The sequence below is a fragment of the Vigna umbellata genome, chromosome 2, assembly GCF_029865625.1.
Source record: "Vigna umbellata cultivar VRB3 chromosome 2, Vumbellata_1.0, whole genome shotgun sequence".
NCBI classification, from domain to species: Eukaryota; Viridiplantae; Streptophyta; class Magnoliopsida; order Fabales; family Fabaceae; genus Vigna; species Vigna umbellata.
This window is the reverse complement of record NC_142166.1, coordinates 32458087-32579982: the sequence shown is the minus strand read 5'-3', so window position 1 is coordinate 32579982 and position 121896 is coordinate 32458087. Positions and strand designations below refer to the sequence as shown.

The 121896-nt window shown below is 37.1% G+C and overlaps 2 protein-coding genes across 5 annotated transcripts; both read right to left on the bottom strand.

Moving 5' to 3' along the window:
• Positions 1–2920: 2920 nt before the first annotated feature.
• On the bottom strand, positions 2921–50911 carry LOC148203824 (uncharacterized). The gene is made up of 6 exons (XM_088107774.1): positions 50882–50911; positions 43800–44998; positions 29352–29548; positions 28666–28853; positions 27327–27471; positions 2921–3105 (listed from the first exon to the last, which is right to left on the bottom strand). Exons 1-6 carry the CDS (start codon positions 50909–50911, stop codon positions 2921–2923), a joined length of 1944 nt encoding a protein of 647 aa, XP_087963900.1.
• A 1673-nt stretch (positions 50912–52584) lies between these two features.
• LOC124846169 (protein SUPPRESSOR OF GENE SILENCING 3-like) lies at positions 52585–62968 on the bottom strand. Of its 4 annotated transcripts, none has more exons than XM_088106577.1 (7): positions 62667–62968; positions 62073–62176; positions 60418–61453; positions 59978–60272; positions 59596–59840; positions 53249–53409; positions 52585–53024 (listed from the first exon to the last, which is right to left on the bottom strand). In XM_088106577.1, exons 3-7 carry the CDS (start codon positions 61435–61437, stop codon positions 52826–52828), a joined length of 1920 nt encoding a protein of 639 aa, XP_087962703.1. In that variant the 5' UTR covers positions 61438–61453; positions 62073–62176; positions 62667–62968; the 3' UTR covers positions 52585–52825. The 4 variants fall into 4 exon arrangements, with proteins under 4 accessions (XP_087962703.1, XP_087962704.1, XP_087962702.1 ...); XM_088106578.1 differs by having other exon boundaries at positions 62073–62173; XM_088106576.1 differs by lacking the exon at positions 62073–62176.
• Positions 62969–121896: the final 58928 nt, after the last annotated feature.

The following is a 121896-nucleotide window of genomic DNA, read 5'->3' as shown; positions in this document are numbered from 1 at the left end:
TGAAACTTTATCAATTGAATTTGGAGATATTGCTGAGCATTTTAATATTCTTGATGCAATGAAGTTTCCAACTGAGGAGTATTCTATTTTTGGACTTGATATTCTAGATGATGTTTGATGCGGCTATCGCGGCCTATCAAATTTGATGTGCATTAAAGAATGCAGTATAGTGCTAGGAAGTGACTCTTAGGTCGTTTCTCAAGGACCAAATGTGGTTCGAGACTTAGGTCAAACACGCAGTGGGGGGGTTTGAAAGTGTTTTCGTGATTAGAAATGAACTAAATTAACACTGGAAATTAAATACAACCAAACATAATTGAAAACATTGAAATAAATGGACAAAGCATTAAATTGAACACTGCAACAGATAAATATCCAAACACAATTCAAGCTATGAAAATGTAACGCTAAAGCTAAAACATTAAATGCACAATGCAGCTTGAAAGTAAAAGTAAATGCTCAAGGTGTGTGTGACAAATTAAAAAGCAAGTAAGCTTGTAGTTGGACGTGGCAGTCATGCCCTTCCTCTAAATTAAATCACTTAAATTAAATGTATCACCTTGCTTTTCCCCACCCAAAACGTAACAGCATCTCCCAAAAGAAATTGAAATTTTAAAAGCTTCTAAAAGAATCCTCTTTAGCCGTGACATGTTAAGCTTCCATGGGTTTCATTCTAAAAAAAATAAAATAAAAATGGGAACCGTTTCCCTCTTCCAGCAGCGTGCCTTTCCAACATCCATTACCACTTTATTTTCAAAGGAAAACATGTGCTTTCCACTCCAACCACCATACTCCTAACCTATGAGTTAACACTGCTCTCTTCTTTTTTCTTTTAATGAAAAGCAATTGAAATTGTACTCTCCACATCAAGCAATGTGCACACCCTTCAACAATGGGATCCGTGCCTCATTCTTCTCCAAAGCAAATGAATGAAAAGAAAAGGAAATACATAAGAGAGGTCCCACCTGTTGGACTTGACTTTCCACACTCAAAACGTGACACCAAGTGCTTCATCTCTCCTTGCAGCGTCTCATCCAGGAGAAATCCGTGTGCTTCTTCCGCTAGCTCCAAGCCGAGACACCCACTTCTACCTACGCACATCCCCATCTCCTAGACTCCCACCTAATCTACTTCTCATTTCATAAAAACAAAAGAAAAGAAGCTACTATCATTCCAGCAACTGTAACATCAATTTTATTCATTCCAGCAAAGAAAAGAAATCCATCACTGCTGCTGCTTGCTTTCGGAACACCACATACTTCTTTTCAAAATGAAATAACAACCTACTTTATAGAATATGAAGATTGAATTCTAATTCAAGCATGAAAAAAAAAACAAGACCGGACACCATCTGTGATTAAAAGCAAAATGAATTCACACTGGAATCAAAATCATCGTTGGAAGCAACATTCAAAAATTGTCTAGTAACATAGTGCCTTTTTTTTATTTCATGAAAGACAAGAAAAACACTCCAAGCAAAGACCCCAGAGGTTGGCGGCTGGAGCTCCTTCTTCAATCACCCCGTGCCTCCTATTCACGTGCTGGACCTGGTAATGATGACCGAAACCTCCTCTAGTTTTTCCTCCCTCCAAATGAAATTAAAATCACCCCTTAAAACGTAACACCCTCCCCTTTTTTTCATTCATTCCCCCTATTTTGTGCTCCCTGGACGGTGCAAAATGAAAGTAAGGGGCCCTCCGTGTGCTTTTCTCAAAAGGCTAAAAAAATATGAATATCCTAAAGTTGCATCTCCTCTTTCTACTTCAGCAGAATGAATGCACCATCATTTTTTTCCAAAAGAAGACAAAAACATCAAGTGCCTCATGCTCTCCATCAATAAGCGTGCTGATGAGCGCATATTTATGCCCACATTTATGCTTTAAAATTCAAATTTTTGATAGGATAATTGTGCTTAAATGATTTACTTTAAGTGAATTTGTGATGATTGGAATTGTTGGGTTTGGAAATTAAAGAGACGTAAAAAGTGAGTTTTAGCGCATAAAATATTCTTGGATGTTCTTACGTTTATTTGTGCAGCTGAAATTATAAGTTCTATTGGTCCAAATGGCAATTCAAGGCCAAAAAATCAGATTTTATTTGGAAAATAATGTACAGATAGGCCAAACAGGCAACTTTTACCCTTACACCTCCCAATTTCCCTACATACACCCCTCTTCTCTTAAACAGGCCCAATATTAAGCCAAACAGTAACCCAATTCTAAATACACCTCCTAAATTTACCTACCCATACCCCTCCTAAGCTAGACTCCACCAGATCATGCCATGTGTCCAAATCCTCCCCACACAGATCTAGCCAACCACATGCCGCCACATCAGCCCTAACCCATGAGCATCATCTTCCACCTTCTCCACAGAAACCCTAGCCGCCAATGCCGCCAATGTCGTAAGCCGCCGTTCCGCTTCCGCTGTACCATCCTCATCACCGGCCAACTTCTTCTCCCTCCTTTCTCACCGGAAGCCCAAAGCCACTGCCGTGCCGCCGTCACCACCACGCCGCAACCTCCGTTCATCTTCTCCCTTCTCGGAACCAAATCGCGCCACCATCTCCATGCCGCCGTGAAGCCGCTGCGCACTCCTCCTCCTTCATCGCGAGTTCCGCTTCCGCCGCTCCCGCCAATGCTGCAAGTCGCCGCCACGGCCAGAACATCATCTCCTTCGTTTCTCGTCGGCGTATCAACGGACCACCACGGTGCCTCAACCAAGACGTCGCGACATCACCGTGAAACTGCGAGCCGCCTCTCCATCCGCGCCGCCACCATCAACGGAGCACCGTTCGTCTCCTCTAAAGTTGTGATTTCTTCAACCTCTGCCGCGCCGCAACGTTGCGTACCACCATAATTTTGCCGCGCCATCTTCATCTTCTTTCTCGCAAGTTCCAGCTAGCCGCTACGAATACCAGTCAGGCCGCCACCGTGAAGCTGCCTCCATCTTCCTTGCACAGCACAACCGTCAATGCACACCGCCATCTTCGTCGCTCTACCAGAATCGCGAGACCGCCATCAAACCTGAAATGCAGAAAAACATCCACAGAAACCCCAAAATCGCGCCTTCCAATTCGCGATTCAAGCTTCTTCGCCACCGGACCTGCAACAATCAACCACACCGCAGTACCATGGGCATCCTTGCCGCCGCGGCATCACCATCTCCCACCTACAGAGAGCAAAACTTAGAAAACCAGACGCACAGGGCAAGCTCGAACAAATTCGAAAAGGAGAAGAGAAACACCATTCTTCTCCAACAGCGGCGCGGGAATTTCCCTTCCTCAATGTTCTGAAACCCTAATTAGGAGGGGAGAGTTCTCACACGTGGCAGTGTAAGACCCATGAAAAAAAAAATATATTTATAATAGTAAATTTTAGCATTTTATTAGTAATAATAATTTTAATGGATAGAAAAATGTAAATTTTTGGATATAAAATTATAGTAATTCTAGAGGGAGTGCTTCAAATTTTTGATAACTTATTTAGGATTTTTTTTAAGAAAAGTGAATAGTGAATAGTAAATAGTAAATAGTAAATAGTAAATAGTGAATAGTGAATAGTTAAAAAAAATATATTAAAATAAATTGTGGAAGAGAACACTCCACGTAGAATTAATCATTCAGAGATAAGAATGGTGAATAAAAAATAATTTTTGAATAGTAAAAATGAATAGTAAAAGTGAATAGTAAAAATGAATAGTAAAAATGAATAGTAAAATTTTTTGGCTATAAATAGCCAAGGGAGGGAGGCTGAAGAGGGGCACCAAAATTCTAGAGAAATTGTGAGAGAAGAGAGTTGGAGGAAATTCTAGTTGAAGAGGGAAAATTCTGGAAGTTTCCGGAGAACGGTTTGAGAAGAGGAAACTAAGTCTGGAATAGAGGTAAGGGGAGCTAACTTTGAGTATTTCCTTTTGTATTATCTTGAGTCTGGAATATGCTATATTCTGCTTTTGTCTGATTTTAAATCTTGAATATGGAGTATTTTGTTTCTGTATGATCTTGAAATTTAAATAAGAGTATGCTTCTGTGATGATATCCAAGTGTGATAGTTGTAAAATGTGATGTTGATTATGTTATGCCATTTGTATGTTATTAGTTGTTTATTTTTTTTGTATTTTGGAAGGATTAGAAATTGTCTAACCGGCTCTGCCAGATTCAATTTCTTGTTTCCCCAAACATTTTATTGCTTTCCTTATTTATTTTTATTGTATTTTGGAAGGATTAGAAGTTGTCTAACCGGCTCTGCCAGATTCAACTTCTTGTTTCCCCAAACTATTTATTGCTTTACTTATTTATTTTATTGCATTTTTGGAAGGATTAGAAGTTGTCTAACCGGCTCTGCCAGATTCAACTTCTTGTTTCCCCAGACATGTTATTGTTCTTGTTATTTAATTATATTGTATTTTTGGATGGATTAGAAGTTGTCTAACCGGCTCTGCCAGATTCAACTTCTTGTTTCCCCAAAAATTTCATTGTTTTATCTATTTTTTTTATTGCATCTTTCTGGAAGGATGAGAAGTTGTCTAACCGGCTCTGCCAGATTCAACTTCTTGATTCCCCTAAATTTTTATATTAATATTATTTTGATGGTAATGGGAGCTAATTATTTTTGTATGAATTTATTTTATAAAATATTTGCATGGTGTGCTCTTGTGAAACTATTTTATAACTTTTATTATATTGGGTATGATAACTGAAACTGTGAAATTGTACATGTTGTGATGTGATGAATTTAATCTGTTTTGAATGAGTTTGTTGGCTGAAATTGATCTTGTTGGAAGGTCTGAAGTAAGGGTTCTGAAATAGCTTATATATGGATATTAAATAGATGTATAGATATTGTTTGAGGGTGCTATGAGAGGAAGTGAACACATTAAAATTTGGCATTTCAAATTTAGAGCATAAGAGAACATGGTAGATAATTTAAATAAATTAATTGTTAATTATTGAGGGCCTTTCTTTGTTGGTGGGATAGAGGAACCTTAAAAACCTGAGTTGGCACATCCCTGATCATAGAGCAGCCCTGGCCTGGTCCAGTCAGTTGTGACTAGTCATATGTGCTGGCGTCGAAGGTGAGTTTGATGCGTTCAGACATCTGGGTCCTCTCCGGTGACCAATTGGGGTAAAGAAAAATCTCTACTAGGATGAAAATAAAATAAAACAAGTTGATTGTAGATGCATAATATTATCATGGTAAAAATTTCATATATATTTTATTTATCATTACATTGAGCCCAAACTTTAATATGTAGTTCCTAAGATATGTTGATGTATTTTGGTTGATCCATGATCTTTGTTTGATGAAAATATGTTGAGTTATACTCGTTATGGGCAAAATGAGTTTATAATATGAAGCATGATATCTGGCAATATGTTTAATTTATTGATACCAAAACGGGTTATTATGAATTCATGATTAAAGAATGAACATGATTGAGTTAGGTGGATAAGAGGGTATGAATTGTTGGTTTTTATGAAATGTTGGAGTGGATATGAGAAATCATTACTTACGAAATGATGTTTACTACCGGGAGTAGTATGTTCGAGTTATACCATGAGAGTTTGGTATGAGCAAAGTAACATCTGAGGTTTATGAAAGCAGGCAGAAAGTGGTCTGACCATAAGGCTTTGACATAAACATATGATTCGTAAGTTTTATAGAAGCAGGCAGAGAGGGGTCTGACCATAAGGCTTCAGAAAGTAAGACATAGTATATAAGTGAGGCTTAAGGAAGCAGGTAGAGAGGGTCTGACCATAAGGCTTCATGAGTAAGCATGGTACACTTGTAAGATTTATGGAAATGAGAAAGATGATTTTGATAATGATGAATTAATGACATCGGAATAATGATATTTTATCAATTGCAGAAATACATGATTATAATATTTTTATTACAAGTTTAATGATTTTATGATATGGTTGGCTTACCCTTATTTGTTTGTACTATGATCATATAACTCATGTTATATGTGATTAGATAATGTTGCAGATGCGGTTGAAAAAGCTTAGAGATGAGAGAGATGCGGGGAAAAACTTTCAGGGATTTTTGTAAAAAGAATAAATTTATATTGGGAAGATTATGTTGTGTAAAACTTATAAGTTGAAATTTCAATGGTGAAGACTATATTGTTTAAAGTTTGTAAGTTTGGTATTGTACTTTGGAGTAATTGAAATAAAGTTTGATTGTTTATATGAGATATCAAATTAATTTAGTCTCTACTATCAGTAATACCCTTTAAAATATGTGGGTGTTACAGGCAGCACCTCATTGGCGCGTCCTCCTCTGGTCAAAGCTGGTCAATAAGCCTTCTCTGCTCAAAGTCTGGTCAACTGAGGGGCTTTCTTGCAATTTCAGAAATTCAGAAGGGGCTAAAGTGTAGATAGAGACAATTTCAGGGTATTTGTGCAATTTTGGAAAATCAGAAAAAGCTAAAAGATAAAATTCAGTTGTTAAATTAATTTAATTTATCAATATCAACAGAAAATATCTTCCAACTAATGTTATAATTATCTAAATCTTTTAGTTATTTGGAGGATATGAGATAAAAGATTCTTTCAACTAAATATTCAGAGTCCAAGCCCAAGCAAGCCCTATATTAAGAGACCCAGAGGGACTTCACTTAATTTATTCTCTCATACTCCTCTCACTTTTCTTTCATCTTGTATTCAACTCCATTCATGGAGAGCTAAGCATCTAGGGCTATTCTGCTGTAATTCCATGACGGATTCTGAGGTTACGTTCAGTTAATGCAATTGTTTACTTTGATTATTGATTTAAGTTGTTCTCTCTATGTCTTTCATCTCTCTATCTTGTTAAAAGCAAAGATTTTTGCATCATAATATGTTTGAATCTACATGCATATTGTTTATATGAGTTTTGGGGTTTCTAGGTTTAAATTGAGAATCTACTTTGATTTAATTTAGGAACTTTCATATGATTAAATGGTTTTTACTATCAATTGAGAATGTACTTTGATTGATTAGTAATAATTTCAATTATAATCAATTGAGAATTTACTTGATTGATTAACTTTTAATTTGGTTAGGAGATTTAAGAATAGACATGATTAAACACAATAGAATTTGATTGAGAATGTACTTTGGTTGAATTTATTGTGAATAATCTAGAAAGGTTTTGCATTTGATTGAGAATTTACTTTGGTTAAATGTATGATCGCCCTCGAATTAATTAAGAATGTACTTTAATTAATTTGAAACTTAAACAATAATCAATTAAACAATTATCCGTGAATAATCGATGATGAATCTATCTTGGAAAAGTAGTGGAATTAGCCTATTTCATCGTAACTGTTTTTAAGTTTCCTATTTATTCTTTAAACACTCTTCAACCATTACTTTTATTCATAAGCATTGCATAACATTCATAAGAGTTAGATATTCGAAAGCAATTTCGTGTTCGTTGGGAGACGACTCAGGGTTACGTTAACCCTATCTACTTTCTTAAATACTACTTGGCAATACTGAAGTTGCCTTAAAAAGTAGTATTAATTTGATAGCTTCAACGACAGCGTATCACGTGCACGCCCCCTTTTCTCCGTGAGAGCCTTTCTCCAAAAAATAATGTGACAAGCTGCCACCTACTACAATAAATCCAAATTCTCTAAAGGAAAAATCAATGATCACCGTGCTTGATTTCTAAAGGAGAGAAAAATCCCATTGTCTTTTTTTTCTTTTTTTTTCTCATCTTGTCTCTTTTCTTTTTTCTCTATTTAGGACACAACTTTCAGAGACAAGATGTACACATGTTTACACAATCAACCAAGAAGAGGAACCAACTAGCCAACTCATCAGAATCCCCAAGGAGACCACACTTGTTCCCAAAACAATTCCAAAGCTCCAAAATTCCCTAAGGTTAAGGTAAACATGGTTTTTCACTTAAGGGTGATTAATGAGTTTGAAAATAAAGAAATGGGCAAAGTATACGCTCAAAAGGGGTTATCAAAGGTTTAGAACAAGGTAGGCTTATTTGGCTAGAGAGGCTCAAGAACAAAACTACCTTTATCACTTCAAAACATGCATATTGATGGACAAATTTATGAACACCAAATTATGATGTCACAAACTTGTTTTCAATCGGCAAGTATGACCGAATCGTTCAAGTAATAAAACTTGGTAAGACCAAGTATCGTTCTTCCCAAAGGACTCACGGCCTAGTTTAGTTATGTGATTTCTTAATTAACTAAGACTTACAAACGAATTAATTGAGGTTTAAAATGCAAGACAGAAAATAAACATGTATGCATGAATTGTGATCAATGGCAAAAAGCAAAGGATAAACACTTTCAATGAAATTTATGTATGGATATGTTGTTGGGGGTCAATTTCATCTTATCCACTCTCATATATTTTAGGAATTCAACGATCAAATCACCATTGTTAATGCCACTCTCTAATGTACCTTTCCAGAAGGCTTCTCCCTAATCACGAGTTCATACAATTCCTAGCATTCCTAATGATTAGTTCATAAGTACAGGAGCTTAACGACAACCAATATAAAATTGGGAGAAATTCCCCGGATCTAGACTTCCCCGTACGTTCCCGTATCGACAAAACCAATAATCATGCATCGAATGAGTTAAACCATGCAAGCATTAAACAAAGAGGAAAAACCCTAACTAATGATGAAAGAAAGCATATATCTTAAATAAAAGATGTAAAAACAGATTCCATATATGAGAGTTTCACAAGACTACATTGATTCCCCAACAAACATAAAGAGGTTAGTTCACCATATTCATGGTGAACCTAAATGAATTACAATGAAAGAATGAAAGAATAAACCCTAAAAAGGTGAAGCGGAAGCCTCAGCATCCAAGATCCTCCTTCAAAGGGGTGGTAGAGAGAGTGTTTGCCTCGTTCTAGCCAGAGATACCTAACCCTAGGAAACCCTAAAGCTTATGTATCATTCGTAAATTACAAAAAGTCAAGTCCAAGCCCATTAAAGTGCCGCTCAGCGGTAAACTACCGCTCAGCGGTGATTGCGTGAGACGTTTCTTCCCCTCAGCAGCCATTTTGTCCCTCGGCGGATCTCCCGTGACTTCCAGAGTACCGCTCAGCGGTAAAATACCGCTCAGCGGTGAATGCGTGACTTGTTTTCTCCCCTCAGCGGCCATTTTGCCCCTCAGCGGACCTCCCGCAAACTCCTGAGTGCCGCTCAGCGGTAAACTGCCGCTGAGCGGTGACTTCGGCTTCTCCTTTTGCACTTTTTATTGTCTTTTATGATTTCATCTCTCTCCTTCTTCACTTCTTTTACCAAATTCACCTTCAAACCTGCACAAAAACACTGAAATCAAGCATAAACCTGTCCAACTCTCTTATTTCTAAAAATATACAGAAAAACATGATTTCAAGCTAATTTCTAAGTGTGAAGGTTACTTTTAGTGTCAATTTTAATCATGAAAATAACAGTTTTTCAACTGTTATCACAACCCCAAACTTAAAACTTTGCTTGTCCTCAAGCAAATAAGATGTAACTCTATTCTTCAACCAATTCATATGACGATTCACTTTATTCAAAAATCTTCTTTTCAAGATAAGCAAAAACTTCACTCAAACTTATGACCAAGAGTTCAATCAAGATGTGCACATGCTTTGGTGTTCACAAAGTCATTTAAATTCCAACAAATGCTATTTTCATGAATGATCAATCAATTAAGCATGGATGTTCATGTTTACATGTGATATTTCCTCACTAAGTCAAGTATTTCACTCACACTCAAGTGTATAAAAGATGATCACTCATTCACTCTACTATCACAATGTTACATGAATTAGCTTTGCCTTTCATTTTACCACAATCAAAAATATTCACAAGCATGCATCATCACAAGGACTTTTCAATGGCTTATAATGTGGCTGGGCTAACAAGAAAATTGGTTTTTCTGGATTACAAAATCCTTGAGTTAAGAGAATCATAACAACACAATCATCTTATTCATTCCCAACTTTCTTTTGCCTTTGCATTGAGCTTTACTTCTTTTTCTTTTCTTTTTCTTTGCACATTCTTACTTTTTAGCTCCTAGCTCAATGCTTTTCATGTTTTTCCCAACAACCCCAAACTTGAATATTTAACAATACCACACAAGATCTTCTACTTAACTCAAGGTAAAGATTTTCAATCAAGGGTTTTCAGTGTATATTCAAGGCTAAGGGTTCAAAAGGATAGAACACAAAGTGTTCTCTTTTAGTGGGCTAATTGTATGAATTTGGCCAATAAAAAGGTTTTCAACAAATGGCCTTGATCATGTGATGCAAAACAAGCAATTAATTCAATCATAGAAAACCTGGGCAAAATCATTCATGCTTTCAAAGTAATAGCATTCAACAATAACAACTCTAGAGCTCAAAATCTCACACATAAGCTCATTCACATTTAACATACACATCCTGCTTAATTTCACAATCACAATCATGATATCATGCATTTGTTCACAAAGCTTGTGAATCACCTGTATAAGCATTTTAATGTGCACATCATCTCAACATCAGTTAATCATAAGCATCATTCAGAATTACTTATCACAACATCACAGTTAATAGCAAACCATCACAAGAAACCAGGTTTCAAATAGAGTACATCAGCCCTAATCTAAAAACAGAAAATAAATAAGTTCAGAAAACTTAAACCACAAAGCATAAACACATGATAGCATTCATCAGTAAATGCTATCTCAGCTCCTCATCAATCTGAGCTGTCCTCTGTATCTTCCTCTTCCTCCTCATCCGCATCATCTTCAAATGCATCATCCTCATCAGCTTCATCTTCTTCCATATCTCTAGCTGAAGCTTCAGCTGCTCCAGCTCCTCCTCCATGCACTGGCTCCTCTGGCCAAGCTACCACATTATGGAATTCATCCATAGTCCACCTGTGGGCTGGAGGTGTATCATACATCCCCACAATCATCTCAGCAGTGGCCACCTGCCCTCTGTGAATGGACTGCAACTGAGCCCCTATAAGAGACATATACATGTCCCTCATCTGGAATGGCTCTGCTTCATGTGTCTCAGCAGATGTCTGGCTCTGTGCTGGCCCTCTCTCTCTACGAGCACGGTGTGGTGGAACTGGCTGAGCTTCATCATCACCTCCACAGTATTGTCTATAGTAGGCCTCATCAATAGCTTTTCTTGGCCTCTCAAAAGGTGGAGCAGAAGTGTCCACCCCAGCTATCTTGCAAAGGTGCGTGATCAAAGAAGGATGTCCTAGTGGTGCTTTGTTGTTTGAAGTATTAGCGCACACACTAATCTCATCAGCTATCACCTGCCCAACATTAACATTCAAGTTTCTGATAGCACAGTAGATGAAGAATGCCCTGCTGAGAGTAATATCTGACACATGTGAACATGGCTGAATGTTGGCATGAGAAAACGCCATCCAATACTTTGCAAGAGGAGTCAAATCCGTCCTCCTAATGTTAACCACTGAGCCAGATCTATTCCTTTGGAAGTGTCCTCCAGGTATACACAGTACTCTCTCCACATCCTCATAATCAGCACCTTCCTCCATGCAAAGAGCAAACTGGCACTGCTCACCAGCCCATACAGTGTCCAGAAAGTTATTAATTGAATCAGGATCATACCTGATAGCATGGCCTCTAACATAGCCCAAATAATTCTCAGCTGGATAATCACCAATCTTCTTTGCATTGGTGTAAAATTCCTTAACCACAGCTATGTTGGCAGGTGCAGGATAAGTGGCTAGCTTTCCCCAATCATTCCCTAACACTTGCTCTCCAAATTGAGGAGCAAAGTTAGGTATCATTCCAACCTTTCTCTCCATCAGAAGTCTCCTGTCCTGAACCACTTTAAAGTGCTTCTCATGTTTCCTAGAGAGGAACCTACTAGAGTGGGGTTGCTCTGGTTCCTTTTCCTTTCTCTTGTTTGCCATGGTTTTCAATCTTTTTCCGGATGAGGATGCCATTCCTACATTCAAAACACAAAACCAAACCACAGAACATGATGTTAATCATTAGTAAAACACAGAACACAACTCCCTTCGAAGCTAAACCACCGCTGAGGGCCAGAATTTCCCCTCAGCGCCACCAGTACCACATTCCAGATCACACAAAACCAAAAAAATCAAATCTGGCAGAGTGCCGCTCAGCGGCAGTTTACCCCTCAGCGGTAACTCTGCAGATTTTTGAAAAATCTGTTTTAAAGCTCTCCTAACTCCACCCAAATGCAATTTTCAGTTTTCCAGTTCATAATCATGCAGTTTAATCGGTTCAAACATCAAATATATCATCAAATCATGCAAAGAAATCAAAACCCCTAAATCTTCATGCTTTGACAATCATATTCAAAATCAAAAACCCTAGAATGAACAAAATGCATTTTACTTACTTGGGTGGAGATACTAGATGCAATGAGAATGCTTCCAAGCTAGAATGCTCTCTCCCAACCCCAAACTTTGATGGCACACTAGTGAAAAAGTGAGTGGAAGAGAAATTTTCTTAAGAGGGAAGAGTGAAAAGATGTGGAAAAGCTTGGAGAAGGTATGTGGGAGTGTTTGTGCAAAGAAAAGTCTGAAAGTGTGAAAGAATGCGCAGCTTAGGGTTTAAAAATACCCTAATGGGCTCGGGTCCCGCTAAGGGGAACTAAAACCCAATCTACGAGAGTACCGCTCAGCGGTAAAGTACCGCTCAGCGGCACTTTCGTGATGTGTTCTTCTCCTTCTTTTCTTAACCTACGTGCCTCCTAGACATGCCCCTCACTGGCTCCCTGCAATTCAATGTTCAAAATGCTTATGCAAACCCTAACTAAAACAAATCAACAAAAATATTCAATCAACTGGGTTGCCTCCCAGGTAGCGCTTGTTTAACGTCACGAGCCTGACCCAAAATCCACCAACACCCTTCAGTAGGTGCAAAATTTTCTTACCAACACCCATCAGTAGGTGTTACAGCCATTGTATCCTTCAGTAGATACCTAACCACCTAGCATCCTTCAGTAGATGCTATATCCAACAAAATAAATACAAAAATAATGTCCACAAATTAAAAATTACAAAACCAAAATAAAATCAAAAGTTCTTAAATCACTGGGTTGCCTCCCAGCAAGCGCTCTTTTAACGTCATTAGCTTGACCCAGTAAAGCTCAAGTTCCTTCTTCTTTTTCTTCTTTCTACTGAACTTCTTCAGAAATTTGATCAAACCAGGAACCTGTTGCAATGTCTCAATCATAGGAACTTTAATCTCCAATTTCTTGAAGATTTCCATAAAGCACTTGAATTTCTTTTCCTTCCTATGATTCTTCTTTAGATGAGGATGTGATTTTTCATGTGATTTCTTCTTCTTTTCTCTCATCTTCTTTTTCTTCCTTTTTCTCTCCCTAAATTTTCTCTTTTTCTGTTCTTTTATTTTTTTCTTCCTTTCTCTTTTTCTCCTCAACTTCTTTATTTTCACACAAATTTTCTTTCTCTCTTCTCTCTCAACCACTTCTTTTTCTTTTTCTTCATCTTTATCTTTCTCACTCAACTCTTCTTTCTCTTTTCTCTCTACCCTTTCCTCATCTCCCTCTAATTTTTCTTCATCAAGAATCTTGTCACTTTCAGTGATAATGACTTGTCCTTCCTCTTTAAGGTTAACTTCAATATTAACATCATCATTTAATCTCTGACTAATGTGACGAAGTTGTATCTCCATTCTTTTACATGATTCTTCAATGCTTTTCTGAGTAGAGTCGGAATTTTTCAAAAATCGTTGAAGGGTGTCCTCCAACCTATCCAAACTTCTTGATAGAAAGGGTTGTTGCTGCCATTGTTGTTGTGGTTGGTTCTCAAATTGTCCGGCAGCTTGCCAAAATTGGCTTTGATCCATGCTTGAGTCATGTTCCCACCAGTGGTTGAGATTACTTTGGTGGAATTGAGTGCCCATATAGTTAAATTCTTCACCAAATTGCATTCTGCAGACATTAGGCACAAAACCCTAAAAACAATTGTTAGCACAAAAAGATAGAGAAAAAAAAATCAAAGGATATAATTGACAAGATAAGAAGATAGGAAATAAAAACAAAAAAATAAAAACAGAAAAATAAAATAAAATAAAATAAAATACAAACAGAAAATAAAATAAAATAAAATAAAATCTAATCTAATCAAATAAAATAAAATCAAATCAAATAAAAACCGAAAAATAAAAAACAGAAAATAAAAACAGAAAACAGAAAAACAGAAAACAGAAAAATAAAATAAAATCAAATAAAATACAAACTGAAAAATATAAACAGAAAAATAAAATAAAAAAAAATCGAAATTTAAATTAAAAATAAAAAAAATAAGTCAAAGATAATCAATAATCACACAAATTTACCAGTTAAACCAGAGTCCCCGGCAACGGCGCCAAAAACTTGATGGACAAATTTATGAACACCAAATTATGATGTCACAAACTTGTTTTCAATCGGCAAGTATGACCGAATCGTTCAAGTAATAAAACTTGGTAAGACCAAGTATCGTTCTTCCCAAAGGACTCACGGCCTAGTTTAGTTATGTGATTTCTTAATTAACTAAGACTTACAAACGAATTAATTGAGGTTTAAAATGCAAGACAAAAAATAAACATGTATGCATGAATTGTGATCAATGGCAAAAAGCAAAGGATAAACACTTTCAATGAAATTTATGTATGGATATGTTGTTGGGGGTCAATTTCATCTTATCCACTCTCATATATTTTAGGAATTCAACGATCAAATCACCATTGTTAATGCCACTCTCTAATGTACCTTTCCAGAAGGCTTCTCCCTAATCACGAGTTCATACAATTCCTAGTATTCCTAATGATTAGTTCATAAGTACAGGAGCTTAACGACAACCAATATAAAATTGGGAGAAATTCCCTGGATCTAGACTTCCCCGTACGTTCCCGTATCGACAAAACCAATAATCATGCATCGAATGAGTTAAACCATGCAAGCATTAAACAAAGAGGAAAAACCCTAACTAATGATGAAAGAAAGCATAGATCTTAAATAAAAGATGTAAAAACAGATTCCATATATGAGAGTTTCACAAGACTACATTGATTCCCCAACAAACATAAAGAGGTTAGTTCACCATATTCATGGTGAACCTAAATGAATTACAATGAAAGAATGAAAGAATAAACCCTAAAAAGGTGAAGCGGAAGCCTCAGCATCCAAGATCCTCCTTCAAAGGGGTGGTAGAGAGAGTGTTTGCCTCGTTCCAGCCAGAGATACCTAACCCTAGGAAACCCTAAAGCTTATGTATCATTCGTAAATTACAAAAAGTCAAGTCCAAGCCCATTAAAGTGCCGCTCAGCGGTAAACTACCGCTCAGCGGTGATTGCGTGAGACGTTTCTCCCCTCAGCGGCCATTTTGCCCCTCAGCGGACCTCCCACAAACTCCTGAGTGCCGCTCAGCGGTAAACTGCCGCTGAGCGGTGACTTCGGCTTCTCCTTTTGCACTTTTTATTGTCTTTTATGATTTCATCTCTCTCCTTCTTCACTTCTTTTACCAAATTCACCTTCAAACCTGCACAAAAACACTGAAATGAAGCATAAACCTGTCGAACTCTCTTATTTCTAAAAATATACAGAAAAACATGATTTCAAGCTAATTTCTAAGTGTGAGGGTTACTTTTAGTGTCAATTTTAATCATGAAAATAATAGTTTTTCAACTGTTATCACATATCAATTAAGAATTATCAACAAGAGTCAAGCCAAGGCATATGCGAAGCATTCAAGAGACATATCACACACAAGAAAGACATTAAGTGGCTCAAATTCTCACACAGGGCATTTGTGTCACAATCAATTCAACCTCTCAAACATCATAATCATCTTCCCAAGCAAAGAAAAGCAAAGATTTCAAGCAAAGTATCAATGAAGTGAAAGACACATTTACAACCTAAACAAAGTCCAGAAATCAAGAGAAACAAGCAAAAGTGTACACAAGACAGAACAAAAACTACCTAGAAAACAAGACCTAAACAAAGAAAAATCAATCTCCCCTAAAAATATACCACACTTAAACTACTCAATGTCCTCAGTGTGTCACAATCATTAGATTAACAATTAGAACAGTCAAATGATATAGATAAGTGCAATAAAAGTGAGGAGGGAAGGAGAAAAGAAAACTCCCTAAGTCAGAGGGAAAGAGAGGTGGGGTCGACCAAAGACGTCTCCTCCACCACTGCATTCAACAAAGAAGGATTGTTGAGGAAGGGCTTCAGTCTGTGCCCATTAACCTTGAAGCTTTCAGCTGTGGATGGACCTTGGATCTCTACTGCACCATAAGGATAAACATTAGTCACAACAAAAGGTCCAGTCCACTTTGATCTCAACTTACCCCCCATGATTCCGAGCCTAGAGTTATACAATAAAACTTGTTGGCCAACCTCGAAGTCCTTTCTAACAATAGAACTATCATGGAACTTCTTTGTCCTTTCCTTGTAGAACTTTGAGTTCTCATAGACCTCCAATCGGATCTCATCCAATTCATTCAGTTGCAACTTTCTTTCCTCTCCAGCTTGGTCCATGGAAAAGTTGCAAGACTTCATAGCCCAATATGCCCGATGCTCAATCTCAACTGGTAGATGACATGCCTTTCCAAAGACAACCCGGTAAGGAGACATCCCTATTGATGCTTTGTAGGCAGTCCTGTAGGCCCAAAGAGCATCGTCCAACCTATTGCTCCAATCTTTCCTATTGGGTTGGAGAGTCTTCTCCAAAATCCTCTTAATCTCCCTGTTTGAGATCTCCGCTTGCCCATTTGTTTGGGGGTGGTAATGTGTAGAGACTTTGTGTACCACCTCATACTTCTTTAGCAAGTCTTGCATTGATTTGTTGCAAAAATGGGTTCCTTGATCACTAACAATTGCTCAGGGCACTCCAAACCTACAAAAGAGGTGAGATCTAACAAAATCTACAACAACCTGAGCATCGTTAGTTCTGGTGGCTCTAGCTTCCACCCATTTTGAAACATAATCCAAAGCGAGGAGAATATAAGAGAAACCAAAAGAAGCAGGAAAAGGACCCATAAATTCTATACCCCAAACATCGAACACCTCACAGAACAGCATAGGTTGTTGAGGCATTTGTTGTCTCCATGAAAGTGATCCTCCTGCTTTTTGACATGGCTCGCAGGTGCTTCAAATTCTCTTCGCATCCTTAAAGATGGAGGACCAAGAGAAAACCACGTTCACCTGCCCCTTTAACACTTTTGCCTATAGAAGGATGCCATTTGGCCTGTGCAATACCCCTGGTACAGTCCAACGGTGCATGCTTAGCATTTTTAGCGATTTTCTTGAAAGTTGCATAGAGGTGTTCATGCATGATTTTGCTGTATATGGATCCTCATTTGATACATGTTTAGATAGTTTGAAAATCAAATTTGATGTGCATTAAAGAATGCAGTATAGTGCTAGGAAGTGACTCCTAGGTCGTCTCTCAAGGACCAAATGTGGTTCGAGAGTTAGGTCAAACACGTAGTAGGGGGGTTTGAAAGTGTTTTCGTGATTAGAAATGAACTAAATTAAAACTGGAAATTAAATACAACCAAACATAATTGAAAACATTGAAATAAATGGACAAAGCATTAAATTGAACACTGCAACAGATAAATATCCAAACACAATTCAAGCTATGAAAATGTAACGCTTAAGCTAAAACATTAAATGCACAATGCAGCTTGAAAGTAAAAGTAAATGCTCAAGGTGTGTGTGACAAATTAAAAAGCAAGTAAGCTTGTAGTTGGACGTGGCAGTCATGCCCTTCCTCTAAATTAAATCACTTAAATTAAATGTATCACCTTGCTTTTCCCTACCCAAAACGTAACAGCATCTCCCAAAAGAAATTGAAATTTTAAAAGCTTCTAAAAAAAATCCTCTTTAGCCGTGACATGTTAAGCTTCCATGGGTTTCATTCTAAAAAAAATAAAATAAAAATGGGAAGCGTTTCCCTCTTCCAGCAGCGTGCCTTTCCAACATCCATTACCACTTTATTTTCCAAGGAAAACATGTGTTTTCCACTCCAACCACCGTACTCCTAACCTATGAGTTAACACTCTCTTCTTATTTTTTTAATGAAAAGCAACTGAAATTGTACTCTCCACATCAAGCAATGTGCACACCCTTCAACAATGGGATTCGTGCCTCATTCTTCTCCAAAGCAAATGAACGAAAAGAAAAGGAAATACATAAGAGAGGTCCCACATGCTAGACTTGACTTCCCTCACTCAAAACGTGACACCAAGTGCTTCATCTCTCCTTGCAGCGTCTCATCCAGGGAAAATTCATGTGCTTCTTCCGCCAGCTCCAAGCCGAGACACCCACTTCTACCTAGGCACATCCCTATCTCCTAGACTCCCACCTAATCTACTTCACATTTCATAAAAACAAAAGAAAAAAAGCTACTATCATTCCAGCAACCGTAACATCCATTTTATTCATTCCAACAAAGAAAAGAAATTCATCACCGCTGCTGCTTGCTTCCGGAACACCACACATTTCTTTTCAAAATGAAATAACAACCTACTTTATAGAATATGAAGATTGAATTCTAATTCAAGCATGAAAAAAAAAAGAAAAACAAGACCGGACACCATCCATGATTAAAAGTAAAATGAATTCACACTGGAATCAAAATCATCGTTGGAAGCAACATTCAAAAATTGTCCAGTAACATAGTGCCTTTTTTTTTATTCCATGAAAGACAAGAAAAACACTCCAAGCAAAGACCCCTGAGGTTGGCGGCTGGAGCTTCTTCTTCAATTGCCCCGTGCCTCCTATTCACATGCTGGACTTGGTAATGATGACCAAAACCTCCTCCAGTTTTTCCTCCCTCCAAATGAAATTAAAATCGCCCCTTAAAACGTAACAACCTCCCCTTTTTTTTCATTCATTCCCCCTATTTTGTGCTCCCTGGACAGTGCAAAATGAAAGTAAGGGGCCCTCCGTGTGCTTTTCTCAAAAGGCTAAAAAAATATGAATATCCTAAAGTTGCATCTGCACTTTCTACTTCAGCAGAATGAATGCACCATCATTTTTTCCAAAAGAAGACAAAAACATCAAGTGCCTCATGCTCTCCATCAATAAGCGTGCACGCCTCCTTTTCTCTGTGAGAGCCTTTCTCCAAAAACTAATGTGACAAGCTGCCACTGATAACAGTTGAAAAACTGTTATTTTCATGCTTAAAATTGATACTAAAAGCAACCTTTAACACTTAGAAACTAGCTTGAAATCATGCTTTTGGTCATATTTTTAGAAATAAGAGAGTTGGACAGGTTTATGCTTGATTTCAGTGTTTTTGTGCAGGTTTTAAGGTGAATTTGGTGAAAGAAGTGAAGAAGGACAAAGATGGAATCAGAAAAGACATCAAAAAGTGCAAAAGGAGAAGCCGCAACTGCCGCTCAGCGGCAGTTTACCGCTGAGCGGCACTCAGGCAGTCACATTGGATCCGCTGAGGGGTGAAAAGGCCGCTGAGGGGAGGAAAAACAACTCGCGCACTTACCGCTGAGCGGCACTATTTTTTGGCTTGGGCCTAATTTTCTGTATTTTTAGAATAGTATATAAGCTTTAGGACGTCCTAGGGTTTGTATCTTTGGCAGAGACGAAGCAAACACTCTCTTTTCCACCCCTTGAAGGAAGATCTTGGATGCTCAGGCTACCTCCTCCTCTTTCTAGGGTTTTATCTTTCATTCTTTCATTATTGTTCATCTAGTTTCACCATGAATATGGTGAACTAAACCTTGTATTGTTGTTGGGGAATCAATGTAGTCTTGTGAAACTCTCATATATGAAATTTGATTTAATGTCTTATATTAAGATATATGCTTTCTTTCATCTTTAGCTAGGGGTTTTCTTCTTTGCTTATTGCTTGCTTTGTTTAACTCATTCATTGCCATGATTATTGATTTTGTCGATACGGGAACGTACGGGGAAGTCTAGATCCGGGGAATTTCTCCCAATAGCATATTGGTTGCCTTTAAGCTCCTGAACTTTAAGAACTAATTACTAGGAATGCTAGGAATTGTATGAACTCGTAATTAGGGATAGGCCTTCTTGCAAGGTGATTTAGAGAGTGGCATTAGCATTGATGATAAGAATGATGAATTCCTGAAAATATATGAGAGTGGATAAGATGAAATTGATAACCCCAACAACATACTCATCCATCTAATCCATTGAAGTGTTTGTATTCTATTTTTCTCCATTGATCAAACTCATGCATACATATTTAATTACTGTCCCTTGCATTAAAACCTACAATTAAATTGTTCTTAAGTCTTAAATAATCAACAAATCACATAGCTAAACTAGGTCGTGAGTCCTTTGGGAAAACGATAGTTGGTCTTACCTTGTTTATTACTTGATACGATTCGGTCACACTTGCCGATTGTTAAACAAGTTTGTGGCGCCGTTTTTCGGTGTTCATAAATTTGTCATCAGCCACCTACTACAATAAATCCAAATGCTCTAAAGGAAAAATCAATGATTACCATGCTTGATTTCTAAAGGAGAGAAAAATACCATTGCCAAGTCATCCATCCCATTTTTGAGCCTAGTTGTCATTTCTCATTTAACCTCCAAATGTCCCAAATTGTATTTCCATAATTTTTTCTGCAATAAATGATGAAAATAATTAGCTCAGATAATTCAAATTAATTAAAATAAGAATTTCTGATCACATTAAGCACAATTAGGAAAAATTGGAAAATACTGGACATTCAAGCACAATTCCCTTATTAAATCTAGCACAATAAGCTAAGTGGAGTCAAGAAAATATTGACTCATCAATGTTATTGATGAATATGCTGCTGAATTTGATTCTTTGCATGATAAAGAACATTATTTTCTATCCTTTATGTATACATGCATTGCGTCTAAGATTGAGTCTAAATATGTGATTGATGTTGATATTGATTTTGATATTGATGAGTGTGAAGCTGATGTTGATGATGTATCTTCTGTGATGGATATTGATGTTGAATTTGATGAGATGAGTGTTGTGCCTTTGCATGTAAATTCTTTAGAGTCATAATGCACTAACAATTTTGCAGGAAGTATAGATAAATTTGACTTGCAGGCACCCACTCTTGAGCTAAAACCGCTTCCAGATACCCTCAAGTTTGCTTACTTGGAGGTAGAGGAGAAACTACTTGTGATCATTTCCACCTCCCTTGGTGTTGTTAAAGAGGAGAAATTGTTGCATGTGCTATGAAAGCACAAGAAGGCTATTGGTTGGACCTTGGCTGACATTCCCAGTATCAGCCTATCCACTTGCATGCATAGGATTCTATAGGAGGATGGAGCAGAAAGACAGCCACAAAGAAGGTAAAACCCAGTGATCTTGGATGTTATAAAGAAGGATGTAACCAAGCTTCTCCAAGCTGGGATCATCTATCCCATCTCGGATAGTTAGTGGGTGAACTAAGTCCATGTGGTTCCAAAGAAGACTGGCCTCACTATGGCAAAAGCTGAGAGGGACGAGTTCATTCCCACAAGAGTGTAGAACAGATAGAGAGTCTGCATTGACTATAGTAGGCTTAATCAAGCAACAAGGAAGGATCACTCCCCCTGCCTTTCATTGATCAGATACTCAAGCGGTTGGCAGATAAGTTTCATTATTGTTTTCTTGATGGTTTTTCTGGATATTTTCAAATACACATTACTCTTGAGAATCAGGAAAAGACCATATTTACTTGCCCCTTTTACACTTTTGCCTATAGGAGGATGTCTTTTGGCTTATGCAATGCACCTGGTACATTTCAACGGTGCATGCTAATCTTTTCAGTGATTTTCTAGAGAGTTGCATAAAGGTGTTTATGAACGATTTCGTTGTGTATGGATCCTCTTTTGAATCATGTTTAGACAGTTTTGAAACCAACCTTGTTCTCAATTTTGAGAAATGTCACTTCATGGTGGAACAAAATTTAGTTTTAGGGCATATAATTTCTAGCAAGGGTATAGAAGTAGATCCTACAAAAATATCTGTTATTGCACAATTGCCTTACCCCTCTTGTGTTCGAGAGATGCAGTCTTTTCTTGCGCTTGTAGGTTTCTGTAGGTGCTTTATTAGATATTTCAGCAAGAAAGGTATTCCCCTATCCAAACTGCCACAAAAAGATGTGGAATTTTGCTTTGATGACACACGTAAGCATGTTTTTGACTGCCTTAAGGAAGCTTTGACCACAACTCCAATCATTCAAGCACCATGTTGGACAGCCCCATTTGAACTGATGTGTGATGCATCCAACTATGCATTGGGGGTTGTCTTGGCTTAAAAGATTGACAAGTTGTCGAGAGTGATATATTGCGCTTCCAGAACTTTAGATGTTGCCGAAGCTAATTACATAACCACTAAGAAAGAGTTGTTCGCAATTGTTTTCGCTTTTGATAAGTTTAGATCTTATTTGATTGGTTCACCTATTATTATGTTTACTGACCATGCAGCTCTAAAGTTTCTCTTAAAGACGGCTGAGTCAAAGCCAATACTATTTAGGTGGATGCTCTTAATCCAAGAGTTTGATTTGCAAATCCAAGACAAGAGTGGAGCACAAAACTTAGTTGTAGACCACCTCAGCAAGATTGAAAGAGTTGAGGATGAAGCTGATGTGTTGCCCATTCAGGATGACTTTCCTTATGAGAACTTATTGACAGTTTCAATTTCTTACCCTACCCCTTGGTTTGCAAATAGTGTGAATTACTTAATTGCTTCTGTTTTGCCTCGCTTAGCATCTCGTACTCAAATTGCTAAAATGAGGAGTCATGTTAAGTACTATATACATGATGATCCATATTTGTGAAAGTAGTGCAGTGACTAGGTTTCTAGAACATGCACACCTGACCATGAGATTGACTCGATCTTGCAGTTTTGTCATGCTTCCTCACTTGGTGGTCATATGGGAATACATAGACCAACTCTCAAGGTGCTTGATTGCAAATTTTACTGGCCCACCATCTTCAACGATGCGGGGAGGATTTGTAGCACCTGCGAGACATGTCAAACCACAGGAGGATTGTAACACCCGAATATTTTAAAGGGTATTACTGATAGTAGAGACTAAATTAATTTGATATCTCATATAAACAATCAAACTTTATTTCAATTACTCCAAAGTACAATACCAAACTTACAAACTTTAAACAATATAGTCTTCACCATTGAAATTTCAACTTATAAATTTTACACAACATAATCTTCCCAATACAAATTTATTCTTTTTACAAAAATCCCTGAAAGTTTTTCCCCGCATCTCTCTCATCTCTAAGCTTTTTCAACCGCATCTGCAACATTATCTAATCACATATAACATGAGTTATATGATCATAGTACAAACAAATAAGGGTAAGCCAACCATATCATAAAATCATTAAACTTGTAACAAAAATATTAAAATCATGTATTTCTGCAATTGATAAAATATCATTATTCCGATGTCATTAATTCATCATTATCAAAATCATCTTTCTCATTTCCATAAATCTTACAAGTGTACCATGCTTACTCATGAAGCCTTATGATCAGACCGCTCTCTGCCTGCTTCCTTAAGCCTCACTTACATACTATGTCTTACTTTGTGAAGCCTTATGGTCAGACCCCTCTCTGCCTGCTTCCATAAACCTCAGGTGTTACTTTGCTCATACCAAACTCTCATGGTATAACTCGAACATACTACTCCCGGTAGTAAACATCATTTCATAAGTAATGATTTCTCATATCCACTCCAACATTTCATAAAAACCAACAATTCATACCCTCTTATCCACCTAACTCAATCATGTTCATTCTTTAATCATGAATTCATAATAACCCGTTTTGGTATCGATAAATTAAACATATTGCCAGATATCATGCTTCATATTATAAACTCATTTTGCCCATAACGAGTATAACTCAACATATTTTCACCAAACAAAGATCATGGATCAACCAAAATACATCAACATATCTTAGGAACTACATATTAAAGTCTGGGCTCAATGTAATGATAAATAAAATATATATGAAATTTTTACCATGATAATATTATGCATCTACAATCAACTTGTTTTATTTTATTTTCATCCTAATAGAGATTTTTCTTTACCCCAATTGGTCACCGGAGAGGACCCAGATGTCTGAACGCATCAAACTCACCTTCGACGCTAGCACATATGACTAGTCACAACTGACTGGACCAGGCCAGGGCTGCTCTATGATCAGGGATGTGCCAACTCAGGTTTTTAAGGTTCCTCTATCCTACCAACAAAGGGAGGCCTTCAATAATTAACAATTTGTTTATTTAATTTATCTACCTTGTTTTCTTATGCTCTAAATCTTAAAATGCCTAATTTTACTTCCTCTCACAACAACCTCAAACACTGTATATATATTTAACCCCCATATACAAGCTATTACAGAACCCTTATTCCAAACCTTCCAACAAGATTAATTTCAGCCAACAAACTCATTCAATAAAATCATCACAATAAACATCCATAATAGAATTCATACAAGATAATTATAAACAATTAACAATAATAAAACATTACTATAAATGGTCATAGAAGAATACAATATTTGACAATCATAAAAATAATCTTAATATAAAAATTCATGGGGAAACAAGAAGTTGAATCTGGCAGAGCCGGTTAGACAACTTCTAATCCATCCATCAATACATTATAATTAAATAACAAGAACGATACATGTCTGGGGAAATAAGAAGTTGAATCTGGCAAAGCCGGTTAGACAACTTCTAATCCTTCCAAAAATGCAATAAAATAAATAAGTAAAGAAATAAATAGTTTGGGGAAACAAGAAGTTGAATCTGGCAGAGCCGGTTAGACAACTTCTAATCCTTCCAAAAATGTAATAAAATAAATACGGAAGGAAATAAAAAGTTTGGGGAATCAAGAAATTGAATCTGGCAGAGCCGGTTAGACAATTTCTAATCCTTCCAAAATACAATAAAAAAAATAAGGAAAACAATAAAATGTTTGGGGAAACAAGAAATTGAATCTGGCAGAGTCGGTTAGACAGTTTCTAATCCTTCCAAAATACAATAAAAAAATAAGGAAAACAATAAAATGTTTGGGGAAACAAGAAATTGAATCTGGCAGAGCCGGTTAGACAATTTCTAATCCTTCCAAAATACAAAAATAAACCACTAATAACATACAATTGACATAACATAATCAATATCACATTTTACAACTATCACACTTGGATATTAACACACAAAAAAACATATTCTCATTTAAAATTCAAAATCATACAGAAACAAAATACTCCATATTTAAGATTTAAAATCAGACAAAAGAAAAATATAGCATATTCAAGACTCAAGATAATACAAAAAGAAATACTCAAAGTTAGCTTCCCTTACCTCTATTCCAGACTTAGTTTCCTCTTCTCAAACCGTTCTCCGGAAACTTCCAGAATTTCCTCTCTTTAACTAGAATTTCCTCTAACTCTCTTCTCTCACAATTTCTCTAGAATTTTGGTGTAAATCTTCAGCCTCCCCCCCTTGGCTATTTATAGCCAAAAATTTTACTATTCATTTTTACTATTCATTTTTACTATTCACTTTTACTATTCATTTTTACTATTCAAAAATTATTTTTTATTCACCATTCTTATCTCTGAATGATTAATTCTACGTGGAGTGTTCTCTTCCATAATTTATTTTAATATTTTTTTTTTAACTATTCACTATTCACTATTCACTATTCACTATTTACTATTTACTATTCACATTTCTAAAAAAAATCCTAAATAAGTTATCAAAAATTTGAAGCTCTCCCTCTAAAATTACTATAACTTTATATCCAAAAATTTACATTTTTCTATCCATTAAAATTATTATTACTAATAAAATGTTAAAATTTACTATTATAAATATTTTTTTTTTCATGGATCTTACATTTTAACTTACAAATATTTTCAAGGATCTTACAATCTCCCCAACAACAATTATTTTCGCCCTCGAAAATTATTTATTTAAACAAAGACTATTTAACAAAAAAAAAATTACTTACAAAAGAGATATGGATATTCCTTTATCATAAATTCTTCCAATTCCCAAGTCATTTCCTGTGTGTCTTCATTCCAAAGTACCTTTACCGTGCGAATATCCTTCCCTCTTAACTTTTTCATTTGAACATCTAGTATACGCACTGGGCCAACTTCCATTGTTAAATTTTCCTTGACCTGAATTTCATCAACTTCTAACACATGCTTTGGATCTGGAATATACTTCCTCAGTTGGGATACATGAAAAACGTTATGCAAATATGTCAATCGAGGTGGTAGTGCTATCTCATAAGCCACTGGCCCAATCTTTTTGAGAATTTGATACGGTCCGAGAAATTTTGGTGTCAGTTTCCTCATCTTGATAGCTCTCCCGACTCCTGTAGTTGGCGTCACTCGTAAGAATACATGATCTCCTTCTTCAAATTCTAACGGTCTTCTTCTTTTGTCGGCATATGACTTTTGTCTACTTTGAGTTGCTTTCATCCGATCTTGGACTAATTTTATTTTTTCTGTGGTTTGTTGTAATAGCTCGGGTCCCACTGTCAGTGCTTCCCCATCTTGAAACCAACACAACGGTGTTCTACATCTTCTTCCATATAAAGCTTCATATGGTGGCATACCAATACTGGAATGATAACTGTTGTTGTAAGTAAATTCTACTAATGGTAGTATCTCATTCCAACTTCCAAGATGATCTAATACACAAGTTCTCAGCAAATCCTCCAAAGATTGAATAGTCCTTTCTGTTTGACCATCAGTCTGAGGGTGATAAGCCGAACTCATCTTCAACTGTGTTCCCAGAGCCTTCTGTAGCGTCTGCCAAAACCTTGAAGTAAACCTTGGATCTCTGTCTGACACAATGCTTGTAGGTATGCCATGCAACCTCACTACTTCCCCGATGTATAACTCCGTCAGCTTTTCTAGTGACATACGTTGATTAATAGGCAAAAAGTGAGCGCTCTTGGTTAGTCTATCAACGATAACCCAGATAGAATCGTGACCTTTTGATGATTTTGGTAAATGTGTTACAAAGTCCATCGAGATACTGTCCCACTTCCATTGAGGAATGTCTAACTGTCGTAACATCCCTCCCGGTTTTTGATGCTCCACTTTTGCCTTTTGACACACCAAGCAGGCTGCTACAAACTCGGCCACATCCCTCTTCATTCCATTCCACCAAAATGACTCTTTTCAGGTCCTTATACATCTTAGTCATACCTGGATGTATGCTAAGACGACTTTTATGGCCTTCGTCTAAAATTAAATGTTTTAATTCACTCTTTGCAGGGATACACACTCTGTTTTTAAATCGAAGTATGCCATCTTTACTTAGAACGAACTCCTTAGCTTGATCGGTGTCCAACAACCTGATCTTTTGCTGCAACTCTTGATCCATCGACTGCTCAACCTTTACTTGTTCTAAGAAGTCACTAGTGATTACTAAATGACTACACCATATGTGATCTGGGTTTAACTGCAACCCCAAGTTCATATCACGTAACTTTTCTAACAGTTCTAATTCCTTCACCATCATCGTTGTTATCTGAGCTTGTCTCCTACTCAATGCATCTGCCACCACATTGGCTTTTCCTGGGTGATATAAAAGCTCGAAGTCATAGTCCTTCATATATTCCATCCATCTTCTTTGTCGCATGTTCAATTCCTTTTGATCGAACAAATACTTTAGACTCTTATGGTCACTAAAAACTTGGAAACTTGCCCCATAGAGGTAGTGTCTCCATGTCTTTAATGCAAATACTACTGCTGCAAGTTCGATGTCATGCGTTGGGTAGTTCTTCTCATGCGCTTTTAGCTGCCTAGATGCATAAGCTACAGGTCTCCTTCCTTGCATTAGAACGCACCCCAATCCTTGATATGACGCATCGCAGTACACCTCAAAAGATTTGCTAGAGTCTGGAATTATTAATACTGGTGCTGACGTTAGTCGTTGCTTCATATTTTCAAAACTGGCTTCGCACTTGTTAGTCCACAGAAATGGTTGATCTTTACGAGTTAACTGAGTTAGAGGACCTACAATCTTGGAAAACCCTTCGACAAAACGTCGGTAATAACCGGCTAATCCTACAAAACTTCGTACTTCAGTTACAGTTTTCGGCCGCTCCCACTTTAGCACAGCTTCCACTTTTGCTGGATCCACTGAGATTCCTTGAGCAGAAATCACATGACCCAAAAATTGTACTTTCTCTATCCAGAACTCACACTTTGATAGTTTCCCATACAGTTGATGTTTTCTTAAAATTTCCAACGCCACCCTCAAGTGTTCTGCATGCTTTTCCTTATTCTCTGAATAGATAAGAATATCGTCTATAAATACTACCACGAACTTATCTAAACATGACCGAAATATTCTGTTCATGTAGTCCATAAAAATCGCTGGGGCATTCGTCACACCAAACGGCATTACTACGTACTCAAAGTGTCCATAGCGAGATCTGAAAGCCGTCTTTTGTACATCTTCCGTCTTGACAAGAATCTGATGGTAACCAGATCTGAGATCAATTTTTGAAAACACCTCTGCTCCTCTCAACTGATCTAATAGATCATCGATTCTTGGCAAAGGATATTTGTTCTTTATTGTAACCTTGTTCAACTGTCGATAATCCACGCACAACCTTGAACTTCCATCCTTCTTCTTCACTAGCAATACAGGAGCTCCCCATGGAGACACACTTGGACGGATAAACTTCTTCTCCAACAGATCTTCGATTTGCTTTTTCAACTCTGCTAGTTCGGCAGGAGCCATTCTGTATGCAGCCATAGAAACCGGGCCAGCTCCGGGCACTAGATCTATTGTGAAATCGATCTCTCGACTAGGTGGTAAACCTGGCACTTCTTCTGGAAAAACATCAACATATTCTTCTACCACAGGTATTCCGATGATTTGTTCTTCAGTATTCTCTCTTTTCTCCTGAGCTAACACCACATAGCAGGTAGCTCCATCTTTGATATCCTTCGCCGCGACTCGAGTTGAGCTTAGTTCTAAATTGTTCAAATTTAGAAACTCTATCTTTTGTTTCCCACAATCAATAAGAACGTGATTGGCAGTCAACCAATCCATTCCTAAAATAATGTCTAGATTTTGAAGGGGTAAGCAGATCAAGTTCACTTTGAACTTGCGTCCTGCAATTTGGATCGGGCATCCGACACAGACTGAACTGGTCGTAACTGGTCCCGATGCTGGTGTAGAAACTACTAATTCACACCCTAGATCAAGCATCGGTAATCCGAGTCTTTCTAAACATGCTAGGGATATAAAGGAGTGTGTGGCTCCAGAGTCAAACAAAACATATACGCATTCTCCTAACAGCATACAGGTGTGTAAGATTAATGTACCTGGCTTAGTAGCCTCTTCTGCAAACATTGCGAATACTCTTCCTGTTGCCCGGGGCTTTACTTCAGCAGAATCTTGTTGTTGTGGTTCTCCCACCTTCTTTTTCTTTGGACAGACATTAGCAAAGTGTCCCGGATCATTGCAGATGAAACATCTCTTCCCTTCAACTCTTTCCCCAATAAGTTTAGGGCAGTCACGTCTGAAATGTGCCCCTCCACACTCAAAACACTTCACTGTTCCTCGATATGATAATTGTGGTTTTTCATAAGGTTTCTTGTTGAATTTCATTGAAGATTCTCCCTTTGCAAGTCTGGAAACTCTACTTGGATCAAACTCCAATAATTCTATCATTCTGGCTTTCTCTACCAATGCTGGAAACTCTTGTATTTCCAATGGCATAAGTACCTTCTTCAGTTCATGCCTTAGTCCTCCCTCGAATTTTCGACATCTCCATTCTTCTGTGATATTCTGAGTATAAAACCTCGAGAGATAATTAAATTTTACTACGTATTCTTGTACTGATAACCTTCTTTGTTGTAAGGTCAGAAACTCCGCCTTCCTTGCAAATTTTGCACTGTTTGGAAAATATTTTTCCAAGAACCTTATCTTAAAGTTCTCCCAATTCACAGTCTCACCACGAACCGTCATCAACTGTTGCATACTTTCCCACCAATATTCAGCCTCACCCACCAAAAGAAATGATGCATAAGTTAATTTTTGTTCTTCTGAGCAAGTTATTACCCGAAAAATCTTCTCGTTCTGCCTTAGCCAACAGTCAGCCTCATCAGGAGTAGCCTCCCCATTAAATTTAGTTGGATCATGCCTTAAGAAGTCATTCAAGCTAGAATGATTTTGAGGTACTTGATCAACTTGTTGTTGCTGCATCTTTGTCGAGTTTAAATGATTTCTTCAAAAAGATAACAATACAATTTAGCATATGATATCAATTTCCTCCAAATAGTCATTTTCATCATAACCATTAATAGTTTTACTAAGAATAATAATTTCACTCCCCATAGTCCCAAAATACTTTCGAAAACCATTGCTCTGATACCATAATGTAACACCCGAATATTTTAAAGGGTATTACTGATAGTAGAGACTAAATTAATTTGATATCTCATATAAACAATCAAACTTTATTTCAATTACTCCAAAGTACAATACCAAACTTACAAACTTTAAACAATATAGTCTTCACCATTGAAATTTCAACTTATAAATTTTACACAACATAATCTTCCCAATACAAATTTATTCTTTTTACAAAAATCCCTGAAAGTTTTTCCCCGCATCTCTCTCATCTCTAAGCTTTTTCAACCGCATCTGCAACATTATCTAATCACATATAACATGAGTTATATGATCATAGTACAAACAAATAAGGGTAAGCCAACCATATCATAAAATCATTAAACTTGTAACAAAAATATTAAAATCATGTATTTCTGCAATTGATAAAATATCATTATTCCGATGTCATTAATTCATCATTATCAAAATCATCTTTCTCATTTCCATAAATCTTACAAGTGTACCATGCTTACTCATGAAGCCTTATGATCAGACCGCTCTCTGCCTGCTTCCTTAAGCCTCACTTACATACTATGTCTTACTTTGTGAAGCCTTATGGTCAGACCCCTCTCTGCCTGCTTCCATAAACCTCAGGTGTTACTTTGCTCATACCAAACTCTCATGGTATAACTCGAACATACTACTCCCGGTAGTAAACATCATTTCATAAGTAATGATTTCTCATATCCACTCCAACATTTCATAAAAACCAACAATTCATACCCTCTTATCCACCTAACTCAATCATGTTCATTCTTTAATCATGAATTCATAATAACCCGTTTTGGTATCGATAAATTAAACATATTGCCAGATATCATGCTTCATATTATAAACTCATTTTGCCCATAACGAGTATAACTCAACATATTTTCACCAAACAAAGATCATGGATCAACCAAAATACATCAACATATCTTAGGAACTACATATTAAAGTCTGGGCTCAATGTAATGATAAATAAAATATATATGAAATTTTTACCATGATAATATTATGCATCTACAATCAACTTGTTTTATTTTATTTTCATCCTAATAGAGATTTTTCTTTACCCCAATTGGTCACCGGAGAGGACCCAGATGTCTGAACGCATCAAACTCACCTTCGACGCTAGCACATATGACTAGTCACAACTGACTGGACCAGGCCAGGGCTGCTCTATGATCAGGGATGTGCCAACTCAGGTTTTTAAGGTTCCTCTATCCTACCAACAAAGGGAGGCCTTCAATAATTAACAATTTGTTTATTTAATTTATCTACCTTGTTTTCTTATGCTCTAAATCTTAAAATGCCTAATTTTACTTCCTCTCACAACAACCTCAAACACTGTATATATATTTAACCCCCATATACAAGCTATTACAGAACCCTTATTCCAAACCTTCCAACAAGATTAATTTCAGCCAACAAACTCATTCAATAAAATCATCACAATAAACATCCATAATAGAATTCATACAAGATAATTATAAACAATTAACAATAATAAAACATTACTATAAATGGTCATAGAAGAATACAATATTTGACAATCATAAAAATAATCTTAATATAAAAATTCATGGGGAAACAAGAAGTTGAATCTGGCAGAGCCGGTTAGACAACTTCTAATCCATCCATCAATACATTATAATTAAATAACAAGAACGATACATGTCTGGGGAAATAAGAAGTTGAATCTGGCAAAGCCGGTTAGACAACTTCTAATCCTTCCAAAAATGCAATAAAATAAATAAGTAAAGAAATAAATAGTTTGGGGAAACAAGAAGTTGAATCTGGCAGAGCCGGTTAGACAACTTCTAATCCTTCCAAAAATGTAATAAAATAAATACGGAAGGAAATAAAAAGTTTGGGGAATCAAGAAATTGAATCTGGCAGAGCCGGTTAGACAATTTCTAATCCTTCCAAAATACAATAAAAAAAATAAGGAAAACAATAAAATGTTTGGGGAAACAAGAAATTGAATCTGGCAGAGTCGGTTAGACAGTTTCTAATCCTTCCAAAATACAATAAAAAAATAAGGAAAACAATAAAATGTTTGGGGAAACAAGAAATTGAATCTGGCAGAGCCGGTTAGACAATTTCTAATCCTTCCAAAATACAAAAATAAACCACTAATAACATACAATTGACATAACATAATCAATATCACATTTTACAACTATCACACTTGGATATTAACACACAAAAAAACATATTCTCATTTAAAATTCAAAATCATACAGAAACAAAATACTCCATATTTAAGATTTAAAATCAGACAAAAGAAAAATATAGCATATTCAAGACTCAAGATAATACAAAAAGAAATACTCAAAGTTAGCTTCCCTTACCTCTATTCCAGACTTAGTTTCCTCTTCTCAAACCGTTCTCCGGAAACTTCCAGAATTTCCTCTCTTTAACTAGAATTTCCTCTAACTCTCTTCTCTCACAATTTCTCTAGAATTTTGGTGTAAATCTTCAGCCTCCCCCCCTTGGCTATTTATAGCCAAAAATTTTACTATTCATTTTTACTATTCATTTTTACTATTCACTTTTACTATTCATTTTTACTATTCAAAAATTATTTTTTATTCACCATTCTTATCTCTGAATGATTAATTCTACGTGGAGTGTTCTCTTCCATAATTTATTTTAATATTTTTTTTTTAACTATTCACTATTCACTATTCACTATTCACTATTTACTATTTACTATTTGCTATTCACATTTCTAAAAAAAATCCTAAATAAGTTATCAAAAATTTGAAGCTCTCCCTCTAAAATTACTATAACTTTATATCCAAAAATTTACATTTTTCTATCCATTAAAATTATTATTACTAATAAAATGTTAAAATTTACTATTATAAATATTTTTTTTTTCATGGATCTTACATTTTAACTTACAAATATTTTCAAGGATCTTACAAGGATGACTTTCTTAGAGACAACATATGTTGCAACAACCCATGCTGTTCTACGAGGTATTTGATGTTTGGGGTATAGATTTCATGGGTCCTTTCTCTATCTCTTTTGGTTTTTCATATATCCTCCTAGTTGTTGATTATGTTTCGAAATCGGTGGAAGCAAGAGCCATCAGGACTAATGATACTTGAGTTGTTGTAGATTTTGTCAAATCTCACGTCTTTTGTAGGTTTGGAGTTTCCAAAGCCATTGTTAGAAATCAAGGAACTCATTTCTGTAACAGATCCATGTTCACTTGCTCATTAGAGTCGTGTGAGCTTGTTGTAGATTCATTATCTTCCTCCCAAGCAATATATGTCTTCTTTTTCTTGAAGAACTTCTTTTGGTCTGTTTCTTCACCCTTCTTTGGGTTTGGACAATCTGCCTTCATGTGTCCTGTCTCACTACAATCATAGCAACAATAGTTTGATGAAGATTCCTTGTTTTCCTTCTTTCTGCCTTTAAATCTTCTTGTTCCTTTGAACTTCATGAACTTATTAAATTTCTTAACAAAGAGACCCATATCTTCTTCATCTTCTTCAGAGTCATCTTCTTCTTTAAGATTTTTGCCTTTATCAATCTCTGATTTGAACGCCAAAGTCTATTTCTTTCTTTTTTCTTCATCCTCGTTCAATCTCCTGAGATCCAGTTCATGTTCTCTCAACTTACCAAACAATGTAGCCATTGTAAGACCCATGAAAATTAAAAATATCTTTTATTTTATTTTTACATTTTGTGGTAATAAATAAATAATTATGATGTATATTTGTGTGTATAAATTGTTAAGAAAGTGAATGAAAATTTATTAATGTTAGATTTTATATTAATTTTCGAAAATGCATGAAATAAAAATTAAGTAAAAATGTTTGCACTATAATATCAATAAAAATGCATTGATGTAGTGGTGAGTGCTTGTAGAAGAGTGTTAGAGGTCTTGAGTTCAATTCCTACCTTAGACATTCCTTAGCTCCATTCCATTCTTCCAATTTTTATGATTGGTAGACATGTGGGAAGCTTAGTCTTTAGCTACGTAAATTATTGTATTATTCATGCATTATTGCATGGCTTCTAGAAAAGAGAGGGTGAGTTACTAGTTTAGTGATTTATTTTTAATTGCTCCATTGTTTAGATTGGTGCCCCTAAATATGGTATTTAGCCATCTAATTAGGTTGTGTACAAGATGATTGCATTATTGCTTTTTATTTTTTTCTTTGCTTTTAGAAGAGAGTAGTGTGGTGATTGGTGACTTTATGGTGGCTTAGAGAAAGTAGGAAAATTTGAGAAGACTTTGACACATGGGGCACATTAAATGTAAGTTAGGAGTATGAGAGAAAACTTGACTTCATATTTCCATCAACCCAAAAACATAGCACCTTGTAAGAAAAAAAAAGAGCTTCTAGTTGCTACCCTTAGTTGTGTATTGGAGAGAAGCCAACAAGTGGAGTAACCTTGGTGTTGCAATAAGAGGAGAGGAGTTAGGCAATCAAAGAAACCTTGAAGACCTTTTGGAAACTAGAGGTAAGGGGAGTAACCATGAAATATGTTTATATGAGGGGTGATGGTTAGTTTCAACCTTTATTATGTGTGAATAACTTGATGGAAATTGCATGGGCTTTTACTTTGTTGTTGCATGTAAGGGGTACATCTATGAAGCATATTTTGTATGGGATGAGGGGTTAGTTCATATCTAATATGCACGGATACTTGATGGGGTTTGCATGGGTATATGTTTTTGTTGTTGTATGTGAAGGGAGAACCATGGTACATGTATGTTTTGAGAAGAGTGGGTTGTGGTTCTTTGCATGCTTCATCTATGGGTATATATGTTATGTTTACTTGTTATACTTAAGACCTTATCTTGTTATATTTTTTTTTTGTGCATGTGGGGTTCATTCCTACACTTTTAATATAGGGTGTGTGGAGTGTGAGAGAGTGAGTTATATCTTCCTTTTGCTGGAAGAGATAAGTGAGTAAGTGAGAGGGTTAGAAGAGTGGTGGTGGTTGTAAGTTTTATGAGTTTTTGGGTATAGGATTAATCTATGTTTTACAGAGGAAATAATGGTGTTTGAGCATGAAGTTTAGTAAGAAACTAGATTTAGGGGAGTTTTCTCACATTTCCATGCTAGAAAATGTGTTCCAAACTCTCTCGTGTTCATTCCTTACGTAAATAATCGATTAAAATAGGTGTTAATTGATTATTTTGAGCTTAGAGATCCAAGAACACGAATTTCTCTTTGTGTTAATCGATTAACTTAAGCGTTAATCGATTAACGTTAATCGATTAACATAGGTGTTAATCGATTAACACGCAGAAGCTGAAAATAAAGTTTTTGCGGTTATCCCCGATTTATTTGAGATCCTTCCCGAAGTTTAAAACAGGCGTATGAGTAGTGAAATTAAAGCTCTTTGAGTCTAGTTTTCAATAAAAAAAAGGAATCAACTCATTCGGAGTTTACTAGAGAAATTAATGAGTTAAATTGGCATCAAAGGTTAAAGTTGAGCATACGTAGAGTGTGATTAAATTTCCAATTTTAGTAATTTTACTGCAGCTATCCCTGTTGTCCAAAAAGTACTTGTTTGGTGTCTAAAGAAATTTATTTGAGTCTAGTTTCCAACAAATCAAGAATCAACTCTATTGGAGCTTGGTAGAGAGAGTAATGAGAAAAATAGTCATCAAAGGTTAAAGCTGAGCATACCAGAGCGTGATTAAATTTCCAATTTTATTAATTTTACTACAGCTAGACCTGCTATCCAAAAATTACTAGTTTGTGTGTCCAAAGAAATATGTTTGAGTCTAGTTTCCAAAAAAGTAAGAATCAACTCAATTAGAGTTTGGTAGAGAGAGTAATGAGCAAAACAATCAACAAAGGTCAAAGTTGAAAATACCAGAGCATGATTAAATTTCTGATTTTAATAATTTCACTACAGCTAACCTGGTGTCCAAAAATTACAAGTTTGGTTTCTAAAGAAAGATTTTTAAGTCTAGTTTCCAATAAAAAAGGAATCAACTCATTTAGAGTTATGTACAAAGATTTATGAGCAAAATAGTAAGCGAAGGTCGGTGTTGACAATATCTAATTTTACAAGAGTACTTAGGTTTTGATGTAAAAGATGAGGGTTCCTCTTCCTTCTAGTGGAAGAGAATGATGAATCAATAGGGACCAGAAGTAAAAAAGAGAAAGGAGTTAAGTTAAGTTTGAAAAGAGAGGAAATTGAGTGTTTGAATATCGGTTAGATGAAATAGAAACAAACATGTGAAAACGGAAAAAGAGTGAGAAGAGTTAACATTTTTTTAAAAAAAATTGCTTGTAGGTACATGAAATTGGTATAAAAGTAAGAGTGAGCATATGTAAGTTGTAGTGAAAAGAAAGAAGATTGGTGTGGTTGATGACAAATTTATGAACATCGAAAAACGGCGCCAAAAGACTTGTTTAACCCTCGGCAAGTGTGACCGAATCGTATCAAGTAATAAACACGGTAAGATCAAGTATCGTTCTCCCAAAGGACTCATGGCCTATTTAGTTATATGATTTGTTGATTATTTAGGACTTGTGAACAATTGATTATAGGTTTCAAATGCATAAGACAATAAGTAAACATGTATGCATGAGTTTGATCAATGGAAAAGAGGAATACAAACACTTGAACAATTAGATGGATGAGTATGTTGTTGGGGTTATCAATTTCATCTTATCCACTCTCATATATTTTAGGAATTCATCATTGATGAGTCAATATTTTCTTCACTTCACTTAGTTTATTGTGCTAGAATTAATCGGGGAATTGTGCTTAAATGTCTAGTATTTTCCCATTTTTCTTAATTGTGCTTAATTCGATCAGAAATTCTTATTTTAATTAATTTGAATTATCTGAGACTAATTATTTCCATTACTGAGTGCAGGGAAATTATTGGAGAATATTTTGGGACTAAAAGAGAAATTTTTCATTAATTAAATTTTAAATTAAAATGAGAAACAAAAGTCAAAAATTCATTTCCATTTAGCTGGATATGCACACGGGAATAGCTCATGAGAACCGTCCAGCAAGGAGTTCTGCTACATCCACATAGAAAAGCTTTTAAAAAAATATATATTTTGGTTGGAATGTTGCAGTGTTGTTTTCAATTTAGGAAAATGATTTTATGTGGTAGAATAAAAGAGAAAGCGGGCTGCCACAATTTCCAAGTAAATGTCACGGCCTATGAGGTCCATCCACCACCAACAAAGTCATTTCTTTATTCGAAAAAGAGAAGCATATTCACGGTGAAGGCTGGAAGCTTGGAGGCGCTGGTTCCATTTGAAGAGAGTGGTGTGCACGGTGACATGGCTGGCTGGAAGAAAAGTGAGGTGCTACACGTAGATGGAAAAGAAGCTCACGGTCCAGCTGGAGGTGCACAAAGGCAGCAACCACCATATATAAGGAGGGGCTCTCACAAAAGAAGCAAGGGGCTGGAACATGTGAAAGGAGTCACGGTCAGCAACCTTCGTCCAGCAGCAGAGAAGATGGTAGCAAGGGACTGGTCCACGTAAAGGGTGAGTGGTACTCTTGGACGACTGGAAGAAGATCCCGCATAGAGACAAACACGGCTGAATGGAATTGAGAAGAGAAGCAAGCAGCTAAAATGCAAAAAGCACAAGCTGCACTGATTTACTTTTGAAAGCAGAGAGGAGCACACGGTGATTATTCTGGAGAAAAGAAAGCAAGACATGGAGGGCCCACCCTTTTTGCTTATTTTTGGCACATATACAGTAAAGAAAGACGTAGGGGGCTGTTAGGGAGACAAAAACGAAACACGGGCTAGAAAATCTGGCTGGAATCAAGGAGGAGTATACACGAGCATGTCTTAATTTTGGAAATAAAAAGGAAGAGAAGCAGCAGATGGAGTGACGGCCTAGAGGAGGCTCTCGCCTCTTTCTATTCCAGTAGCCAGCTCTGCGTTTTCATTTCAAACAGTGAATAACGTAGAATTTTATTTCTGAGCGTGTAGCTGAGTAATAGTGTGTTACAGTATTTGGAACAATTTACTCGTTTATTTGTTTATCTTCATTGTCCAGAATTTTAATTTAAATGTTGAATCTTTGATGAATTTTATTTTCAGTCAAGTGCTTTTATTTTTACTATCCCTTTTACCGTTCTGTTTTTACAGTCTTTAAAATTTATTTCAACGATTTAAATTCTGTTTTATTTAATTTCCAGTTTTAATTTATTTTATTTTCTGCATCAAAAACATCCAGAACCCCCTCCCCCCACTTCGTGTTTAATCTGAGACCGAACCACAAATTGGTCCTTGAGAGACGACCTAGGAGTCACTTCCTAGTACTATATTGTATTAATTTTTGCAATCAAATTTGACGGGTCGCGACAGCCCGCATCAATCATTCTTTTCATCAATATTAATGCCACTCTCTAAATCACCTTGCAAGAAGGCCTATCCTTAATTACGAGTTCATACAATTCCTAGCATCCCTAATAATTAATTCTGAAGCACAGAAGCTTAAAGACAACCAACCTTCATATTCCTATGTCTAGGCAATATGCTATTGGGAGAATTTCCCCGGATCTAGATTTCCTCGTACGTTCCCATAACGACAAAATCAATAATCATGGCATCGAATGAGTTAACCAATGCATGCTTTGAGCAAAGAGGAAAAACCCTAACTAATGATGAAAGAAAGCATGTATCTCGAATAAGATGTTTAAACAGAAATTCCTATATGAGAGTTTCACAAGATTACATTGATTCCCCAACAACAATACAAAGTTTAGTTCACCATATTCATGGTGAAACTAGATGAACAATATTGAAAGAATGAAAGATAAAACCCTAGAAAGATGAGTAGGTAGCCTGAGCATCCAAGATCTTCCTCCAAGGGGTGGAAAAGTGAGTGTTTGCTTCGTCTCCAGCCAAAGATACAAACCCTAGGAAGACCTAAAGCTTTTATATTGTTCCTAATATTACAGAAAAGTGGGCCTAAGCCCAAAAGACCACCGCTCAGCGGTACACTGCCGCTCAGCGGTACCAGCGCGTAGTAAATTTCCCCTCAGCAGCATTTTTACCCCTCAGCGGATGCAACGTGTTTTCCTGAGTGCCGCTCAGCGGTAAACTACCGCTGAGCGGTACTTGCGGCTTCTCCTTTTGCACTTTTTGAGTTCTTTTTTTATTCCATCTCTATCCTTCTTCACTTTTTTCACCAAATTCACCTTAAAACCTGCATAAAACACTGAAATCAAGTATAAACCTATCCAGCTCTCTTATTTCCAAAACTATGAACAACAGCATGATTCCAAGCTAGTTTCTAAGTGTTAAAGGTTGCTTTTAGTATCAATTTTAAGCATGAAAATAACAGTTTTTCAACTGTTATCACAACCCCAAACTTAGAACTTTGCTTGTCCTCAAGCAAACAAAATGTAACTCAATCTTCTACCAATCAATACAATGGTTTACTCCATTCAAAAATCCTCTTTTCAAGATAAGTAAAGACTTCAATTAAGCTCATGACAAAGATTTCAATCAAGACATACACATGCTTTAGTGTTCACAAAGTCACTTAATATCCAGCAAATGCTATTTTTCATGAATGATCAATCCACTAAGCATGGATGTTTATGTGCTCATGGAATATTTCCTCACTAAGTAAAGTGTTTCACTCAAACACAAGTGTATAAGAGGTAATCACTCATTCACTCTACTATCACAATGTCACATGAATTGACTTTGTCTTTCATTTAACCACAATCAAATAAATTCACAAGCATGCATCATCACAAGGACTTTTCAATGGTTTATAATGTGGCTGGGCTAACAAGAAAATTGGTTTTTCTAGATCACAAAACCCTTGAGTTTTAAGAGAATCATAAAACCACAATCATTCTTACTTTTCCCCAACTTTCTTTTGCATTGAGTTTTGCTTTCTCTTTTCTTTTCTTTCTCTTTTTCTTTCTCTTTTCACATACTTAATTCTTAGCTCTTAGGTCAATGCTTTCAATTTCCCTTTCTATTTTCTAGCAACCCCAAACTTGAACATTTGTCAATACCACAAAATATTTTCTACTTAACTCAAGGTAAAGCTTTTCAACAAGGGTTTTCAAATCATGTTCAAGGCTAAGGATTCAAAGGATAGAACACATAGTGTTCTCTTTTAGTGGCTAATTTCATGAAGTTGGCTAATAAAAGGGTTACCAACAAATAGCCTTGATCATATGATGCAAACAAGCAAGTAATTCAATCATAGAAAACCTGGGCAAAGTCATTCATGCTTTCAAAGTAATAGCATTCAATCACAAAAAATCTGGAGCTCAAAACCTCACATATATGCTCATTCACATTCCACATATACACATCTTTCTTAGTATCATAATCATGATCACAACATCATGCATTTGTTCACAAAGCTTGTGAATCACCAGTATAAGCATATAATGTGCACATCTCAGCATCAATCCATATCAAAGCATCATCAAGCATTACTTATCAAACAATCACAATCATAAGCAAACTATCATAACAGACAAAGTTTCCAATTGAGTACAACAAACCCTATTCTAAAAACAAAAGTAAATAAGTTCAGAACATAAAACAAAAACATAAGTCCTGCTCTAGTTATGATAGCATTCATCAGTAAATGCTATCTCAGCTCCTCATCAATCTGAGTTGTCATCTGTATCCTCTTCTTCTCCCTCATCTTCAGCATCCTCAAATGCATCATCCTCATCATCATCAACATCATCTTCATCCATCTCCATAGCTGAAGCTTCAGTTGCTTCAGCTTCAGCTACTTCAGCTCTGCCTCCTTGTACCTGCTCTTCTGGCCAAGCTACCACATTATGAAACTCCTCCATAGTCCACCTGTGTGCTGGAGGTGTATCAAACATTCCAACAATCATCTCAGCAGTGGCCACCTGCCCTCTGTGGATAGACTGTAACTGCGCACCTATAAGAGACATGTACATGTCCCTCATTTGGAAAGGTTCTGCTTCATCTGTCTCAGCAGATGCCTGACTCTGTGCTTGCCCTCTTTCTTTGCGAGTACGGCGTGGTGGAACTGGCTGAGCTGCCTCCTCACCTCCACAGTATTGTCTGTAATAGGCCTCATCAATTGCTTTCCTTGGCCTTTCAAATGGTGGAGCAGAAGTATCCACCCCAGCTATCTTGGAGAGGTGTGTAATCAAAGAAGGATGTCCTAAGGGTGCTTTGCTGTTTGTTGTGTTAGCACACACCCTTATCTCATCAGCTATTACCTGTCCAATATTGACATTCAAGTTCCTGATTGCACAGTAAAGGAGGAGTGCCCTGCTAAGAGTGATGTCTGACACATGAGAACATGGTTGAATGTTGGCATGAGAAAATGCCATCCAATACTTTGCAAGAGGAGTCAAGTCAGTCCTCCTAATGTTTACCACAGAGCCAGTTCTATTCCTCTGAAAATGTCCTCCAGGTACACATAAAACTCTCTCCACATCATCAAAATCAGTGTCTTCTTCCATACATAGAGCAAACTGGCACTGCTCACCAGCCCACACAGTACCCAAGAAGTTGTTGATGGAATCAGGATCATACCTAATAGCATGGCCTCTGACATAGCCTAGGTAATTCTCAGCCGGATAATCACCAATCTTCCTTGCATTGGTGTAGAATTCTTTCACCATAGCTATATTGGCAGGTGTAGGATATGTGGCTAGCTTTCCCCAATCATTTCCCAACAATTGCTCTCCAAATTGAGGAGCAAAGTAAGGTATCATTCCAACCTTCCTCTCCATAAGGACTCTCCTATCTTGGACCACCTTAAAGTTCTTCTCATGTTTGCGAGATAGGAACCTACTAGAATGGGGTTGTTCTGGTTCCTTTTCTTTTCTTTTGGATGCCATGGTCTTCACTCTTTTGCCCGAAGAGGATGTCATTCCTACATCAAACACAGATTACAAAACCACAAAACATGTTGTTAATCATTAGTAAACCACAAACAACACCTTATTTTGAAGCTAAACCACCGTTGAGGGTCAAAATCACCCCTCAACGCCACCATTGCAATAATCCAGTACACAACTCAACAAAAATAACATATATGTCAGAGTGCCGCTCAGCGGCAATTTACCCCTGAGCGGTGACTCTGTAGATTTTTGAAAAATGCACTTTTAACCTGTCCTAACTCCACCCACATGCAATTTTCAGTCTTTCAGATCAAAATCATTCAGTTCAATCGGTTCAAACATCAATTAAATCATTAAATTATGCATAAAAATCAAAACCCCTAAAAATTCATGCTTCAACAATCAAATTCAAACTCAAGAACCCTAGAATGGAAAATGCTTGACTTACTTGGGTGGAGATGCTAGATGAATGGAGAATGCTTTCAAGCTATGAAGAATAATGATGCTCTCTTCAACTCTAAACTTAGATGGAAAACTAGTGAAAAAGTAAGTGGAAGGAAGATTTTCTCAAGAGGGATGAGGGAAAAGTTGTAAAGAACCTTTGAAAAAGTATGTAGGAGTGTGTGTGCAGAGAAGAATCTGAAAAGAGAAGCCAAGGCGCAGCTTAGGGTATAAAAATACCCTAATGGGCTCGGGTTCTGCTAAGGGGCAACCTAAGCCCAGTCTGCGACACTACTGCTCAGCGGCACTTTCGGGAAGTGCTCTTCTTCTCCCTAGCTTAACCTAAGTGCCTCCTAAACATACCCCTCACTTGCTCCCTGCAATAAAATTCTCATATTACTCATGCAAATCCCTATTATGCAACTAAAGTAAAACAAACAAAAATATAATCAATCAACTGGGTTGCCTCCCAGGTAGCGCTTGTTTAACGTCACGAGCCTGACCCAAAATCCACCAACACCCATCAGTAGGTGTAAATCTTTCTTACCTTCACCCGTCATTAGGTGTAACAAACCTAGTATCTTTTAGTAGATACTTAACTACCTAGCATCCTTCAGTAGATGCTATACCCAAAAATTTTATAGAAATAATGTCCAACTGATTAAAAATTACAAAACCAAAATAAAATCAAAAGAAAAAATGTCCTCAAATCATTAGAATGCCTTCTAGCAAGCGCTCTTTTAACATCATTAGCTTGACCCAATAAAGTTCAAGTTCTTTCTTCATGGTTGATGTTCATATCACACCAACTCATCAACTGATTTCGGTACACTTTTTTGACTCTTGTAGAATGTGGAGACTCTATCTCTATCATCTCATTTTCTTTGTAGCCTTTCACAACCCACAACTTGTTTTTGAATCTCACAGGTTTACCAAGTTGGAGTCGTTCTTTCATCCAGTCATCGTGGACTTTTCTTCCTCTTCCAATCTTTTCTTCTTCCTGTACCTGAAACAACAAACAATATTTACCTTTAACCTTGGGCTTTTCATCTTCAGGGTTAGTCATGAGTACATCTTGATATGCAGCTTTATGACTAGCTTCTTCCTCCTGCATCTGCCTCTCTTCTTTGAAGACATCTACAACAACTCTTTCTTCTCGGTCTTGGAGCACCACTATACCTTCATCCACATCAATGATGGCTTTGGCCGTTTTCATAAACGGTCTTCCGAGAATAATGGGTATCTCTTTAGTCTCTATCTCCATCACCACAAAGTCTACCAAGAACTGTAGTTTGCCTACACAAACTAAAATATCCTCTGCTATTCCATAGGGTTTCTTTGAGGATCCATCTGCCATTACTAAGTTAACCTTTATAGGCTTCACATCAACATCACCAATCTGCTCAAGTAAAGAATAAGGTATCAAGTTAACACTTGATACTAAATCAAGTAAAGCCTTCTTTATCCTTTTCTTCCCTATTGTGCATGGAATGGAGAAACCTCCTAGATCTTTTGCTTTTGAAGGGAATGGCTCCTTTTTAACAACTTTATACTTCTTTGTATCATCATCTCTACGTCTTTTCTTTGTAGAGATTTCTTCCTCAGCTTTTGTATAAACTGCAATATGTTGTAATATCTCCTTCCAAGGTACATCATTGTCCACCATATTGAATAATTCTGTAAAATCAAATTGTTTCTCTTGATTTATTGGAAAAGGAAAAATATCTTTACTCTTTATCTCTCTTCTCTCTCCTTTCTCTTTTCTCTCTTCTTTTTCTTTTTCTTTTTCTCTCTTTTCTCTCTCTTCTTTTTCTCTCTCTTCTTTTTCTTTCTCTCCTTTTTCTTTCTCTCTGTCTAACTCAATTGTTTCATCATTTGTACTCTCCAACACTTTACATTCTTCCCTAGGGTTAACCTCAGTATTAGCCCCAAAATTTTTGTCAGGCCTTTCTTCCAACTGCTTGGTAATCTGACCCATTTGAATCTCCAAGTTCTTAATAGCAGCTTCAGTGCTCTTTTGAGAAGATTCAGTTTTCTGTATGAATTGCTGAAGAGTTTCTTCCATCCTTATTGATCTTTCATTAAGTATAGAAATCTGTTGCCATAAGGTTGGTTGTTGTTGTTGCTTGTTAAATTGCCCAGTTTGTCCAGCTTGCCCACTTTGTCCTTGACCAATGCTTGGGTGTGGTTTCCACCCTTGATTGAAATTCCCCTTACGGTATGGAAATTGATTGGCCATGAAGTTAACATCCTCTAAAGCTTCTGCTGGAAAGGCGCATTGACCATTGATATGGTCACCCCCACATAATTCACACAACTATGATTGAACCTGTGCAACAGTCTTTAACTCTTTTGGCAGTTGTGCAAGTGTTTTTGTGAGAGTCTCTGGTTGTTGAGTTAGTATCTTGTTCTGTGCTACCAAGACATCATTGGTTTGTAACTGTAGAACTCCTTTTTGTTGAATATGAGCTCCTCTTTCACTGTTCAGCTCATGATCATGTGTAGCCATGTTTTCAATTATTTCTGTAGCTTCCTCTGGAGTTTTCCATTTGATATTTCCTCCAGCTGAGGCGTCAAGCATCATCTTGGTTTGTGAACCAAGACCTCCAAGGAAGATCAAGACTACTTCCACTTCGTCGAAACCATGCGTGGGAGTTTTTCTTAATAGGCTTTTATATCTGTCCCATGCATGACCTAGTGATTCCTCCATGCCTTGCCTGAAAGATGAAATCTCTTGCTTTCCTTTATTTACCTTTGATTGTGGAAAGTATTTGCTTAGGAACTTTGTCACCACTCCTTCCCACTCTGTAAAGCTTCCTTCTGGAAAAGAGTTCAACCAAAGCTTAGCGTTGCCTCCTAATGAGAATGGAAACAGGCTAAGTTTGATTGCTTCGTCCGGCACCCCATTTATCTTTACTGTGTTGCAAATCTCATTAAAAGTTGTGAGATGCTCATATGGGCTTTCGTGGACAACCCATTAAATTGGTTACTCTTAACCAGTTGGATTAATGTCGGTTTCACCTCCATATTAGTTGCATTGACTCTTGGTCTTGCTATGCTATTGAAATGCTAAGGTCCAGCTACATTAGTGTAATCTGCAAGAGTTCTTCTGGCATTATTATTCTCCATCTCCTCAGTGCTATGGATCAGAACCTTGTGGTGATGGTTGTAACAAAGTTTCCAGAGAAGGAAAAAGTTTTCTAGATGTACGGATTCTTCTCCTCCATCTACTCTCGTCTAAGCCTTCAAGAAGAGGTTCTGCAGTTTTCTTACTTCTAGTTCGGATTGCTTCCTGCATACACAAGAAAACAAATCCCTAGAAAAATTGGTTAGCACAAAAAGATATAGAAGAAGATATAAGATCAGACATAAGAAAAAAAAATAAAAACAGAATATAAAAACAGAAAACAGAAAAATAAAAATAGAAAAATAAAATAAAAACCGAAACAGAAAATAAAAACAGAAAATAAAATAAAATAAAATAAAAACCGAAAAATAAAAACAGAAATTCAAATTTCAAAATTAAAATTCAAGTCAAAGATAATCAATAATCACACAAATGAACTAGTTAAACCACGAGTCCCCGACAACGACGCCAAAAACTTGATTGCAAATTTATGAACCCCGGCAACGGTGTAAGGCTCATGAAAAATATTTATAATAGTAAATTTTAGCATTTTATTAGTAATAATAATGGATAGAAAAATGTAAATTTTGGATATAAAATTATAGTAATTATAGAAGGAGAGGTTCAAATTTTTGATAACTTATTTAGGATTTTTTTAAGAAAATTGAATAGAATGGTGAATAGTAAAAAGTGAATAGTGAATAGTGAATAGTAAATAGTGAATAGTAAAAAAAAAAAAAAAAAAAAAGAATTCCTTAGCATGGAAGGAATTAGAATAGGAATTCCTTAGCATGGAAGAAATTAGGATCAGATTTAATAAAGTGGATGATTAAAATATTATTTTTAAATAATATTAAAATAATAAATAATATTAAAATATTAATGAATAGTAAATTTTTTTACCTATAAATAGCCATGGGAGGGAAGGGTATTCTTCACCAAGAGAAGAGGAATCAAGTGATAGCTTGAGAAATAGAGAAGAAATAGTTAGGGAGAAATTTTTAGTTGCAAGAAGAGTAGAGGTTCTGAAGAGTTTTCGGGGAAACAAATTCGGAGCAGGAGATTAAGTCTGCAATAGAGGTAGGGGAGCTAACCTTTCTATGCTTTTATATTATGATTTAATATGTTTTATTACTATTCATATCTTGAAATTCTGTGTGAATACTGTTAATGCTTATTGTATATCTATCTATGTTGAAATTCGGTGTAAATATTATATGCTGTTGTTTTGAATCTGTAAATAAGAAATTTGTTAAAAACTAGTTGAGGAACACTTTGGCTAAGGAAAGACTTGGTACTTAAGTTGTCCATTGTGACGCACCTCTCTTTCCTGGAAGTCTACTCGATAAGTTTTTAACTTAAATCCTATTGAACAGATTTTGTAATGTTAAATTATTGTGTAATATATCTTGTTGGAATATATTCAGTTTGTATGATTTCTGAAATGATTCGATTTTATTAGATTTGAATTTATGCATCTGAACATGATTGTGAATTATAATAATGTGATTTATGTGGAAAGTATGTGAATGTATGAGATATGTTAGATTCACTGTGATAATATGATGGTATATGGTTATTCGTGTCTTGGGTTAAGTTTCAAAGTGACAGTATGATTCATGAACGTAATTCCATGATCCTCAAGGAGAGGATACATGGTGGTGATGTGGGGGTGTATAGAATGATTACATGGTAGCTCAGTTTTGGGGGTCATCCTGAAACTCCAATGGTCTTTCTTCTCATGTAAAAAGGATTGAATCATGTGGTGAGGAGTAGCAGGAGGTCCTAGTCTTAGGTGCTTCCATATGATCCAAGGTGAGTGATGACGGATTAACCTCGTGACTGTGGTAGGGCGGTAGTGCTCAAGTTTCATAAGGCGGTAGTGCCGGGCGGTAGTGCCCAAGTTTCATAAAGCCACCACGAGTGCAAGACCCGCCATAGCTCGGTAATCATTCTAGTCCGGACGAGTCGGGTTATAAAGTAACAAGTCTTGTGATGTCAATTTACCATGTGTATCAAAGTAATGGATGAGTATGTATGATGTGATTGTTGTATGATGGTATGAGTATGTATGACATAATTATTATATGAGGTTTGCATGCATGTTTCATAAATGATTGGTTGCATGTTAGCTCACCCTACTTGTTTGTGTTTGGGTATGTGCGATGATCGTATAATTCGTTATACGGGAGCAGATGGCAAGGAGGATACGTTGGAAACAGTACTTGATGGGGAAGACAATGTTGCAGCTTAGATTCGCTAGCTTTTATTAGTTAGCTTTGATGGACTTTTGTACATTTAAAGCTTTAAATTCTATGTAATTTCTAGGGAGAAACCCTATTACTCTGAGTTTTCAATTCCATGCTATTCTAAGGATGATTGTAATCCTTAAATTACTCTTGACTGCTTTCCTATATTAATAAATGATGACGTCTTTATTATATATGTTTTATATATATATAATTGGGATGTCACAAACGGCGCCAAAAACTTGATGACAAATTTATGAACACCAAAAAACGGTGCCAAAAACTTGTTTAACCCTCGGCAAGTGTGACCGAATCGTATCAAGTAATAAACTCGGTAAGACCAAGTATCGTTCTCCCAAAGGACTCATGGCCTAGTTAGTTATATGATTTATTGATTATTTAGGACTTGTGAACAATTGATTATAGGTTTCAAATGCAAAAGACAATAAGTAAACATGTATGCATGAGTTTAATCAATGGAAAAGAGGAATAAAAACACTTGAACGAATTAGATGGATGAGTATGTTGTTGGGGTTATCAATTTCATCTTATCCACTCTCATATATTTTAGGAATTCATCATTCTTTTCATCAAGATTAATGCGACTCTCTAAATCACCTTGCAAGAAGGCCTATCCTTAATTACGAGTTCATACAATTCCTAGCATCCCTAATAATTAATTCTAAGCACAGAAGCTTAAAGGCAACCAACCCTCATATTCCTATGTCTAGGCAATATGTTATTGGGAGAATTTCCCCGGATCTAGATTTCCCCTACGTTCCCATAACGACAAAATCAATAATCATCGCATCGAATGATTTAAACAATGCATGCTTTGAGCAAAGAGGAAAAACCCTAACTAATGATGAAAGAAAGCATGTATCTCAAATAAGATGTGTAAACACAAATTCCATATATGAGAGTTTCACAAGATTACATTGATTCCCCAACAACAATACAAAGTTTAGTTCACCATATTCATGGTGAAACTAGATGAACAATAATGAAAGAATGAAAGATAAAAGCCTAGAAAGATGAGTAGGTAGCCTGAGCATCCAAGATCTTCCTCCAAGGGGTGGAAAAGTGAGTGTTTTCTTCGTCTCCAACCAAAGATACAAACCCTAGGAAGACCTAAAGCTTATATATTGTTCATAACATTACAGAAAAGTGGGCCTAAGCCCAAAAGACCACCGCTCAGCGGTACACTGCCGCTCAGCGGTACATTGTCGCTCAGCGGTACCAGCGCGTAGTTAATTTTCCCCTCAGCTGCATTTTCACCCCTCAGCGGAGCCAACGGGTCTTCCTGAGTGCCGCTCAGCGGTAAACTACCGCTGAGCGGTACTTGCGGCTTCTCCTTTTGCACTTTTTGAGTTCTTTTCTGATTCCATCTCTATCCTTCTTCACTTCTTTCACCAAATTCACCTTAAAACCTGCATAAAACACTAAAATCAAGCATAAACCTGTCCAGCTCTCTTATTTCCAAAAATATGAACAAAAGCATGACTCCAAGCTAGTTTCTAAGTGTTAAAGGTTGCTTTTAGTATCAATTTTAAGCATGAAAATAACAGTTTTTCAACTGTTATCAGTGGTGAATTAGGTTTGATGAATAATAATGGAAGAAAAGGAAGAAGTATGCATGTGAGTTATATAGAGTTTGTATAGTGAGTAAAATAAATGTTTTGAATATTTGATAGTGAAAATAGAAAGGAAAAGGTGGAAAATCAGAATGTTCGATAAGAGTTAGTAATTCTGGGGAATTTTAAATTCATGAACCCGCGTGGGACCCACCTTAGTGAGAGAGTAAATTTTAGTTCTAGAGTATGAACGTATTAATTTCAGAGGGGTGTTTTGGTATAGTTATTTAAAACAATTATTGAGAATTGTTTGTTTTATTGTTGGCCCACTTTTGGTTAGTTTATACATGTTATTGAGAACATGTATGAGTTCGTCATTGAGCATGCTTGTTTTGTTGGCCTACGCTTTTGTTTGGTTTATACATGTTATTGAGAACATGTATGAGTTCGTGATTGATCACGGTTAATTAGTTGTTGGTGTCGTATACGTAAACCATGTTATTTTGCTTGTAATTTCGTAGGACGTGTGAGCATTACAATTAAAGAATTTGAGTCTCGCAAGAGAACGAAGATTCGAGTGTCACTTCCTTCTACACGAGGAGGTGAATGACTCGCCCAAGACTTCGGCTCGTGCTGTGTATAGTGCACCGGTACGCGTAGTATCAGTGTTTTTACTCGTTAATCCTTGAGGAGTCAGGGAGATAGGTCTGAAGTGACAATGGAGGACGACTCGGATCGCTTGTTATTGAGAGCAGGCTGTGATGAAGAAATGCAAAGAACGATTGGTCCACTAAAGGACAATCGACTGTTATTGAGAACATGGTATGACGACGAAAATACAAGGAAACGACATTGGTTTATGAAAGGCTTATTATGTTTGTGATATTGTCTTTTGAGTTAAGATATGATGTTATGACTTGTTGGCCTGTGTGTATTGTGTATGTCATGTTATATTATAGGGTATTTCTGGTATCTCACTCTTGCATGTTGTGGTTGTGGTTTCCACCTGCGATGATCGTACTTGTACGGGAGTAGCTCGACGAGAAAGACGGGAAAAATAAATTGTTTGAGGTTTTTATATTGTATTTTATTTACGAATTTCAGATTTTATTATTTAAAAAAAGAGGGATAAATAAGATTTATTTTGTTGTGATGTACGAACATAAGAGATGGTTATGGTTTTGCTTCCGCGTGTTAAAAAACAAATTGACGAGAAAAATTTGTACTCTAAGATTATTTTGTTTATATACATGAAATCCTATTAGGGGCGTTATAGCCATTGACATGGTGTTGAGATTTTGTGACTCACTGATGGCAGTCACCTTTGGTTGCCAAGTCCTGTTCTAAGACTTAAGAATTTTTATATTCAATTCATCATTTTCAAAGGACTTACCTAACCCAATGAGATGATTCACTATTGTATTATGTTTTTTTAACTCTTTGTGCAAGTTTTTATATTAAATTGTTAAAGTACATCTTAAGCATAAATTTGTTAAAGTAATCATAGTAAATGTAACCAAACTACATTTTCAATTAAATATCACTATAGTAATGTCTATTTTTTTTATCACTTTTATTAAGTAAAAAAAACTAATTAACCAACTTATATTTTTGATCAATTCTTATTCATGCTTCATTTTTATCAAAGTACATTTTCGCAAAAACTCATTCAATCACATGAAAATTTCTAATTTTAATCAAATTACATTCTTAATTAAAACTAAAAATTATTTGACTCATATGATTAATATGCATGTAGATTAAACATCGTACTAACTAGTTACAATGTAAAAATTGTTACTTTTACTTGATTCAAAGATAAAAGACATAAACATAAATTACAACAAATTATTTTATTATAACATCAGAATTCATTAAGAAATTATAATAAAATCAACTCTAACTATAATGGAGTAGAAAGGACGTGAAAAATGACAAAGATATCAAAATTAGGTCGTTCAAATAAAGAAACATGGACTTTAACTTTTTATGTCTTTTCTATTGATATAATATTCTCTTTTATAATATTAATAAAAAAATTAATTTATGTTTTTGAAAAACATTAAAAAATAACTTGAATCTACTAAAATTATCTCATTTAACTTCAATAGAATAAATTTTGTATTTAACATATATAATTGATATTGATGATAACAAAAAAAGACTATAGATATTGTTAATTTATAAATTACACTAGTCTATGTTGACAAAAAAAATCCTGACAATTAAAAAATAACTTGACTTCAACATGAAAATAAAAAATATACAACGTCTTATCATATGATATCGTTAATTTTATCCAAGTTAATGTCATTGCAACTACAACAATGCATACAAGAGAAAATACGAATATTAAATATATATATATATATATATATATATATATATATATATATATATATATATATATGAGAAAGAAAAAGTATAAAAAGAAATGTAACTTTTCATGTTTTAAGTTTTAAATTTATTTAATTTTAAATAATAAAACTAACCTCGAAGATACTAAAATTTCAATTGCCTTTAAAACTTCCTTTCTAATCAATATTTTTCTTTCATAAAACGTTTCGAATCCTTTATAAAAAATGAATTATTCTCAAAACAATTTCTATCCAATCATAATGTAAAGATGAGAAAAATCAGAAAAGATAAATGAGATCGTCTCATTTTTTTTATATAAGGCGCTTTAAGAAAATAAATGAAGTGATATTATTTCGCATAGTATAAAGAGCATTTTCTTGTTTTCCTCAAAAACAACTAAAATATGTACCCGAAAAGAAATGAAAAGAAAATTTCCCAAATTGCACATACAATAGCCTCAATTTTAAAGCAGCCATTTACACTTTTTTTCAGTCAAAGCATTAATGACGTGATTAGGTTTATAAAAAATATTAAAAAGAACGGCAAAAAATCCACACAACAGAAACACAACCATCTAGACTCATCATGACCCACATTTGATAAGAAAGTAACTCAATTGCATGAAATATAACTTCCAATTTGCCAAAACACCAATTTAAAATTTTAACACGGTTTGTTTCCAGGCATGGACCCAAATGTTGACAAGTACCAAAGAAAATAAAAAGACATACTGAATATGTAGTAAAATGTCTGGGAACTCTATTTAGTTTGTCTACTGGTCAGGCTGTGTTTATATGTTTGTATGAGTCAAAGCAAAGACCCCAACATTAGTTAGTCTAGGAAGGGGAATACTTTTCCATGAGCTTGGTAAGTTCCTCATCAAACTTCTGCTCATGCTCCACCTCTTCCTCCCAATGCCTCTTCTTCAAAGCAGCATAACCCACTTGATGGGCATGCAACAGTTTCTCCTTTTCAGCAACAAAATTCTCCATTTCTTTATCTTGAACCTCAACAAATTTTAGATATTCTTCCACCCTACATCAAATTCACCAAAATCCATTGTAAAATATCATGCCATGCCCTGTCCAAATAATTTTTAACCCACTAGGGCAGCAGGGAACTTGAGTTCTGATTATGTGAAATTAGTTTTTCTATAAAAACAATACTCTTTAATGATTCAATTTTCTACGTAACACATTCACAAACTTTATAGATGTGAATATATCATTAGTCCAATGGAAGGAATAAAAATTACATACTTGAGTCTATATTCCTCAGCATTTGCATGACCAGTAGTGCTTGACTGCTTCACCTTCTCACGTTCCTCCTGTTGCATCTTCTCAAAATCTTCTTCCCTTTCATCCCTTGAATCATGAATGATCTTTATCTGGTCCTTGAAAAATTGTTCTTGCATATACATCTTTCATGATTGACAGAATACAATAGTGAGAAACGTTACCATAAAAGAAAAAATATGATAACCTAGAGATCATTTAAGATTGTTAGATATATTAGATTATTAGATATCTTATCTTTATCTTTTATCTTTAGTTAGTTTGTTATTATTCTTTATTTGAATTTTGAACTTAACTCATATTCTTCTATTATAAATAGAGTACCTTGTGTCTACATAGTTTTTACTATATTGAACAAAGACAAATAACAAATAACATTTTTGTCTCTTGAAGAAAAAACATGTTAAGCTCAGGGTCATTGGAAATGGTAAACCAAGAAGGCAAGAACATGGATGGAATAATTCAATCAATTTGTTCTGGAAAACTGGGTTAACGGTGTGTGCCCCAGACCGATAAAAGTAACAAACCTAGATCCAAATATTTACAGGATTTTGTGTTTCTCTTTCAAGGCATCTGTTAGATTCCTTTATGCAAGGAACCGAACACCAACAAATAATACTCACACACTCAACAATATAAGGAATATGTATGTATATGTATTGATATTTCCTCTGTAATGATAAGAAAAGATGAATACAGGTATCTCACTCTCACCCAAGGAAGCCTCCCTTCCTCCACTGGCCAAGAGGTCCAGTCTTAATTCCAAAATCCTCAACACCCTACCTCTCTCAAACTATTTGTTATTTATACTCTCTCACTCTTCTAACAAACTCACCCTCTCTCCTCTAACTGATTTCCCCTCTACCCGCCACTAACTCTCTCTTCTTTTATTCCTCCTCACATACACTTTTAATTGTCTAACATTACCCTCCTCCCCAAGATCAACCTTGTCCTCAAGGTTGAAATCAGGGAACTGCTGTCGAATGTATTGTTCCTCTTCCCAAGTAGCTCCATCCAACCCCCCTTCTTGCCATTGTATTAGAACTTGGGGAATTTCCTCTCCTTGTTGTGGCTGGTTCCTGCGCTCTAATACCTTTAGAGGTGTGTACATAGGGCTGTCAACCTGCAGTTCAGTGGGAAGATGCCCTTCCACCGAATGATCCCCTATAGCTAGCTTCAATTGGGAAACATGAAAAACAGGGTGGATTCTTGATGTTGTAGGTAACTGCAAGCGAAAAACAACTGGTCCTAATTGTTTCTCCACCAAAAATGGTCCAAAATACCGTGCAGAAAGTTTTGGGTGTAAGCATGTGGCCATAGAAGTTTGTCTATGAGGCCGGATTTTCAAGAATACCCAATCTCCCTCCTTGATCTTGGTGTCCATTCTCTTCCTGTTGGCATAGTGGGTCATCTGATCTTGAGCTCTGGCCAGATGATATTTAAGTTGTGTCAAAGCCTCATCTCTTGTTTGTAAGTCTTGTGCAACGGCTTCCACCACTGTTTCTCCAGGAATGAAACGTGTGATAGTTGGAGGGGGTCTTCCATACACAGTTTCAAAAGGTGTGCATTTTGAAGCTCCTTGGTAACTAGTATTGTACCAATATTCCGCCCAAGGCAAGACTGTACTCCAATTTTTTGGTTGTTCAGAACTAAAACAACGCAAATAAGTTCCCAGCACCCTATTCAGCACCTCCGTTTGACCATCTGACTCTGGATGATAAGCAGTACTCATGTTCAGCTGAGTTCCCTGCAGGCGGAAAATCTCCTGCCAAAAAACACTCATGAATGTTGAGTCGCGATCACTTACAATGGTCATGGGTATCCCGTGAAGCCGAATCACTTCCTTCACCAACAATGCAGCGATGGATCTGGCTGTAAAAGGGTGTTTGACTGGGATGAAATGGTCATATTTGCTAAGTCTGTCCACCACCACCAATATAGTATCAAACCCATGAGATTTGGGTAATTTTACAATAAAATCCATACTAATCTCCTCCCAAATGGCTTTGGGTATTGGCAAAGGCTGCAACAATCCTTGGGGAGAAGCTGCCAAGTATTTATGTTGTTGGCATACTAGACATGCAGCCACAAAATCTGTAACAGTTTTCTTCATTCCTATCCAATGCAAAGATTGGGCCACCCGTCTATAGGTTCTGTAAACCCCAGAATGCCCTCCCGTGACACTACTATGGAATTCAGCCAACAAGCGAGGGATCCAAACAGATTTTGCTGATAAGACAAGTCTCCCCTTGTAATGTAATCTTCCATGCTCCAACGTATAGGCTAGATGAGAGTTAGGGTCTACCCTTAGGTCCTCCAACACTTTCTGCAAACTCTCATCTTTTTCCACCTCCTCCATGATCTCTTGAAATTCAAGCCAATATGGTCGTGATATCATCCGTAGCATCTTATCTGTTTCCTCCTCCTCCATGCCTTTTCTGGATAACCCATCCGCCACATGATTGGAAGCACCTGTCCTATATTTGATTTCAAATTCGTACCCCAAAAGTTTAGCTAGCCAATTTTGTTGACTTTGAGTTGTAATGCGTTGTTCCAGTAAATAACGCAAACTCTTCTGGTCAGTAAAGACAACAAACTTCTGACCCAATAGATACGGCCTCCAATGTTGTATAGCAAGCACAAGTGCCATTAATTCCTTCTCATAAATGGACTTGGTTAAGGAAGAGTCAGATAACGCCTTACTAAAGAAGGCTATGGGTCTGTTTTTCTGGGACAAAACAGCTCCAACGCCTGTACCCGAAGCATCACATTCTACAACAAAGGGTTGCTCAAAATCAGGGAGAATCAACACTGGAGCTGTAGTCACTGCCTCTTTAAGCTTCTGCAGTGCCATGGCCCCCTCTTTAGACCATTTAAACATTCCTTTTTTCAACAAATCAGTAAGGGGTTTAGCCATTTTCCCATAATCTCTAATGAACCTGCGATAATACCCAGTTAACCCAAGGAACCCTCTTAACTCCTTGATGTTTCTGGGTTCTGGCCATTCCAAGACAGCTGCCACCTTCTCCCTGTCCATCTCCACCCCTGCTGCCGATATCTTGTGCCCCAAATATCTCACTTGTCTTCTCCCAAATTCACACTTTTTTTTGTTTGCAAAAAGTTCATGTCCAGCCAAGACTTTTAAGACTTGAATGAGGTGTTGAGAATGCTCCTCCCAAGTCTTGCTATAGATAAGTATATCGTCAAAAAATACTAACACGAACCTCCTCAATAGCGGCCTTAAAACTGAATTCATCATGTCCTGGAATGTGGCTGGTGCATTTGTTAATCCAAAGGGCATCACAAGGAATTCATAATGCCCTTGATGTGTCCGAAAAGCAGTTTTTGGAATGTCTTCCCTCTTCATTCTTATTTGATGATACCCAGCCTTTAAATCAATTTTAGAAAAATATGACGCACCTTGAAGTTCATCCAGCAGCTCCTCAATGACTGGAATGGGATATTTATCAGCCACTGTTACTCTGTTCAATGCCCTATAATCCACACAAAACCTCCAACTTCCATCCTTCTTTTTCACCAATATTACAGGACTAGAGTAAGGACTGTTACTGGGCCTGATAATGCCCAAATTCAACATCTCTTCCACCTGACGCTCTATCTCATCCTTCATTCCATGAGGGTACCTGTATGGCCGCACATTGACGGGCTCACTACCCTCTTTTAAAGGGATTCTGTGATCCACTCTCCTCTCGGGTGGGAGGCCTTGGGGGTCTCGGAATACCCCTTCAAAAGCATTCAGAATTTGTTCCAGCTCTACCTCCTCCTCTTGCATTAAGCCACTCTCTTCCGTCTTCTCATCCACCAATTCTGTTTGGCTTAAGCTCCATACTAAAGACAGCATTTCAATCCCTTTTTCTTTTATAAGAGCTTCAGGAGTCACTACCCTACGTGTCAATGATGGATCCCCCTTTACCTCCACTTCTCTTCCTCCATGCGCCACCTTCATGATGAGCTGTCCCCAATCTACTTTGATTTCTCCTAGGGAGGATAACCAGGTCATTCCCAATATTATGTCCACACCGCCTAATTCAAAGAGATATAACTTATCTCTAACTTCTAAGTTTTCTAATAACACTGAGACTCCTTGCAATACCCGCTGGTTTCTTTCCTTTGTCCATCCCCTAAATATACTTTATAAGGGCGTGTGTCGGTGCACTCCAGACCCAGTTCTTCCACCAATCGGGTGGATATAAAACTATGGGTAGCTCCACTGTTAATAAGCACCAGAACTTTCTTCCCCTGCACCCAACCTTGCAGCTTCATCGTGTTCGATTGCGAGAGGCCACCCGCGAACAATCCCGACAACTCCATAGTCTTATGTTCTACTTCGACACTTGCCTCCGCTTCTTCATCTTCATCCTCCTCCGCCAAGATCATCACCCGCATGCTCCGTTCAGCGCAACGATGACCTGGACTGTAAGGTCCGCCGCAGTGGAAACAACGTCCTTCTTCTCGCCGTTTCATGTATTGTTGATAAGGCAGGGTCCGAATGCCTCGTCCCGCGGTTCCTCCTCCATTGTTACCAGCCTTCGAAGCCACAGTATTCGCACTAACGTCCTTCTTCATTCCTTGCCCTCTGCCGCCATTCATCGATCCCTCTGACGGTCCGCGAAAAGTTTCTGTCCTCGCCACCGTCCCTGAACTCGCGGAATATCTTCCCCACGTCGCTCCGCCTCTTCCTCCCACTCCACTACTTCCTCGCGACGTCCATCCCACTTGTTCGATGTCCCTAGCTCTCTCCATTGCTGTCAACAAATCGCGTGGGTCATGCGGTCTCACAGCATTTCGTAATCCCTCCCGCAAACCCGCGAAAAAAATATCCCAGCAATTGGTCTTCGGTTACTCCGGTCGCCTGCGCCACGAGTACCTCGAACTCCTGGATATACTCATCGACGCCCCCTCTCTGTCGCACCGCGGCCAACTTCTCAAAGACGGTTCCCCTAATTAATCCCCCAAACCTCCTCGTCAACGCCTCCGTGAACGCCTTCCATGTTGGATGTCGGGTTTTTTTCCGCCAAAAGCGGAACCAGTAGTTAGCGCTTCCGTCCATGCAGATATACACTAACTTCATCTTCTCTTTCTCCGTCACTCCTTGTATGTCAAAAAATTTCTCAGCCTTCGCTATCCATCCCGTTGGATCAGTACCTTCAAAAGTTGGAAGCTCAACTCGCTTCATCCAACTGCGTTGTACGTCGTTCCGGTCCTCCTCCGATTCTTCATCAGAGCTCTCTGTCGACCTTCGTTCTCGATCACCCTGGACGGAATTTCGACTCCCCTCAGAACTCCTATCACGGGTTCCAGAACGTCTTCCGAGGGCTCGTCGAAACTCGAGAGTCATCGCTCGCATTTCTGCCTTCAACTCCTCCATTGTCGACTCCACAGCCACCATTCGCCCCTCCATTCTTCTCTGATCATGCGCACTCCTCTTCCCTCCGAAATGATCCGGCAGGTCGGACCAAATCTGTTAGATTCCTTTATGCAAGGAACCGAACAACAGCAAATAATACTCACACACTCAACAGTATAAGGAATATGTATGTATATGTATTGATATTTCCTCTGTAATGATAAGAAAAGATGAATACAGGTATCTCACTCTCACCCAAGGAAGCCTCCCTTCCTCCACTGGCCAAGAGGTCCAGTCTTAATTCCAAAATCCTCAATACCCTACCTCTCTCAAACTATTTGTTATTTATACTCTCTCACTCTTCTAACAAACTCACCCTCTCTCCTCTAACTGATTTCCCCTCTACCCGCCACTAACTCTCTCTTCTTTTATTCCTCCTCACATACACTTTTAATTGTCTAACAGCATCATTATATAACAAGCATTTCGATAGATAACATAATGCAAATGTAGGCCAGTGCAACCATATCATTGCTCATTGATTATTTTTTTACTTTTAATGAAAGCAGGACAATATAGTAGTAACAACGTGACATTTAGGTGGGAAATAAATGCAGATATGCAACTCTATCTTTAATTAAGTGATGGTCTGATTTGACACATCAAACAGAAATTCAATGGGTACATGAAGCACATTTTCATAAGCAAAATATCTCACAAAGGAAGATATGTGACCCTAACCTTAGCTTATCCACTATTGTACTAACACATAAATTACAGCTCAAACTTTTGAACAAAACAATCAAGCAGAAACACATTTTAACCACAACTCGCTGACAGCAGAAATAATACGCTACAAGTACATCCGAGTAGCAAATATGCACAAAGTAACCACTTTACAATAAAAATAATAACCATAAATATTGTCTGATCTTAGTATTACCTCTTCTATAGTCTCTTCATGTTGCATTTTAGTTCTCCTCCGCACTATGCGGTTCTCCTCCATTGTCTTGCGCAGCTTTTCAGACATTTTACCAATGGATTCTTCAAGAGTTTTCGTGTGTTTAGTTGTTTTCACAACCTTGTTCTTAAAATATAGAAGTTGTTGGTTGTCTTCATTCATTTGGCGAATTTGGTGTACAACCATCTCCTGGTATGATCTCATGTCAAATTTTAGTCTAGATTTACCTACATGATTTCAGATGAGAAGAGATGACAAAAGCCAGCTTATACTTTGTAAACATAAATTAACCTGCATATATAGTACACAACAATTTGCACAGTACAAATAAGAAGAAAAGTAATGAGGAAAGAGGAAATGAAACCTTGGCTATGCCTATTGAAAAAGTCAAGATCTTCTTTTGTAGCCATGTAACCATAGAGCTGGCGCTTTCCCCCAGGGAGATATAAATTAGGGCGATTGAACCAAGAATCTTTATCAGTTCCTTGCTCTGTAAAATGCTTGTCCAGACGCTCTGCCTCTAGATAGCCGCTGGCTGATGCTTCAAATATCAACACACTCATCCCTCGATGACCTTGTGGGCCGTAAGAGTGGCGAGCTTTAACAGCAGCATATGTGCTAAAATAATCCAGAAGTTCTTGGTTACCCATACCTATCCACTGAATAAAAAGAACAAATCCGGAGTCAACATACAAGCAGTAATGTGTGAAATTTGTGAACGTTATGCTCCATACATACAAACCAGCAAAATATTAACATGACACTAGTAGTTATTCATCATTTGACACCAATAAAAATATACACCTTATCATTTTCGTCCTGTTCAAGCTTCGTATTCTGAATGATAACCATTGGAGGCCAAACTATTTCATGATCTTTTTCTTCTTCTTTCAAACCTTTCCATTTTCCAAATGCCTCCCCAGCTGGAATTACTGAAGTACCCCTCCTGCGTAATTCCTCATCCAAAAGTATAGCAAGTTCTCGGTGAATCTTCACCCTTTTAGATCCCTTTGTTTTGGCATGTGTCACCAAGGGCTGCAGTCCTCTGTACCAATCAATAGCTCCAGGACCACCTTGACAAGCTGGACAATGCCACTGTCTTTCTGGTTCATTAATCTGTTCAACAGTCAAGCCATCCAAATTCTCAAAGAACTTCCTAAACCATTTGTTCTTCTTACGTGTCTCATGGCTCTTTTGACTAACATCAGAATCATAGTCATCACTCATTACATCATCATCAGTATCTTCCAAAGCATCTGAGTCCTCCTCTTCATCATCTTCATCAACATCATTATTCTGTTCAAGTTGTTCAGGTGCTATTTCATTCCTTACATTGGGCTGTATTGCACCAGGTCTGGATTGCCAATTCCAGCCATTCTCAAGTGGAGGCCGAATTAGGGGATTTGGAGGCACATAGTTGCCTTCATATCCACTTGTTGCTGACTGAGGCCTACCATTTCCTCTGCCAGCTGGTCTCCTAAAGTTGGCATTTTGTGTCTGCCAGGAATTTCCAGAAGATCTTCCAACTCCTCCATGATTCCGGATGCCTGGCTTTTGATCCATTTCTGCATTCACCCAAGTCTTAGGATTAGAATTATGGGCTGGCGCCCCCCATGGCTTTGCAGCACTGCTTCCAGCTCTGTTCTTCGATTTTTTTGCATATACCTCCCATTCACCATCATCTTGTCCTGAGTTTAGCATGGTGTCAGCAACACTCTGAGTCAACTGATCAATACTAGGCTGAGATTCGGATATGCTCTTCCCTTTGGACATATCATTGTTAGCCATGGTTTTGGGTCTCCCACTCCCTCTTTTCGAACTCATTTGTATATGCTCTGTTCTGTATCATTATTTTTGTGTGTTCAGTATAACTTACGGAAAACATAAAGTGCACACAGAATCATAAAACTGAAGGAGCTTGAAAAGAAACAATGTCAGATAATCCATCAACTACAATAAAAAAAGGAAAAACCTACTTTAATTTTACTTGGCAAATAGCAGTCTTAATCTACCAACAGCTGTTGACACAAGTAAATCAAAACAGTGTAGAAATTCATTCAATAAAATATTACATTCTCAAACAAGGAAAATAATCAACACCTCATATTATGAACTCAAAACATTGAAAGAAGGAGACACAATAAATAAGATATAACTGAAGGGGAAATATCAATGGAATAATACAGGAAGACCAAGGCAATAATGTGTGTGGTTCACGTGATTTATGTTTGATTAGGGTACATAATCAATTCAGCCCACAAATTCATATCACCAAGATGAATAATTGTATCATACCACATAAAGTGTAGTAAATTGTACAAAAGTCATAATACTAAGCAAAATAGTGAATTTAATAACAAGAGTCATGCAATTATAAAAGAGGAGAAGAAAAATACAGCAAGAAATGGCATCATAAGGCCAACTATCTGAACTCAATGAGCAAAACACAATTTACCCACTTTGGTCACCATTTTCCATGATTTTGACTGGAAAAAAGCATCACTGCAACCACAACTGCCAGGTGCAACACGATGAACATTGGATGGCAAGGTGCTGCAACCTGCTGTGGAAGAATCAAACTATTCATGTGTGATACAAGATGCAATTCACACAATTCATTTGTGATTCAAATGATTCATGTTCAATTCAGCCACATAATCAATTCAGCGAACAGATTCTCATCACCAAGCTGAAGAGTTGTATCATGAATTGTACAATACTAATTAAAAGTCATAATTTTGAGAGAAATAGTGAATTTAATAACAAGTTAGGAAAATAAAAGAGGAGGAAAAATACAGCAAGAAAGGGCATCATAAATGTAACTATCTAAACCATGGTTATCAAACTCGCGAGTTAACGACTCGTCCGAGTTTACGTTTCCAGTCATGGTTGCCGAGTTAACTCGATACCAAACTCGTTTTTAGACTGAACTCAATAGAATCGGACATGGACTCGGTGGAATCGTTCGGAATCGCGATTGCACAGCTATTTAGCGAGTTCGAAAAAAGCCAGAAACGAAGAAAAGAAGGGTCGTTTTGTTTAGGGTTTAAAACCTGATTAGTGTTCTTTGTTTTTTTTTCACTCTACCACTGATCTTCGTCGCTCGTGGTCAAGCTCCGCTCTGTCCGATTGTCGTTCTTGATCGCGCTTGGTCCGGTTGCTGATCGTGGTCGTCGTCGCTCATTCAGTCGCCGTGCGTGGTCGCGTTTCGTCCCCGTCATCGTTCGCCTGGTTTACGATCACTGTCACAGTGGCCGCCGTCATCGCCGCCATCCTCACCGCCTTCCTCGCGTCGCAACTTCTGGTGTGCCCTTCTTCTTTGAGCAGCTGGTGGTGAATGAAGTTTTGTTATTCTAAAATTATAACCCGTGACCCTGTATGATTTTATTAGGAAATGAATTTTTTATTCTTTTATTACAGAAACGAAATATACTTATGTTTTTACTTTTATGTAAATGATTTTTATTGAAATTGAAATTGAAATTTATATTGTTTTATTACATTTTTTATTTTAGTATGTAAATGATTTATTAAAAAATTATATTCTCATAGTTTTATTAGATGAATGAAAGTTTTTATTTGTTTTTTTAAATTCTAACTCCTGCCATTTTTTTAGTGAAAAAATTTAAAACATATCAAATTTAAAGGAAACTAATGCAAGTGTATCTTCATTTTTAACATTTGGGGATGTCCAATGTTCATGAGAAGAAGACTTAGATGAAGATGATGACAAAGATAATGACGCCATCATTAGAGGATTAGAGGAATAAACATAAAGACTTTGATATTTCTATTTATGTTTAGAATATTTCTATGAACTTATGTATTTTAATTAATATATTTGTATGAAAAATTTTTCTATTAATTTATATTTTTTTTCATACAAAAGTAAACTCTTACGAGTTTATGATTCGAGTCAACGAGTCGAGTTTACTGGACTCTCACTAGTTTACGTAAACTCTCGAGTTTGACAACCTTGATCTAAACATACAGGTGAAAGAAATGAAAACAAAACAAGAGACAAACAAACACACACATATATAAAAAACATAGAGTCTCTTTAATGTCAACAACACTAACCCCAAAGGATGTGAACTGTGTAGAGAACACAGAACAGTATGCCTATGTTCCACAGATTGTGATTGGCTGGAAATTCAACTAGGGAGGAGTGCAACAGGTGGGCTAGAGATGAAGATTAGAGCTCTAAGTCAGATGGTTTGCGTTGAAGACAGAAGACACCAAAGAGAGTGGTGTAATGTTTAGCCTTTCTAAGAACTAATTGGGCAAATAGGGTTACTATTCTGATGAAACAAAGAGAGGGCGAAATCTCAATATTAACATCTTAAATGGAACCAGACAACATCGTTATAGAAACTAATGAGAATAGTGTAAAATTTAGCCATTGAAAGGACTGAGTGGGGAAATAGGGTTAGTATTATGATGAAATAAAAGGGGACAAATTCCAATATTGCCCACCTTAAATAGCATTGAGCGACATCGTCAAAGGGCCAAACAAACAGGTTTAGTACATGGAAAATTTCAAAAGATTAACAGCTGCAAAGCCCACAATTCCATGTGAAAGGGGTCACAAATCAAACCATGACACTGATCTGCTCCACTCCATGGCATACAAAAACGACACCAGCACCACATGAAATTGTTTGAGGAGATGGGGTTTTGTACATAGAAAGAAGAATAACATTTAGGATGACCACAATTCTATATCAAAGAGATCACAGTTTGCACTGCATTAACAGTGGCATACAAAAGCAGCACCAGATACATCATTTGAGGGGCCAAATAATCAAGGTTATGCAAATGGAGGAGAAAAAGTAGCAACCAGGATGCCAACAATTCTACATATAAGTGGTCACAATTTGCTCTGCAACCATTACATTGTATTGCTTCACCACAGCTCACACAGAAGTGACAGAGGGTTGTGCTGATGTATCACCACTATAGGGGTGAATGGTGCTCTATTGACTTCTATTAATTAAATGAAGGGGTAATGCATGTAAAGCGAGGAATTTCATTGTACCACTACAAAAAGACAAATTACACTACAATATCACAAAAGGACCACCACAATGGACTTCAAGGAATAACGCTTTTACAATCAAATGTAGGGAAACACATATGAAGAGTGGATCTCAATTAATACCACAAAAACACCAACATATGAGTGAAAGGATAATGAATGCTTTTACATGAAAACTAATCAAATGCAAGGTTAAAAAACATAAATTCATTCTTCAAAAAAAAAAAGGCCAAATTGTATTATGAAAATTCAGAGCTTTCAAAGAAAGATTCACCATAAAACATTCAGGCTGTTTGAAATCCCCCAAAAATCCAAAACTTGGAACAGCCAAATCCTTTGGAAAGACCTAGTTATTGCTGTGACTATCGTTTTCCTTCTACTCTACTCCATCACATTCAACCATAAGTAGAAATGTGGTTAAACGTGAAAACAATCAGAAACAAAACCAAAGAATATTTTCTTCTAAAACTAACACAACGGCAACTGAGTCGAACCCATGTCATTCTTTCCTTCTTACTTTTAGTTTTAACAAATTCATTGCCTTTACATGAAAGAAAAGCATGATGGAACCAAACTTTCCTAACAGAATCATCCAAGAAGCAATAACCAATGCAGGTAGCAGACAACACATAACAGGGGACAAATCGACACCGTATTGGCACATCGACCACATCCGAAATCACAAGAAAGTGAGAAAATTGAAAATCGACAACAGAAATCAAAAAGAATCACCAATGATCGCAGTGAAGAAGGCCCAACGAAAATGCGGCAGTTGAGACTCATGCGCCACCAGGGTGGCGGAGAGCGAGTAGCGAGTGGGTAAGTGAATAAAGCATCAAATGTGGGACAAAAGAACGTTAGAGGAAGACTAAGGTCTGGTCATAAAATATGGTGCAGGCTGTGAGTGGAGTTCAAAAATTTAATTTAATGTGATTTATTTGGGTACAACAAAAAATAAATAAGAAATATAAATAAATAAAACTCATAAACTTGGACACTAAGGACATGTACCAACCACCAAGGAAACCACAAAAGCTTTTGCTTTCACTTTCAGGATTATATTTTCCGCAAAATTTAATCATATCTATTATTTTTTCTTATTTTGTCTTTAGTTCTTATAATATTTTTAAATGATCTACAAATGCATTTATTACATTATACAAGAAAACGAATAGATAAAATATTAAATTCTATGACTATTTTATTAGAATTACAAAATTATTATATTTATTGATTTCTAAACATATCTTAAAAAATATATAAAAGATATTAAAGTCAAGGATATAGTGCTCATAATACAATCCAATAAAGTTATCTCTTATCAAATTGCACAAATTTGAATTTTTATCTCTTATCAAAATGCACAATGCACAAGTTTGAATTTTTTTTTATTATATCAAATATAATGATGAGAGGGTCGCACCTCCCACAAAAGTTGTGCATAAAAGAATGCAGTATAAACTAGGAAGTGACTCCTAGGTCGTCTCACAAGGACCAATTTGGGTTCAGTCTCAGATCAACACATAGTGGGGGGTTTTGAAAATTTTGGTTTTATGCAGAAAGATTAAATTAAACTGAAATTTAAACACGACTGAATTGGAAATGACAAAGTAAATTCCAAAATAGTAAAACGAAACTAACACAGTGAAAATGGAATTGGAACAATAAGAATTCAAACAAAAATGAAATAGGAACTTGTTTTCCTCATCCAAAACCGTAGCCTTTCCATATCAATCTCAACCTTACAGTTTTCTAGCCACCAACACCTTACCACTTCTTTTTTTTATAAAAAGGAAATAGAGTTTGCTATCATCAGCGTGCCCTTTACTAATGGGAGCCGTGCCACTTCTTCATACTTCCCATTTTGATGCGAAGACCTCTTCCTCTAAAGCAATTGAGTGCTACATGTGTTGCCTCCCTTTCCGTGACACCACACCCTTTCACCTAATCTACTTCTTCATTCTTAAACAAATAAAAGAAACACATTGCTACACCTCCTGTTACCACATGTCCCATCATCTAGACTTTATCCTAATCTACTACTCATTCCATTAAAGCCAATTAAATGCTAGCATGTTCCTTCCTATCACCGTGTGCTTCATTCCAGCAAAGTAATTCAGTACTCTCAATCAAATCAACGAGCTCTTCCTTCAGCAAAGATAATGAAAATTAAATGTGCTTCCAGCTCACATTCCAGTGCACACCGCTTCTGCATCTGCTCTTTCTATTCTCCAAAAACAATTCAATAAAACTCTTTTCTCAATTACTATCACCGTACATCTACTACTACTGAATCAGCACATCTCTTTTTTTTTTTCCAAACGTAAGACCCTTTTCTTCCACCTAATCTACCTTTCATCATGCACCGTTGCATACTGCATCTTCCACCTAATCTTCCAAGATTAAATCTCGTTGCTGCTTTCCGCGTGCCTCCCTTCTTCCATGAATCAGCGCCTCCTTCAAATGTGTCCAACCATCACCGTGCAGCTCCCTGCTTCCAGCTCCTTCACCATTTCTCTTTTTCTCCAAAGCAAAATGAGTCAGCGTTTCTAAATAAAATTATTATCCATACACACCGTTCCAAGCTGGACATGCTTTCCAGCACCACATTCCCGTACAACCATTCTCCATCACCGTGCCAGCACCTCTCCTATTTAAATCACCCTACTACTATTCTTGAAGAAAAATAAAGCCTCCATCCGTGCTTGAAAAAAAAAAAGAAACCGAGACCTCCTGGGGCTTCATGAGCCAGAATGAAATTAAAATGGAAAAGTTAAACGTAACAGTGTGCACAAGACAAAGCAAGAAAATGAAATTCCATCAAAGCTTCATTCTCAACAACGTTGTCAGCCAAAAAAAAAAAGAGTTCCAAAACAAAAGCCTCCCAAAACCAACAAAAACCGAGAGAGTAAGTCTTCTCGCTGTGTGGCGGCTGCAAGAAGGGTCGTGTGTCCCTCTTTAATAAGGGTAGGGCCCACATATACAAAAACCCTAGGTCCAAGTCACTAACTTCTAATTTTTGGGTCTACTCTAATTTACCAAAAATTGACCCAAAATATAAGAGTTGATATAGAAATTCTAAACTACTGAATTACAATTTAATTAATTCTAAAATGTCTGTGTGGAGAGTCTTGAATTTATTTGGCATTCTTCCTGATGTCCCAAAATGTATTTCCGAAATTTTCCTGCACTTCAAAAATGCACTTAATCAGCTCAGAAAATCCAAATTAGCACAATTACAATTTTCCGACCAAATTAAGCAGAATTCGGAAAACGGGGAAATAACAAACAATTAAACACAATTCCCTGGTTTATTTAAGTGCAATAAACTAAATATAATTCAAGAAATAACGACTCATCAAAATAGACCACACTTAGTCTTTTGCACTCCTAGGCAAAACCAAAACGAAAACCAGGGAACACTCAAACATCAGGGAGCTGACACAGACTCGACAGACAGACAACAAAGACTCCAAAGCAGGAACACAGTTGCACAATTCTCACGAAATCTGGACAGTAAAAGGTGTAGGCAGAATCCAACACAGAGTCAACTAAAGCAGATACTCAAAGAATCATCCAAATAATTCAGTACAAGGAAAGCAGTCAATCAGTTCAAGAGATGAATCAAAAGCAACGGAGCCTCACAGATGCACACAATCAGTGTTTCTCTCAAGTGTTTAAGGTAAATCAATGTCACTCAATGCACTCAAGAAAGCAATCACAAATAGACTTGGCAGCCTCTAATGTCAACACTCAAGCACATACGCATGTTCAAATCAAAAGGTCTTTTCATGGTTGTAATGGGGCCAAGGACAAGGCAGGATATATCTGGATAAGAAGCTACAAACCATAAGGAACAGAGGAGCAATGGGGAACAAGTGTAAACACATTCAAACACACCCACAACCTCTAATTCCATCCTCTTCTTGACTCCATTATTCAAAATTATTCACATTTTTTTTTCACTATTTTTCTGCTCTCTTTTTTTTTCATCCTGTCTCTTTTCTTTTCTCTCTTTTCAAAACAAAACTGTAAAAGACAAGATACACATATATTTACCAAAACCAAACAAGAAGAGGAACCAACTAGCCAACTCATCAGAAACCCCCAAGAGACCACACTTGTTCCCAAAACACTTCCAAAGCTCCAAAATTCCCTAAGGTTAAGGTAATCATGGTTTTTCACTTAGGGCTAGTGTATGAGCATTCGAAATAAAGAAATGGGGGAAAGTATAGGCTCAAAAAGGGTTTTCAAAGGATTAGAACAAGGTAAGCTTATTTGGCTAGAGAGGCTCAAGAACAAAACTGCCTTTATCACTTCCAAACATGCATATCAATCAAGAATTATCAACAAGAGTCGAGCCAAGGCATATGTGCAAGCAATCAAGAGACATATCACACACAAGAAAGAACATCAAGTGGCTCAAATTCTCACACAGGGCATTTGTGTCACAATCAATTCAACTCTCAAACATCATGATCATCTTCCAAGCAAAGAAAAGCAAGGAATCCAACATCTCAGAGTATCAATGAAGTGAAGGAAAACTGACAACCTAACCACAATCCAGAAATCAAGAGAAACATGTAAAACTGTACACAAGACACGACAAAAATAACCTAGAAAAGAAAAAAAAAATTTAACCAAGAAAACAAAAACTAACAAAGAAAAATAAAAATCTCCCCCAATAGACCACACTTAAACTACACAGTGTCCTCAATGTGTTATAAACATAAGATCAGAAATCATAACAGTCAACAGATCATGGACAAGTGCAATAAAAGTAGGGAACGGGGGAGAAGAGAGAAAGAAAACTCCCCTGATCATGGTGGCAGTTGCCAATTTTGGACTTTCAGGGAGATGTCTTCCACCACAGGATTCAGCAAACGAGTTTTGAGGAGGACCAACTTCATCAGTACTGCCATATCATCCAAAACGAGATGTTTCTTCTTTTTTCTCCCAGCAAACTGTTCCATTAGTAGCTTTCCTTCCATTGGCAGTTGTTCAGTGTGTGACATCGGAATGGAGATCTCTGGCTCAATCAAAGAAGTAGCAGTACACTCTCCTTCATTAATCATGATTTCCTTAATGTCAACACCTGTATTCTCATTTAATTCTGCAGCATGGTCATCAAACTCACAATTAATAGCATCTGTTATACGCTTAGAGTCTGTTTGTAACACATAATCAATTTCAATACAGATCGGGCAAGAGCCAGATTCACAATCACATTCAAAGTTCTCAGAGAACTGTGTCAGATCAAAGTTCAGTCCTAACTCTATAGAGTTATCAGATTGCACAGTTTCCACCTCAAAATCAATATTGATATATGCATCATCAACAGAATCAAAGGTCAGTTCAAGGCTATTATCATTCAAAATTTCATCACGGCAATCATGTCCATTCAAAACAACCCTTAGACCAATGGGTTCAATGGCTGATACTGAATCAAAAATTTTAGAATGGTCAATCAAATCTGTATCAGTATCAGTCATGAATCCTATAGAATTAGTGTGCATCAAATCACAGGCATTTGAATGCATAAGCAAATCAGGTAAAGTGTTTGGAATCTCAAGTTCAGAATAAACCTGTTTTTGCTCATTGAAAATTTTCTTACCAATCTCCAAGTCATCAGCTGCATCCTCAAGGCTATCATTTAAATCAAGATCAGTGCAAGGATAGTGACATCAGGTATGTCAATGTGCTCTATAGGGAATAATGAATCCACAACATGAGTGTGCACATGTGTATCAATATCAGAATCCAAAACAGGCTTAAATGGTTCAAGTTTTACCAATTCAAAAACATTAAAATTTACTTGAACCTCAGATACATGAGTAGGGATTTCAAGTTTACAGTAAACTTGCTCAGGTTTTTCCTTTACTACCTCACTTGGATTTTGACCCGCCAGCTTGCAGAGCAACTTCTTTGCCTCTGTTGGAGTTCTGTCCATCAAAGATCCACCAGCAGCTACATCCACTAATATCCTTTCATTGTCCAGGAGCCCTTCATAAAAGTAAATCAAGAGCAAATGCTCTGAAATTTGGTGGTTTGGACAGGCTGTGCAAAGCCTGTTAAACCTCTCCCAATAATCTGCCAGGCTTTCTTCTTGAAATTGCTCAATGGTAGTGATCTCCCTCCTAATGCTGCTTACCTTTGCTGCTGGAAAGAACTTGTTGAGGAATCTCTGTTGTGTTTCCTGCCAACTATCAAAAGGATACTGGTATAGGAACCAGTCTCTTGCTGCACCTTGAAGGGACATTGGAAACACTTTCATCAACACTGTCTCCTTTGAAACACCAGGAGGCCTCATCGACACACACACCAAACAAAACTCCTTGAGGTGCCTGTATGGATCTTCATGTGCCAACCCATGGAATTTGGGAAGACTCTTGATCAGATCATATATCCAGTCTTGAGAATCTGTCATCTCCTCTATTGTAGTGCAAAACCTGTCTCAGACCTGGACTTCCACTTCAAACAAAGATTAAACCAAACATATAGAAACATAACATGGGGGAAAACCATTATTTACATAATTTGAAACTTCCAGAAACAACAACTAAATGCACAAAATTCAAAAAAAATGATAAAAATCTAAAAACACAAAAATCGATAAAATAAGTAAACCCAAACAAGACTAACTAAACATCCTAAAACACATCACACAACACAACACTAACACAACAAAAGACCTAAAACTGAACCGTTGGTCCCCGGCAACGGCGCCATTTTGATGAGAGGGTCGCACCTCCCACAAAAGTTGTTGATGAGAGGGTCGCACCTCCCACAAAAGTTGTTTGCATAAAAGAATGCAGTATAGTGCTAGGAAGTGACTCCTAGGTCGTCTCTCAAGGACCAAATGTGGTTCGAGACTTAGGTCAAACACGTAGGGGGGGTTTGTGAAGATTTTGTGAATGCAAGTGAACTTAAATTAAATTGAAAACTAAACGCAACCGAACACAATTAAAGGCATTCAAATGCAACACTTAAACTAGAACATTAAATGCACAATGTTGTAAGGAAGTAAATTTAAACGTGGGGCTCTACAAATAAAATCACATGCTTTTCTCAAAGAAAGAAATTAAAGGTCCATCACCGTATATCACCTTTCCCAAACGTCCCTATTACTAAATGCAAGAAAATGAAATGTGCTCTTCATTGAAATAGAACCAGCGTTGGAAGCATAACATGTGCACAGCAAGAACGCATTTCAATTCCCATTGGCTTAAATCCATTAAAATACAATACATAGAAATAAGAGAATGCATAATCCTGTAGCCTTTGAATGTGATTGACACATCATATAGCAATGCACACGTAAGGGACCATTAAGCTAAATTAAAGAAACATTGGGATTCATATCTTTATAATTAAAAACGTAACTATTGAAAGCATTTGTCTTTTTTTTTAAATGAAACCAACACTTCACTTCTTCCCAAAATAATCACTATCCTATTCGCTCAATAAAGAAAACAAAACTGGTGCTGCACCTCCTCTAAAATGAATTCACGTTTCTCCTCAAGTTTAAAAAGAAAGCAAAGTAAAAAGGTGTAAAAGAGAGCTGCTGCTGGACCCAATAACATGTTCATTATCTAAGAGAGGCAAACAAAAAAAAAATGTTCATTTGCAAAATGAAAACAAGTGTGACTTCTAGTAGGACCGTCCCACTCTCTAAAAGCAAAATGAAAGTATATTTGCTGGAATCAAAATCATATCACCGTGCAACAAACTAAATGAATTGAAAGCATCATACACTACTACTACATGGACCACTTTCTTCCAGCATTTTCTCCTAACAAATCACCGTGACAGTAGCCTATTCTCTTCATCTCCACGCTCCAGCATTTTCTCCAGCTTTTTCATCCACAATCCCGTAACAGCATGTTTTCTTTCTTTCTTCCGCTTTTTTTTTCCCCAATATGCGTAGCCTCCTAAAATAAGGGTAAAATGACCCCCCAATGTAACAGCGCTCCTCTAGAGAGAGTCCGCTGGAGCCCTCCAAGTGTGCTGGAACGCTTTTCTTCTTGCTTGTGCACCTCCCATTCTCTCCAAGTACACACCTGCTGGACCTGGGCCGTGAGAACCTCCCAAGCTGCTGCCCAAGCCACGCACGAAAATTGAATTCCAGCAGGGAACGTGGAGTCTAGCCTGCTTCGTGATGTCCAGTCCAAGAATCAGCACATCTTCTTTTTGAAGCTCTACGTTGCAGCCCTCACCATGTGCTTCCTAAATATTTATTTCCTTGCTGGACCGTGAGTCTTCCATCCCGCTGCTGGATGCTCATGTGCACAAGGGCTGCCCCTCTTCCAGTGGGCCGTGATGAATGAAGATTTGAATGGTGCAGGCCGTGACATTGCTTTTAAATGGAATCAGCATAGCATGTGCACTTTTGCATTCCAACCCATCTCGTGTGCTTCTTTCTTGTGGGCTGTGTGGTGTGTTTTTAATTCCAGCCAGCAGCATACACCTCTCCAAGTGCACCCCTAATTGAAATCCACACCTCCTCAATCATTTTAGTTTAAAGTATAATTGATGTGGCATTTTCTTTTGACCTCCAAATGTCCCAAATTGTATTTTCAAAATTTTCCTACAATCCAAAATGAAAATAATAAGCTCAAATATTCCAAATTAATTAAAATAAAAATTTCCGATCAAATTGAGCACAATTAGGAAAAATGGGAAAATACTAGACATTTAAGTACAATTCCCTGATTAATTCTAGCACACTAAACTAAGTGAAGTGAATAAAATATTGACTCATCAGTTGTGCATAAAAGAATGCAGTATAAACTAGGAAGTGACTCCTAGGTCGTCTCACAAGGACCAATTTGGGTTCAGTCTCAGATCAACACATAGTGGGGGGTTTTGAAAATTTTGGTTTTATGCAGAAAGATTAAATTAAACTGAAATTTAAACACGACTGAATTGGAAATGACAAAGTAAATTCCAAAATAGTAAAACGAAACTAACACAGTGAAAATGGAATTGGAACAATAAGAATTCAAACAAAAATGAAATAGGAACTTGTTTTCCTCATCCAAAACCGTAGCCTTTCCATATCAATCTCAACCTTACAGTTTTCTAGCCACCAACACCTTACCACTTCTTTTTTTTATAAAAAGGAAATAGAGTTTGCTATCATCAGCGTGCCCTTTACTAATGGGAGCCGTGCCACTTCTTCATACTTCCCATTTTGATGCGAAGATCTCTTCCTCTAAAGCAATTGAGTGCTACATGTGTTGCCTCCCTTTCCGTGACACCACACCCTTTCACCTAATCTACTTCTTCATTCTTAAACAAATAAAAGAAACACATTGCTACACCTCCTGCTACCACATGTCCCATCATCTAAACTTTATCCTAATCTACTACTCATTCCATTAAAGCCAATTAAATGCTAGCATGTTCCTTCCTATCACCGTGTGCTTCATTCCAGCAAAGTAATTCAGTACTCTCAATCAAATCAACGAGCTCTTCCTTCAGCAAAGATAATGAAAATTAAATGTGCTTCCAGCTCACATTCCAGTGCACACCGCTTCTGCATCTGCTCCTTCTATTCTCCAAAAACAATTCAATAAAACTCTTTTCTCAATTACTATCACCGTACATCTACTACTACTGAATCAGCATATCTCTTTTTTTTTTTCCAAACGTAACACCCTTTTCTTCCACCTAATCTACCTTTCATCATGCACCGTTGCATACTGCATCTTCCACCTAATCTTCCAAGATTAAATCTCGTTGCTGCTTTCCGCGTGCCTCCCTTCTTCCATGAATCAGCGCCTCCTTCAAATGTGTCCAGCCATCACCGTGCAGCTCCCTACTTCCAGCTCCTTCACCATTTCTCTTTTTCTCCAAAGCAAAATGAGTCAGCGTTTCTAAATAAAATTACTATCCATACACACCGTTCCAAGCTGGACATGCTTTCCAGCACCACATTCCCGTACAACCATTCTCCATCACCGTGCCAGCACCTCTCCTATTTAAATCACCCTACTACTATTCTTGAAGAAAAATAAAGCCTCCATCCGTGCTTGAAAAAAAAAGAAACCGAGACCTCCTGGGGCTTCATGAGCCAGAATGAAATTAAAATGGAAAAGTTAAACGTAACAGTGTGCACAAGACAAAGCAAGAAAATGAAATTCCATCAAAGCTTCATTCTCAACAACGTTGTCAGCCAAAAAAAAAAAGAGTTCCAAAACAAAAGCCTCCCAAAACCAACAAAAACCGAGAGAGTAAGTCTCCTTGCTGTGTGGCGGCTGCAAGAAGGGCCGTGTGTCCCTCTTTAATAAGGGTAGGGCCCACATATACAAAAACCCTAGGTCCAAGTCACTAACTTCTAATTTTTGGGTCTACTCTAATTTACCAAAAATTGACCCAAAATATAAGAATTGATACAGAAATTCTAAACTACTGAATTACAATTTAATTAATTCTAAAATGTCTGTGTGGAGAGTCTTGAATTTATTTGGCATTCTTCCTGATGTCCCAAAATGTATTTCCAAAATTTTCCTGCACTTCAAAAATGCACTTAATCAGCTCAGAAAATCCAAATTAGCACAATTACAATTTTCCGACCAAATTAAGCAGAATTCGGAAAACGGGGAAATAACAAACAATTAAACACAATTCCCTGGTTTATTTAAGTGCAATAAACTAAATATAATTCAAGAAATAACGACTCATCATATAATATCATTTAGTTCCTTATTTATTTTCATCATTTTGCCCAATTTGTATAATATTATTATTCTTTCTCTTTATCAAACATATCTCAATGTAATGTATTGAACCGAAATTTTAATTTTAATGTGAAAGTTTGCAAAGTATTACAAAAACTAGGTCTTTCTATTAAGTTTGTATTGTATATATCTTATCGATCACGACAACATAAGAATTGTTCCTAACTGAATGCTGGTTAGTATGCTAAATTGATATGTAATTAGTTTGTATATATATTCGAATATCATGTTAACTATTTATTATTCACAATAATTCATAATTAACTACAATAATTTAAGATTAATAGGTTATTAGGCCACGTGGTTTAGACTGATCCAAGTAAGGACTCATGAACAGAAGTATAAATAACACAATTTTTAAGGTATGCAATTTATATTCATTTATTGCTAGTTGATGCATTTGGTTGACTTGGAAGCTAAAGTGTCTTTTGTAGGTACAATCCCTCTCTAGTCTAAAGAGAACGAGTATGTTATACCAATGAGAAACAATGATGCGTTGAAGAGATTTTGATGATGATGAACATAAAGACCAAAGACTTGAAGAATCCAATACTTTAAATGTTAAAAGCATTCTTTATAGAAAGCATTTGTATAGGAGTTATTTTTCAATTGTAAAGCAATTAGAAGTTTCATAACTTAGTGATTTCTTGCGACAATAATCGATTATCATAAGAGATAATTAATTATCACAAGTAAAAGTGGAAAAAAGGTTCTTCTCGACAATAATCGATTATCATAGGGATAATCGACTATTACTACAAGTTTTGATATTGTCTAGGGTTCGACAATAATCGATTATCACGTTTTTCAAAACTCATAACGACTCGACATATTATCACTGGCAGTTGCGAATTGTCTTTTCATTTTCTAACCCCTAACCTATATATAGAACCTTCCTAAACCTTTTAAAGGTTACCTAAACCATTTGAGAGCAGAAAATTGTTTTGAAGAAGTTCTCTAGTTTAAGTGTGAGCTTAATCAAGTCTTGAGAAAGGAGCTTGTGGTTAGTGTGTCTAAAGGTTCAAGTGGTTCTCTACAAGTTGATTGAGGTGATATTCATTCCATCGTGTGTAGAAAGAAGGTGTATTTTGTTCTTATTGTTTTATCATTCTCATTCTAATCTAAAACTGATTTATAGTGAAAAAGTTAATCACTCTTTTATAGTGATTAACGATTGGACGTAGAATCTTTTGATTTGAACTAGGATAAAATTATGTGTGTGCTTTTATCTATCTTTGCATCTTTTATTCATAAACTTTTTGAGAAAAGTTCTAAAAGAAAACCAAAATTTTAAAAGAACAATTCACCCCTCCTATCTTGGTTATTGTTCGTTTTCACGCTCCGTTAAACATTTCGCTACACGATACCAATTCCTACAATTGGTATTAGAGCTTGCTTTGATAGTTTTTCAAATTTTACGAAAATAGCCGAACATAACCAAGTTTATGCTGAGGGTGCTTCCATCAACAGACCACCACTTTTTACTGGTGATAATTATGCCTTCTGGAAAGTTAGAATGCAAATTTTTATGGGGTTTGTTGACAGAGGCATATGGAAAGTAGTTGAAAATGGTCCTTTTATCCCAACTAGAACTGTTGATGGTGTTGAACAAGGAAAACCTTACTTGTCTTGGACTGTTGAGGAAAATAAAAGAGCACAATTTGATACTAAGGCTAGAAATATTATTTCTTCAGTTGTTGTGCTTGATGAATTCTATAGAATATCTATTAGTAAGACAACACAGGAAATGTGGGAGGTTCTCAAAGTCACTCATGAAGGTACAAATGATGTAAAGCGTGCAAAGAAGAACACCTTGATCCAAGAGTATGAAATGTTCAAAATGCAATCTTATTTTAGGACTCCAAGAGGGAAAAACGTCAACAACAACTCTCCTCATAAGTATTTTAGATTAATTTCAGTTGTAAATTCGTTTTTAAGTATTTTTGGACAGATTTGCACAATTGGCCCATTTTTGGTCATTTTAGAATAGGCCCAAAAAGGGGGCCTAACCTATGTTTTAGTGTCTATCAACCACCACCCTTAGTTTCTCTCCTTCATTCTCTTCTTTTCGTTTTTTTTAGTTTCTGGATACAGTTCCTATGAGGTTTCATTTTCGTTTTCTATATTGAACTCATTTTAATTGCAATTAGATAGTCGATTTCGTTTCTGTACTTGCATTCTCGTTTTGGGTTCCTCTTCTACTTTCGTTTTCAAATTACAGTTTTGAATTCCATTGTAATTTTGTTTCCCATTCAGTGTTCGCTTTCCCCATTTCGTTTATGAATTGATTTCTATTTTCTGGTTCCATTTTGTTTTCCAATTGCTGCACTTAATTTGTTTTGTTCTCTGCGTTTTAATATTATGCATCTGTGTTTTCATTACCTTTGTTGATGTTTATAATACGTTCTATTGTGTTGAATTTGATTGAAATGGAAGCTTGAATTTGCTGGGTTGGATACTAGGGATGTTGCATTGTTTCATGAGATTATTGTGCTTAATTGTAATTTTGTTCTTGTGTTCCTTGCATCATAATTTAATATGTTTTGCACTTGCAATTAGGACATACTTAGTGGACTAATTGTGTTTAATTCTCACTTAGTTAATTAATTTGGTGCAAAGTCGATTGAATAAGGTCATTGCATTTGCTTAATTCACATTTTATGAAAATGTGATTAGTCTTCGCTTAGTTGGTTACTTCTATTGGATTAGGGGTGAGAGGAAAGGTTAATTATTGTTAATCTAGGATTGAACCAAATACAATTGAACTAGTGGCCAACCTTTCTTCAATTGGTGTTTTAGTTCATGTTTGAGTTAATTAATTTAGTTTGCATAAACTATCCAAACCACCCCACTACATGTTTAACCTATTGCCTAAACCATATTTGGTCCTTGAGAGAAAACCTAGGAGTCACTTCCTGGTATATATTACACTTTAATTGCATATTAATTTGATTCAGGTACGACCTCGATCAAATTTGGCACCGTTACCGGGGACCAACAATTTAGTCTTAGGTTTTGTGTTGTGTGTGTGTTGTGTTCTGTTTTGGTGTGAGTTAATTGTGTTTTGTTTGGTTCTATTTGTTTCATGTTGATAAGTCATAATTAAGAGATCTAGATACTGTTTGGCATGTTTTCAGATGAAAATTCGATGGAACAATGTTTTTGCGTGTGATGAATAGTGCGTGATTAGTACCCAGTTTTTCCTAATTAATTGGCATTTTTGGTTTTGATAGCTAGAGTTGTTATTTTTCTTTGAAATTTTTTGTGGTCACTTCTTTTGGTCCATATTTTGATAGAAAAATCCTAGAAGCACTTGTAGTAGTCTCAGTTTTGTTTTGTGAAAAATAGGTTTGTGAAAACTTCACGTCGATGTAACTTTTGCTCACAATGTCAGAATTGGACGTATTATATATGCTTTTTAGGTAGAAAAACACGAGTAATCCATTCCAGCTTCTATGCCAATCGCCCCTACCTCCAATTATAAAAAGAGGTTGTTTTCTATTTCTTTTTTATTTTTGAAGTTTTATTTTCCCTATTTTTCATATTTTCCTGCATTGGTTGACATAGTTATACTTTGAATGTGCTTTGAAATTTTTTGTGCTATCTTTTCATGATTTTAGGGTATTGATCACACAATTTCAGTTCATTTGGATAAGGTTTGCATATACTTGCAGTTTATCCCCCTATGTTTCATTGTGTTGAATTTTGTTGATATGTGTAGACTAAATGCATGACTAGGGGCAATCCTGGACCATTACCATCCTTTGATCCTAAAAATGATAGGACTTTTCATAGATTAGCTAGGAATTCTAGGAATTTATCTTTAGAGTATGTACCTTTCGAGTTAGTACCATTAAGTCTGAGCAGTCTCCTTCTGTGTCTACTACTCTATACTTTGTGCATACTGCATCAACTACATCTACATCTAATTTTGAATTTGCTTCTTTTCATCATACTTAGAACAATATGGTGCAACCTCCACCTCACAAAAGGACTCTTAGGGAGATGGTTGCACCTGATTTCACATATGAAAGCTTGTGCATCCAATATCCTAATGAGGACATGCCATATGTTCTCAAAACTTGATTGATCCCTTAATTGCCCAAGTTCCATGGTCTTGCAGGTGAATGTCCATACAAACATCTGAAGGATTTCACATAGTATGTTCAACAATGAAGCCTCCATACGTTCTTGAAGATCACATCTTTTTGAAGGCATTTCCGCATTCACTAGAGGGTGTAGCAAAGGATTGGTTGTACTACCTTGCGCCCAGATCCATCACCAGCTGGGATGATCTTAAAAGATTTTTTTTGGAGAAATTCTTCCCAGCATCCAGGACCACAGCCATAAGAAAGGGCATTTCTGGGATAAGGCAACTAGGTGAGGAAAGCTTATATCAATACTAGGAGAGATTTAAAAAGCTATGTGCAAGCTGCCCACACCATTAGATATATGAGTAACTCCTCCTTCAAAACTTCTATGAAGGTCTAGACAACATGGAGATGAGTATGATAGACGCTGCTAGTGGAGCCCTTGTAATGGTAAACTCATAGCCAAGGGTCTAACCACTTGAAATATGTCCAAGCTCCTTCAAGAGGAACCACCAATAGAAGGTGAAAAAAAGGTGTGTTTCACTTGGGCCATCATGGAAGAAGAAGGAGTAGTATAGGATTTAGGCCTTCTATTCGACCATGTAGTGTAGATTTCATTAAGGCTTGTCTTAAGGCCTAAGTAGCATAGGATTTTTCCTAAGTTAGATATCCAAACCAAGTGGAAAGTGTGTGCCATGTGTCATGCTTCCATTGGAGAGGAATTGCTTTCATCTTGGAAAATAGTAATGCTATGCTGCCAAATTGTAGCCTCATTCTTCCTTGATCAAGACTAAAACAACCCTAAAGGCCCTTCTAGTCAACTACCTAATGGAGTTGGCCCAACCTCTCCTTAAACCTTAAAACTACACATCATCTCCATCCTATCACTAAAAGTCGTGAGCTTATCACCACACCACCATCATTTGCACATCATATCACCCCTTTCCCACCCATTTCTGCAATCATATCCATAATAGGGACTATCTCCTTGCTTCCTCCTAAGCTTTGGCCCAACCTAGCTCAAGGACGTTGCCATCACCTTGCTGACTGTTGACAATATTTTTGATCTCCAGAAACAAAACCAAAAACTTGTTAATGGATCGACAAGTGTACCGAATCGCACAAGTAATATAAAATGGTAAGACCAAGTATCGTATCCCTGAAGACTCTTGCGCTAAACAGTTGTGTGATAACTCAATTAATTAAGACTTAAATAAAATGAGATTGTTGGTTTGAAATGTAAAGACATAAAATTAAATATGAATGCAAATTGATCAATAGTAGATAACACAAAGATGAACGAAGGTTGTTTATAAAATGAGATGATTATGTTGTTAGGGTTTGATTTCACCAAGTTTACTCTCATGTATATAAGAATTCCTCTTTTTACATTAATATTAACGTCACTCACTAAATTACTTAGAACCCGATCCCTCGGCGCAATAAGCCTGCCTTAATTCCTAGTTCGTGCAATTCATAGCGTTCCTAGAAAATCAAGTATGAAGATCAAGAGCTTAAGACGACCAAGTACTCATACCCTCATCCTTGAGAAATATTACCCTTGAGAGAATTCAACAAGAACCTGAATTGTAAGGAACCTCCAAGCACTCATGTAATTCATAAATCATGCTACTAAATGAGTTAAATAGAGCAAGCATTGAAACAGATGAATTCCCTAATAATTAATGAAAAAACATATAAATTAAGAATCAATTCAAATACATGAGAGTTCACAAGGTTACATCATTCCCCAACAACAAATAGAGTTTAGTTCCCCATAGACATGGAGAAACTATATGAATAATGGAAAAGCATGAGATAGTGAAACCCTAAGAGTAGAAGAGGAAGCTCCCGCCTTCAGATCCGCCTTTAGAGAGTAGAAGAGTGTGCTATTGTGTTGCTCCAGCCAGAGATACCAAACCTAGAGCACCGAGATCCTTTAAATAGAGTCGGAAAAGAGTAGAAATAGGGCCCGGTCCAAAAGAAGTCGAAATAGATCAAAAAATGCGCCTATTTCATGTGGCACGCCGCCTGGGCGCCCATTTTTGGCTGCCTGGGCGATGGGCATCGATTTCTGGCCGCCCAAGCTTTGCGGTTGACTTTTCTGCACTATGGCTGACTTTTCTGCACTCTAATTGACTTTTCTACATTCCAACTATTTGATACTTTAATTCTTCCTTCAAAATAAAATAAAATCCGAAAAATAAAAATAGAAAATAAAAACAGAAATTCAAATTTCAAGATTAAAATTCAAGTCAAAGATAATCAATAATCACACAACTGAACTAGTTAAACCACAAGTCCCCGGCAACGGCGCCAAAAACTTGATGACAAATTTATGAACACCGAAAAACGGCGCCAAAAACTTGTTTAACCCTCGGCAAGTGTGACCGAATCGTATCAAGTAATAAACTCAGTAAGACCAAGTATCGTTCTCCCAAAGGACTCACGACCTAGTTAATTATATGATTTGTTGATTATTTAAGACTTGTGAATAAATTCTTGAGGTTTCAAATGCAAAAGACAATAAGTAAACATGTATACATGAGTTTTGATCAATGGAAAAGAGGAACACAAACACTTGAACGAATTAGATGGATGAGTATGTTGTTGGGGTAATCAATTTCATCTTGTCCACTCTCATATACTTTTAAGAATTCATCATTCTTTTCATCAATGTTAATGCCACTCTCTAAATCACCTTGCAAGAAAGCCTATCCTTAATTACGAGTTCATACAATTCCTAGCATCCCTAATAATTAATTCTGAAGCACAGAAGCTTAAAGGCAACCAACCCTCATATGCCTATGTCTAGGCAATATGCTATTGGGAGAATTTCCCTAGATGTAGATTTCCCTGTATGTTCCCATATCGACTAAATCAATAATCATGACATCGAATGAGTTAAACAATGCATGCTTTGAGCAAAGAGGAAAAACCCTAACTAATGATGAAAGAAAGCATGTATCTCAAAATAAGATGTTTAAACACAAATTCCATATATGAGAGCTTCAAGAGATTACATTGATTCCCCAACAACAATACAAAGTTTAGATCACCATATTCATGGTGAAACTAGATGAACAATAATGAAAGAATGGAAGAGATAGAAACACCCTAGAAAGAGAAGAGGAGAGTCGTCACCATCTCCCAATCTACCCCCAAGGGGTGAAAAGTGTGTTTTTCCTTCCTCCCAGCCAAAGATACAAACCCTACGACGTCCTAAAGCTTATATACTATTCAAAATATTACATAAAAGAGGGCCTAAGCCCAAAAGACCACCGCTCAGCGGTAAACTGCCGCTCAGCGGTAAACTGCCGCTCAGCGGTAAACTGCCGCTCAACGGTACTAGCGCGTAGTCAATTCTCCCCTCAGTTGCACTTTCACCCCTCAGCGGAGCCAACGTGTGTTCCTGAGTGCCGCTCAGCGGTAAACTGGCACTAAGCGGTACTTGCGGCATCTCTTCACTAGTGCAAAATTGGCTTTTAACGTCCCCCCATAGACGTCCGTCCACAAAAGCCCCAACGTAAATAATTGACCAGTGGCATATTCGTAAATAAGTGAAACTCTAGACGTTCGGTGTGGGGGGGGAGGACGTCTATAATATTATAGACGTCCGTGGGAGGGTGATAACAGTTGAAAAACTGTTATTTTCATGCTTAAAATTGATACTAAAAGCAACCTTTAACACTTAGAAACTAGCTTGAAATCATGCTTTTTGTCATATTTTTATAAATAAGAGAGCTGGACAGGTTTATGCTTGATTTCAGTGTTTTTGTGCAGGTTTTAAGGTGAATTTGGTGAAAGAAGTGAAGAATGATAGAGATGGAATCAGAAAAGACATCAAAAAGTGCAAAAGGAGAAGCCGCAACTACCTCAGGCAGTCACGTTGGATCCGCTGAGGGGTGAAAAGGCCGCTGGGGGGAGAAAAACAACTCACGCACTTACCGTTGAGTGGCAATATTTTTGGGCTTGGGCCTAATTTTCTGTAATTTTAGAATAGTATATAAGCTTTAGGACGTCCTAGGGTTTGTATCTTTGGCAGAAACAAAGCAAACACTCTCTTTTCCACCCCTTGAAGGAAGATCTTGGATGCTCAGGCTACCTCCTCCTCTTTCTAGGGTTCTATCTTTCATTCTTTCATTATTGTTCATCTAGTTTCACCATGAATATGGTGAACTAAACCTTGTATTGTTGTTGGGGAATCAATGTAGTCTTGTGAAACTCTCATATATGGAATTTGATTTAATGTCTTATATTAAGATATATGCTTTCTTTCATCTTTAGCTAGGGTTTTTCCTCTTTGCTTATTGCTTGCTTTGTTTAACTCATTCATTGCCATGATTATTGATTTTGTCGATACGGGAACGTACGGGGAAGTCTAGATCCGGGGAATTTCTCCCAATTAAGATATTGGTTGCCTTTAAGCTCCTGCACTTTAAGAACTAATTACTAGGAATGTTAGGAATTGTATGAACTCGTAATTAGGGATAGGCCTTCTTGCAAGGTAATTTAGAGAGTGGCATTAGCATTGATGATAAGAATGATGAATTCCTGAAAATATATGAGAGTGGATAAGATGAAATTGATAACCCCAACAACATACTCATCCATATAATTCATTGAAGTGTTTGTTTTGTTCTTTTCCATTGATCAAATTCATGCATACATGTTTAGTTATTGTCTTTTGCATTAAAACCTATAATCAGTTTGTTCTTTAGTCTTAAATAATCAACAAATCACATAGCTAAACTAGGCCGTGAGTCCTTTGGGAAAACGATACTTGGTCTTACCTTGTTTTATTACTTGATACGATTCGGTCACACTTGCCGATTGTTAAACAAGTTTGTGGCGTCGTTTTTCGGTGTTCATAAATTTGTCATCAAGTTTTTGGCGCCGTTGCCGGGGACTCGTGGTTTAACTAGTTCATTTGTGTGATTATTGATTATCTTTGACTTGAATTTTGAATTTTGAATTTCTGTTTTTATTTTTTCTGTTTTCTGTTTTTATCTTCTCATCTCAGATTTTATATCTTCTTTTATATCTTTTTGTGCTAACCAATTCTTCTAGGGATTTGTTTGTTTGTGTATGTAGGAAGCAATCCGAACTAGAAGCAAGAAAACTGCAGAACCTCTTCTTGAAGGTTTAGACGAGAGTAGACGGAGGAGAAGAATCCATACATCTAGAGAACTTTTTCCTCCTCCGGAAACTCTGTTACAACCATCACCACAATGTTCTAACCATAGCACAGAAAATATGGAGAATAATAATGCCAGAAGAACTCTTGCATATTACACAAATATAGCTGGACCTCAACACTTTAACAACATAGCAAGACCAAGGGTCAATGCAGTCAACATGGAGGTTAAGCCAGCATTAATTCAACTGGTGCAGAGTAATCAATTTAATGGGTTGTCTCACGAAAGCCCATATGAGCACCTTACAACTTTTAATGAGATTTGCAACACGATGAAAATAAATGGGGTGCCGGATGAAGCAATCAAACTTAGCTTGTTTCCATTCTCACTAGGAGGCAATGCTAAGCTTTGGTTAAATTCTTTTCCAGAAGAAAGCTTTACAGAGTGGGAAGCAGTGGTGACCAAATTCCTAAATAAATACTTTCCACAATCAAAAGTTAATAAAGGGAAGCAAGAGATTTCAGCATTCAGACAAGGCATGGAGGAATCACTGGGGCATGCATGGGACAGGTATAAAAGCTTATTAAGAAAGACACCCATGCATGGCTTTGATGATGTGCAAGTAGTCCTAACCTTCCTTGGAGGTCTTGGTCCACAAACCAAGATGATGCTTGACGCCTCAGTAGGAGGAAATATCAAATGGAAAACTCCAGAGGAAGCTACAAAAATCATTGATAATATGGCTACTAGTGACAATGAGCTCAACAGTGAAAGCAGATATCTTAGTCAGAAGGAGTTGTTACAATCAAATGATGCTCTGCTTACTCAAAATAAAATTAATTCTCAACAGTTGAAAGAAGTAATTAAGAAACTTTCCCAATTACCACAAGAAATACAAAAGGTTTCAATGGTTCAATGGCAACAGTAAAAATGGCAAATGCAGTCTACTCCATCTGAGAAGACAACTAAACTTGACGAGACTTTCAAAAAGTTCTTGAAGACGAATGCATCTTATTGTAAGAATGTGGAAGTTGCATTTGAAAATATGAAGATCCATATTGAGCGAATAGTTGACAAGATGAAAAATGGTAATATCAGAAAGGAGTGTAAAACTGTTGTGACCAGAAGTGGTAAGGTGCTAGAGGAGAGAAAAGAAGAAAGAGAGGAGAAAGAAAATGAGAGTGAAAAAGAAACATGTGAGTGGAAAGAAAGAGTTGAGAGAGAAAAAAAGAAAGAAGAAGAAGATGAAAAGAAAGAAAAAAAAGAGAGAGAAGAGAGAGACGAGAGACAAAAAGAAAGAGAGTTTGAAAAACCACTTCCTTATCCAAAGAGCTATTCAAGGAAGGAGAAAGAAAAACAACTGGAAAGATTCATGGAGCTGTTTAAGAAGCTGGAGATCACTATACCATTCTCTGAAGCGTTGCAACAGATGCCATCATATGCGAAATTTTTGAAGGAACTGCTTACAAAGAAAAACAAATACATTGAGAAGGAAACTATCAAGGTATAGGGTAACTGCAGTGCAATCATACAGAAACTACCTCCTAAGCTTAAAGATCCAGGAAGCTTCACTATTCCATGCACCATAGGAGACTTGGAAGTTGGAAGAGCATTGATTGATTTGGGAGCTAGCATTAATTTAATGCCGTTATCCATGTGTAGAACAATTAAAGGTTTGGAAATCAAACCAACCAGAATGGCTCTTCAACTGGCGGACAGGTCTCTTAAATATCCATATGGAGTGGTTGAAGATGTTTTAGTGAAGGTTGACAAATTTGTATTCCCAGTAGATTTTATTGTAATGGAGATGGAAGGGAATAGTGATGTACCTCTCATTCTTGGGAGACCTTTTATGAAGACTGCTAGAGTTTTAATTGATGTAGAGAATGGTAAGCTTAAAGTGAGAGTTGATGATGAAGAAGTCACTTTTGACGTATCCAAGGCCATGACATATCCAAATGATGATAAATCATGTTTTCAATTTGATGAACTTGATGAAGTTTGTATGGTGCAAGAAAGGATGGTGCGGTATGTTTCTCCACTAGAGAAAACTCTTATTGATGCTTGTGAAGATTTAGATGAAGAAGAGGAGAAATTAATTGATGAATGTCTGATGGACTTGGAAACATTGAAAAAGAGTCCAGTGGTAGATCCAATGTTTGAAACAATTGAAAAGGAAGAAGAAGTCAAAGCAAAGCCGCTAGAATTAAAAAGATTACCAGCACATCTGAAGTATGTTTTTCTAGAAGAAGATGGAACAAAGCCAATCATCATTAGTAACTCTTTATCTCTACAAGAAGAAGAACAGCTGATAGAAATTCTGAAAGCTAACAAAGAAGCAATTGGGTGGTCAATCTCAGATCTTAAAGGTATTAGCCCAACTTATTGTATGCATAAGATCTTTATGGAAGAGGATTATAAACCGAGTGCTCAACCACAAAGAAGGTTAAATCCTGTAATGAAGGAGGTGGTTAGAAAAGAAGTATTGAAACTGTTAGAAGCTGGTATCATTTATCCAATCTCTGATAGTGAATGGGTGAGTCCAGTACAGGTGGTTCCAAAGAAAGGTGGGATGACAGTAATTTATAATGATAAGAATGAACATATTCCTACTCGGACAGTTACTGGATGGCGTATGTGCATTGATTACAGGAAGCTAAATAAAGCCACTAGGAAGGATCATTTTCCTCTTCCTTTCATGGACCAGATGTTAGAAAGATTATCAGGTCAAGCTTTCTATTGTTTTCTAGATGGATACTCTGGATACAATCAAATTGTGGTAGATCCAAAAGACCAGGAGAAGACGGCCTTTACTTGTCCTTTTGGTATCTTTGCTTATAGAAAGATGCCGTTTGGATTATGTAATGCTCCAGCTACGTTTCAAAGGTGTATGCAAGCAATTTTTGCAGATCTCTTAGAAAAATGCATTGAAGTATTCATGGATGATTTTTCAGTCTTTGGAAATTCTTTCCAAAGGTGTTTAGCTAATTTGAACACCGTTCTTAAAAGATGTGTTCAGACAAATCTTGTTCTTAATTGGGAGAAATGTCATTTCATGGTAACTGAAGGAATTGTGCTGGGACATAAAATTTCTGCTAAAGGAATTGAGGTAGATAAAGCTAAAGTAGAAGTCATTGAGAAACTGCCTCCACCAACAAATGTAAGGGGGATTAGGAGTTTTCTCGGTCATGCTGGATTCTATAGAAGATTCATTAAAGACTTCTCAAAAATTGCTAAACCATTGAGTAATCTTTTGATGAAGGATGCTCCTTTTGTGATGAATGAAGAATGTTTGAAAGCTTTTGACATATTGAAGAGAAAATTAGTGTTAGCTCCAGTAATTGTAGCCCCAGATTGGAATAGAAATTTTGAATTAATGTGTGATGCAAGTGATTATGCAATAGGAGTTGTTCTTGGCCAGCGAAAAGAACAAATTTTTCATCCAATTTATTATGCCAGCAAAGTTCTGAATGATGATGCTCAATTGAATTATGCTACCACAGAGAAAGAATTTCTAGCTATAGTATATGCTCTAGAAAAATTTAGACCTTATATTATTGGGTCTAAGGTGATTATATATACAGATCATGCAGCTATCAAATATTTGTTAACAAAGCCAGATTCTAAGCCACGACTAATTAGATGGGTGCTACTCTTGCAAGAATTTGATGTAGAAATCCGTGATAAGAAAGGAAGTGAGAACTTGATTGCTGATCATTTGTTAAGGTTAGTCAACAAGGAGGTCACTAGCAAGGAATCAGAGATCTGGGAATCTTTTTCAGATGAAGCACTCATGTATATTCAGTAGAGGCCATGGTTTGCTGATATGGCTAATTTCAAAGCTGCAAGGGTTATGCCAGAAGATTTAACTTGGCAACAAAGAAAGAAATTTTTGCATGATGCCAAGCAGTTTGTCTGGGATGATCCTTATTTGTTCAAGATTGGAGCAGATAATCTTCTGAGGAGATGTGTGACAAATGAAGAAGTAGAAGGAATTCTCTGGCATTGTCATGATTCACCTTATGGAGGACATTTTAATGGAGAAAGAACAACAGCAAAAGTTCTTCAATCAGGATTTTATTGGCCAACTTTATTTAAAGATGCTCATAATCATGCTAGAAATTGTGATAAGTGTCAAAGAGCAGGTACGATCACTAAACGTAATGAGATGCCATTACAAGGCATTTTAGAGGTTGAGGTTTTTGATTGTTGGGGTATTGACTTTGTGGGACCTTTTCCTCCATCTTTCAACAATGAATATATTTTGGTAGCAGTGGATTATGTGAGTAAATAGGTGGAAGCATTAGCTTGTCCTAAAAATGATGCTAGCACAGTAATTAAATTTTTGAAAAAACAGATATTTTCACGTTTTGGCACTCCAAGAGTGTTGATTAGTGATGGAGGATCTCATTTTTGCAATTATCAGCTAGATAAAGTACTCAAACATTATGGAGTGAAACATAAGGTAGTTGCACCTTATCATCCACAAACCAATGGACAAGCTGAGGTATCTAACAGAGAAATAAAAAGGATCCTGGAAAAAACAGTGACTTCATCAAGAAAGGATTGGTCACTAAAGCTGGATGATGCTCTTTGGGCTTATAGGACGGCAATGAAAACTTCTATGGGACTATCACCGTTTCAATTAGTTTATGGGAAAGCATGTCATTTGTCAATAGAGTTGGAGCATAAAGTGTTGTGGGCTTTGAAATTCTTGAATTTTGATCCTTATGAAACTCAAGGGACATGCAGAAGGCAGATTCTGGAGCTCGAAGAAATGCGATTGCATGCATGTGATTCATCCAAGGCTTATAAAGATAAGATCAAATTCTATCATGACAGGAAGTTGGTAAATAAAGTTTTTAATCCAGGACAACAGGTACTATTATTCAATTCAAGATTGAAGATATTCCCCGGGAAATTGAAGACAAAATGGTCCGGACCATTTGTAGTAAAAGGAGTGCATCCACATGGAGCAATTGAAATATTTAATCCAGCTGCTGATGATCCACAGAAAAGCTGGGTGGTGAATGGTCAACGCCTCAAACATTACTTAGGAGGAGAAGTGCAACAATTATCCACAATGATGCAGTTGGCTGATCCTTGAAAGTTCGGGTCAGGCTCGTGACGTTAAACAAGCGCTTACTGGGAGGCAACCCAGTGTTCTGAACTTATTTACTTTTGTTTTAGAATAGGGTTTGATGTACTCAATTGGAAACTTTGTCTGGTGTGATGGTTTGCTTATAATTGTGATTATTTGATAAGTGATGCTTGATGATACTTTGATATGGATTGATGTTGAGCTGTGCACATTGCATGCTTGTACAGGTGATTCACAAGCTTTGTGAACAAATGCATGATGTTGTGATTGTGATTGTGATATTAAGCAGGATGTTTATGTCAAATGTGAATGAGCTTATATGTGATGTTTTGAGCTTCAGAGTTTTTGTGATTGAATGCTATTCCTTTGAAAGCATGAATGACTTTGCCCAGGTTTTCTATGATTGAATTACTTGCTTGTTTGCATCATATGATCAAGGCCATTTGTTGGTAACCCTTATATTAGCCAATTTCATGATTAGCCACTAAAAGAGAACACTATGTGTTCTATCTTTTGCACCTTTAGCCTTGAACATGATTTGGAAACCCTTGTTGAAAAGCTTTACCTTGAGTTAAGTAGAAAATATTTTCTGGTATTGATAAATGTTCAAGTTTGGGGTTGTTGGAAAATAGAAAGGGAAATTGAAAGCATTGAGCTAAGAGCTAAGAATAAGAATGTGAAAGAGAAAGAAAAGAAAAGAAAAGAAAAAAGCAAAGCTCAATGCAACAGAAAGTTGGGAATAAATAAGAATAATTGTGTTGATATGATTCTCTTAACTCAAGGGTTTTGTGATCCAGAAAAACCAATTTTCTTGTTAGCCCAGCCACATTATAAGCCATTGAAAAAGTCCTTGTGATGATGCATGCTTGTGAATTTATTTGATTGTGGTTAAATGAAAGGCAAAGACGATTCATGTGACATTGTGATAGTAGAGTGAATGAGTGATTACCTCTTATACACTTGTGTTTGAGTGAAACACTTTACCTAGTGAGGAAATATTCATTGAGCACATGAACATCCATGTTTAGTTGATTGATCATTCATGAAAATAGCATTTGTTGGATATTAAGTGACTTTGTGAACACCAAAGCATGTGTACATCTTGATTGAAATCTTTGTCATGAGTTTGATTGAAGTTTACTTATCTTGAAAAGAGGATTTTTGAATGAGTGAACCATTATAAGGATTGGTAGAAGATTGAGTTATATCTTGTTTGCTTGAGGACAAGCAAAGTTCTAAGTTTGGGGTTGTGATAACAGTTGAAAAACTGTTATTTTCATGCTTAAAATTGATACTAAAAGCAACCTTTAACACTTAGAAACTAGCTTGAAATCATGCTTTTGGTTATATTTTTAGAAATAAGAGAGCTGGACAGGTTTATGCTTGATTTCAGTGTTTTTGTGCAGGTTTTAAGGTGAATTTGGTGAAAGAAGTGAAGAAGGACAGAGATGGAATCAGAAAAGACATCAAAAAGTGCAAAAGGAGAAGCTGCAATTGCCGCTCAGCGGCAGTTTACCGCTGAGCGGCACTCAGGCAGTCACGTTGGATCCGCTGAGGGGTGAAAAGGCCGCTGAGGGGAGAAAAAACAACTCACGCACTTACCGCTGAGCGATAGTTTACTGCTGAGCGGCACTATTTTTGGGCTTGGGCATAATTTTCTGTAATTTTAGAATAATATATAAGCTTTAGGACGTCCTAGGGTTTGTATCTTTGGCAGAAACGAAGCAAACACTCTCTTTTCCACCCCTTGAAGGAAGATCTTGGATGCTCAGGCTACCTACTCCTCTTTCTAGGGTCCTATCTTTCATTCTTTCATTATTGTTCATCTAGTTTCACCATGAATATGGTGAACTAAACCTTGTATTGTTGTTGGGGAATCAATGTAGTCTTGTGAAACTCTCATATATGGAATTTGATTTAATGTCTTATATTAAGATATATGCTTTCTTTCATCTTTAGCTAGGGTTTTTCCTCTTTGCTTATTGCTTGCTTTGTTTAACTCATTCATTGCCATGATTATTGATTTTGTCGATACGGGAACGTACGGGGAAGTCTAGATCCGGGGAAGTCTAGACCACACTTAGTCTTTTGCACTCCTGGGCAAAATCAAGACGCAGATCAAGGAATAGTTCAAAGGACTTTTAGGAAGGTGACACAGACTCAGCATATAGAAAACAAAGACTCAACAAGGACAGAAACAGAATTACACAGTCCTCAAGAAATCTGGACAAAGAAAAGAGGTAGACAATATCCAACTCAGAATCAGAGAAAGCAGATACTCATGAAATTATCCAAGCAATTCAAATCATGACAAAATGATCAATCAGCTCAAGAGGTGAATCAAAAGTAACAAAACCTCACAGATGCACTATCAGTGTTTCTCTCAAGTGTTTAAGGTAAATCAATGTCACTCAATGCACTCAAGAAAGCAAACACAAATAGACTTGACAAGCCTCTAATATCAAAACTCAAGCACATACGCATGTTCAAATCAAAAGGTCTTTTCATGGATGTAATGGGGCCAAGGACATGGGAGGATAACATATGGATGAGAAGCTATAAACCAAAAGAAATAGAGGAGCAATGGGGAACAAGTGTAAACACAATCAAATCACACCCAAAACCTCTAATTCAATCCTCTTCTTGACTCCATTATTCACACAATTTTTTTTTTTTTTTCATTTTTTTCATTTTTTTTTTCATCCTGTCTCTTTTCTTTTCTCTCTTTTCAAAACAAAATTGTAAAAGACAAGATACAAATATATTTACCAAAACAAAACAAGAAGAGGAACCAACTAGCCAACTCATCAGAATCCCCAAGGAGACCACACTTGTTCCCAAAACACTTCCAAAGCTCCAAAATTCCCTAAGGTTAAGGTAATCATGGTTTTTCACTTAGGGCTAGTGTATGAGCATTCAAAACAAAGAAATGGGGGAAAGTATAGGCTCAAAAAGGGTTTTCAAAGGATTAGAACAAGGTAAGCTTATTTGGCTAGAGAGGCTCAAGAACAAAACTGCCTTTATCACTTCCAAACATGCATATCAATAAAGAATTATCAACAAGAGTCAAGCCAAGGCATATGTGCAAGCAGTCAAGAGACATATCACACACAAGAAAGAACATAAAGTGGCTCAAATCTCACACAGGGTAATTTATGTCACAATCAAATCAACCTCTCAAACATCATAATCATCTTCCCAAGCAGAGAAAAGCAAGGATTTCAAACAAATCAGAGTATCAATGAAGTGAAAGACACATCTACAACCTAATCAAAGTCCAGAAATCAAGAGAAACATGTAAAACTGTATACAAGACACGAAAGAAAAAAAAAAAAAACCTAGAAAAGAAAAAAATTTAACCAAGAAAAACAAAAACTAACAAAGAAAAATAAAAATCTCCCCCAATAGACCACACTTAATCTACACAGTGTCCTCAATGTGTCATAAGCATAAGATCAGAAATCATAACAGTCAACAGATCATGGACAAGTGCAATAAAAGTAGGGAAAGGGGGAGAAGAGAGAAAGAAAACTCCCCTGATCATGGTGGCAGTTGCCAATTTTGGACTTGTAGGGAGATGTTTTTCACCACTGGATTCAGCAAGAAAGTTTTGAGGACGAACTGCTTCATCCTCCAGATTTGATCTAGCAGTGAAATGTCTTCCACAACTGGATCTAAAAAGTGATTGTTGATGAGCGGGTTTAGCTGGTGCCTATTGATGTTGAAATTGTTGTGTATGTAAGCACCTTTTCCTTCCACTGTGGGTGCATGTTGGTCAAATTCATGTGTACCTCCTGCAACATGGTTAGTCCAATGTGGCTCTACAGAAATTACATGCAGGGGTATAACACCCAATCCCAGTGTAACAAGCTGAACCTCAGATATACTCTCAGAACATGAATCACTTTCAAATTTAGAAACAATATCCACAACATGCTCAGATTCATGTTCAATGCATGGATAAGAAGTATTCAGATAGGGTGGCAACAGTTGTTTCTCATCATGCAAAGAGGGACAATTAAGAACAGACTCATCAACAATATAATCATCAACACACCTATCAACATCATAATCATGCATAGCACAATCATCAACAGAATAATCAATTTGAGGTATGTTTACCTCCACTTCCCTAAAGATTGGAATAGTGGTGGAGGATGAGAATGGTCTACCTGGCTCAAAATTACTGCTTATACCTGCCTGGTCCTCAAAATCTTCATAAGTCTCCGCATGTGCAAGAGTAGGACCATTTGAAGGTGGGAAAGTATGTGGCGCAGTAGTAAGCTCATGACTCTTCTCCCCATCTTCTATGTTGATGCCACTATCATCATCATCTGGAATCTGAACAGTCTGAAATGGTAACTCTGAATCTTGAGACTGTTCCTCAGTGAGTTGAGTGGCCATCTGCCCTATCTGATCAGTCATACTCTGAATAGCAGCTCCTATTTCTTGCTGGAACTGCATGTTCTCTTGCCGAAACTGAAAGTTCTGCATGGTCATCTGCTCCAACAACTCCTGCAATGTAGGCTCAGAAGTAGAAGGCTGAGGAGCTATTTCGGCAGGAGCACTATACTGCTGACTCTCGTATTGCTGGACTGGTGGAGGCATAAAAGTACTCTGGAATGGTGGTTCTTGATATTGATGTTGTGGAGCATCATACCATCCCAAGGTAGGGTCATTCCATCCAAGACCGTTGCTGTAAGCATATTGCACAGGGGAAAATTTGCTCAGAAACTGATGCTCAAGATATCCCCAATCGGTAACGGATCTCAGAGGAAGAGAGTCTTTCCAATCCTTAGCTGCTCCTTGTAATGAATGCGGAAATGCGCTCAAGAAAATGTAATCAAGAGGGACATCTGGAGGCTTCATTGAAGAGCACATGATGTGGAGCTCCTCCAAATGTCTGTGTGGGCATTCTCCTGCAAAACCATGAAACTTAGGCAGCAAATGTATCAGTCCAGGGGTGAGATCGCAATGAAGATCATCCTCCTTGAGTGAAACCGGCTCACAAAGAGCACTCTCAGAAATTAGAGGATGAGTCATATTGTTCTCAACATAGAAATCAGCAGAATATGAATTATAATCAGAGTAATATGCAGAAGGAGAATCATAATCAGAGGCACTCACAGAATAAGCACCATTCACATAACCAAAATAGGTAGACATGGAAAAAGAAAAATACTAAAAATTACGAAACAAATAAAACACAACACATTTATACATGCAACACACACACAACAGAACAGAACATCACATCACATCACATCACAACACAAGACAAAACACAACACACACAAACACAACAAAAAAAGACCTAGGACTGAACCATTGGTCCCCGGCAACGGCGCCATTTTGATGAGAGGGTCGCACCTCCCAACAAAAGTTGATTGCAGATATTAATGCAGTATAGTGCTAGGAAGTGACTCCTAGGTCGTCTCTCAAGGACCAAATGTGGTTCTAGTCTCAGGTCCAACACGTAGTAGGGGGGGGGGGTTTGTGAAGATTTTGTGAATGCGAGTAAACTAAATTAAAATGCGAATGTAAACACGGAAGGAACCGAAGAATTAAAATGGTTGGTCACTAATTCAATTACGTACTTTCAATCACCGATTAATGACAATTACACACTACTCTTATCCAAATCCAAGACGAATCATCCAACTAACTTAAATTAACATTACAACTAAAATATCACAACCGACCAAACTAGACAACATTAAAATGAAAATTGCTTGAACCAAATTAAATTGCAACATCGAATTAAAAAGTGAAAAGCACACCGAGAATGAAGACACCAATTTAAAATGCTAAATGCACCGCTCCAAATTAAAATACTGAATGCACCGCTCCAAAGCTAAATGAATGCAAAGAAAAATGCAAAGAAAAAGGGAATTAATCACCATGGATTTCCTCTTTTATACGCTCGGACTGCTCCCTGCCGTGGACCATTTTTCTTGCTCCAACTCCTTCTCGGTGCGCTACCTTTCTCCATCAATTGAAATCAGCGTTTTTCATTTCCTAAAAGCAAATCAATTGAATTGAATTTCTAATGGGTGGTGGCTGCACCGCTCCAACTCCAAGAAAATCAAGTCAACCTAACGTGCTACTACCATGTGCCTTCAAAATGAATCACCTCATGGACCCTACAATGTGGCAGCAACAGCTCCTACCTACCACCTCTTCATTCCCAAAGAAATAAAGAAAAGAAAAAAAAAAAAAAATTATTAGCTAACATTCAGCTACCAAATACCCTGGCACGTCCCATCTCCTAGACTCCCACCTAATCTATTTCTCATTCCATTAAAACAAAAGCAAAGCTACTTTCCTTTGAGCCACCGTGACTTCCTTCTCCCATTTTTATATCCCAGCTGGAACAATTAAAAGGCACCGTGCACCACTTTTCTATATGAAGAGAAATACTGGAATGAAAACCGAAACTCTTCCAACTCCACGCACACCATTATCCAACACGCACTCAAGCGTCCGTGCACACCATTCTTTTCTTCTCGGTACTGCTCCAACACATGTACAGGCCGAGACACCTTGTGACACTTCCAGAATCATAAAATGCGAGTAGAGATTGAACAATAACGTGCACTTTTCATAATGAAAATTAAATAAGCATTGCTCATGAATCCAGCACTTGCAAAAACGAAATGGAAAAATTGAAAGTGTATTTTTCATTCATGATCCTCAAATAGCGTTTCCAGCCAAAGAAGAGTTCAAAAACAAAATCCTAAAATCCAAAGACAGAGTGAGTGGCAAGTGGCGGCTGAACCACACACGTCCAACACCCCCCCTTTTCAAATTGCAATGTGCTTTTCTTTTATGTGGGAGGCAGTTGCCCTAGGCCGAGACACCCCTCCCTCCAAGCACGTCCTCTGCTAGGTGTGTTCCCCTCTTCCACGGGCTCCCTTCTTTTTCTGGACGCACCCCCATTTTTGCTGCCAGCGTGTGCTTGAAGGCTTGGTCCGAGTGCTTCAATGTGGGCCCTTCTTTAATTCCAACTAAGGCTGAATAAGATGAATGGCCGTGTGATGTGTTTTTCCTTCCAGCAAGCAACATGCACATCTCCAAGTGCACCCCCAAATATGAAATCCACACCTCCTCACTCATTTAGCCTCTAAATGTCCCAAATTGTATTTCCAAAATTTTCCCTACAATTAATAATGCAAATAATTAGCTCAAATCATTCAAATTAATTAAAATAAGAATTTCTGATCAAATTAAGCACAATTAGGAAAAATGGGAAAATACTGGACATTTAAGCACAATTCCCTAATTAAATTCGGTACAATAAGCTAAGTGAAATTGAGAAAATATTGACTCATCAACAGGTTTATGCTTGATTTCAGTGTTTTTGTGCAGGTTTTAAGGTGAATTTGGTGAAAGAAGTGAAGAAGGACAGAGATGGAATCAGAAAAGACATCAAAAAGTGCAAAAGGAGAAGCTGCAATTGCCGCTCAGCGGCAGTTTACCGCTGAGCGGCACTCAGGCAGTCACGTTGGATCCGCTGAGGGGTGAAAAGGCCGCTGAGGGGAGAAAAAACAACTCACGCACTTACCGCTGAGCGATAGTTTACTGCTGAGCGGCACTATTTTTGGGCTTGGGCATAATTTTCTGTAATTTTAGAATAATATATAAGCTTTAGGACGTCCTAGGGTTTGTATCTTTGGCAGAAACGAAGCAAACACTCTCTTTTCCACCCCTTGAAGGAAGATCTTGGATGCTCAGGCTACCTACTCCTCTTTCTAGGGTCCTATCTTTCATTCTTTCATTATTGTTCATCTAGTTTCACCATGAATATGGTGAACTAAACCTTGTATTGTTGTTGGGGAATCAATGTAGTCTTGTGAAACTCTCATATATGGAATTTGATTTAATGTCTTATATTAAGATATATGCTTTCTTTCATCTTTAGCTAGGGTTTTTCCTCTTTGCTTATTGCTTGCTTTGTTTAACTCATTCATTGCCATGATTATTGATTTTGTCGATACGGGAACGTACGGGGAAGTCTAGATCCGGGGAATTTCTCCCAATTAAGATATTGGTTGCCTTTAAGCTCCTGCACTTTAAGAACTAATTACTAGGAATGCTAGGAATTGTATGAACTCGTAATTAGGGATAGGCCTTCTTGCAAGGTAATTTAGAGAGTGGCATTAGCATTGATGATAAGAATGATGAATTCCTGAAAATATATGAGAGTGGATAAGATGAAATTGATAACCCCAACAACATACTCATCCATATAATTCATTGAAGTGTTTGTTTTGTTCTTTTCCATTGATCAAATTCATGCATACATGTTTAGTTATTGTCTTTTGCATTAAAACCTATAATCAGTTTGTTCTTTAGTCTTAAATAATCAACAAATCACATAGCTAAACTAGGCCGTGAGTCCTTTGGGAAAACGATACTTGGTCTTACCTTGTTTTATTACTTGATACGATTCGGTCACACTTGCCGATTGTTAAACAAGTTTGTGGCGTCGTTTTTCGGTGTTCATAAATTTGTCATCAAGTTTTTGGCGCCGTTGCCGGGGACTCGTGGTTTAACTAGTTCATTTGTGTGATTATTGATTATCTTTGACTTGAATTTTGAATTTTGAATTTCTGTTTTTATTTTTTCTGTTTTCTGTTTTTATCTTCTCATCTCAGATTTTATATCTTCTTTTATATCTTTTTGTGCTAACCAATTCTTCTAGGGATTTGTTTGTTTGTGTATGTAGGAAGCAATCCGAACTAGAAGCAAGAAAACTGCAGAACCTCTTCTTGAAGGTTTAGACGAGAGTAGACGGAGGAGAAGAATCCATACATCTAGAGAACTTTTTCCTCCTCCGGAAACTCTGTTACAACCATCACCACAATGTTCTAACCATAGCACAGAAAATATGGAGAATAATAATGCCAGAAGAACTCTTGCATATTACACAAATATAGCTGGACCTCAACACTTTAACAACATAGCAAGACCAAGGGTCAATGCAGTCAACATGGAGGTTAAGCCAGCATTAATTCAACTGGTGCAGAGTAATCAATTTAATGGGTTGTCTCACGAAAGCCCATATGAGCACCTTACAACTTTTAATGAGATTTGCAACACGATGAAAATAAATGGGGTGCCGGATGAAGCAATCAAACTTAGCTTGTTTCCATTCTCACTAGGAGGCAATGCTAAGCTTTGGTTAAATTCTTTTCCAGAAGAAAGCTTTACAGAGTGGGAAGCAGTGGTGACCAAATTCCTAAATAAATACTTTCCACAATCAAAAGTTAATAAAGGGAAGCAAGAGATTTCAGCATTCAGACAAGGCATGGAGGAATCACTGGGGCATGCATGGGACAGGTATAAAAGCTTATTAAGAAAGACACCCATGCATGGCTTTGATGATGTGCAAGTAGTCCTAACCTTCCTTGGAGGTCTTGGTCCACAAACCAAGATGATGCTTGACGCCTCAGTAGGAGGAAATATCAAATGGAAAACTCCAGAGGAAGCTACAAAAATCATTGATAATATGGCTACTAGTGACAATGAGCTCAACAGTGAAAGCAGATATCTTAGTCAGAAGGAGTTGTTACAATCAAATGATGCTCTGCTTACTCAAAATAAAATTAATTCTCAACAGTTGAAAGAAGTAATTAAGAAACTTTCCCAATTACCACAAGAAATACAAAAGGTTTCAATGGTTCAATGGCAACAGTAAAAATGGCAAATGCAGTCTACTCCATCTGAGAAGACAACTAAACTTGACGAGACTTTCAAAAAGTTCTTGAAGACGAATGCATCTTATTGTAAGAATGTGGAAGTTGCATTTGAAAATATGAAGATCCATATTGAGCGAATAGTTGACAAGATGAAAAATGGTAATATCAGAAAGGAGTGTAAAACTGTTGTGACCAGAAGTGGTAAGGTGCTAGAGGAGAGAAAAGAAGAAAGAGAGGAGAAAGAAAATGAGAGTGAAAAAGAAACATGTGAGTGGAAAGAAAGAGTTGAGAGAGAAAAAAAGAAAGAAGAAGAAGATGAAAAGAAAGAAAAAAAAGAGAGAGAAGAGAGAGACGAGAGACAAAAAGAAAGAGAGTTTGAAAAACCACTTCCTTATCCAAAGAGCTATTCAAGGAAGGAGAAAGAAAAACAACTGGAAAGATTCATGGAGCTGTTTAAGAAGCTGGAGATCACTATACCATTCTCTGAAGCGTTGCAACAGATGCCATCATATGCGAAATTTTTGAAGGAACTGCTTACAAAGAAAAACAAATACATTGAGAAGGAAACTATCAAGGTATAGGGTAACTGCAGTGCAATCATACAGAAACTACCTCCTAAGCTTAAAGATCCAGGAAGCTTCACTATTCCATGCACCATAGGAGACTTGGAAGTTGGAAGAGCATTGATTGATTTGGGAGCTAGCATTAATTTAATGCCGTTATCCATGTGTAGAACAATTAAAGGTTTGGAAATCAAACCAACCAGAATGGCTCTTCAACTGGCGGACAGGTCTCTTAAATATCCATATGGAGTGGTTGAAGATGTTTTAGTGAAGGTTGACAAATTTGTATTCCCAGTAGATTTTATTGTAATGGAGATGGAAGGGAATAGTGATGTACCTCTCATTCTTGGGAGACCTTTTATGAAGACTGCTAGAGTTTTAATTGATGTAGAGAATGGTAAGCTTAAAGTGAGAGTTGATGATGAAGAAGTCACTTTTGACGTATCCAAGGCCATGACATATCCAAATGATGATAAATCATGTTTTCAATTTGATGAACTTGATGAAGTTTGTATGGTGCAAGAAAGGATGGTGCGGTATGTTTCTCCACTAGAGAAAACTCTTATTGATGCTTGTGAAGATTTAGATGAAGAAGAGGAGAAATTAATTGATGAATGTCTGATGGACTTGGAAACATTGAAAAAGAGTCCAGTGGTAGATCCAATGTTTGAAACAATTGAAAAGGAAGAAGAAGTCAAAGCAAAGCCGCTAGAATTAAAAAGATTACCAGCACATCTGAAGTATGTTTTTCTAGAAGAAGATGGAACAAAGCCAATCATCATTAGTAACTCTTTATCTCTACAAGAAGAAGAACAGCTGATAGAAATTCTGAAAGCTAACAAAGAAGCAATTGGGTGGTCAATCTCAGATCTTAAAGGTATTAGCCCAACTTATTGTATGCATAAGATCTTTATGGAAGAGGATTATAAACCGAGTGCTCAACCACAAAGAAGGTTAAATCCTGTAATGAAGGAGGTGGTTAGAAAAGAAGTATTGAAACTGTTAGAAGCTGGTATCATTTATCCAATCTCTGATAGTGAATGGGTGAGTCCAGTACAGGTGGTTCCAAAGAAAGGTGGGATGACAGTAATTTATAATGATAAGAATGAACATATTCCTACTCGGACAGTTACTGGATGGCGTATGTGCATTGATTACAGGAAGCTAAATAAAGCCACTAGGAAGGATCATTTTCCTCTTCCTTTCATGGACCAGATGTTAGAAAGATTATCAGGTCAAGCTTTCTATTGTTTTCTAGATGGATACTCTGGATACAATCAAATTGTGGTAGATCCAAAAGACCAGGAGAAGACGGCCTTTACTTGTCCTTTTGGTATCTTTGCTTATAGAAAGATGCCGTTTGGATTATGTAATGCTCCAGCTACGTTTCAAAGGTGTATGCAAGCAATTTTTGCAGATCTCTTAGAAAAATGCATTGAAGTATTCATGGATGATTTTTCAGTCTTTGGAAATTCTTTCCAAAGGTGTTTAGCTAATTTGAACACCGTTCTTAAAAGATGTGTTCAGACAAATCTTGTTCTTAATTGGGAGAAATGTCATTTCATGGTAACTGAAGGAATTGTGCTGGGACATAAAATTTCTGCTAAAGGAATTGAGGTAGATAAAGCTAAAGTAGAAGTCATTGAGAAACTGCCTCCACCAACAAATGTAAGGGGGATTAGGAGTTTTCTCGGTCATGCTGGATTCTATAGAAGATTCATTAAAGACTTCTCAAAAATTGCTAAACCATTGAGTAATCTTTTGATGAAGGATGCTCCTTTTGTGATGAATGAAGAATGTTTGAAAGCTTTTGACATATTGAAGAGAAAATTAGTGTTAGCTCCAGTAATTGTAGCCCCAGATTGGAATAGAAATTTTGAATTAATGTGTGATGCAAGTGATTATGCAATAGGAGTTGTTCTTGGCCAGCGAAAAGAACAAATTTTTCATCCAATTTATTATGCCAGCAAAGTTCTGAATGATGATGCTCAATTGAATTATGCTACCACAGAGAAAGAATTTCTAGCTATAGTATATGCTCTAGAAAAATTTAGACCTTATATTATTGGGTCTAAGGTGATTATATATACAGATCATGCAGCTATCAAATATTTGTTAACAAAGCCAGATTCTAAGCCACGACTAATTAGATGGGTGCTACTCTTGCAAGAATTTGATGTAGAAATCCGTGATAAGAAAGGAAGTGAGAACTTGATTGCTGATCATTTGTTAAGGTTAGTCAACAAGGAGGTCACTAGCAAGGAATCAGAGATCTGGGAATCTTTTTCAGATGAAGCACTCATGTATATTCAGTAGAGGCCATGGTTTGCTGATATGGCTAATTTCAAAGCTGCAAGGGTTATGCCAGAAGATTTAACTTGGCAACAAAGAAAGAAATTTTTGCATGATGCCAAGCAGTTTGTCTGGGATGATCCTTATTTGTTCAAGATTGGAGCAGATAATCTTCTGAGGAGATGTGTGACAAATGAAGAAGTAGAAGGAATTCTCTGGCATTGTCATGATTCACCTTATGGAGGACATTTTAATGGAGAAAGAACAACAGCAAAAGTTCTTCAATCAGGATTTTATTGGCCAACTTTATTTAAAGATGCTCATAATCATGCTAGAAATTGTGATAAGTGTCAAAGAGCAGGTACGATCACTAAACGTAATGAGATGCCATTACAAGGCATTTTAGAGGTTGAGGTTTTTGATTGTTGGGGTATTGACTTTGTGGGACCTTTTCCTCCATCTTTCAACAATGAATATATTTTGGTAGCAGTGGATTATGTGAGTAAATAGGTGGAAGCATTAGCTTGTCCTAAAAATGATGCTAGCACAGTAATTAAATTTTTGAAAAAACAGATATTTTCACGTTTTGGCACTCCAAGAGTGTTGATTAGTGATGGAGGATCTCATTTTTGCAATTATCAGCTAGATAAAGTACTCAAACATTATGGAGTGAAACATAAGGTAGTTGCACCTTATCATCCACAAACCAATGGACAAGCTGAGGTATCTAACAGAGAAATAAAAAGGATCCTGGAAAAAACAGTGACTTCATCAAGAAAGGATTGGTCACTAAAGCTGGATGATGCTCTTTGGGCTTATAGGACGGCAATGAAAACTTCTATGGGACTATCACCGTTTCAATTAGTTTATGGGAAAGCATGTCATTTGCCAATAGAGTTGGAGCATAAAGTGTTGTGGGCTTTGAAATTCTTGAATTTTGATCCTTATGAAACTCAAGGGACATGCAGAAGGCAGATTCTGGAGCTCGAAGAAATGCGATTGCATGCATGTGATTCATCCAAGGCTTATAAAGATAAGATCAAATTCTATCATGACAGGAAGTTGGTAAATAAAGTTTTTAATCCAGGACAACAGGTACTATTATTCAATTCAAGATTGAAGATATTCCCCGGGAAATTGAAGACAAAATGGTCCGGACCATTTGTAGTAAAAGGAGTGCATCCACATGGAGCAATTGAAATATTTAATCCAGCTGCTGATGATCCACAGAAAAGCTGGGTGGTGAATGGTCAACGCCTCAAACATTACTTAGGAGGAGAAGTGCAACAATTATCCACAATGATGCAGTTGGCTGATCCTTGAAAGTTCGGGTCAGGCTCGTGACGTTAAACAAGCGCTTACTGGGAGGCAACCCAGTGTTCTGAACTTATTTACTTTTGTTTTAGAATAGGGTTTGATGTACTCAATTGGAAACTTTGTCTGGTGTGATGGTTTGCTTATAATTGTGATTGTTTGATAAGTGATGCTTGATGATACTTTGATATGGATTGATGTTGAGCTGTGCACATTGCATGCTTGTACAGGTGATTCACAAGCTTTGTGAACAAATGCATGATGTTGTGATTGTGATTGTGATATTAAGCAGGATGTTTATGTCAAATGTGAATGAGCTTATATGTGATGTTTTGAGCTTCAGAGTTTTTGTGATTGAATGCTATTCCTTTGAAAGCATGAATGACTTTGCCCAGGTTTTCTATGATTGAATTACTTGCTTGTTTGCATCATATGATCAAGGCCATTTGTTGGTAACCCTTATATTAGCCAATTTCATGATTAGCCACTAAAAGAGAACACTATGTGTTCTATCTTTTGCACCTTTAGCCTTGAACATGATTTGGAAACCCTTGTTGAAAAGCTTTACCTTGAGTTAAGTAGAAAATATTTTCTGGTATTGATAAATGTTCAAGTTTGGGGTTGTTGGAAAATAGAAAGGGAAATTGAAAGCATTGAGCTAAGAGCTAAGAATAAGAATGTGAAAGAGAAAGAAAAGAAAAGAAAAGAAAAAAGCAAAGCTCAATGCAACAGAAAGTTGGGAATAAATAAGAATAATTGTGTTGATATGATTCTCTTAACTCAAGGGTTTTGTGATCCAGAAAAACCAATTTTCTTGTTAGCCCAGCCACATTATAAGCCATTGAAAAAGTCCTTGTGATGATGCATGCTTGTGAATTTATTTGATTGTGGTTAAATGAAAGGCAAAGACGATTCATGTGACATTGTGATAGTAGAGTGAATGAGTGATTACCTCTTATACACTTGTGTTTGAGTGAAACACTTTACCTAGTGAGGAAATATTCATTGAGCACATGAACATCCATGTTTAGTTGATTGATCATTCATGAAAAATAGCATTTGTTGGATATTAAGTGACTTTGTGAACACCAAAGCATGTGTACATCTTGATTGAAATCTTTGTCATGAGTTTGATTGAAGTTTACTTATCTTGAAAAGAGGATTTTTGAATGAGTGAACCATTATAAGGATTGGTAGAAGATTGAGTTATATCTTGTTTGCTTGAGGACAAGCAAAGTTCTAAGTTTGGGGTTGTGATAACAGTTGAAAAACTGTTATTTTCATGCTTAAAATTGATACTAAAAGCAACCTTTAACACTTAGAAACTAGCTTGAAATCATGCTTTTGGTTATATTTTTAGAAATAAGAGAGCTGGACAGGTTTATGCTTGATTTCAGTGTTTTTGTGCAGGTTTTAAGGTGAATTTGGTGAAAGAAGTGAAGAAGGACAGAGATGGAATCAGAAAAGACATCAAAAAGTGCAAAAGGAGAAGCTGCAATTGCCGCTCAGCGGCAGTTTACCGCTGAGCGGCACTCAGGCAGTCACGTTGGATCCGCTGAGGGGTGAAAAGGCCGCTGAGGGGAGAAAAAACAACTCACGCACTTACCGCTGAGCGATAGTTTACTGCTGAGCGGCACTATTTTTGGGCTTGGGCATAATTTTCTGTAATTTTAGAATAATATATAAGCTTTAGGACGTCCTAGGGTTTGTATCTTTGGCAGAAACGAAGCAAACACTCTCTTTTCCACCCCTTGAAGGAAGATCTTGGATGCTCAGGCTACCTACTCCTCTTTCTAGGGTCCTATCTTTCATTCTTTCATTATTGTTCATCTAGTTTCACCATGAATATGGTGAACTAAACCTTGTATTGTTGTTGGGGAATCAATGTAGTCTTGTGAAACTCTCATATATGGAATTTGATTTAATGTCTTATATTAAGATATATGCTTTCTTTCATCTTTAGCTAGGGTTTTTCCTCTTTGCTTATTGCTTGCTTTGTTTAACTCATTCATTGCCATGATTATTGATTTTGTCGATACGGGAACGTACGGGGAAGTCTAGATCCGGGGAATTTCTCCCAATTAAGATATTGGTTGCCTTTAAGCTCCTGCACTTTAAGAACTAATTACTAGGAATGCTAGGAATTGTATGAACTCGTAATTAGGGATAGGCCTTCTTGCAAGGTAATTTAGAGAGTGGCATTAGCATTGATGATAAGAATGATGAATTCCTGAAAATATATGAGAGTGGATAAGATGAAATTGATAACCCCAACAACATACTCATCCATATAATTCATTGAAGTGTTTGTTTTGTTCTTTTCCATTGATCAAATTCATGCATACATGTTTAGTTATTGTCTTTTGCATTAAAACCTATAATCAATTTGTTCTTAAGTCTTAAATAATCAACAAATCACATAGCTAAACTAGGCCGTGAGTCCTTTGGGAAAACGATACTTGGTCTTACCTTGTTTTATTACTTGATACGATTCGGTCACACTTGCCGATTGTTAAACAAGTTTGTGGCGCCGTTTTTCGGTGTTCATAAATTTGTCATCAAAGGGTCCCAGACGTCTAAGAGGCTCGAACAATCACCTCTTCAACTCCCCTGTCAGCCCCTTAAACGTCCGTTGTTGAGGAGGCCGGACGTCTGCAATATTATAGACGTGCGTGGGAGGGGCTCGGACGTCTAAGAGGCTGCACAACAATCACCTCTTCAACTCCCCTGTCAGCCCATTAAACGTCCGTTGGGGGGGGCCGGACGTCTATAATATTATAGACGTTCGTCCCCCTCCCCAACGGACGTTTAAGGGGCTGATAGGGGGAGTTGAAGCGTTCATTTGTTCAGCCTCTTAGACGTCCGTCCCCCCCTAGGACGGACGTCTATAATATTATAGATGTCCGGGCCCCTTCGCCGGACGTCTAAAACCCCCCGCGAATATCAATTTTAAATCCCCAAAGACGTCATATTAGTGATGGTCCCGTCGGGCCCCAGAGTACCGGATGTCTAATAGTATTAATACTAAAACGCAAACCCGCGAGCAGTTGCGCTCACTGTTCATCGTCTTCCCCGCGAACTCTCTCTACGGCATTGCTTTTCCAGGTGCGTTTTCTCTCTTTTGAACCGTTTAAATTTACTTTAAATCCGATTACATTGCCCTGTGATGAAATATCTTTGATTTGAACCGATTAAAAATCGTTTTCGGTGCGTTTTGGTGCAGTCTCTTGTGTGTTCTTGGGCAGCTTCTTTGACTATTTTTGGGCTACATTTTAGGCCGTTCCCTCCTCGATTTCCCTCCCTTTCATTTGGAATCTACTTTTCAGGTTAGCTTGTTCGTTGATAAAGGTTTTTTGTATGCATGTTATTGGGTTTTGTGTATGCATGTTTTTTACTCTAAGGTATGCATGTGTTATTGGCTTTTGAATATGCATGTATTAGTTGTGTTATTATAATTGTGATATGTTAGTATATAAGTATCAAATCATTGACTGACACTTAGTTCCCGTTTGAAATTTAACACAAACGATTAATCTTTTAATCGTTTGTGTTAAATTTTGAATTGTCCGATTGGACAGTTTGAGAAAATTAATTTTCATAATTTGCAATAACATGTCAATTGGAGTTTATGGATAAGATTGATAAAATTTCGGTTTAGTATTTGTGTTGTTCTCTGGATGAATATTTGATTGTGGTCATCGTTGACTACTCTCATTTCGTGTATTTCGGAGACCAATGCGAAATGCTGCCGGGGGATACACCTGAACGTCGGGGGATACACCTAGACGTCTGTGTAGACGTCGGGGGGAGGAGGCGCCGGACGTTTGAGGAGACGTCGGGGAGGGAGCCGCCGGACGTCTACAGAGGCGTTGGGGTTGACACATCGGACGTCTATATACACGTCCGATGTCTACACCCGATGTCTGAGTAACGTCACCCACAAAGACGTCGAGGGTACGTCGGATGTAAAAAGGCCAAAAGAACGAACATCTAAAGCCCTTTCTGCACTAGTGCTTCTTTTGCACTTTTTGAGTTCTTTTCTGATTCCATCTCTTTCCTTCTTCAAAAGCATGATTCCAACTATCTTATTTCTAAAAATATGAACAAAAGCATGATTCCAAGCTAGTTTCTGAGTGCTAAAGGTTGTTTTTAGTATCAATTTTAAGCATGAAAATAACAATTTTTCAACTGTTATCAATGACTTTCCTTATGAGAACTGATTGACGGTTTCAATTTCTTACCCTACCCCTTGGTTTGAAAAAAGTGTGAATTACTTAGTTGCTTCTATTTTGCCTCGCTTAGCATCTCATACTCAAATTGCTAAAATCAGGAGTGATGTTAAGTACTATATATATGATGATCCATATTTGTGAAAGTAGTGCACTGACTAGGTTTCTAGAAGATGCACACCTGACCATGAGATTGACTCGGTCTTGCAGTTTTGTCATGCTTCCTCACCCACAAAAGGAAGATGAAAGGAAATGAAAGAATCAGCATGGGCATAAATGTATCTACACTCATAGGTAAATTTGCTCCACATATTCCAGAAAAGTGCAAGGACTCAGGTACATTTTGGATTCCTTGTGTTACTGGAAACAGTAAATTTGAAAATGTCATGATAGATCTAGGTGCTTCCATATATGTTATGCCTCTGTCAATTTATAAATCTTTGTCTCTTGGTCCTCTGCAACCTACGGGTGTGGTCATTCAATTGGCTAATAGAAGTGTTGCCCACCCAACAGGTTACGTAGATGACGTTTTAGTTTGGGTTGGAGAATTGATTTTTTCTACAGACTTTTATGTTTTGGAAATGGAGGAGGGTTTAACCCAAGGATATGCTCTAATCATTTTAGGCAACCCATTTCTAAAAACAACCCAAAATAAAATTGATGTGTATTGTTGAAACTTTATCAATTGAATTTGGAGATATTGCTGAGCATTTTAATATTCTTGATGCAATGAAGTTTCCAATTGAGGAGTATTCTATTTTTGGACTTGATATTCTAGATGATGTTATTGATGAATATGCTGCTGAATTTGATTCTTTGCATGATAAAGAACATTATTTTCTATCCTTTATGTATACATGCATTGCGTCTAAGATTGAGTCTAAATATGTTATTGATGTTGATATTGATTTTGATATTGATAGCTGATGTTGATGATGTATCTTCTGTGATGGATATTGATGTTGAATTTGATGAGATGAGTGTTGTGCCTTTGCATGTAAATTCTTTAGAGTTATGCACTAACAATTTTGCAGGAAGTATAGATAAATTTGACTTGTAGGCACCCACTCTTGAGCTAAAACCGCTTCCAGATACCCTCAGGTATGCTTACTTGGAGGTAGAGGAGAAACTACTTGTGATCATTTCCACCTCCCTTAGTGTTGTTAAAGAGGAGAAATTGTTGCATGTGCTACGAAAGCACAAGAAGGCTATTGGTTGGACCTTGGCTGACATTCCCAGTATCAGCCCATCCACTTGCATGCATAGGATTCTATAGGAAGATGGAGCAAAACCAGAAAGACAGTCGCAAAGAAGGTAAAACCTAATGATCTTGGATGTTATAAGGAAGCATGTAACCAAGCTTCTCCAAGCTGGGATCATCTATCCCATCTCGGATAGTTAGTGGGTGAACCAAGTCCATGTGGTTCCAAAGAAGACTGGCCTAACTATGGCAAAAGCTGAGAGGGACGAGTTCATTCCCACAATAGTGTAGAACAGATAGAGAGTCTTCATTAACTATAGTAGGCTTAATCAAGCAACAAGGAAGGATCACTCCCCCTGCCTTTCATTGATCAGATACTTGAGCGGTTGACAGATAAGTTTCATTATTGTTTTCTTGATGGTTTTTCTGGATATTTTCAAATACACATTACTCTTGAGAATCAGGAAAAGACCACATTTACTTGCCCCTTTGACACTTTTGCCTATAGAAGGATGTCTTTTGGCTTATGCAATGCAATTGGTACATTTCAACGGTGCATGCTAATCTTTTCAGTGATTTTCTAGAGAGTTGCATAAAGGTGTTTATGAACGATTTCGTTGTGTATGGATCCTCTTTTGAATCATGTTTAGACAGTTTTGAAACCAACCTTGTTCTCAATTTTGAGAAATGTCACTTCATGGTGGAACAAAGTTTAGTTTTAGGGCATATCATTTCAAGCAAGGGTATAGAAGTAGATCCTACAAAAATATCTATTATTGCACAATTGCCTTACTCTTCTTGTGTTCGAGAGATGCAGTCTTTTCTTGCGCTTGTAGGTTTCTGTAGGTGCTTTATTAGATATTTCAGCAAGAAAGGTATTTCCCTATCCAAACTGCCACAAAAAGATGTGGAGTTTTGCTTTGATGACACATGTAAGCATGTTTTTTTGTTGATTGGTACCAGACATAGTGTAACGCAGCGGAATAAAGCTTAGAGTATCAAAAAACGTGTTCGGTCACATTTTTAAAATAAATTGGTCTGTTTTTAGAAAATCAATTTTCTTTCAGAAAATTTATCGAATAGTTGATATGCGTAAAAGATAAAAAATGTAGGGAATACAAAATCACACGAGTAATTTTTATACTGGTTCGATTCAACAGAATCTACATCCAGTCGTTAATCACTATAAAAAGTGATTAACAGTTCCACTAAATAGATGTTTCAGAGATTACAACAAATAGTGAATAAAACAGATAAATAAACCTTCCTTCGACGAACGAACCGGAAGAAGAACACTCTGCCAACTCGAAGAGAACCGCTCCGACTATCGACAAACGAAACGCGAGCTTCTCCTATTCATGAGACCAGGCATGGCACCTTGCTAACTCGAAGAGAGCTTGCTCCGACTATCGACACAAGAAACACAAGCCTCTCCTGTTCACGAGACCAAGCAAGGGAACTTGAACTATAGCTTCTGAGAACTTCCTCTGACAAACAGTATTCTGCAAGAGCTTCTGTTCAACTACTATCTCTCTTTGAACTTCACAGAAACCCAATATATAGCCAGTTGTTTTGAATATCTAAGGTTAAGTCCCAACTGCCACGAATAATCGATTATTGTAAGTGATAATCGATTATTCAAGTCCCTTACAGGTTTTTCAAAAATGTGATAATCGATTATATGAGGTGATAATCGATTATTCCTGGATGACTTTGTGATAATCGATTATTGCCATTCCATAATCGATTATTGCAGTTAAAAATTATAGTTTTACAAAGTTTACAAGACTTTCCTACTATATTTAATTTCTACAAATTGCTTTTAAATAATTATAATATCTTCTTCAACTAAAACTTCTTGCAGCATCATCAAAACAATTTTCTTCAAGATTTACCAATACTCCTTATTGGTAACAATGTCCCCCTTTTTGATGATGATCAAAAAATTCAAAAGCAATTTTGGCTTACCTGCAAAACATACAAGCTAACAGACAACAACAGAGTTAGCAATACCTGTATTAATTTATACTTCTCCCCTTATATTATTCTTCTCCCCCTTTTTGATCATAAGCAAAAAGATTTGATGTAAAAAGCTCCCCCTAAATACGATCTCCCCCTCAATTAAACAAAGTATGCATATAATCAAGAGATCATTTTATTTATGAAAACAAGGATTACATTATAAGAAGAAACATAAAAGACAAAATTATAACATAGATGAAATAGCAAGCAAACAACAAAACATGCTAACATAGAACCTATATCTAAAACTCAGGACTAGGAGATCTTTCTGGAGGTTGAAGGTTGAGATGATTCTCGATGTTAGAAAGGCGAACATCAAGATCAAGAAATTGATCAACCATGTACTCATCAATAGATTGTTGCCACTCATAAATCTCCTCAAAGTGTGTTCTTTGTGTTAGACTCATATCCTCTAATTGCTTAAATAATCTAGCAAAATGTCACTAGTGCAAAAAGGGCTTTAGACGTCCGTTCTTTTGGCCTTTTGACGTCCGACCTCCCCCCGACCTCTTTATGGGTGACGTTACTTAGACGTCGGGGGGTCCACATCGGACGTCTATATAGACGTCCGATGTGTTAGGCCCGACGCCTATCCAGACGTCCGGCGTACACCAACGAACGTCCATATAGACGTCCCCACGTGCCCGTCTGACGTCCCCAGAGACGTCCGTCTCCTCCCTCCTCCGACGTCTACATAGACGTCCGAGGTGTATCCCCCGACGACCACCTGCCTGAATTGTTTTGTGGTAGGGCTAGGGTTGGACGTCCGTTTTTGCACTAACTGACGTCTATAGACGTCGGACAGTGCACTAACCGACGTCTACTGGGCTTATTTTTTTAAAAAATCAATTTATTTTTGCAATAAAACCACACCTAAAAAGCATAAAATTGTCCCAGAACAATTTTGCAATAATATATATATGCGTTTCATATAAACAAAGTTCTACTTAATGTAAAATATAATGCACTACCAAAACTATCAAGATAAAACTTAAACTAAAACTAAGCAATGTTCAACAACAAATAAAACTATTCCTAACTCCATCTTTGCAGAAGATAAGCGGTCCACTCCTGCCTTATCTGCCTAATTGTGTCCTCTGGTATAGGAGATGTACTCTTGAAGCGCTGCAAAATTCAAGAAAGATTCATTATGGTTTCATATATGTTTGAAGATGAATTTGATTTGTAATGTATTCAAGGTATACATCATTACCTCATTCCAGTCATCTGTAATGACAGCTCGAATGATGGTCTTAATCCAACACATCACATAGAAGCCACATTCCCATGAATCTAGCTGCTGGTTACACTAAAATGACAAACTAAATAGTTAAGAATTTAGATAATTCAATAACATAGAAAATGAATTAGAACTATAAATGACTTACAACCTTTGGATACAAAATTTGAACCAGTTGACCACAAGATTTACTAATAACTATGTACAGATTGAAAACACAAAGTATAATTAATATGACTATATTTATCATAAAAGTTGAAGGTGAACATCAAATTCAAAGTCATTTTTGGAGAAACACTTACCCTTGAAGCATGGTTCTCAAGTCATTTTTCATCCTCCTGTGCAACGAACAAAACCATATAATTTTACATTGTTTGGGAATGATGACCATCAGCTGCCAGTGCGACCTATCACGAAGGACAAATAGTTATTCAACTAATTAAGGTAACTATAATAATGAACTGACCACATATAACAACACCTACCCCTCAATGTATGGCTGATAACAGTTGAAAAACTGTTATTTTCATGCTTAAAATTGATACTAAAAGCAACCTTTAACACTTCAAAACTAGCTTGAAATCATGCTTTTGGTCATATTTTTAGAAATAAGAGAGTTGGACAGGTTTATGCTTGATTTCAGTGTTTTATGCAGATTTTAAGGTGAATTTGGTGAAAGAAGTGAAGAAGGATAGAGATGGAATCAGAAAAGACATAAAAAAGTGCAAAAGGAGAAGTCGCAACTACCGCTCAGTGGCAGTTTACCGCTGAGTGGCACTCAAGAACTCACGTTAGATCCGCTGAGGGGTGAAAAAGTCGCTGAGGGGGAAGAATCAACTCACGCATTTACCGCTGAGCGACACTATTTTGGGCTTGGGCCTAATTTTCTGTATATTTTAAAATAATATATAAGCTTTAGGACGTCCTCGGATTTGTATCTTTGGCTGGGACAAAGCAAACACTCACTTTTCCACCCCTTGAAGGAAGATCTTGGATGCTCAGGCTACCTCTTCATCTTTCTAGGGTTCTATCTTTCATTCTTTCATTATTGTTCATCTAGTTTCACCATGAATATGGTGAACTAAACCTTGTATTGTTGTTGGGGAATCAATGTAGTCTTGTGAAACTCTCATATATGGAATTTGTGTTAACATCTTATTTTAAGATACATGCTTTCTTTCATCATTAGTTAGGGTTTTTCCTCTTTGCTTAAAGCTTGCTTTGTTTAACTCATTCAATGCCATGATTATTGATTTTGTCGATATGGGAATGTACGGGGAAATCTAGATCCGGGGAAATTCTCCTAATAGCATATTGCCTAGACATAGGAATATGAGGGTTGGTTGCCGTTAAGCTTCTACAGTTCAGAATTAATTATTAGGAATGCTAGGAATTGTATGAACTCGTAATTAAGGATAGGCCTTCTTGCAAGTTGATTTAGAGAGTGGCATTAGCAATTGATGAAAAGAATGATGAATTCCTAAAGTATATGAGAGTGGATAAGATGAAATTGATAACCCCAACAACATACTCATCCATCTAATTCATTAAAGTGTTTGTATTCCTCTTTTCCATTGATCAAATTCATGCATACATGTTTAATTATTGTCTTTTGCATTTAAACCCTACAATCAATTGTTAACAAGTCTTAAATAATCAGCAAATCATATAGCTAACTAGGCCGTGAGTCCTTTGGGAAAACGATACTTGGTCTTACCTAGTTTTATTACTTGATATGATTCCGTCACACTTGCCGATTGTTAAACAAGTTTTTGGCGCCGTTTTTCGGTGTTCATAAATTTGTCATCAATGGCACAAGGTATACGTCTCATTTTGACTCATCCATCCATGTTTGCAAATAATGTTGTCTGTTTATTTTATTTTATTTTTCTGTTTTTATTTTATTTTCTGTTTTTATTTTATCTTCTTATCTCTGATCTTATATTTTCTTCTATATCTTTTTGTGCTAACCAATTTTTCTAGGGATTTGTTTTCTTTTGTATGCAGGAAGCAATCCGAACTAGGAGCAAGAAAACTGCAGAACCTCTTCTTGAAGGTTTAGACGAGAGTAGACGGAGGAGAAGAATCCGTACATCCAGAGAACTTTTTCTTCCTCCGGAAACTCTGTTACAACTATCACCACAAAGTTCTGACCATAACACTGAGGAGATGGAGAATAACAATGCCAGAAGAAATCTTGCTGATTATACTAATGTAGTTGGACCTCAACATTTTAACAGCATAGCAAGACCAAGAGTCAATGCAGCTAATATGGAGGTGAAACCAGCATTAATCCAACTGGTGAAAAGTAATCAATTTAATGGGTTGTCTCACGAAAGCCCATATGAGCACCTCACAACTTTTAATGAGATCTGCAACACGGTGAAAATAAATGGGGTGTCGGATGAAGCAATCAAACTTAGCCTGTTTCCATTCTCATTAGGAAGCAACGCTAAGATTTGGTTGAATTCTTTTCCAGAAGGAAGCTTTACAGAGTGGGAAGTAGTGGTGACAAAGTTCCTAAACAAATACCTTCCACAATCAAAGGTAAATAAAGGGAAGCAAGAGATTTCATCATTCAGGCAAGGCATGGAAGAATCACTAGGTCATGCATGTGACAGATATAAAAGCTTATTAAGAAAAACTCCCACACATGGTTTTGACGAAGTGGAAGTAGTCCTTATCTTCCTTGGAGGTCTTGGTTCACAAACCAAGATGATGCTTGACGCCTCAGCTGGAGGAAATATCAAATGGAAAACTCCAGAGGAAGCTACAGAAATCATTGAAAATATGGCTACAAGTGATAATGAACTAAACAGTGAAAGAGGAGCTCCTATTCAACAAAAAGGAGTTCTACAGTTACAAACCAATGATGCCTTGCTAGCATAGAATAAGATACTAACTCAACAACTGGATACTCTTACAAAAACACTTGCACAACTGCCAAAAGAGTTAAAGACTGTTGCACAGGTTCAATCACAGTTGTGTGAATTATGTGGGGGTGACCATATCAATGGTCAATGCGCCTTTCCAGCAGAAGCCTTAGAGGATGTTAACTTCATGGCCAATCAATACTGTCAGGGGAATTTTAATCAAGGGTGGAAACCACACCCAAGCATTGGTCAAGGAAAACGTAGGCAAGCTGGACAAACTGGGCAATTTAACAAGCAACAGCAACAACCAACCTTATGGCAACAGATTTCTATACTTAATGAAAGATCAAAAAGGATGGAAGAAACTCTTCATCAGTTCATACAGAAAACTGAGTCTACTCAAAAGAGCACTGAAGCTGCTATTAAGAATTTGGAGATTCAAATGGGTCAGATTACCAAGCAGTTGGAAGAGAGGCCAGACAAAAATTTTGGGGCTAATACTGAGGTTAACCCTAGGGAAGAATGTAAAGTGTTGGAGAGTACAAATGATGAGACAGTTGAGTTAGAAAAAGGAGAGACAAAAAAAGAAGAGAGAGAAAAAAGAGAAAAAGAAAAAGAAGAGAGAAAATAGAAAGGAGAGAGAAGAGAGATAAAGAGTAAAGATATTTTTCCTTTTCCAATAAATCAAGAGAAACAATTTGATTTTACAGAATTATTCAAGATGGTGGACAATGATGTACCTTGGAAGGAGATATTACAACAAATTGCAGTTTATACTAAACCTGAGGAAGAAGTCTCTACAAAGAAAAGACGTAGAGATGATGATACAAAGAAGTATAAAGCTGTTAAAAAGGAGCCATTCCCTCCAAAAGCAAAAGATCCAGGAGGTTTCTCCATTCCATGCACAATAGGGAAGAAAAGGATAAAAAAGGCTTTACTTGATTTAGGATCAAGTGTTAACTTGATACCTTATTCTTTACTTGAGCAGATTGGTGATGTTGATGTGAAGCCTATAAAGGTTAACTTAGTAATGGCAGATGGATCCTCAAAGGAACCCTATGGAATAGTAGAGGATATTATAGTTTGTGTAGGCAAACTACAGTTCTTGGCAGACTTTGTGGTGATGGAGATGGAGACTGAAAAGATACCCATTATTCTTGGAAGACCGTTTATGAAAACGGCCAAAGCCATCATTGATATGAACGAAGGTATAGTGGTGCTCCAAGACCGAGAAGAGAGAGTTGTTGTAGATGTCTTCAAAGAAGAGAGGCAGATGTAGGAGGAAGAAGCTAGTCATAAAGCTGCATATCAAGATGTACTCATGACTAGCCCTGAATATGAAAAGCCCAAGGTTAAAGGTAAACATTGTTTGTTGTTTCAGGTACAGGAAAAAGAAAAGATTGGAAGAGGAAGAAAAGTTCCTGATGACTAGATGAAAGAACGACTCCAACTTGGTACACCTGTGAGATTCAAAAACAAGTTGTGTGTTGTGAAAGGCTACAAAGAAAAGGAGATGATAGAGATAGAGTCTCCACATTCTAGAAGAGTCAAAACAGTACACCGGAAGCAGTTGAGGAGTTGGTGGGATACAAACATCAACCATGAAGAAGGAACTTGAACTTTATTGGGTCAAGCTAATGACGTTAAAAGAGCGCTTGCTGGAAGGCATTCCAGTGATTTGAGGACAATATTTCTTTTGATTTTATTTTGGTTTTGTAATTTTTAATCAGTTGGACATTATTTCTGTAAATATTTTTTTTGGATACAGCATCTGCTGAAGGATGCTAGGTGGTTAAGTATCTACTGAAGGATACTAGGTTTGTTACACCTACTGATGGGTGTTGGTAAGAAAGTTTTGCACCTACAGATGGATGTTGGTGGAGTTTGGGTCAGGCTCATGACTTTAAACAAGCGCTACCTGGGAGGCAACCCAGTTGATTGATTATATTTTTGTTTGTTTTATTGTAGTTGCATAATAGGGTTTTGCATGAGTAATCTGAAAATGTTATTGCAGGGAGCAAGTGAGGGGCATGTTTAGGAGTCACTTAGGTTAAGCTAGGGAGAAGAAGAACACTTCCCGAAAGTGCCGCTGAGCGGCAAACAACCACTGAGCGGTAGTGTCGCAGACTGGGCTTAGGTTGCCCCTTAGAGGAACCCGAGCCCATTAGGGTATTTTTATACCCTAAGTTGCGCCTTAGCTTCTCTTTTCAGACTCTTCTCTGCACACACACTCCTACATACTTTTTCAAAGGTTCTCTACCACTTTTCCCTCATCCCTCTTGAGAAAATCCCCCTTTCACTCACTTTCTCATCTAAGTTTGGGGTTGGAAGAAAGCATCATAGCTTGAAAGCATTCTCATTTCATCTAGCATCTCCACCCAAGTAAGTCAAGCATTTAGGGTTTAGGGGTTTTGATTTCTATGCATGATTTGATGATGTAATTGATGTTTGAACCGATTGAACTGAATGATTTTGATCTGGAAAACTGAAAATTGCATGTGGGTGGAGTTAGGACAGGTTAAAAATGAATTTTTCAAAAATCTGTAGAGTCACCGCTCAGGGGTAAATTGTCGCTGAGCGGCACTCTGACAGACATGTTGTTTTTGCTTATTTGTGATCTGGATTGCTGCACTGGTGGCACTGAGGGGTGATTTTGACCCTCAGCGGTGGTTTACCTTCAAAATAAGATGTTATCTCTGTTTTACTAATGATTAACAACATGTTTTGTGGTTTTGTATTTTTGTTTGATGTAGGAATGACATCCTCTTCAAGCAAAAGAATGAAGACCATGGCATCCAAAAGAAAAGAAAAGGAACCAGAACAACCCCATTCTAGTAGGTTCCTATCTCGCAAACATGAGAAGCACTTTAAGGTGGTCCAAGATAGGAGACTCCTTATGGAGAGAAAGGTTGGAATGATACCTAACTTTGCTCCTCAATTTGGAGAGCAATTGTTAGGGAATGATTGGGGGAAGCTAGCCACATACCCTACACCTGCCAATATAGCTATGGTGAAAGAATTCTACACTAATGCAAGAAAGATTGGTGATTATCCGGCTGAGAATTACCTAGGCTATGTCAGAGGCCATGCTATTGGGTATGATCCTCATTCCATCAACAATTTCTTGGATACTGTGTGGGCTGGTGAGCAGTGCCAGTTTGCTCTCTGTATGGAAGAAGTCGCTGATTTTGATGATGTGGAGAGAGTTTTATGTGTACCTGGAGGACATTTTCAGAGGAATAGAACTGGCTCTGTGGTAAACATTAAGAGGACTGACTTGACTCCTCTTGCAAAGTATTGGATGGCATTTTCTCATGCCAACATTCAGCCATGTTCTCATGTGTCAGACATCACTCTTAGCAGGGCACTCCTCCTTTACTGTGCAATCAAGAACTTGAATGTCAATATTGGACAGGTAATAGCTGATGAGATAAGGGTGTGTGCTAACACAACAAACAGCAACGCACCCTTAGGACATCCTTCTTTAATCACACACCTTTGCAAGATAGCCGGGGTGGATACTTCTGCTCCACCATTTGAAAGGCCAATGAAAACAATTGATGAGGCCTATTATAGACAATACTGATGAATGTTATCATAACTAGAGCAGGACTAATGCTTTTGTTTGGTTTTATGTTTTGAACTTATTTATGTGTGTTTTTAGAATAGGGTTTGATGTACTCAATTGAAAACTTTGTCTGTTATGATGGTGTGCTTATGATTGTGATTGTTTGATAAGTAAGGCTTGATGATGCTTTGATATGGATTGATGTTGAGATGTACATATTAGATGCTTATACAGGTGATTCACAAGCTTTGTGAACAAATACATGATGTTGTGATTGTGATTGTGATTGTGATATTAAGCAGGATGTGTATGTCAAATGTGAATAAGCTTATATGTGAGGTTTTGAGCTCCAGAGTTTTTGTGATTGAATACTATTACTTTAAAAGCATGAATGATTTTGCCCAGGTTTTCTATGATTGAATCAATTGCTTGTTTGCATCATATGATCAAGGCCATTTGTTGGTAACCCTTGTATTAGCCAATTTCATGAAATTAGCCACTAAAAGAGAACACTTTGTGTTCTATCCTTTGAACCCCTAGCCTTGAACATGATTTGAAAACCCTTGTTGAAAAGCTTTACCTTGAGTTAAGTAGAACATATTTTGTGGTATTGACAAATGTTCAAGTTTGGGGTTGTTGGAAAATAGAAAGGGAAATTGAAAGCATTAAGCTAAGAGCTAAGAATTAAGTATGTGAAAAGAGAAAGAAAAAGAAAGAAAAGAAAAGAAAAAGCAAAAGCTCAATGCAAAGGAAAGTTGGGAATAAGTAAGAATGGTTGTGTTTATATGATTCTCTTAACTCAAGGGTTTTGTGATCTAGAAAAACCAATTTTCTTGTTAGCCCAACCACATTATAAGCCATAGAAAAGTCCTTGTGATGATGCTTGCTTGTAAGTCTTATTTGATTGTGGTTAAATGAAGGCAAAGTCAATTCATGTGACATTGTGATAGTAGAGTGAATGAGTGATTACCTCTTATACACGTGTGTGTGAGTGAAACACTTTACTTAGTGAGGAAATACTCCATGAGCACATGAACATCCATGCTTAGTTGATTGATCATTCATGAAAAATAGCATTTGTTGGATATTAAGTGACTTTGTGAACACTAAAGCATGTGTATGTCTTGATTGAAGTCTTTGTCATGAGCTTAATTGAAGTTTTTACTTATCTTGAAAAGAGAATTTTTGAATGAGTGAACCATTGTACGGATTGGTAGAAGATTGAGTTACATTTTGTTTGCTTGAGGACAAGCAAAGTTCTAAGTTTGGGGTTGTGATAACAATTGAAAAACTGTTATTTTCATGCTTAAAATTGATACTACAAGCAACCTTTAACACTTAAAAACTAGCTTGAAATCATGCTTTTGGTCATATTTTTAGAAATAAGAGAGTTGGACAGGTTTATGCTTGATTTCAGTGTTTGATGCAGGTTTTAAGGTGAATTTGGTGAAAAAAGTGAAGAAGGATAGAGATGGAATCAGAAAAGACATAAAAAAGTGCAAAAGGAGAAGTCGCATCTACCGCTCAACGGCAGTTTACCGCTGAGCGGCACTCAGGAACTCACGTTAGATCCGCTGAGGGGTGAAAATGCCGCTGAGGGGGAAGAATCAACTCACGCACTTACCGCTGAGCGGCACTATTTTGGGCTTGGGCCTAATTTTCTGTATATTTTAAAATAGTATATAAGCTTTAGGACGTCCTAGGATTTGTATCTTTGGCTGGGACGAAGCAAACACTCACTTTTCCACCCCTTGAAGGAAGATCTTGGATGCTCAGGCTACCTCTTCATCTTTCTAGGGTTTTATCTTTCATTCTTTCATTATTGTAGGGTGACATTCTTGCAAGGTGATTTAGAGAGTGGCATTAGCAATTGCTGAAAAGAATGATGAATTCCTAAAGTATATGAGAGTGGATAAGATGAAATTGATAACCCCAACAACATAATCATCCATCTAATTCATTAAAGTGTTTGTATTCCTCTTTTCCATTGATCAAATTCATGCATACATGTTTAATTATTGTCTTTTGCATTTAAACCCTACAATCAATTGTTAACAAGTCTTAAATAATCAACAAATCATATAGCTAACTAGGCCATGAGTCCTTTGGGAAAACAATACTTGGTCTTACCCACTTTTATTACTTGATATGATTCGGTCACACTAGCCGATTGTTAAACAAGTTTTTGGCGCCGTTTTTCGGTGTTCATAAATTTGTCATCAATGGCACAAGGTATACGTCTCTTTTTGACTCATCCATCCATGTTTGCAAATAATGTTGTCTGTTTTGAAGTGTGTTACCAGACGGTTGAATGGTCTGAGGTTCAACAAATCCGTACATGGAAGACCGACCTTGGTCTACAACGATTGGGTCCATGTACCTAAAACAACAAAGTTAAGTTGTTAGAAACTATAACAATGTAAATAAAAGTAATATGAAAGATCAAATTGAGTATCTTACATGCACCACAGCTGAATGATGGAAATATTCAACATTCTTTCTCCCCCAATCACCTCCAATGCATAAGAGAATGTGATATAAACTGGCACATGTGGGGGAAGACCAAATACTCTCAAATCCCAGTATAGTTCTAATGATGCTTTCTTCAATCTGGGTAATTTTGTCATTAGCTTTGATAGAGGATCATCGTCCGCTTGAGCCATCTCATCATCTTCATGTATGATTGTATCATGAATTGGCTGCTTCTGACGACGTGTGAACTGAAGATAAGAATTTACGCCAAAGAGTTATCAACAATTATTTGAAGAATAAACATACAAATACTAAGGAAAAAGACATTATACCTGTGGAGTAGCGATGTGTGACATGATCAATGCTCTAGGCCAGGCAATAAATGATCCTATGGCCTCCCCCATAAAGTTAATTTCTGGAGTGGGTACAGGCAATTGAGCCTGGGGATCCCGAACCTCGTCAATGGTCACACGCACATGCTAGGGTAATATGGCAACACCATGAATAGTCTGCCCTCCCTCAAGCACTCGTCCGACAGCCACAACGCATGGGGGATCCCCATCAACCAACAGATCATATTGACCGCTATACTGAGTGGGGTCTACAGCGGAGCATGATCCTCCAGTGCTGACACGAGGTGGTGTGGGAGTTTCAGCGGCCCCCATGTTGCCTTGCGTCATGGAATGCAGTGATGAGTC

Coding starts and splice junctions, on each gene's coding strand:
- LOC148203824 (XM_088107774.1), bottom strand. CDS start 50,911: ATGGCTATAACGCCCCTAATAGGATTTCAT. Junction 28,854..29,351: donor AGAAGAGGCTACTAAGCCAG/GTACATTAATCT, acceptor ATGTTTTTCCAG/AAGAAGTGCCAGGTTTACCA. Junction 27,472..28,665: donor TGTCTCCATGGGGAGCTCCT/GTATTGCTAGTG, acceptor TTGGGGTTGCAG/TTAAACCCAGATCACATATG.
- LOC124846169 (XM_088106577.1), bottom strand. CDS start 61,437: ATGAGTTCGAAAAGAGGGAGTGGGAGACCCAAAACCATGGCTAACAAT. Junction 53,410..59,595: donor ATGAAGAGACTATAGAAGAG/GTAATACTAAGA, acceptor CAATCATGAAAG/ATGTATATGCAAGAACAATT. Junction 53,025..53,248: donor GCTGAGGAATATAGACTCAA/GTATGTAATTTT, acceptor AATTTGATGTAG/GGTGGAAGAATATCTAAAAT.